Source organism: Melopsittacus undulatus, chromosome Z, assembly GCF_012275295.1.
Source record: "Melopsittacus undulatus isolate bMelUnd1 chromosome Z, bMelUnd1.mat.Z, whole genome shotgun sequence".
Taxonomy (NCBI): Eukaryota; Metazoa; Chordata; class Aves; order Psittaciformes; family Psittaculidae; genus Melopsittacus; species Melopsittacus undulatus.
The window spans coordinates 33,428,034-33,572,212 of record NC_047557.1 but is presented as its reverse complement, the minus strand read 5'-3'; the positions used below and the strand labels follow the sequence as shown (position 1 = coordinate 33,572,212).

The window sequence follows — 144,179 nt, the reverse complement described above, 5'->3', positions numbered from 1 at the left end:
ATGCAATAGTGCATCTCTTGTAACTTTAGTTTGGTTGTCCACATCATATATAGTATTGTAGGCTAGTCAGAAAAGCAGGGCCAAAGCTGTGTGATGTGGTTTTGGCAACTCTTCCGCTGTTTCTTCATGCTTATGATTTTTGTGAAAAGGTATCTATTAACCCTAAAAAAAAAAGAAAGCTAGCCGATAAGTGAAAATGTACTTGTTGTGGCTTGGCTACCTTAGTTACTGCTGTGAATAACCTTCCTACGTTTGTGTTCACAAGAGTGGTTTTCCACTCATGAGTGTTACTGAGTCATCTTCTCAGCCTGCACACCTTCTCTCTTTCTTCCTACGCAACAACCATGGCTTTGAAACAGCAGCTCAGTGCTGGGCCATCATAGCAGTAGAAAAACTGATCACCACCAGTGATTTCCTGCTGGTGAGTAAATGTTATTGCAGAGCTGGAGATTAGGAAATGAAAAGTTAAGGACCAGGAGATCTCTCTTGAGCAAAGCATTTATCTGAACAGCCTGCAGTGTTTATCTGCTGCTTTTCTGTGGTGGTTTTTTTTTTACTTCTTCTGGTAAAAGAGTGTAGAATAGGTACTGAGTTCCAAAGCACTGACTCATGGGGCCACAATGAAGCATTAGGATACAGCCATTTCCTACCTTTGTTTGAAATCAACCGAGTAGCCTTGGCGGATGCAGGCCCTGGGTTGCAGGACTTGGTGGAAGGAAATGCTTCTCCTCTTTATGGAGTACGTAGTGCTGTTAAGCAATCACGTACATCGCATGCAGCAGGATTGTGTAAAAGGCTTTGCTGTTATGCTATAGCCACCTCAGCTACTTCCAACGTTATTAATGTGCACTTCAGGAAAAGTACTTGCCAGGTAGTTAGAAGAGTGTGGTGCATTGCAAGAGCACTGTCTACTTGCACCATATCTTTCTGAGCTTGTTTTACAGGTGTAAATATCACCAACACTTCTTTCAGTCAAAGAAATATTGTTATAGCAAGATGAAATTAAGTACAGAAAAAAAGTATTTGTCCTGCTTGAGGTGATGTCACAAATTCTGTGGCTGAATTGAAAATAGGTCATACAAGCCTGGTCTCCTGTTTTCCTGCTCTGATCACACAACTCCATTTAAATTTCGGTGTCATCATCTTAGGAAATACATCATATTTGCATTTAGTGAGAATGAATGTCTTAAAAAAGAACAACTCCTGGGGTAAGTAAAGCAATGAAGCACTAAAAGTAGTAAAAGGAGGACTAAAAGAAAAACAGTGACAATTGAAAAACTTACGTAGTTGTGTATTTGGTTTTAGCCTTGAAATTCACTGAGACTCTTTACAGTATTTTTTCCTGGGTTCTCCTCTAAATGCCTCTTACAACCTTTCATTTATCAACACTAGATAGAATTTTATTTATTTATTTATTTTTTTTACTTTTTTTAATCTGTATGTTTTTTTATGGTGACTCTGTACATCTCAGAGGAAAATTGTTTATTTGTTCCTTATCTTCTTAAATAGTGCCTCATTGGCATCTGCAATCAGTGTTAGTGAACACATTAGTAAAACAAATAAAACAACAAAGGAAAGAAGTATAATCCTGGAAACTCTCCAAAGAAGGGTTAGGAAATGATGTACGGACAAATGCTCCTGCTTGGAACAAAATTGAAAATGGTCCCTGGTTCATGTGTTTGTCTGTGTGTGTGTTTTTAGTTTTTGTTAAGCCAAAATTAAACACAGTAGAGTTCACTGTTTGCTAATCACCATGTGTTTACTTTCCCTTCCAAAACTGAAGTTGCCAACCAATACATTTCCTACCCAGTGCTATGAATCTGTCCAAATAAACATGGGAAGTAGTAAAACAATGACACTATATGAAAATACATCCTCATTCATTAAACAGAGTCCAAAAATTTTTGTGGAATTTAGCAGTGACAGAGAAATGTGCATCTAATGGGCTTTCCAGCGTATGAAAAAATAATATTACATGAATTATGTTCTCAAGAAAAATACTTATCCTGTTGACTTACAGAGATGAGCATTGATTCTCCTATGTTATGTTCTCTCTGTAATCCCTGTGGACCAGTGCCTTTTGGCAATCTCATTGTTTTATGTTAATTAGCAATGTAAGCGTCTCATAGAGAACAAATAATCAATTCTGACTACCATCTCAATCATTAAAGATTAACACTGTGTCCTTTAAAGTGAATTTTAAAAGAAAAAGCTCCTCTCTCAGATCACAGAAGCAACAGCAGAAATATTAGGTGCAAAATTAGGTCATGACTTTTGTTTGTATGGTGAACCAATATTGGAAGAAACAGTCTTACGTGTCTGACAGAAAAGCAGCTGTACCAAAGAGCTCTCCGTGTCTTCCCAGCTGCCAAATTAAATTAATTTACAATATTTTTGGTCTGTGGTAGAACTTGTGCCGATGTCAGCAGATGGTTCACAAGAAAGTCAAAAGTAGCATTAAGCCTCTATATCGGCAATGGCTGAGCTGGAGAATGGGAGATGACTTTTTTCAATGCAACATGCTCTGATACACACATTGGGCAGAAAATAAAGAGCTGTGCAAAATGCATGGAAGCGTACTGTGATATGATGATCAACAGTCCTAGCTCCTCAAGAGCATACTGGTTGATAACATTTTAGGTCTCATCCAAAGGAAGAGTCTTTCAGGGAGTACATGTCTTTGATGCTTGTGGTTTAGAGGAAAGTTGGTTTCTGTATGAGTCATCTACACTGCTGACTGTTGTGGTTCCCTGTCCAGAGGGTGGTATGGAACTGCATACAGACAGCAGTAAACCTCAGGGGAAAATACAGTGTGTGTAAAACTTCAAGGGGACAGATGACTTTAAAGACCCTTGTTCTTGAGATACAGCCCCAAAATGGCAGGACATCCCACCCTGGGGATATTCCTTGGTTGTCCTTGGCAGTAAGTCAAACAACTGACTCTTCCAGCAAACCACTTATTCTCTGTAGATGTGATTTTCTTAACCCTGTCCAAAGCATGATACATTTAAATGTCCATGCTTAAATCTTAAAGACTTGCCATGCAAGCTGATGGCATGGGACTCTCTGGTGGAGCATTGTAACAGCTACATCAGTCCCACTCTGCATCTGTGGTCTTTTTTTAAGTGCCTATTTCAGCGTCAATTACCACTTTCATTGATATTTCCTTGGTGCTTTTAGTTGTATTTGTTAGTGTTTATGAGCTTGAATGCTATGCAAAATGCTTCTGTTGCGTTTGGGAGCAGATCCTTTGCAGTGAGGCATGGTGCACAAGTATCCTGTCAGTGTGCTGCTATGCAAGCTGAAACAAAACCAGCAAGAGATCCAAACTTCTTACAGTCCTCTGTGACTGGGAGGCTCTGGCTTTAAAGTAAGTTGGGCAATTACCGTTGGTATGCCTAGGAGTTAACCAGTTCAATGTTAATACTAAAGGACAGGGCCAGCAGAAACACTTGCCTGAGCCATGCTTAGGGCCTCTTTACCTTCATCTGGCTGATACTTTCCTTGGAAAATGAACCGCGTTTGACTGAGGTTTCAGATTTGAATGATCAGGTTGGTACACAAAATGCAACCTGCTGGATATTATTTTGATTGTATAATTTAGAAAACAAGGTAAACAGAGTACTAATGTCACCTGGAAAGCACTGGGCTTTATCACATGGTCAACAATCTCACATTTTGCAAGACAATTTTAAGATAATCAAAAAAAAGATTAGGTATTGCTTCCCTGCCCACCCCCAAAACAAGGAATACTTAAATCAGCTGAACAATGAAAAGAATGTGCCATTTCCATCTCTGCTGAATGAGTTGTGCGGACAGGGGGATGTCTGTGAGCATGTGAGGGCAGCAAAGGCATCAGAACAGTGCATGATTTTTCTTGAAGATTTACTACAGATTTAAAACACTTTTTATTCCTATTATAAATCACAGTTTTCCATTACATGAAGCAAAATTCCGATGTCGAGAAATGTGAACAAAATATTGAAGACATTTGATAAAAACCATGCAGTTCCCCAAAGCTGCTCCTTAGCCAGCCTGCTTCCATTATATTTGAAAAATTTGTAGAAATGATACTTGGGATCAAAATTTAATTATACTGGGCTGTGTGCAAAACCAGCACAGACATAGTATCTGCCTTAAGGAGTTTACGCTTTACTTAAAGGCTTGATGCCAGGGGAAGGTGTAGCAAGCAGTGGGAACAAGGAAGAGGTAGTAGTTCTAGGAACTTGTGACTATCCTGTGTTTCTCGATAAACACTGCTCAGTGTCAGCATCATTCAGTAAGGTTAAGATGCAAACAAAAACACCAGTGCATTTGGTAATCTTGGCTAGTCATCTATCTTGTGACAGGCTTGGTGAATTTATGAGATAGATCTACTGTCAGCTTTATTTCTCTGATCTTATTATACTGGCTTGTGGGCAGGAAGGTTTGGGCTTTGACTTACTAACATCTTGTCTGACAGCCGGCTGTTGATGTGCCCAGTCTTACAAAGAGGCAACGCTGATATGTATCTTTAGAACATTCATTTCCAAAACAAGTTTGTTTTGTCTGAAGTTAGTAGTGGTTCAGAGTTTTCTTCTTCCCTTGCATTTCTGGTAAGCTGGGAGATACTTTCTCCATGTGAACATTTCAGGCTGGGAGTCTGGAGAACTGTGCTTCAGCTAAGAAGCAAGTGTACAGTTTGTCTGAAGCAGATAAACCACTTTTGTGAGTAGAGGGTGCTGCACTCTTTACTTGTTTTGACTGATTCTCCTTTTGTTTGGCTCATTTGTCTGGTGAAGGAGGCAGGCTGCTGGGAAAGTATGAACAGATAGTCACCATTTCAGGAAAACATTCTCAAATACATTCTCAGAGCTCAAAGAAATTGAATTGAACACCTGCTTAAGTGTCCTGAGCAGGGAGGAATGTAATCAGAGGAGCCCTTAAGCAGAGGCCACAATTTATATGTGGAAGTGTGTAAAATGGTAAGATAGAGTATACGATGACCATTGGAATTTTATCATATTGGATTGGATCAGTGGTCCAGGATCTTAGTGCTTGGTGCAGTGCCCTGTGTTTGATAGCAGTTAGTGGAATGTGCAAGAAAACCATTAATTGACAGTTACAGAATAACCTGCCCATAGGGGAAGTTGCTTTCTAAGCTCAAGCAATTAGTGGTTTTCTTTTGCCTTTTAGTAGGAGTTTGTATACTTTGTCTTCAGTGAGCAAGCAGTTTAGTTGCTGAGTAAGAGTTTTCACTTGGCTGCAGGAAACTCTAATCTTGTGCTGCTGCTTTCAGAGCTTGCACTTTGCTGATCTTTCTGCCACTCATAGTACTGTTTCAATGGAAAACAGCAAGCTGGGAAAGCACCAGGCAGAAAGGCAAGATGTATTTCAGTGAGACATCAACAGTAAAATCTGTATAATTTACCCTTTTCGGGCTGCTTTTTAAGTCTTTAGGGAAAAATATGCTTCTTGTTGTTGATGCAGTGATACATGTGTATTATAAAACAACACAACATGTGTTTAATTGAAGGATATCATGTTTTTTATGTAATATATTTTAGGGATGTATAAGATACATTCTGTACATGTTCTTGGGTTTGTAATGCTAATCAGTAAATGAGACTAACACCTTCAATACCTAATGCTCTTCTCATCAGATGTCTCGCTAAAATGCACGTCTCAAATATGCCTGCTTCCACAGGCATACTCTGGTTCAGCAGATAAGGGTGTGTTACGTCACTCCTTTGGGAAAACATGCAGCATCATGAAGTGTCTCCTGAATGCAAAGTTTTTCCTGAAATTTAGACTAAATATTAAATTTTTAGGGTTTTTTTCTTAGACTTTTAGATTGTTTATACTGTGTTGTGTGATGGGCCCCATGTTTTAATTACTTGAACACTTTAAATCTCTGCTGACCATCATCAACTGGCCTTTCAATTTCACAGCTGCAGTCCAGTTCCTGATACGAAAACTTTGATAGTAACTGACATCAAAATTTATAGCGACATCAGTCTTAATGTAAAACATTTTTCAAGATCAAGAAGAAAATACATTTGTGGTTGTCTACAGGATTCAAAAGCTGGTACTTGTTGAGTGTTTTGGACTGAGTTAAACAAGTGACCAGTTCTTACGTTGAACTGAACATTCAGTGTTGCTGGATCCTTAATCCCTAAACAGATGGTTTACCACGGTATCATTGTAGGCAAGAAGTACCTCTTGTACGAGAAAATGCAGTCATGCAGAAACAGTACAAACACTATTGACTTGCTTACTGCTTGTTCCTGTTCCTTCTTTTCTCTTTCTTCCTCCTTTTTTCTTTTTTTTCTTTTTAAACAGGGTGCAGTGTTTAACTTTTATGCCCATAATACCTTTATACCTTTTGCCCTTTACCTAGGATTTCTGTTTTGCTTCTAAATTAAATTAATATGGTGAATGCGATGGACCTCAAAAGCCTTCATTACAAACTGCTTATGAACTCATTTTCAAATAGAACTGTTTTGTTATTACGAGAGGAGACTTTTGCTTCACATAGCTTTTCACATCATGGCATTTCAAATTCCTCAAGTCCTGTAACACTGTATTTTGTGAACAAGAGAAAGGATAAAACAGATTTTAGTTCCTGCTTTTGTTAACCCATTCTTGTTTTGGGTAGAGAAAGAAAGGGGTTTTGTTACTCAAAGCTAAAGGTCTGGCAGCTTGTAAAGTGTTCCTTTTTATGTGAAGGAGATTAAGTTGGCATTTTATGCAATTTCTCTAGTATGCACCTTTGTGTCTTGTCATAAGGCATGTAATTGCTACATTTCACCGTCAGCGATCATTCTGAAGTTAAAACCTACTATAAACCTCTCATTAACAAAAATAAGACAATGGAAGTAGGACATACACCTTCAAAAAGAGAACCAACTGTTAAGGGAGTTAATCTTTTCATTGCACAATAGATAGAGAATAAATAATTTTCACTTAGGGCTTTTCTTTTACATGCAATCAAAATAGTTTGTGGTAACAGATCTGGTGCCAAGGGTTTCATAAACACAGGGTTTTTATTAAGATAGGGTTGATCTTCTTTCTGTGCTGCATTCAAATAAGGTAATTTCTTTTTAAGTGTGTGAGGCAGGGTCACATCCTCCTTGCAGCCTTGCTGCACAATGTGGGCAGATTTTGCTATTGCTTGTGTTACAGAGGATGGAGAGTCATCACAGGGAGCTCTACATTACCTATTCACAAGCTCAGCCAGTATAAAGACTGTTTTGTGGGTAAGGAAAAGAGTGTGGCCAGACCACATTTTCTCAAAAATACTTTGGCCTGAAAGATAGCCCTAGGGCATGAGGCTGACGCTGGCCCTGGCAGTGGTTGTTGGAAAATGTGAGATTATTTTCTGCCAGGCGGAGACCTGGTGTGTCTTCCCATCTTACCTCCTATGTAAAAATTATATTCTCTTCCTATTTAGCTCCATCAAGCCAAAAGAGCCAACAATTTAGATTTTTTTTTCTTATTTTCAAAGCTTTCTTGAGTTATCAGGGAAGCCTGAAAATTTTTCAGTGTTTCATCTTCCAGAGTGAGTTTCACTGAAGATGAAAATATACCTAAGATACCCTCTATGCAATGTCAACATTTTAAGTGGCATTTTCCTGTGGAAGGCCTACTGTGGGATCATTGGCACTTGTGTTTGGTACCAGCATGTAGTGGGGCTGCTATGTTGATGAAATTGCAGTTTTAAAACTGTTGAAAGTTTTAAAAGAAACAGGAGAAGGTAAAAAAGGAAAGGAGGCAAGGAAAGATGGAGGAAGGGGGGAGAAAGAGGTTGCAGATCCAGTGCAGTGAAAAAGAGATGTGATGACTGAGCTATGTTCATGACTAGTGCACCATTGCATGTAAGAAAGACTGTACCATGAAAATTTTGCTTATGGAGTCAGTGCATGAGATTTATCTCCAGAAAGTATTTTATCTTGCCATTGTATTTCCCTCAGAATTGTGTTCAGTGTATGCAAAGTGGAGGAAGGTCAGCTGAGTCTCTTGTCAGCGTGCTGGTATGGTAGTGTTAGCAGGAGAAAAAACTGATGAGTAGGATAAAAATAGGTTCAGGTGAGATTTTCAAAACTGGGTATTGATCTCAACAATAAAACTATGGGAATGCAGCCAGGGCAGCAGAGAACGCTTTTGAGAACCCTGCTTTTGTGCCAGAAGATGAGCAGGCTAAGTATCCCTGAATATTCAGGAAGGAAGTTTTCTGAATAAGAAGACCCAGTGTTGCACAGTGGCTTTACGGGGCTTACATACGTGGCTCACAGTAGAAGGACACAACCAAACAAGTTGCAGGTAATTTTTCAAAACTTTTTAGTGCCAGAGACAGTTTGATATATATAAACCCAATACATTTCAAAATCACGATTAGCAGAAAAGTAACATTCTGCTGTTGGAGTAGGGTACCAAAAGTTTAGCCAGACTGAATTCCTCTGCCAAAATAATTGAAAACTGTATTAAACATTTTTTTTTTTTACATTGTTGTCAGTAGGGCAGAACCATGGCAAACTGATTTCTAAGAAACCTTCGGTTGTATAATATCAATTATAAAAACAATGAATGATTCTAAATAAATTAGTTCTTCCAGAAACTATCCACTAGAAATTAAAGTGAGAGCCAAACCACAAGCTCTTTTTTGCCTCCTTTAAAGATTTAGTTGTCAGATGGAATGCTTTCTGAGACAAGGATGTGCTTGAGAGGAAAAAGAAGACAAGTAATCTTGTTAACCAAAATAAGTAGAATTCAGAAATACTTTTGGAGCTTTCCCTTTCCTATTAAGAAAAAGCTAATAGGAGGGGAAATGCACTTAAATTGAAATTCAGTTTTGGTGTAAAATACACATGCCGTAGCAGGGTTCATTTCAGTTTTGGAGTGGGAATCTTCTCTGAATTTGCCTAATATTATTCTTCCAAGGGTAGGGTGACTTGCTATTTCTACAAGGGCTTTTAGAGAAAAGAGTGCACAGGAGGTTAGTTCCTTCAGGTGTGTGTGGTACATACACATCACAGAGTCATGAAGCACTTTACACAGAGAAATATCAGATAAAACCAACAACATTCCGCTACTGACTTTTCTTCAGGCTTTTTCTTCCCAGTTACTGTAACCAGTACCACGTGCAAATAGCACTTCAGCATAATGGCCCACCTTTGTTCTGAGGTCCAATTAGACTACAGCTTGTACAGAAATCAGATTGCACGGTCACCAGTTAAGTGGCTCACTGCTTTTCCAGGAGATTTAAATCCCCAACAGTTACATAAACCAGCATCAACTTGCCTGCTAAATGTAGGCACTTATATTTGGGATTCATACAAAATCTGGAAAGCAGTTATTTCTTACACCATATTTATGAATAATGACAAGACGCTGCCAGCTGGTGTGTGTAAAGTTGTCTAGACCAATCTCAGAGCAGTATGTTTTTGCATTTATTCTTATGGCAGCTTTGAGGGCCAAGGAGGCAGACTGGATAATTTTCCAGTGACTGCTAAATGACCTCAAGCTCTAGTAGAAGAAATGCCTGCAAACTGCAGCTTTGGCTGCTGTGAAAGAAATATTAAAAAAAAAAAAAAAAAGAAAAAAGGAAAAGTTGGAAAGGTATCAGCCCTTATGCTTTAGGACAAATGCTGTCTAAGAGAAAAAGGAAATTTTTTACCTAGTAATAATATTTTCATTATTTTCAAAGTGGAAGTTTTGAATAATCATCAGAAGTACATAGTCCTGATTGCTACTTGAAATATGATCATGAGTTAATATTTGGAGATGTGACCCAGTAGGGTAGGCAGTTTCTGCAGTGTGTTCTGCAGTGTTCCCAAGTAAAAGACTGCAAGTAGCCATTTGCTAAGTGTATTTTTCTTTATAAACCACATTTACTGACATCCTTTGACATATATTTCTTTTGTATATTGCATACAAACTGAACTGTAGATGGCTACGTGGTTGTAGGGCATCAGTTGTTCCCCCCCTGACCCTGTACTGTTTTGTTAGAAAGAGCTGTCCCGCAATAAATATTTGACACTCAGGCTCTTTGTAGTAAGGGTAAAAACTCTAACCAAACATAGTGGATTCTGAAAGGGGTGATATGTGGGGATTAGAAAAGAAAGGAAAAAAATGAGAGGTATAACGAAGAAGAATGTTTTTGGAAAGGGAAAGTTTTACACAGGAACAAAAAATAAGAGAACAGCAGAGGAACGATAAAGGAAAGTTAGTTTTACTGGGAGAGACCTCATTTTTCCTGTAAGTAGTTAATGTTTTCTCTTGGCATAGACAACAACTCCGTCTCCAGAAGCAGAGGCACCAGCTGACACCAGGATCACAACAAATTACTTATGACTCCTTAATTCTTCTTAATAATAATGACTTGTAGATTTATTGGAACTATCTTCTTCTTTATGCATGACAACTACTAGTTTATCCTGCAAACAGTTATAGCTAATAGTTTGTCAGTTTGAGAACTCATCTTTCCATTTTTCATATTACAGTGTGCTCATATCTAACAAGTAAATTCATTTGAAGAAAATTGAGTTCATCCATGAGTAAGAAAAAGAAATAATTCTATTGATCTGATAAAGTCCCAAAAGAGGGATAACCTTGAAAATGTTGTCTGTTATAGTTGCCATCTATTTCTCTGTTGTGCCATTGTAGAAAACAGAGATCAGAGCATGAGTTTGTTTACCTTTTTGTTTTACACCTGGATACAATGAGATGCTGTGGGGAAGATCGTAACGCTCAGAAGACATCTAGACAAGCTGACTCATTAAACATTCCTGAAGCATGGTGAAATGGAAAAGTCCATGGAGTACTGTAATATCTGGGTATAAGTTATGCAAGGACAGTTAAGAGTATAGTGTTGAGGGATTAACATGATGTGGTAGAAATTCCATTTAATTAACTAGGTGATGCCATTCCTATTATACTGGCATCTGTAGAAAAACAAATCCCATATCCGCATGAACATTTAGAACTATCAAGCCAAAAGCAAGATTTACTAAGTAAGGAACTTGCATTTATTTTTGGAAATGAATGAACTTATATGTGACATTGCAAAAATAGCCCCTTAGAAGTTATTATTTTGGAATTAATACCTGCCAGTATCTCCAGGAGATGCACTCATCCATGCTTTATGGAAGGAGAGTTGTTTAACCTCCTATCTGCATTTCTTGTTGAACCACTAGTGATTCTGTCGCTGAATAGATAGAGGGAGCAGCCTCACTCCTGTGCTGGCTGTCAGCTGTTCTGGTGCTCAGGCCTGCTTAACCTCTGACTTCTCATTGGGACCCTCAGCTTCATGGCCTTTTTTCCATGGTGGACACTCCAACATTCTTGGCTGATCACTGGAATGGATAGGTCTTGCTACATCTTCTTTGTGTGCCAGTCAACAAAATGTCATTTGCAGTTTTCACACTCTCTTCTCCCAGGAACAAGAGAGAGAACACCAGATCACTCCAATATAAGAGAGGGGTGGAAGGAGGTAGCTTCCGGCAGTCTTTGCTGTCCTCCTTCACCACCCACTGCAGTTAAGGAGAGGCACAGAAGAATGGGAAAGTTAGAGAAACGGCTGCTTACTTCAGCTGATCAGAGAAGGATAGGTATGCATAGGTGTACATGTATATATTTTGGTTTGGTATGGTTATTACTGGAGGTGGTGTAAAGCCCTGGTTGAGTTTGCAGGGCTGTCATTCTAGGAAAAATAAAACCCTACCCCATTTTGCTTCTCAACTGACCTGAGATCCTTTAACAGCAATCATACAACAGTGCTCCAAATTGCTTCATCATATGATTTTAGAGAGCCTTCTAACATGATTGGTTCTTCAGGAATAAACCAGACCTGTTCCATTGTTGGTAAATGGTGCACTAGGATGTCAGCTAGTGTCGAAGACTCTGGTAGCTATCCTGACTGACATCAGTCATGTCATGATCATGCAATGTTATCTTGTACAAGCCAGGACTGGCTATTAGAACTGGAAGTCATGGGTAGATTGAATTTTAGCAAAAAATTAATGTCTGTGGCTTGTGCCCGGGCCACACCTCAAGTAGTCTCATCTGTAAAAGAGATTATATTCAACTAGTGCAGGCTGTTCTCAAATCATCTGAGAATTTCTCTTCATAGAGCTGATCTACAAGTGGTAAAACAAGACATCATCTTTCTATAATATAAAAAGCGTTATAGAATAAAAGAGAAATACATTTTTCCTTTGTTAAGAAAACAAGTCTATACTATTTAATACAGGATCTTTTCCTACTACTATTTTGAATAGACTGTTTGTTATCCATGTTAAGACAAGAGCACTTGACCCACTAATCACTCTCTTGTGTGACTATGCCAGCATTCCAAACTTCTGACAACAGTCACTAAGAAAAAGTAATAATACAAAAAAAGTCCCACAACTTTTTGAGGAAGGTGGCCTCCTTTATTTTCAGCAGAGTTGAAAAGCCTTCACTCTTTTTTTTTTCCCCAACACTGAAAAAGAAACCCAGGCAAATCAAGGCCAAATAGCAAAAAGCCCCAGCTGAACTTGTCTGAAACACCAAGGGACTGAACCTTGACGTAGTGTGAATGATTACTTGGAACTGTGTCGTGCTGGGACACATGACTGTTCAAAATGTCCCCTATGTTAGCAGGAAGGAGAGAAATTACTAAGGATGCACAACCTGCACGTTCCATTTTGGAAAATGAATTGCTTATCTGAAATACGCAAAAACAGCCTAAGGTAATTTTTTGAGATCTCTATCCTCCGTTGTAGGTTTCTGTGCCTATGAACTGTGGGGCTCGGTATCCTGTGGTGATTTTGGGAAGATGAACATGTCCTGTGGTATCAGATAATCTTTTCCAGAAGTTAAGTGGGGTGGATTTTCAAAAATACCCTTCACAGGCAATCTCTTGGTGAATGCTGGCAGGAGAAATGAGTTCATCAGTTGAGAATCAAAAGCAATTTGACTGCTCTTTCCTAACAGCCCAAACACTTGAAACAGTTCAGCTTAGATACATGTATCATGTCCAGCATACATTCTCAGCGTAGTTTCTGTCATGCGTGGTAATTTTTTTTTGTGTGTCTGTTTGGTTGGTTTTTTTTTTTTTTTTACAATAGGAGATTTGACAGATCTGCTGTTATGATTTGCAGGTTGTTTTCTGTAAGAAAGTTATTTTTTTGGAAAGCTGGGGTGGAATATCTTACCTCCTGCTGAAATTATTACATTGGGCTTCAATATGACTACTCACAAGTTAGATGTGTATTCAACAGTATGGATTTATTAGGTTAGGCTTATAAACTGTGGCGTCTGTGAGTCGTATGCGGCTAAAAAAGTGTATCTCAGAGATGTCTGACATTCAGTTGCGTGTGAAACGCAATTCCTGGGCCAAACTTTACACTTGGCTACATAAATCTGCATTACCTCTAATGAAGTCTGTAGAGTTATTTCTAGTTTACCTTGGAGTCATTGGGAGATGCAATTCGGTGCATAGATTAATGGTTCTAAACATTTTTGGGCCACAGAATTTATTAGCTGTTTTAACATCATTATGTCTTCTCTTATTTTCAATCCCTAGCCAATGGAAAATCTTTAGATAACCAGGTTGCTTGATGCATGTTGGATCAGAAATGCGTGATACTAAGTAAATATGTTTCATATCATGTAAACAAATTCAGTACCTTTCCAGGTGCCTACATGAGTTTTTGAGAACTATCCTATGTATTGAAGTGGAAAGTGTTAAGCTGTCTTTGCTACAGAAATATGTCATTGCTGTTTATGGATGAAATGGTTGGTGCCCAGTGGCAGCTAGATCAATAGGAATTTGACATAGTTGTGTCATTTATTTTGTAAGCTGCTTTTGTAGCGAGTGCTGTTGGTTTTCACCCTTGGCCTCAACAACCCGTCTGTTTCACTACTTGGCATCCTCTGAAGACACTGCTAATTTTCACACATTTTGTGGTTTTGTAATGTGGCAAATTCCCACTAGGTGCTAGACAAACAACTTCTGCATTTGTGTTTTAAGCCACACTTGAGCTGGAGCTGTCAGAGGTAAAATACATCATTCCAGCTGATTAGTTGGTTGTCCCTCTGAAATCCTTGAGGGATGTTTGCATACAAGAAAATTTATGTAACTTTTAAGTTTGCAATTTGGAATTTTCATCAAAACACCCAAAAGTATTATTACAGCATCAGTGAAGTCTGTGGCATTTTAATTATTTTGCTAAGGAATGCACAGATTTTGTTCCACAAGTGGTTTTCTGTTTACTGTTCCTAAAAAATCGCTCTTTAATATGCTGGGTTTTTAAAATACGTTTTTAATCTGAAAGTACATGTTGATGCTTAATGATAAGGCAAGAGGAAAGACTGGCCACACCTTAAGAAAATTGCTCTAATCCTACAGCCTACTTTTTCCCTTGCTTGGAAAATCTTGGATGGTTCTCAGAATATTCAACACCCTTTAAATTTGCCTTTTCCTCTATCTAAAAAGGATGCAGAACGCTAAATCCCTCCTCCAAAATGGAATGTTTGTAATTTCATGAAAAGGGAGAACAGATGGTATCATAAAGCTTAAGGGAAAGTATAGCACTTTAATTCAAATTGTTTGACAGAGCTAAAGACAGCCACTTAGTTACCAATTGCTTAAGTTATTTATGCTCCTTTGTGTAAAAGAATAAAGCAAGCATATTAGAATGTTTTGTCATTTCAGAGAGAAAATAGTAAGATAAGGCAAAATGATACTCTATTTGCTTATTTTATTTGTTAACAGTAATACCCAAAATGCTATTGATCTTATTAAGCTGCATTACAGGATCGTTAGTATAACTGAAAACTGATTATATAATTTTTGGTTTCACTGTGGGCAAGTTTACCCTAATACAGTGTGACAGCCCACTAGAAAAACACACAGAGCTTCATAACTTGGAATCTTTTGGCATTTTCCCTCCACTTTTAAGTAAATTAGTTTTGCAGTGTATCAGGATTTAGATTGTGATTCAGTGCATTAACTTGTCCCCATACTGCTTTGATGGAGCAGCAAAGCATCCATTACCAACGCCATATCCAAAGTGACGTTTCCATACAGACTGCCTGCTGTTTCATTCATAACCACAAAGCAGCCTGAAATGACTTTACTTCTTTTTACAACTTGCAAGGAGTTAATGGACTGTGCTGGCCCCCTGCCAAAACCTTTAAGAAACTTTATTAATGTGTTATGAGGCTGGGACACCATAGTGTGGGATTTTATTGGTTATTCATTTTAATGAATAAAAATATGTATGTACAATTAAAACCATGTTTTCAAGCAATTGCCTTCTAGTAAATGTTAAGTCTGACAATGATATTCTTAATGTTTGCTAATCACTTTTTTGTCTTTTTCTCTTTTTCATAATGTAAAACTTTGCAAGAGTATTAAATCTGTGAATGTTCCCTTCAACGCAGGCCCCACCTTTAGCCCAGAGAATACCCTTCCCTGATGCAGAAAAAGAATGACTGCAATCTTCTAGTTAGGCTCACATAGTGTTGCTACAAATAAGCCATGGCAAAAGATTATGAGGAAGACTGTGAAGGCTATACTACTGTGGCGATACAGGCAGCCTGTACACAGAATATAACATATGAACAGCTAACATTATGTAACAAGCTTCAAAATTAATGCCAGAAGTTAGCTGCTGGTAGGCTGGTTGTTTGATGTGATTTTGGTGTTACTTTGCAAACATTTCTTCTCAGCAGGCAATAGAATTAGTTTCTGTTACACACTTTAAAAATTTAGAACTTACTTAGACAACAAAGTAGATAAGACTAGATAAGATTCTCAACAGTTTCTAATGCTTTGGAACAAGAACAGAGATGGTTCATTACATAAAGATATATGAAGTCTTTTTTGAAAGAGGTGGTCTCTTTACTATTCCTTCCACTATTCAGAAATAAAAATGGTCTCTTGGAGCTAACCCAATCTTCAGTCCCTGAATGCTTTTCTCTAAAACTGGTAAATATTATCAGAGGAAAAAAAACAAAGACAAAACCTGTAATGAAGAACAATAGGAAACAAAGAAATGTGAAAGTGAAGTTCAGTAGGTGATGGAATGAAGAGTTATTAGAAAAGCAGGAAGCTTAAATGAAAGAGCCTCAAGTCCATTTAAGTAACTTACTATATTACCACATGTTGACAACCATTAAGCTCGCATAAAAATTTCCATTCTGCTTTCAGACTTCTGGTTTGCACTTGAAATTTTCAAAGCTTGCTCCCTTGGAAGGCAATTGTGCTTTGCATGCAATTTGAGCAAAAAAAGATGATGATACTTTGCATGTATAAGGAGACTTGTGAAGTATTTTCTTGGTATAAAAATAAAAATGTCTTGTGATTTTCATTTATGCTGTTTTCCTGGGAAAAATACCTAGAGATAGAAAAGCTATTATTTCCTGGGGAAATGATCCTTACTGAAGAGTGCTGCTGTGATTTTTTTTTTTTAGATTTGGTGGTGATGTATGCCGTATTTTTCTAGGAACAGTGATTCAGAATCCCAGGTATAGCTTGGCCTATATTCCTCCTCCCTTTAACCTCTGATAGTCTACACAAGAATTTAGGAATTGCCTAGTGTCGATAGGCCTACACAGCTAAAGCTGTCCATGAGCATCTGAAGCTAGTGAATAAAGATGAACAAAGCACCAAGGAGGTGCTTTGTTTAGTAGATCATCTCCAGTTGAAGATTTGGACTCAGGAATGCATTTTTCAAATAAAAATGGGGCATCCTTATGCTGATAGAGATCCTATATGCAAAATAAAGAGTGTTGTGGATTGGTATTTTTTTTTACACATCTTTACATGTGCAGGTGCTGCATAGGTATCAGTACAGCCTGAATTTAGCTTCTTCCTAAGTATTTACATAAATTTAAATGCATGAATATATAAGACAATATCCTCATTTGATACAGAATATGATCAAAGGAATAGGAAAAGTTAAATTGCAATACGGCCCAGAGACCTAAGGAGAAAACTGTATTGCCAACACTGATAGTGAGATCTTGACTTTCAAATACCCACCTGTCCAACTGTGTATTTTGCATACAGCTTTTGTGTACTTCAGGAAAGATACATCAGAGATCTCTAGATGTGCAGAATAAACAAATAAGAAATTGACACAAAAAGCAGAATTCAATTGTGCAAATTTTTGCCTCCTTATTTTTCAGAATCAAGTATATTTCAGTGTTCTTTTCCAATAGATTTTCAAGGAACATAGACCTAGCTATTAACTAAGGAATGTGAGGAAAGAGGAGGTCTTACAACACTTCTGTAAAGCAGGAACATCTGCAGTGATACTCCCAATAGAAGAAATCCTTTGATTTTTCCTTAAATAATGAAAAATTATACCTTCATCCTTTTCTCCTTTGAATACTTCAGAAACCCAAGTACTAGTGAAATTGTGAACTAATTGGTAGGGGCCCTTCTAAATACACAACTGGAATTGCTATGATACACAAGGATGTTTTCTGTAGCATTAAAACTGTAGCATGACTGTCAGAATATCAAGGCATTTTTTAATCTGGTAAATAGAATTACAGTCATTTGAAACCCAGAAGGGTTAAAATTGGTTAACTATTTTTTATTTTATTTTTATTTTATTATTATTTTTTTAGCAAACCTATTGGCAGTAGCATGCAGAAGCCAGACACTGAGGATGGGGAGTTCTTAGTCCTTGGAGCATGCAAGTGTTATATGCAAATATACACTCCTCTGTATCCCAGGTTGCTGGCGTGATATTAGACCAGTCAAATAAAGTGGGATACTGGAATTCGAGCTTTAAAAGGTTGTTCTTACATGTATATTTTTTGTCTTTAACAAATGAACAGAAATGTATTCTTGAGCACTCTTAATATTTCTTTCAATCCAACTAGGTTAAAAGGGAAAGTTTTGGGATTCCCAGTAAACTAAGTACTTGGTGCCTCCATAGGGGAAAATGGCCTGTAGCTGGTTAGTGTTGTAACTGGACTGCCAGGTCCTGCACTTGTCTGGAAATGCAGCTCTTTGCCTCATTTAAAACAATCAGCCATGTTAACCCAATGAGGAGAAGAAACAGAGAACAGGTAGATATTTATTTTTAAAATAACACATGTGTATTTGAAAGGAAGAATATTGTGGAATTATATACGCAGAATGAAGCTTCATCTGCAGAGGCTGTAAGCAGCAGATAAGGTAGAGAAAACTACATCATTTTGTGAACATAATGTAATGTTTTACATACAGGTGATAGCCATGACAGATTCTTTGGAAAATAAAGGTGACAAAGATGTCCCTGTGCCTATCTGACTAATGAACTATTTTGAACATAATCCGTTGCTAGCTATGTCTTTTCCTTTCCTTTCCCTTTCCCTTTCCCTTTCCCTTTCCCTTTCCTTTCCTTTCTTTTCTTTTTCTTTTTTTTAATTTTTTTTTTTCTGGTAGAAAGCAGTTTAAAGGTGCACTTATTAAATATTAATAGAAGACCTATTGAAATTGCATGCCGATGCAGTCCCCATGCTCTTTGGAACCTTAACCCTAGCTTACTGGTACTTTGCAAGGACATCAGCATTACACAGCTGTGTGACTTTGACCCTGATTACTAATTAAACAGAGGTGAAAGTCAGTTAATTCAGAAGCCTGTTGAGTGGACAGAACTATCACAGTGAATGTCCTTTGTATTTACAGGGGCAAAGATTTGCTTGATAGAGTAGAAAGGATTAGAACTGAAATAAGAGTTATATAAATAATTGACTGGGCTAGATCTGAAGTCTTCTGATACAGCAGTGTGGCCATAGACAATAAGCAGTTCATGGATCAGCATTTTCATAAAAAGCTCCTGTTCAGATGTTATTATATAATGATAGTTGATAGGGAGGCTTAGGACAGTTGAATAGAGATGGACAGCACCCACAAGACAAGCTTTGTATTCACTTAGTGGCTGTAAAGTTGCCATTCTTTTACTGACGGGCTGTTTTCTTCTGATGTGGACACTTCTTATTTTCTTTTTTAATTCCAAGTGATGATAAAAGAGCTGTGGTGTTCTGCCTTTTAAAGCAAAGATCATAACACACTCAGCTGTCACCTGTCAGTACCCAGACCACCAGGTCTACCTGGGACGCTCAAGAGTGTCCCAGCAATACGAGAGCAGTGGTCTGAGTGAAGGACCAAAATGCCTCTTCCTCAGTCGTGGTCAGTTCTGATAACTGCACAGTAAGCAGGCATAAGAAATCTCTCAATTTATATTTGGTTTGACAATGGACACAGAAGGAATACTCTCTCATCTTTATTATTCAGGCCCAGGACAGCATAACGGAGGTTTCCTAGTTCTGGCCAAGGGTGGTGGGATGTCCCTCTGAAATCAAATACAGAGAGGCTGGCACAGCAAAGGCTTGTGATGTGTGGGAGGGTTTTGTACATTTTGCTGGTTGCTTGGAAAAGAGAGAGATTTTCCTTAAAAGTAGGCAAATACAGTCAGTGTGAAGGAAATAACCAGGCATGTGGAACTTCACTGGTGCCTTGCAACTGAGGGCAGAATAACCGTGGTTTGCAAAGGTCCCACTGTCTGTGCTCCTGGCACAGGGAAGGCATATGGTGATTTATGCGTAATTTAAAACAATAAAATTAAGCTTCCCTTCAGGAAACCCTTACTCCCTCTTTTTTTCTCCCCGGATTTGGGATACTCAGAGCAGTCTGTATGCCTTTTTACCCATTGCTGTGCACCATGTTCCAGAGAGCCCGGTGTGACCAACATGTGGTGCCAGGTCCCGCACTTGTCTGGAAATCCAGCTCTTTGCCTCATTTAAAACAATCAGACAGTTTTAAATCCAGCTTTGGCTTTTGCCCTTCACACAGGACGACACTCGGTCGACGACATTTCAGGATAACGGTTTGGCAGCCATTTTAGATACTGCCTGCGCTGAGAGCTCTCTGGCTGCCAAAAATTGCAGACACTCCGTGCCAAAACAGTCTTGGCAGTAGAGATAAACTTTGCAGAGATACACAGTCCAGAAATATCTTATAATTACAAAGCACAGGGGGCAGAATGTTTTTACAATACAGCTGTGCTAATGTAAACATTTAATTTGGCAGCCTTCTCCACCCACTTTTCAATTAACTAGGTTTATGCAGATTCTTTAGGTCTGCAATAAACTTTATTGCTACTTCTCTTAGAGTACAGTTTATGAAACACAGATTTGAAGTATTCTAGGGGCTTTCTATCCTTTTAGCAAGGCACACTGAAAATGTCAGGCTGTCATAAATGGAAGTGTCAATTCCTGTTTTAAAATGCCTTAACCCTGGCTTCACTAAAAGCCTTTGCTTTAAAAGTTTATATTAATTGAGGCCTGTCTCCTTTGGTTTCTCCCAAAGCAAGTAACAGGATATTAATAGAAAGAAATGAAATCACTTAAAGAGCTACAAAAGGACATTTGTGCTGGTGATCATTAGAAAAGACAAATGTTCCCAGCGTTGCAGAATGGTGCTACAGAGAACAGCTCTGAACAGCAGTTCTTATGGATATAATTGCAATAATTGTGTGATAGATGCGGTAATTGTTCTTATAGAGTAAAAGGAAAATAATTTCCAATCACAAGCATTATTCAGCCTTAGATGGCAAAACCAGCCAAGATCCTTTCCTGCAAACTTCAAAATGCTGAAGGTTACAGTATTTTATAATGAGATGAGTTAATTGACTTTGTGAAACTGGTTAATATTTTATAATATAAGAATACATATTAGATAATATCTTTCTACTCACTGTCAAATACATTAAAGTGACTCTAATCCCTTTTGCATTTCTGTGGGAATGAAAAGCTTCGGTGTGACTTTGAAAGGCTGAAATGTTGAGTCCTTCCTCACAGTGAGGAGCATCTCGATCCCATGAAAGATCACACCATATCAGAGGCTCTGTCCCTGGTATGGAGGCCTCTGCATTCAGGATCTTGGCAAAACAGAGTTGGTGCAGTCACAGAATTAGATAAGCATGTTCTTTAGGGATGACAAATGATCATTTCAGTTTGGACAAGTTGAGGAGTAGGAAATACTGTAATTTTTTTTTGGAAGAATGTTGGGGCTTTGACAGTGAAGCTTGGACTAGCATCCAAGGAACTGCTATCTTGTCTGCTTTCATATTGGCATTTGTATTTGCAGGCTAAGCCACTGGTTGTCAATAATTATGCAGTAGCAGCAACAGAAAGGCCATTGGTTGTCCCACAGCACTCTAAGCAATGGTCTCTGCCCCACAGAGTGTTGACCTTTGGCTCGCACGTGTGGGAGGCCAGGAGGTGGTGGCATAAGGCAGGTTGGTGACTGGTAAAGGGCACCAAAGTGTCTTCATGTGTTTCTTCAGCTGACATGCAGAAACTTGTTGAGGACTTGGTAAAGAATTTTTACTTTAAACTTAAAATGAGGGAAGGGAAGAAAAGATATGAGAGTAGATACAAGTGATGAAGTTTGTGACAATCGCTGAAGGCACAGTTTACCAGTATTATGATCCAAAAGCAAATGAGTGAAAGTACTTCAGCTTTTAGTGAATTCTAGGAAGTTTGATTCTAAAAGTGAGCAAAAGGCCATCACAAAACAAAAGCTTCTTCCAACTGATTTTCTCATTCCTAACTTTCATTGAACTAATGTTAAATTACTTTTTAAAAAAAGTAATTTACTTTTTTATAGTAGACATAAAAGTGATTAGGTAGTAATAAAACGTAACAACAGTGATATATTAAAAAGCCAGTAGAAGAAAGTCAGCAAAAGCATATGTTAAAGCACTGACAACATAAGCTAGGGTCAGACTATAAGGATAATTCTGCCTCTGTAACATGTCGGGTTATAAAGATTAACTGAGAGGGAGAGAATATAGTTTACAGATGGGATCCCACGCTATTGGTTGTTGGAGGAATTCAGAATAATTTCTTGTCCCTTGTGACCACAAGATATTTTTTAGAGTCCTATTGTAGGAAGTGATGATTACTTTTAATTGATTGCCTCCTTACTCTTTCTACTAATTAATCAATAATTCAATCTTGCTGATAAATTGGGATTATCTGTCTGTTTTTCTGAACTGATATCCCCTTTATTAGGGGCCCAGTTATTCAGCATTATTGCTGTGATTAAAATGTAAGAGAGAACAGAGTGCTGAGAACAGAGTGCCCTGTTTTCAGCAGAGAACAGAGTGCTTTTAGGGGTAAAATGAAACTTAATAGATTTTTGCCATTTAATGAGCAAGATCCTTATTTGTTCATCTGTTTGGCCACAGAAGTCTGTGAGAATGCTGATCACAGCCCATACACAGAATCAACATTTCAAAAAACTATTCCTTAAAATAAAATGGGTTGTCAAGATAATAAAAGCCTGACCACAGGAATGAAAGTTGTGAAAGGCAGAAAGAGAGAAATGCATTCTATACCTATAAACAAATTATCAGCCACCTTAGACAACACTAATTTAATGGATAATTCATAAAAAAGGTCTGTATAAATTGCAAAAGGCTTTACAGGAGCACAGGTGGTATTTGTAAAGGAAATAGCTCTTGTGTTTTGTCTGTCAATAAGCCTCCTAAACAGCTGGCTTTGGGACAAGGCTGTTGCGTACCACTCTGGGAGATCTCCCAATTCCACCTGGGAGCCACACCTTCCTTGGAAGTGGAGCAACATGAACCATGCTTTGCCACATCCTCTTTGCAATTCATGATCCACTGTAAGTGCAAGGAGCTCTGACTGATGTAAGAAACATCTATAATGTTCTTCTGCCTGGCCACACTGGCAATGCTAATGTCTGGGTGGTTTCCACCTCTGTCTCTGTGTCCAGTAGTCATTGCTGCACTGCCCCAGGTAGCAGACTGCAGCAATCTGCAGAGCACAGTGCTGGAACTTACCTACCTGAACCCATACCTGGGGTGGGAATCATACCAACAACAAAGTCTGAAACAGCATCTCTCCATTCAGAGGTCTGGGAGGATGCAGAGGTGGCTGATAGCCACTTTTGCTCAAAGCCATTCTCTCATCCGAGACCTTAGGTGGGAAGCTGGATGTTTGCCTAATGTTTGGGTGAACACTGGAAGTCAGATAGTTCTGCTCAACCACTGTGGCAAGAATTAGAAAAATATTTTCAAGGAGGTAAATTCAGTTTGGGTTAATTGGCTGTGCACTGTGTATATTGGGGGTGCTCAAATGCTTGGATGCTCAGGAGTGTGAGTTGGGGGCAGATGAGTGTGTGTGATGGAGATTCCCTGCTGTAGCATTATCTTAGAAGATGTTTTAGAAAGATGCTGAAAGCTCATGCGCATATAGTAACAGCAAGCTTTTAACCTGCCAGCCCTAGATAGTAATAACAACACTGTGCCAGTTCCTTAGCAAAACACATAAACAAGGACAAATGAAATATTCCCCTGTACAGCAAAAGACAATTTAAATAGATTAGGCTCTGGCATAGCACTTAAGTTTATCAGGCATTTAGTGTTTAGGATGTACAATAGAGCCGTATGTGACTTGCCAACTATCTGGGCTTCCCCCACTGTTTCTGGTTTGGCAATGATGTGGTTTTTCACCCTGTTGCAATGCTGACTGCCAAGGAGACATGGCCAGCTCTCTGCTTCCTGTCTTCCTCTTTGTCCTGGCTTGGCCTGCACTCTGCCTGCCAAGTCACAGATGCCAAAAGCTTATACAAAAAGGTCAAACAACTAAGGCTTGAAATCACCTATGCCAACATTTGTATTTTCTTTCTATTCTGCATCCAGCTAAGTGGAAAGTAGGCAGCACACAGCTAAGACAGGAATACAGAGAAATATTTGACAGTAGGAATGTATGGATTACAGCTTTGCGAACTACTTGAAGAGGCAACGAAAACTGTGAGGAATTGTGAGTAAAGCTCAGTGCAGTGTGTAGCTCTAAATATATATAATGAAGTTTTTGGTTTTGTGGATTTATCCCTTTCCCCTCCACCACCCAATTTGTTTTTAATTACTCCTGTAATTTTACTGTATTTGGAAGTCAAGTTCCTTCGGAGTTGAATACTATTCCTACAACTTCTTTGTAGCTGGATCTGCAGCTACATTGATATCTGTGACCTTGTTTTAAAACTGAAAAGTTTTAAACATTTGTTCCCCAGACAAAATTTGTTCATCTGATTTTGGTTCAGCTTCTTTTTGACTTGTGAAGCTGAAGCCAGAAAATACATCTACCAATTCTGTTTCTTTAATGTTTCTTATTGTGGCTATGGTATTCACCTAATGCTTTAATCCCCTGGTGTTTGACTAAACATTGTAGCCATAAATGCAACATGACTGTTTGCCATGAATTGTAAAAATGCATGATTGTAAAGGAAACCTGTTCAGATGATTCAACAAAGCCCAGGTTGCAAAGTACAGCTTTGTATTTCAGTCTTCAAGAGTCTATTCACTTTGTTCATCATCTGCTCAGCCTTACACACCTTGAAAGAGAGGGTGTTTCTTTAAAGTAACAAGAAAGAAAAAAACCAATAGTGATCCTTTCAGCAACAGGCACCTTCATAAGCTTACATTGATTGGCTGTGTCTTACTCAGTTGAGCAAGAAACCTGTACAGATCCTAGTGGCTTTAGTTTATTTAATTACAATATTTTCCTGGACACTGAGAAGGTTGCAGTGTTGAGGAGTATTCCCAGGCCTTTGGTGGTGGTGGGAGGAAGGTAGAGAGTGATTGCAAAGAGAAAGTAGGGAAAAGAATTTGTTGGTGGTTGTTTTGTTCATTTATACAGGTGGTTGCAAGTTATCTTATAGTAAATCTTTAACAATTTCATATACAGTATTATTCCTAAAGTTAATTATAGACCTAGACCTTGGGTAAAAAGGCTGCCAGTGTTGTTAATGGAATAACAGTGTGCTTCCTGGAGTCAAACATTGCTTGTGGTCAACCATTTCTAGCTCCACACACACAAACCCACATACTCTGAATTCATTGCATACCAGGGAGTAATTTACTCACATGTATGCCCTCTGCTCTTAGTAATGCAACAGAAGAATCCTCTGTAAATGTGGACGGCAATTGTTACAATTACTTGTCTGTTCTGAAGGACAGAGATTGTGTGCCTCTGTCCTTTCAGCTGTGCTTCACTGGGTTGTGGTTTACACACTATTAACTGTATTTGCCCCTTAAGCAGAGAGCATTAGTGATAGCAAAGGAGTGGACTAGTCATACCGCTTTGCTTCTTTGTTGGTGAATGTTTTGGATGTTCTTTAATGTGAGAGTGGGGATAGTAATTTTCTCACATAGCTGAAAGAAACTTTGATGTAGAGGTTCCACAAAGTTTGATTTTGTGGATTATTTCAAAAGGCTTTCTGCTGAGAATGCCTGAAATTAGCATTATGATTTTAATTGCTGCTGTTTATCTTGTGACCTTAAAATTGAGAAATCTGCCCTGCAAAAGAAAGTATTATGGGAATGCTTATATATGAACAAAAACAAAATTAAGTTTTAAATGTCGTCCCCTGCAGGTCATCAACCGTTAATTTTTTAGCGGGGACTGAATACAGGTAGCCCTCTGATCCGAGGGTGTTCAGGCTGTATAAATGTTGCTCAAATTGTTCTGCACCCCCTGTAAGAGGGAGATTGTCTTTCCTAGGAGGCAAAACATTTTTTTTTTACAGATTTCAAGGCAGTAAGGAGTTTTTCATTTGGGTTAAGAATATATCTTGGCTTTCTAATGATTTAAACCATTCCAGTCTTGGTCATGAGAGTGCAAAAGATTTTGAGAGAATATATTTCAGCAGTCTGTGAGAACTCTTGAGGGTTTAACACATAGTAGAGATAGGTTCTCTCCTATTAATCTCATGGAAATATATAGTCCAGAGAATTTGTTTTGCTCTGCCCCATAACCACTGCACATCTTTTTAATGAACTTATTGCTTAATAAGTTTTGTTTCCTAACCTGATTTTTATTATGTATGTTTGGCCTAGGATAGCTTTTTTTTTTTTTATTAATGCTGCAACATACTGATTATATTGTTTGCATCTGCTGATTATAAGGGATTTATGCTAATAAATTTAGGAAGGCAACTATCATTTTGGTGCTGGCATATGCCTTTGCTCAGAGATCCTCATGTGATTGACTGTAATCTATGTGAACTGGTGTTAGGCTGTGGCATATTGTTTGAAATGGTTTAGCTGTGCAAAGATACCCAACTTGCTGTGACTTAGCCAACTTGTGTATGGGAAACAGTGTAAGCTTGAGAGCTCGACAGTCTTCCTGGATTCATGTTTTCTGGGCTGCCTCCTGTATACATACACATACTGCCTAACAAACTGTGGTAACCTGTAGACTAAACATTGTATAAAGCTTTAGTTTTATTCTTATTGTCATGGCAATCTGTCTTCACGTGCTGTTTCCATCTCCTGAATGCTTACATTGTGCTGTTATCAATAGCTATGCATATGGAAGTGATTTGATTGTTCATTTGATTAAAATAGAAGAAAGGGGCCATACAGTAATGCTAGTGTTTCCTGGGGGGACACGGGGCTTTAAACTTAGAGCAGACAAACTGGCTTGGTAGGAAGCATGTTTTAACTTTGTTACACAAACTTAATTTTGAACAATTGTGCATATAGGAAGGCTAATGCCAGAATCACTTTGGAAAAATTGGCCAAAAACTGTGCTGGCATATTCTTTGTTTCTGGTGATTGCTTTGCTGGTGGTACTCTCTATTGCCAGCCCTGATGTTGCCTTGCTCTGCTGTGAGCAGGTCACAGACCCCTGTTCTCCCACATGTGGACGTGCATTGGTGCCAGTGAACAGAAGAGCATTATGTGAAGAGGGTACACTGGTAGGGAAAAGTTTCAGGTAGGAGGGGGATTGGGAAAACCTTGGGGCAGGTTGATGAGGAGGCTTCTTAGTTTTGCTGCATCCTGGAACCAGTGGTAAGTTTTCTTGGTTTGTTTTCTGCAAGTGTGAGGTGTGACTAGTGGGACCTCTGCAATGCTTGCCTGTCAGTCACACCCACTGGGTGGAGAAACACAGCCCTAGGCCAAGGTGAATTTCATGAGAGAACTGGATTTTCTCATGTTCTTGCCGTTACTGATATCATAGCTCTGTCCTGAAAAGGCTCTATTGTTGTTCATGTTTCACATTTAAGTAGGCATTAAAGGGATACTGTTTGTTATTCAGACGTACAGCATCTTCTGGAAGACTGCTTGAAAGCATAAAAGTATTTTGAGGCTTGGGAGATTTGCTTGTTGTAAGTGTTCATAAGGGTAAAGATTATTGTCTAACTAGCCAATTGGTCTTATTTGCAAATTTTAGCAGTCGTGTGGAAACTGTATTACTGTGGCTGATCTCAATGAAGTCTAGTCTTGGCAGTGCACACTTTTCCAAATTCAAGTTGTTCAAGCAGCACAGAAAGATTGACTTTACACTGCTCAAATTGTTGGCAGTAGCCACAATGGAAGGAAGCTGGGATAGAAAGGGAGCAGTAAGAATGTTTTTTTTCAGAGTGCACAAGGTGTGTGTGTGTATTTGTGCATGACAGAGACAGACAGAAGGGATGAAAGTAAGGCAAAAACTGAGAAGCTTGCAGGTTTACACTAAAATATTGTCATCTCCTTGAAATCACCCACCAAAGCATCTGCTGCAATTAAAATGCATACAGCCAAACTCTGTGCTGGATGCTATGTCTCAAATTAACTCTTTCAGGTCAAGCAAGTTTCAACTATTTGTTCAGGAAAAATACACTGCAAAGCTGTCAAAGTGATTGAATACACATAAGAAGATGTTAAACTGAATCTTGAGCCTGCTATGTGGATGCACAAGATGGAAAATGATTAGCATTTTTCCCAAAGAAGGACAGTGCAAGTATTGAGTTGCTATTTTTTTGCTATAAAGTTTTTAGAAAAGTCTGAAATATTACTGAAAAGGAATGCTGTTGTGCAGGTGCTGTTCAGATTTATTCATGTTCTTTCAGTCATGCACAAGAGAGTTAATCTGTTTAACTCATTTTAGACTTTCCTCTCTACAAAGCCCGAAATATTGGTCTATAAGTAGGATAAAGTGAAGCTAAATGCATTTATAATTTCACCACACACACACAAGTACAGACACATGAATATACAAACTTATTAAAACGGAAAGGACTGTTTGGATTGAGTGTTATCTTACATCTTCAGCCAGCAGAAAGTTATTTTTTAAATAAAAAAGAATGTAATTCTTGCAGTCATAAATGTTGAATGTCTAAGGTTACTCATTTTGGCTTCATGTCTTGGATCTGATGGGTGGTGCAACCCCTTTTGCTCTCTGCCAGAAACTGAAACTTGAGTTTCTGTTGTATTTTCAGAAAACATGTAGAGAGTTTTTAACTTGCAGAAGGCCATTTTTTCATAGCTGCAGACTAAACCAGACTTTCTCAAGGGCCTGCTGTGGTGGAACAGTGATAAGAAGACAAGCCTTAGAAGCTCTGGATGGTTGAATAATGTTCAAGGCACTGTTGCTGGTGGTGGTTTTTTTTTTTTTTTTTTTTTTTTAACTTAATTAACACTCAATTTTTACTCATGCAAAGAAACAAAAGAAAGTTGTAAGCAATAAAAATAGAAGCCTTGGAATTTATATCCATGCATCTGTTTGTGGTGTTTTTAGAAAAAAAAAGTAGTATTCTTTTTCCAAGTAGATAAAACCCTTAGTACCCAAGAACATGTACCAGCCTCAGTAAATAAATTGAAATACGGAGAGCAAAAGCAGCCTCTCCTGTATACTGAACCAGCAAGCGTGTTTTAAAATCTTCATTGCAGAACTGCAGCTGGTACTGTATCTGTGTCAGGGAATTTCACCTATGTAGATGATTTTAATAGATTAGAAATTAGCAGAAGTGAGAGATATGCTGATGTGTAATATACAGTGAAAGTTGCCGAACTAACAGATGTGTAATATACAGTGACAATTACAGAACTAACAGATGCTCCAGTGTGATATTAGTCACAACATGAAAGAATTATGTGGTGAAATATGAAAGAATTATGAACATGATCAGATAGGATTTAATATATACTTTAAACCTTTTGACCAAATGATTGCAATGGCAGTACTATTGCTAATAGGGAGGTAGGGAATCTGTGGGACAAATATTCTTTAAAGTGGCTTTGCTTAAAATGGAAAGGCAAGTTTTAAACCAGGATACTCTTTGTTGTTGTTGGGGTGGTTTTTTGTTTGTTTTGTTTTAGTTACATGATCTAAAAAGAATTCAATGTGCAAAACATCCCTGCCCAAACCCAAATCTGGGTTAGTTAAATATTTCTTTGGGTTAGCCAGTTCTGTATTTTAAGTTTCCTGTGGCACATCGTGTATTAAGGAACTTCTAACTTACATCTGTTGTAAAAGGTCACAGTGGGCAGAAAATCAGTGAGTTGATCAGATTTTTTTCTCTTGTTTTTGATCACTGTTGCTTCAGTACTCTAGACATTATTTCTTGTCATGATTTATTTATTACCAACTTGCTTATGCTGGAAATAAACCTGGTGGCTGTAAACACACATGTAATTCCTGTCAAGTATATGAACCACCAGTATCAAAAAGCAGGGTGACTTTTCTCAGCCAGTTCTTGTACATTACCTGCTTAGTGACTTAGTACCCACTGATGGATTTAATCTTTCAGCACTGTTAGTTCATTTTAATAGTATGTGTGTGGGAATCTGGACATGCAAAGTGGTGCATATTTTATATCTGAATTTTTAGGTTATATCAGATGGAATGAAATCCACTTTGTAAAGAATACAGTAACATAAACTAAAAATTTTGTGTGTATACTGCCTTTTGAAGCATTGCTTTCATAAGCACGATCTATGTTAAAAGCATATGTTACTTAAGGATACACATAACTGTGTCATTCCTTATGCCTCATATCTGTTAGATGTAAATTAATATCCCAGTTTTTAAAAATCGCATATAGTATCAACTGGCAATCTCAAGAAATACTCAGAAGTGCATGGGCAGAAGTTGAAAAAAAAACAAAACCAAACATCATTTTTTGTGGGTCTTGGTGTATGCCAGATTCTTTATGCTAAAAGTCATGTTTTACCACCAGTCATAAAGTTGCAATTAATTGAAATGAAAACATAGTTGCGGTAGCATTGTGGATAATAGATCAAAACTAGGATATTCTTCGGTAAATGTTATAGTATTTAGAAAAACTACAGTGATGCTTAAGTTGTGAAATCATTAAGCTTTTTCCCTCCTATTTCAGAGAAAATATTAATTTTGTTTTGGGCTACTAGACACAGTTGCGCTTGATGGCAGAGGTGTTCCTCATGCTGCCCTTAGATGCCTTGAAGAAATTCTAAACACTGCAGTGTTCTAGTCTGATTTTGAAATTTCCATGACATATAAACGCTCAACATTTTAGTTTAATTGCCGTTAATTTGCCTCAATTAGTGTATAGTGTGGTGGCATACTTAGCATTTTAGCAGATCTCTGTCTGCAGACTTATAGAGAGGCCTCATGAGCCTCTACTAATAGTTGTAAACTACTTTGTGGGTTCTGTGTCAGGTGATTCTTTAGACTTACAGAGTAGCATGAGAGTGTAGCTTTCTGAAAGACTGAAGAATCTGGCTTTTCTTACTGTATATTTTAGTAGAGAACGCAGTACACTTTGAAGAAAAAAAATGCAGTTCTACCCTACAGTATTTGTTGAACTATGCTTTTTTTTTTGTACTTTTAAACTGTAATCTATCATGAAGTGCCTCATCCAAAGATCGCTGGATCAACTTTCCATTGATTTTAACAGCCTTTGGCTGAGACCCATGTTGGACAAAACTGATTTTTTTTTTTTGCGGTCATGTCATCATTATCACAGGCCTAAAATACTGCCTTGTGTAGTAGAAATGTGTATTTTATCTCCTTGAAATATTTTTGCTTTACTGCCTTAGAATACAACAGAAAATGAAATCCTGACTGCATGGGTAAAATTCATGTTGAATTCCATGAAACCAGGATCTGCGCAGAAGTTATTAGTAACACTCATTTGCATGAAAGTGGGCATCAACCTTTGTCTTTCAACAAGCTAGTCAATGAAGTGGCCAGTTTATTAGTTGGCTGAAGGTATACTCAAGGAAATTCCTATTCCTTACATGCAAATATGAACGTTTTCTCTAAACACTCAAATAAGTCTTTCACTATGTTTTACTTTTTGCTTTTCATTTTCTGAAGAATCTGTAATAAAAGCCTTTTATGCTACATACCTTAATGTAAAAGGGTGTTTGGTCTCCAAAAACAACTTCTGAATGTTTCTGACTACAGCTAGTATCCACAGTATCTTCCAGATGGATAAAATTAAGTGTTCATATCTCATCCTTTCCTACTGAATCCAGAAGTTTTGGAAAGAAACTTCATTGTTTCACATTCATCCACATGTGGCAAGATACCTGTGTAAGTCGCTGGAGAAAGTTGTTCAGTTTTCAAAATGAAAAGCATATGGCCTTTATAAATTGTATAAGAAATATTTTGGATAACTAAGTGTTGTGATTTATTTTATATAAACAAATAAGGGAATTTAAATTAAAAGATAGCTGTGTGCATGGGACATGAAGCTGAAAAGCTGACTATGCTTATTGCTATTTTGGTTCTGGTAAGTGCTTCTAGGTCCTTGAATTTCTTTCAACTATATAAAAACTGGATTTACTCCAGAACTCCACTTCTTAACTAGGACAGTTTAAAAACTAAAGAAGGACTGAGTCAGTTAATTAATTTAAATGAGATTACAAATCAGAAACACATTACGTAATGTTGATTTAATTACCATTTTTTATTTACCTAATTAAAACACTCTTAAGAACAGTTCACAGTCTTGACAATGGCTGGTTGGGTGACTTGGCAGCTGCAGATGAGAGTGCTGATGAAAGGGGAGGTGAAGCGGAGCCCATTGTGACCTGTGCTGCCCCAAACCATCATGTGCTCTCCCTGCCAGCCCATGTGGCAGGCACTGCAGTGGCATGGCCTTGGCCAGCCAGGGTGTGGTGATGCTTTCCAGCCACAGACCCTGCTGTGGGGCTGAAAAGTGTGCTCCATGGGATGGATGGGCTTTCGGCTGAAAGGTGTGAGTTTGCCCTGCCGTGCCAGCCACAGGCGAGCTTGTCTGTTGTGGAAGGGAACACGGAGAGTGGTGAAAGGGATGAGTAGCTCTTGCTGTCCCCATTCCAGAGCAAAGAGGTTCAAACCAAAATGAAAACAGAGCCCAGCTTCTGCCTGCTGGGCTGTCTGTCTCTCAGAGACACCAAGGCTTTCCTGAAATGGCAGGTCTGCTTAGGCTACAAGCTATCTGACTGAGCTATGGGCAGCACAGATCAATATCCTAGCTTTCTGGCATCAGCAACTCTGTTACTTGGTTTTTCAGGCAGGCATACGCTTTCATTGCAGAAACTTTTCCTAGTAGCCAGTCTAAACCTGGCCCGGCACAACCTCAGGTTCAAGTGTTTCTTCTCATCCTCTCTTGTTACTTGGGAGAAGAGACCAACTCCCACTTCACTGTAGCCTCCTTTCAGGTAGTTGTAGCAAGCGATAAGGTCCCCTCTGAGCCTTCTCTAGACTAAACAACCCCAGTTTCCTCAGTTGTTCCTCACAGGACTTGTTCTTTAGCAAAGAAAGTGATAGGTTTGGGTATTTCATTTTATGAAGTCAGCCAAAATTTTCAGGGAAAGTATTTCCGTTAAATGTAGTGATGTGTGAAAATGTGGAAAATAAATACCCCTACTTCAAGTTAACATAGGGTGAAAACAAGAATCACACCAATTCCATTTCATGTTTATACCATCACTTCAATGAATACTTAATAAACCACTTTCAGCTCATTTACCTTGAAAACAAACTGCCGTATCACTGGAGTTATGGTGAACACTGGTCATAAAATTGTATATTAATTCAGGGTCATCAGCTATAGAAAGGGTAGACAGTGAAAGGCATTCTTTTGCAAAATGAAATCATTAAACTTAATTTGGTAAATTTATCAATCCAGTCGGTTGTTTTGTCAGGGTAAAATAATGTAAGTAGTAGAAGGTAAGTGTATTAAAATTAGAAAAATTATAATTAATGGCGATGATTTAACATACACAGATGAAATTATTTATTTGTTCTATGGGCTTTTGCTGATCATGTTATTTACTTTGTAAGACAGGGAGATATCTTGTTTTTTTGTTGCCATGAATGCTTTCCTGTCACGATGGTGTTCTGAAAGTCTTTGAAAGATGAAGAGTTGATTTGCAAAGTCTTTTCCACATGGGGACAGCCCAGCAGTGGAGCTGGGGACCAGGGAGGTTGGGCCATCTCCATCCTTGTAGGGTTTCATGCCCTGACTTCGTAAGGTCCTGAGCAGCTGAATGTGATTCCACACCTGAGCTTTCCCTCAGAAGGGGTTGGGACTGGAAATGCAGCTCCTCACCAGACCAGCCCCAGTCCTGGAATCCTGTGATTTTCAGGGGTACAGCCATTTGACTCAGGTTTGTGGTGTCAGATCATGTAATCCTAATGGATGGCAGTCTGGGAGGTAGTTGTGATTCTTGTTTTCATGGTAGTGACTCTGTCAGTTGTCAAGTCAGATGCTGTATAGGTATGTGAGGGCTTGAATAGCAGCAAACTGATATGCGGTACCACATGTCTCTGGTCTTTTATCCTTCCGCGTACCCAAATCATGGACTATCAAAGAACAAGAGTGTATTTACATGCTAGTGAATGATTAAATTAGTGTCTGTCAGCTGAGATTAACTGAGTGCAAAGGCTGTTGCATAGTTTGTAGCAAATGAAAAGTGAAATGTGTTCATTGAAACCACGGAGGAAGTTTATTTGGTTGGTAAAAAACCTGTGGAGAATCTGTTTATTTCTAAGACATGGCTTAAGAAAGTACATTTTTTTTTTTAGATTTTGCCTCTATTTATTTTCAAGGCCTTTAACATTAAGCTAATGCAGAGAGCCTTAAGATCAAAATCCTTTTAGAGTGTGGGGCATAAAGGAGGTATAGCATAACTTACTTTTTAAAAACAGTATCCTCTTTTATGAGCTGAAAAATGACTACAGAGGTGAGCAATACTAAAAGTCCCTCAGTAAGCTAGTGAATAGCAGTGCAACTTTCTTGGCTTTTTGGGGTGTGTTTTCTTCCTGCTCCTGCTTGTCAAAGCCAATGTGGTGCCAAGAGAGCATCTTGACATTCACTGGATGGCAAACAATTGTCTTTTTTCCCTCTTCTCTGCCTTATGAAGCCAAGAGTGATGTACCATGACAGCACCTTTCTTCTAGTGTACAGCAGGGGAAATGCATGTGTTTTTTCTTACCAGCAGCAGGCCACAGCAGTCAGTTTTACTTAACTGGCTGCAGTGAGGACTGACTGAACTCAGATATTCACTGAGATTGATCCCAGAAATGAAAATATGGGAAACAATTCAATATAAAATATACCAGCTTTCTTACTCATCCTTTTATACCATCTTCTAAAAAAAAAGAGTGATTTGAGATGAAGAATTTGAAAATACTGTTGGGATCCATGTTGAATAATAATAAATTACACATAAACTGTACCAGGGTTATATGAGTATCTACCAGATAAGAGTAGAGGCTGTTGATCCATCGGACGATAACTTGTCAAGCCACTGACTGTTGGAGCAGTCAGCACCAAAAAGAGCAGAGCAGAAGATATGCACAATGTAGCTGTGAGGTGTACATGAAAGCCATTCTGTGGAAGTGGTATGTGCAGGTGAGCTTTTGCTCTGTAGCAAATAAGTACTTCTCAGATCTGTGTGGAAGAATTTTTTCAAGAAAAACACATTGACAGTAAAATTTGGGAGACAGGTTTCTGAAAGGGACTTACATTTGAGAGCTAAATAAATGACATTGTTGAAAATTTAGTTTTTATATCACATTTACATTATGGGGTTGTATTTACTACAGAGCTAAAGTTCACCTGTATGGCTTTGCTTACAACTTCCAGCTTAGGAAGTGTACATACACTTTTTAAATGTGCACAGAATTATTTGGTGCGAATATTGAATGCAAAGCCAGCTAGACAGACAATGAGTCTGGCTTATGTCTTTCTTCACCACACTGGAAGAAAAGCCTGCAATTTTTAAACTCAGACTCATGTTGTTGAATAATGATCTTGTTAAATAATGATCTTGAGAACAAAGAAAGATTTAAAGTGTCTTAGCATGTCTTTTGGTTCCTTAGTTTCTGTGGCTTTCCAAAAATGTGTCTTACTCTCTCTTTAGAAGAACATTGCTCCAATGTCTCTTTTAATCCAATGTTCTGCTTATAAATTAATTCATATAATTTATTCCTATAATTATCATGGTTCTCTTGCACTTTGCAAGGCTATTTGCATCCAGTCAAATCAGGAGAGTCGTTTGTGATTACTGACACTGATAAGAGAATCGCATAGTCACAGGCCATTCATTCTCAGGTTTGTGTCTTTCATCCTGAGAATGAGATGCTACTCTGTGCTTTAAGTGCAGATTTACACAGGTTGATAATTCTTGTGCAGAATATGGTTTTTTTTTTTTTGCTTTCTTAACTGCTTTAAGTGAAGAGTTAGGTAAATTGCTTCTCATATTCAGCTTTCAATGATTCTTTGCTTTCTCAAGATCATTGAGAACCTGATGAATATATAGTAGCATCTACTGCTTAAAACACTTTGTGAGAATGTGTCTGTAAAAATTGTGATTGATGTAGTAAACATAAAGCTAAGTCTGACTTTCACATTATAATAATTAGTGAGCTGCTTATTTCTATAACTGGACATATCTTTACTGAGTTTCTTACTATGATATGAAAAATAATTATTTTAAAGCACTATCCATCTTTAAATCCTGTATTCAGAAAGTGACCACAGTGAAAATGAGAAAGTAGTAGTAAAGGCAAATTGCTGCACAAAAGCTGAAAAATATTCTTCACTTCGTGAATCTTTTTAGTAAAATTTAACACAAGAAAATATCAAAGGCCTCAATAATCCCGATTCAGATTTCTGTTTTCCCCAAACTAAACTGTCCAAGTTTTGTTGGGTGCATCTGCTACCAATTTGACTTCATTTAGCCACATGTCCTCAGTAGTTTTACACTAGGACAATTGCTGTCTAAAATCAATCCTCTCTGATAATCTTAATTTCAATAATGATATGTGTAGTTTGCAGAAGCAGAGAATGCCTATTTGAACAATATTGAAGTTCACCCCCTACAGGGTGAACCTTCCCTTGCAGATCAGGAAGGACATCCAGATGAAGGTCTGTATACAGCATTGTATTTTTTAGCATTTCTTATAGCTGATAGAATTTTCAAATTAATGTGATTTGATTTTTTAAAGGGATGTGTTATGTCTTACCATGAAAAGAAACAAGCATGCTGAATGGCTACATACTGTGCCATACAGTGGGACTCTTGTTTCAAGAGTACCAAGGGCCTAAACCATGGGATGTGCAGAATCTGACTGGGAAGCCTGCCTTTCATACCAAGAGTAGAGGAAGACAGAGGAAATTTCATGTGAAATTCACTATCCAGTGTGTATTTTGTTGTGTGAAAGAGTGATTTCATTCAGTATTGGAAAATTTAGTAGCATTTTTAATATCAGGACTGGTTTTCACATGTTCTTTGATCTTCCAGTACTCTGGTAGATCCCCTGATGCTTGTCTTCTGTCACAAATGAATTCAGTAGAACTTGAACTGTGAAATGGTTTTCCATCATAGAGAAGATATTCTGTAGAATCAAGCTTGTGTTAATTTAAATGGTTTGTGAGGATATGTGTGTCAAGCTATGCTTGCTAAGCTACATAATAGATGGTAACAGAACTTTTTGTAGCAGGTGGAGGGAATCTTTCATTCTAGGTTGAGGGCTACACTGGCTTTAAGAAGAAGTGATGAGGGTTGAAGGACAAGCATGTATTGATATGTACTTTTCTCCTTTTTAATATTTTTTTCTTTAATTTAGACACTGTAAACAACAATGCATTCAAGAGCTTTGACTTCCCTCTGGGGCCCTTTTGGTAGCAGCAATTTCTGCATTGCTAAAATGCAGTCTTTTGGTGGTCGTATGTTACTAACAAGCACTGATACATTTAAAAAATGGTATTTTAAATTTAGACTATACAACTGCTCCATTTTTAGATACCTGTATACAGAATAAATGGCTGTGTTTCATTTAATTTTCTGTTCTCTTGGCATACAAGAGTGTCTGTCGTGTTTTACTTTGCTAATTACAATTTCTTGCAGTAAAGCAGATTTTTGTTATTTTGTTATATTATTGGTGTAGGAATGCAGCAAAAAGTAGATCATTTTCAAAGCAAGTGCTTTTATGAATAATGATTTATTATTTAGTGTGCTTGTTAACATCAAATTGCTTTCTCCTATTGATTTATTAAGCGCATATCATACATGTCACTCCTTGAAGGCTACAGGTTTTGAATTTTGTTAGTTTTTAGGTTACATAAACCTCATTTCACAAGGGCAATTCTTACAGACTAGGAACACAAAGTCTATATTGTATTAAAATTGACAGTCCTACCTTCAATGCAGTCCTGAATCTGTGGAAGCAATGTAACCCCTTCAGGAAAAGGAAAAGTGTGAAAGTGTGAAGAAACAGGACTTATCACTGCAAGCGCCATTAGTTGCCTGATCCAGTACATCTTTCTGGTCAATACTTCAGAAGAAACTACTTCTGCTTTGCCGATTATGCAATATTATATTTGGGGGATGGAGGGAAAAGGAATGAAAAGGTACCCTTGTAGATGTGTTTACAACTTGAGTGTTTACCTGAATGTCTCTCTTGTCCTTATTCAGTCATCTATGAGTTCCTCTTATTAGGATCATTGCATCCTTCACAATGTTTCTGCTTCTGCACAAAATGGGTTACATACAGTGTTTCTTCAATAATGCCTTCATGTAGAAAATCAGGGAAATGACCTTTAAAGAACAAAGTTAAGTATTAATCTAATACTGAAGGAGCGTATTAAAGGTTGTGAGATACTGTCAAAACAAATTAGTGAAACAATTCTTTCATTTCTTTATAGATTCTGGACAACCAGGAAGTCCAAGCCACAATGATCCTGCCAAGAATCCACCAGGTAAATATAAGTTCCAGAACATGTGCATCTAACATTGTTTGAGAACAAAGATACTACTGTTAATAGTTAAAAAGAGCATACTGGTCAGCAACCTATTTTGCACGCATAAGTACATATAATCAGGACAAGCTGTGATTACTTTAGTACTTTCAAGCTGGCAATGACTCAATTGCGGTTTCATCAACATTTGTTTAATCTAAGGAATTCTTTTTTCGCTTCATGGTTTTGACAATTTTGTAAGTAAGAATGGTCAGAGGAGTAAGGAGGCAATATCCCAAATTACTTTTATAAAAGTCTTCAAATGCTATAATTTTTATTTTACCTTGGACAAAACACAACTGATCTACCTTTAAAGTCTGAGATGTGAAGTTCTTTATTTTATACGTGCATTGTAAAATGCAAGTATGTTCATTTTTTATATTTTTCATATCAGCTTAGAGCAGTTTTTGAACATGTTGTTAATCGGTCATGCTAGTGACATTTGGAACTTCTGGGGAGAAATGTCAGTGTAAACAGTCCTTTAAATGGTTATCTAAAAATAAAAATTAAAGTGAAAATAAAAAACATGCCACACTGTTTAGACCAAAGATACTTTGTATTTCATGGAGTTGTCCTTCTAATCAATTGGGCTGTGCTTGTAAATCTTGTAAATCTTTATTGTTTCAGGAAGTGTTGTTGGGGTAAGATAAACAAGTCTGACAGCCATACTGTCACTTCTTAATGAGCAAGGCGTGACTCCTGCCATCACCGTCAATGCTGCATCTTCTGATTTAATTTCTCAGAAGTGGTTCTCTTGAAATAAGCTGCAACTAACTCAGTGTGCTCTTTTCCTAAATGCAAAATGAACCCCACTCTGACCACGAAATAATTGTGTAATGCTCGGCTAATACATAAATATTTATACCTTCTGGATCTGTCAAAAAATTAAGGGAAACAGCATGCATTGTGGCTGTACGGATTTGTACTATGCATATGATCAAAGTGTCATCATACTTTGTATCGTCAAACATCATGAGTGTTGCATGTGAATACACGAAAGTGGGAGAACCATCTTAGATCATATATTAATGTAATATATGTAATTATAATTATATATAATTATATAATTATATATAATTAATATAATATATAATATATATATATGTAATGTAAAACCAGAAACATATAGTGGAAGATGCAGATATGATTTTGGCTATAGACTTCCTTCCATGCTCTTTCGCTCCAAACCATGTGGGATGTTATGAGTAGGCTTTTATTTCTCTATTAAATTTGTGACAATTTGCACACAATGGTAAATTTACACATAAACCAAGCCTGCAAAATTTCCTTGCAGATAATCACAGTTTTGTAAAATTTAGAGCATTTAGCTATAGAGCATTTATTTTTGTTTTAGAATGTCTTTATTTGTCAGTGCAAGGAAAGCCAAATACATTACCCCTTATCATTTTAAAGGATCCTTTGTAGCCTCTGGGTTTGGGAAGCTGAAGGAATGTTTTAAAATTCTGTTTCTAAAGTACCAATTAGCATTTGGAGGATAACAGTGGAAGTACGTATTTCACTGCTGAGGATCACATTCTCGAATGAGTCCAGTCTTAATCCAAGCTATCTGAGTGAGGTGCAGTATTACCACCAGAAACAGAGCTTTCTTTTGGCAGTCTTGTGGGGCAAGACAAGATGTCCTTAGGTTTAACGAACTCCAGTGTCCCAGAAGATAGAGGGATATAAAGGGCAGAGAAATCCATTTGCTGGTTTCATCATGAAGCTTTCTACTTGAAATCTGAGCATAACACTTTCTCATGCTTTGGAGTTTCTGCTGGCAGTAGTACTCCTTTATCTGCTGCCAAGTGGGGACAGAAAATGGAAGCTGCGCTTTGCTTCCCGTGAAACCCTTCATTTAAGCAGAGACATAATTGAATGTCATCTGTGTATTTGAGGATACATGAACTTCTAGCATCATTTAGCTTTCCTGTGTAATACTGTCTTGGTATTAGAATGGCAAGGAGAAAGTGTTGAGGTTTGTGGGACTGCGGAACACAGGACTTCTAGGCTGTGCAGGAGAATGAGAGGGAGTTTTACTCCATTCAGCTTGCCTGGGAAAAGGACTGTTGTCCTGTTCTTTCTTATGAGTCTTATTATTAGAACCAGGCAGTCACTTGTGTCAGAGCCTCAGAGGATATCCACTCTGAGGTTTGTTTTCAGTCCCAGTCCAGGAGAACTTTGTCTGGCAGTGCCAGGAGGGTTTGTTCTATCCTGTTTTGGTCTCATGCCTGTATGTCAAGGAGCCAGGGCGTTGGCAAGGGATAGGTGCTCTTAGCTTTTTTATGCCACTACCTTCTCAAAGACATTGCCAAGGAAGAGGGCTTTGGAAACAGAGTTGGCAAAGTTGCTGGTGTTAAAAGTGGGTTTTTCTAGGCTTGGCTAGACTGTTGCATTCTTTAGGGTGTCTGGTAATTTGCTGTCTTACCCATGGAGAGAGGATAATGTTACTTGCCAAACAAAAGAACATCAAGAGTACTTGCTGGAATTCTTTACAATATGTTCCTAAAAATACACTGAATACTTTGATAGCATAATACAGTACTAAGATGGTGCAGCTTGTGGTGAAAGCGGTACGTAGTTTTTGTATCAAGATCCAGGGATATCCTCCTCTAAGTTTTATTTTTCAATATCTTTCATCTGGTCTATTTCTAAAGAATGAAACTTGCTTCTCTGAGAGCTGGGTTGTAAAAGTAACTTCTCTGCAGGGGATAGCTATGTAAATTCCAGACAGATAGATGAGCTGAGCTGCACTGAACTGAACTGAACTTACACAGGTTTGAACGCTGCTGTTGTCCGCATCACTCCTTAAGTTCCTGGAATCTAAATGTTTATGTTATGCTAGCATGGTGTTATTTATTAAAAGTTTACATGGTTTCAAAGAGAGAATGGATCCGTTTGTGGATCCATTGAGGGTGACTAAACAGACAGAGGCTCACCGGCATGGTAAGTTCTAAAAATGAAAATACTTGCAGCCTTGCACACTATCAGTCAGAAAACCCAACCAACAAACACTTCTGGCCTGCTATGCTTCTTACTATTCTGCTGGGCATCTGCTCAGGACTACTGCTGACGTCAGGGTTGTGCAGTGTGGTGGTTTCAGTATAATGTTGCATTATTCACTTCCTGCAAGTCCTGTAGGTCTTTTATGTAGCTGAAGAAAATGTAAAAAATAAGCCTATCTGAACATGTGTGTCTTGAAATACCTGCAAAGGTGTGGGAGGATATGTACTGAAGAGAGAATGAGTGATCCTTCAGTAAGTTCATCAGTTAGGCATAAGAAAATTATGAGGGTGAGTAGAAAAACATCTAGAACTACTAGTATGCTAACGATACTGACACCAGCCATAACAATTTGTTCTCCAGTGACACAGCCATTACAAGCCAGTTCTTCTAGTAGAGAATTATCTAGGTTTTGTTCTGCTTTCCCCCCCCCCCCCCCCCCCCCCCCCTTATTTACTGCCTTCTGGCCACAACTGTTTGATATTAATAAAGTTAGTTGCTGTCTGCTGTTGGTGTGAGGTTGCTGCTTGGCAAACTTTATTGATTTATGTTAACAATATAAATTAACAGCATTAACAATACTAAACAACTGTTTAACAGCAGTTTTTTAGCTGGTCAAAGGAATATTTTCATATAAATTTGTGAACTCTTTAACATCAGTCAGAGCTAAATGAGGAATGAAGATGACTCTGTTTTGAGCCTTTGTGCTGGCGAATATTCCATTATTTCTGTGGGGTGACACACTTTTAGACAGAGAGGCTGAGAAACTATCTCTTCACCTTTCATTCCTTCTCACTGTTTTCTTTCTTCTTCCCCCCACAGAAACCTGTGATTTGTTGTCAGGGAATCCATCTAGTGAGAAAATCCTTAATCTAAATGAGGCATAGGTGCGTGAATCCCCATTCCCAGGCGCACTGCTCTGGAATTGGTTCTACTCCTCTGTTTTGATCAGAAATTTTATTCTGGGAACCATTTCCAAAGAAGGCTTGAATGAAATCACCATCTATTAATTTTTATTTTTTTTTCCTAATTAAATAAGGTGTTGCCAAGAAGCTTGCAACCAGCCTCACCTGTCTCTAAATATGCAAATCCTTCTTGCAGCTGTAGAGCCCCAAAGGCTTTTTTGTGCTTTCATGTGGGCTAGCAGCCATAAGGAGAACATTCTTTTTGGATCAAACTCTAAGTAATGTGCAATAAATTTGCCTGTATATGACTGATTTAGATAGAAATATTTCAGTTTGCAGAATGTATAGTTTCAGAAATAATCTCTGAAAAGTAATGTGTTTGCAACCTTTGCTCTCTTTTGGAAATGCAATAAGCAAATGACTAAGTTTTGAATGACTCAGAACACAGATGGTTTCATTATTTTACTGTATTGCCAGTTATCCTCTTGTGGATCGGGAATTAGCCCCCTAATTAATAGGAATTGAAGAGATATTTCCTGTCCTTGTCATCGTAAGTGGCTTTTCTTGTGGAAGCAATGATGCCATACCAGCAGTTTGGGAATTCAGACAGAATTGTCTTTGAACAATCATATATTCACATCGCCTTTTCAGCATGGGAGTGGGTATTCTGAAATGCTTGCTGTTTCCTGTATGCCTGCGGCCATGTCATCTCAGATAGTTATCTTCAAATAAAACAGGGTTGGGTTTGGTCAGGGCTTGATTTTCTGTGGAGTTCTCCCTTTCCCAAATGCTCTATGAATTAGTAATGCCAGTGATTGAGAGGTGATGCTCTTCCTTGTCAGCCTCTCAGCCCTGAGCCAGGTGGGGCATTCTGAGGGCAGTGTGCAGCTGTGCTATCTCAACAATCAGAAGCCTGTACAGATCATACAGCCTCTTTTTCCAAGAGGAAGAGTTTTTGGCCTTGTGTACTGGTTTGAATTCTGGTGTAGGTAATTGCTACTGTCTACTGGCTTAGCATTACCTCTGAATTTGCATTGGCTATCCTTCTATATGAATTTACAGTATAAATAAATTATTCTGTGATTACTTCTAATGTCATGTTTTCTTCTGATACCATTGTGTTCAATGGTGAGTGCATTTTTTTTTTCTTCAAAACATGCACAAAAATTTACTAAAACCGCTTATATTACCAGTTAGAATTCTAGAAATCTACTTTGGCATCAGAAAATTCCTCTTTGGTACCTGCTAGTCCTATAGCAGCTTAAAAATATAGAGCTTCCCCAGCCTATTTTTAAATCTTGGCTGTAGTTTGTATATAACCCAAGACCCTCTGAAGTAAAAGGCAGTAAGCATGCATGTTTATTTTTTGTTTCTTGCTACATTTTGCGTATCTGACTATTTGGATTCCTGTATGTGTATTCCACAGTCTATTAAACCAGGTGTTTACTTCTATAAATTGCTCCAGCATTGAAGGATATTATAGTTCTGGTTATTACTTTGAGTTTATTGAAAATCTCTTTTGTTTTTGAAAATGGCACAGACAGCTTCTTAGTTCCTTAAAAACTTCAGTGGAGCCAGGTGATCTTTTTGCAGCATATTTTTTTTGTGTCCCAGTTACAACAAGATTGCAACTTACAAGAAAAAAAACAACAAACAAACTGGGTATGCAAGAAGGCCAGAGACAATTGTGCAGCAACCAAACTAGCTTCATTCTCTGGACAGACCTTTGTTTAACTGTTTTAAATGACATCACTGGTGAAATCTTCTTTGTCATTGCTTGGCTCATCTTATCCACCTTTAACTGCCTATAATAATTCTGGTTTAGTGGGAACCTGTTTCTGGTAGTCTTTGTAAGATAGTGGCTTCAAAATGCATACAGTAAGAAAACAAACTGGAAGTATGATAACTGTATGTATGGCAGTATGAGACTAAGTTCTCAGTACTGGTTCTGACTGTGAATAGTAGCTGTATGCCACTAGGATTCCTGCTGATATTAAAGAGCTTCCTGTAGAAGTCAAGTATTGCAGAGAACAGCAAGAGCTGATCCTTAAAAAGTCAGTTTTGAAAGACTCAAACAAAAGGACCTATACAGTGAAATGATTTAGTCTTTAACTGTAGCAGTTTCAGAAGTCAAACCAACCTGTGGGAGCACCAAGAACATTAAGTTGCATAACTAGCTCACTGCTAGTATCTTGTACGAAAGCTTCCAGCCTCTCTTCTCACAGTAGCTTAGACAGATGCTGAACCTGTCTTACTTGCAAAAGTAAGTAGACTTAATATCCAAAAATACATTAATGCAAATTGTTTCCTGCACTAATTGGATCCTTACTGCTGTTTGCAAGTTGCTCAAAATCGAGGCTATATCAGTGAAAAAAGTAGATGTTTAATGATGCCAGGAAGCAATTTTATGTTTTGGCACTAGTCAATATGCAACAGAATGTAAACAGACGTTCTATTCATAAAAATACAATGAAATCAGAAGACATAAAAAGCCTGGTTAAAGATTTGTCAAGCCAGACGTCACTAGTAAGCTTTTAAGTAATGTGAGAACAAGCCCTTTATGGTACATGCTAGTGCAAACTGAAAATATTTTTCATTAGGTTCAAACAACTTTCCCTCCCCCCTCCATTTTAAGTCCTAGCATGATTAAAAGCCTGTACTTGAAGCACTTGAAGTTATAGCATAGAACAGAATGGAAAATATGTAGAAGGACTCAAACAGAATAACTTCTGCTGCAGTTGAAGGCATTACTGAAAGTTTCTCCTGTTACTGACTGTATGAGGGGAAGCTTGATCGGAATTGCTGTTAGGCTTAACCTGTTTGCCTTTAATCCTTGATGACACTGGTCTGGTCATTGTAATGTTGTTTGGAAAATGTATTTTTTTTAGAACTGAGTCTGTATAAATGTTAGGACAGAAGGCAGATTTTTATGCTGATCCTGTACAAAACCTAAAAGGAAATATAGAAAAAAGGCCCACTCTTATTTATGGTTTTGGAAGTTACTGACTGTTCATATAGAACTGCACTATAGTGTTTCTGGTAGGAGTGATCTTTTGTTTTAGAACTCAGACTTTTAAGTGTAATGACAATTAGTGAAGTGTATTTCAGGGAGTGTCATAAGATGGTTTTAGAACACGGCGGTACTCAGTGTTTGCATTGGACGGTTTGAACAATAAAGACAGAAAAGTGTTATCATGACCATCAAAAGATGTAGTAAATCCCCTATAAGGAATACAACAATAGACTGTTATCAAGTGCTTTAGTTTCTGTACTGAACAGATCAGAATCACACACTAAGAATGCTAATTTAAGGCTGTTTAACATATAAATGCAGGCAGTGCATTAGGGAATACTTCATAAAAAGTAAGAGCTGCACTGTATGGAATATCACCACATATTTTTTTCTTGCATGCAATGTGATAATGTGAATATGAATTTAACTCTTACTCAGTAGGGAGATCAGCTTCTCAATGTAAAAGCCAGTTTCTCACACCATAAAGTCAGAATGTCCTATATTGTTGTCCTGCTGTATACTGTCTTGCTGTTTGTATTATATCATTTGTAGAGTGCATATTTCTGCAACAAATTACAGTGGTTTAATGGCACAGAACATTTTCTTATTGCACAGCTGGGAGCCAAGAACAGTTCTGTAACACCCTCATGATGGATTTTCTTCCTAACCAGTTGAGGTTCACTGGTGCTGGAACTGAACATACAGTGTTTATTTTTCTGCACTCAGAAGCACCACTGGAATCCACCTTCCCTGTTAGGACCATCCAAGGCAGGGTGAAACCTGGGTGAAGGACAGTGATCCATCAGTCAACAATGCATCCTTTTGTGAGGGACTGATGAGTATTGGTACCACTCAAGGCAGATTTTTTTCCCTGCTTCCATTTCATTATTACAAGAAGACAAATGCATTAGATCAGATTGATTTTTTTGTGTTATGTGGGTATTCTCAGTATTGCCAGTGACATAAGCCTGACAATTCATGAGAGAAGCCTGAAGATTAAACACCTGTGTCTGTTTATACATGTATACATATGTGCTCTTACATATAAAATCATATATGGGAACTTTCATTGAATATGAGCCTTGGGACTTTTTCTCATTGTAATTACAGCTTGACCAATCTGCACTTGGTTTTATCTCTGAAGTTAGCCTGACTTGAATGAAGGAAGTTGTGCTTCAAAGTAGTGGTATTTGGATAATCAGCCGAGAAGTTCAGTCTTGTCTCATTACCAGCTCCGGAGCTGGCTGCATGTTTGTACACTGGCTTCAAGCCACACATTGCTTGCAGGCCAACTAAAATCAAGAAACCAAATTTTTCTTGGGAAATGTTCCTTCGTGTACTACTGCATATTTCTCCTGCTGGAGGAAATAGGCAGAGAAGGGAAAGATTGTTGGTGTCAGAGAAATTATTAGTGTTCATCCAGTTTGCCCATTCTTAGGCTAAAAAATGAAAACTGGGAAAGAAGGGAAAAGAAGTATTAACTCTTCACCATTTTTTCATGGTTTGGATATGCCAAATTATGTTAAATAAAGAAGTAAATATTTGAGAAGCCATGTCATATTTTCATCCACACAAATACATGGAGAAAAGGTGCAAGAAAAAGAGAAAAGCTGTTACTACTTACGAACTGCAGTAAGTTTGCAGAGATGCTGACAAAAGACAGGTTGAAGGACTATGGGAGAGGAAAAAGTAATGTACATGGAAAGAAGCTGTTGAAAATTAGATGGAGAATAATGTGAAAGGAAGTAAAGAAATAAGAGAGGGAGATCTGCAGAGCTTCTAGTGGAAATGAACACATGCAGAGATGTCCTGTGAAGTGATTTTGACTGGAAGATGAGAAGATGGTGGCATTGGTGTAACATCATTCAGGATGATTCCATGGGCCTATGATGCTCTGCATGACCTCTGCACCTGTGCCTTGGTTGGCTTTTTAGTTGGGAAAGGCTGACATTCATGTATAGTTGTAACAGATGTCAGGAAATGTGCCCAGTTCCATGCACTCACATTGTTTCAGTTTGTTAGGTGCTGTCTTTATTTATACCTGCACTGGTAAATAAGATCAGAGGTGCTGGGCAAGGTGGCTCTGTGGGCCTAGTAAAATTGTTAGTAAGCAGTGAAAACTGCTCTTTTTACCTTTGACCTCACTGACCCTGAAAAGTAAGTAGCAATTTCTCCAGCTGTACTAAGGACAGATCTCTCAAGTGAAGTGTACTGCTTTTGCAGTCACTTTTCTGATTATAATGGCAGTGTTTTCTTAAATTACTTGAAGATGAAAGCAGTAATTGCCTAAAGAAACCTAAAGACTGAACCATTCTTTTCCAAATCAGTAAATATTCCAGAAGGTGCATTTTTTGTTTGATTTTTTAGACATTTAGAGTGCTTTTACTCATTCAAGCATTTGAAACAGAAAATTACCAGTGTATTTCCAAAAGAAAAAAAAAAAGCTGCATTAATTCAGAAAAGAGACCAGAGAGAAAACAATAAGAAATTCATAGTGCAACGTCTCACATAAAACAAATAAGAAAATAATACTGTTGGAGCAGAAATGTGCACACAGTATAGATCTAAATATTTCTGTTGGTAAATTATTTGCATTCCTACCTGGAAGGACTGTGATGTCATGCAGCCCCAGACTGAGTCAGGTCAGCTTATGCAGTGATTATTGACATAAGACTTCCACAGAAACCTGGCTTTCTCAGTTCCCCTTTTATAACGTTGTCTAGTTACACTGCTAAGATAAGTCTTGATTACCAGCAGTACTCCAATTTGTGCCTGAATTTCATGGCAGTAAACGTATATCGTATACATTTATCTTAGAAAAAGCAAACAATACAAAACCAATAATAGATGGTTTCTTTAATATAGGTTTCTAGATATATAATTCAGCATTTATACAAAAAAAACCCAACCACTGAAGAGCTCAGTTGTTTTGCCAGGTTCCTACTTATGTGGGAAATAACAGTAAACTCCTCATCTGCCTCAGACATGATGATTTGGTAATGGAGGTGGTAGAGTCACTATCAGCAGGGTAAGAGTTAAGTAAAAATCTGTTTAACAGAAATGTGTGCAAAGACAGGACTGTTCTATGGTGCAATTAGTCCTGCTGATACCGTCCTTAGTTGAATACTAATGTTAACAATTGAAGATACTGATAAAAGGAACTTGATTTTAGACATTTTCTGGATGGTTAGCTAGGGCCTTAGTATATAGCCTGTTAGTTTTCATACACACATGAAAATTTTGCTTTTTCACATCTCTTCAAGATTTTTTGCTCCTCTGCCTGAATTTCAGCTCTCATTAGATCCTGTGATTACATTTCAGTGTACTTTGGGCTGTGTATTATAGTTCTGGGACTCCTGATAATGCTGTTACCTAGTGTGTAAACTTGTCGGTGGTTATTTATTAATCTTCGTATTACACTGATTATGATGTTGTGATTTTTTTCAGTGTACCTTGAGGACAGTTTTGTAAAATCTGGAGTCTTCAACGTGTCAGAACTTGTGAGGGTGTCCAGAAGTAAGTTCTCATTTTCATTTAATCATTTACAAAGCCTGCTATAATAAAGAAAAGTTGTTTGGTTTTTTTTGTCGTGGAAGTTTGTTTTACTTCCCAAGATGTGAGATTCATAGAAAATGTCTATAACGGCGCAGATTCATATCTATGACCACAGTATTACAGTTCATCTTGTGCATGTTTTTAATAAACAGAAATCTTTTGTCTTTTCAATATTTAAAGATCGAATCCATTTGTTATGTGTCCCACTGCACAGCTTAAAGGACTGGTATGTCAATAAAATTACCATACGGAATAAAACCTTCTATTTGTTCGACTTGCTGCTTTTTAAGGTTCTCTTACACATCCTTGGATTTTACCAAGTTATCTGATCATTTTTTTAGTCTGTTTTTAAATTTGTAGGTCTTAGAAAAATCACAGCATGGATATAAAGGACGACTGGCTTAATTTATAATTCAGTAGTGTTTCTTTTACTCGTAGTACTGGCTGTAATTGAGTTTTTAATTACATTTGCTTGTTTTGGCATCAGAAGTGTTATGCACATAAACATAAAAAAAAGTAAAATACAAAAAAAAAAGGTCAGGTGAAACTTCTATTGCAGAAAAAACCCCTCAGAATGAACGTAAATAACATCTATTTTGTTAACACCTAAGAATCTGCTGTAAAAAGGACATAAAGCCAGCATATATTTCATTTGACACTGCTTTCTTAACACTTCTTTTCTCCATAACAACATTATTAAAGTATTTCTCTTAAGACTTCATTAGGAAGTGAAGAAAAACCCAACCCCAAACTTAAAAATCATAGTTAGAAGTATCTGCAGTGGTGATACCAGCATTATAACAACTGAAAGATCCAGGAAAATAATCCCTTTTCTGATGAGGTGAGAAAAAAAAAAAAAGATTGGGCACAAATTTCCAAAACTGTCTGTCTAAATTTTGTACATGAATTAATTCATGCCAGGTGAGGATGCTTTAAGAATTTAATAAACATAGTGAAGCTTAAGGTGAATGTGTGATTTAATTTGCTGTGATCAGAAATTAATATTCAACAACATTAAAATTATATTAAGTCCTTCAACAAAATTGCCATCCTGCAGTGTTAGGACATACTCTATTTTGTACTTGCTGAAGATACCGCTTTTCTGATGTAGGAGTCTGAGGATGTATGAAATGCAGCTTTCTTTTAGTTGTCAGGTGATTAAATACACTTTAAAGTATCAGGACATTCAGATTAAAAAAGAATCAATATTGTAGTCATGTTATGAAATTGTACCTTCTGCAGCTATTATACACAATATACTTGTAATAATAAGCTTTAAAGCATGTGGTTTCTGTGGGATTTCTCACCATGCATTTGTTTAACCTCAAGCTGCAACAGAGGTGTACTTTAACTGTCAGGGAAAATACAAGCCTTCAGATACATTACACAACATGCAATTATTCTTTTAAGTGCCAAAGGTAGTTAAAATGCACAATGCACAGACAGCGAACAAAGGTAAATACACCACAATGTATAACATATAATTTATTTGTGAAATACCAAGGTGTACGGTACACACACTCTTGTAAGGAGGTGAAGATAACATTGAGTGTATGTGTTTGTGCGTAGAAATACACATGCAGAGCGGTACCTGTGGTACTGGGTGAAAGATAAAGGAGACAACAAAACATACTGATAGCACAGAAGACTGTTGTTAATATAGAAGAGTTAGCACTAAGGGAAAATGAGTTTATGTGTCCCCAGGTTTGTTCTTACCATTTGTTTCAGTTCTTTAATGAATATTGTTAGCTATCCTTACAAACCTTGCCTCACTGATTACAAAACTCCTTCTACAGGAGGCTGGACTTTGTGCTGATGTTTGTGTTACCTTTTTTATATTGATGATTCCAGGGTACCTATTATACAAAAAATACATTATGTCTGCATAACTGCTAAGGGATTTCTAGGACTGGGGAAGATACTTCATTTTTTTAGATATATAAACATTGATAGAACTTGTCCATACTTAGTTTCGGCAAGCGGCAGGAAATTAGATAAATGTAGTAACATCTTGATGTTTTTCCCAGTGTTAAAAATGAAAAGATGGCAAAAAAGATAGAATAATGTATTTGACTTATTATGATGATGTATTTTTCAGCACCCATAACCCAAGGAACTGGAGTGAATTTCCCAATTGGAGAGCTTCCAAGCCAGCCATATTACCATGATATGAATTCGGGTGTAAATCTGCAGAGGTCTTTGTCCTCTCCACCAAGCAGGTAAAAATTTGACATAAATACTAAAGTGAAACCAGGTTTAATAGTCTAGGAGAGACAATTCACAAATACTGTCAACAAGTAACTATTTTATGATTTTCCTCTGATTTTGTGAGTTAGGCTGCCTACGTATGTTACCATAATCTAAATACAAGTATCTATGTTTCAGATTTTGAAGCAGTGTCATTATTGCCTGTCATTGCTGTTGATACTGAAGATGATAATAACATTTGTCAGGGTTTGAAGTGCTCACAGAATCATCAGCCAAGATAACAGCTACTTGTCCTGAAACTGCTGCAGGAAGGTCGAGCAGCTGGCAGGGCTCAGTGACACAGGGCAGTTTCACACTCAAAGGCTGTCTTAGAGGGCTACCTCTTGGACCTCCATTTTGGAAGATATGTTGGACAGATACACTTTCCTATAGAAAAAGCGTTAGAACATGTACATAAAGAAAAGATGTCTTCATCCATGGGATCACCCTAGCTCATGAAGTATGTTTCTTGCCTCCCCTTACAAGGGGTATTTTCCTAGCACAGAAGGAATAATGAGGAGCATGTGAGGTAGTCACAGGCTCTTTGTTTTTTCTCAAGGATCTCCATGTGCCTGTTACAGGCAATTTGATCTGAGGAACCTCTTTCTTCCTTGCTTCAACATGCTCACTTCTCCCAGTGCTTAAAAGAGACAAAATTCCCTCCCTCAGAAGCAGTTGGTGGGCCACAGAGATGGAGAACCTGCTGTGCCTTCCTTCTGACTCCCAGATCATGTACAGTCATGCCCCTAGGGCCCCTTGGTTTCCTGAAACTGTCCGATGTACCATGAAATCATAAGCACTGTAGAACCTCACATTAACCCCATGTTTCTGCAATCCAGTGAGTCAGCAAATATCTGCCTAGTGGTATAGGGTTTAACAGGACTGCTAGGGTCTGGGGTGTTTTTCTGCTAGTGTCTGGTGCTTCTGGTGCTCATATTCCCAATTTCATTTCACTGTATTTTCAGCTTGGCATTTCACCTGCTACATTTTAGAAATGGCTGAGTTAATTCTCACAGTGTTGTCCTAACAACAATACCACCACTACCATTAAAATCTTCACACTGGTTTTCTGTGGCAGCCAGCATAACAGTTTCAGTATATATTGTTACAAAGAAGCTTCTACTCCCTCCACTGTATTGAAGTGTCCATTGATTTTATATAGGGGACTTAAAATATGGGCCTTTTTTTTTTCTTTGTTTGTTTTTGTTTTAATTAAAATAGTCGGAAATGAAAAGTCTTTGAAAAGCTTAGAATTTTGACCTGCTGAAATACATTACTGTATTTCAGTTTACACTACATTTTTTCCTTATTAACACATTCAGAAAAGTTTCTGCTTTACCTGTATCAGTCATGGTTTTCCAGTGCTTTGTTCTACTTCTGTGGTTTCTGCATAGCATTTAACACTCTCATGACACAGCCTTTCACTGGTACATTACAGGAACTGGTTTCTTATTTGTTCAGCCAAATGCTGGTAGACTTTTATGTTACCCATTCATGCCATCTTTGAAATAGTAAATTGTGGAAAATGCAAGCACATGCCTGCATTGCATATTATTAAATAACATCATCTAAGTTAATGTAAGCTTTAATATCCACTTTTTTGTGCTTTGCATGCTTGAATTACTTTCTACTTTACTTTCTATTGAAATATTTCTTGTAATCAAAGCAGTCTATATTCCATTAGTAGCTGTGTATCATATTCATTGCCAAATCTCACATTACTTCAACAGCAAAAGACCCAAAACTATCTCCATAGATGAAAATATGGAGCCAAGCCCGACAGGAGACTTTTATCCTTCTCCAAATTCACCAGCTGCGGGGAGTCGGACATGGCATGAAAGAGATCAAGGTGAGTAACATGGGACTATTTTGCCTTCAAGTATATTATTCAAATATACAATACATCACTGCATCTGCGCTTTCATTACCACAATAAAATGATGGCATTTTAGAGGAATCATTTTTCTGTCTCAAATATGTATTTTCTGGTTTCATAAATGTGGTTATAACCAGCAGTCAACAGGACATGTTATAAATAACCACATAATAATTTTTCCATCTGGTCATTGCCTTATCAATAGTTTGAAAAGATGTGTGCAAGTGAGGTACTTGATACTGTGAATACTGTGATGATCTCAGCAGGATTTTGAGTACAGTGGTTTCAGGTAAAAAGCAAAACATCTATGTGGTGGTTGGGTCAACATGAGTTTACTCAGTTCTTGTTTTTCCATGACAGAATGCTGTATGTACATTCAGTCCAGATGTTGTGACACAGAAAGGTCCAATAGGCTCTTGTCTGAAGAGCCCACATGTAGCTCTGTGGGACTACATCCACATGCTAAAGGGTGTTGTTGTCGTTTGGGTTATCAGAAGATAGGAATATGTTTGTGTGGAGAATAGAGTTACGGCTGTCAAAACAGTAAAATTAATTCTCATAACTTTCCCTCATGTAATCTTAATCTTTATAAATCTAGATGCCAGCATGGTATTTTCTCTCACTTTTGTGATGTGAGTATATGCTTAAACTCACATGTATTTGAACATGGTTGGTTAATGGATCCTGTGGCTGACGTGCTGCAGCTATTTGGAGAGCCTGGGAAATATACAGCAAAGTATGTAGAAGCGAAGCAGAGAAAAAGACATGCTGTTGCTTCCTTTACTAATCATCCAGTGTTTGCACCCCTTTTCACTGTCCACTGCTCATCATTGCTTTCAGTTCTTCAGTGACCAACTGACCTTTGGCCTTAACTCATATTTAGATTGGTTTAGTCTTTTTTTTTGTTTCTTTTGCCTGCTGATTTTTTTCTTTCATCAGTGTGAGCAAGGTAGCATGTGATGGGTATTTAACTGCCTTTTATTTTCAATTTTTTTTACAGTTGGTCTCCTTTTAATCTGCTTCAGCTTACCGTCCGTCTGTGTTCTCATCATTAGGCTATTGCCCTTACACAATGTTACTAGTCTTTCCTTCACTATTTTGTACTTTTTGTTATGGAGGCCCTGATGTTTTTTGTTTCTGTCTGTTTGCATTGACTGTTGAATTTAAAATAAAAAAACAGACTTGCCTGTGGCTTTGCGTATCCAAACTTACAAACAGCAAAATAGCAGTTCTAAAAGCCAGAATCTTCCTGCTTGTTGTGAAATATTTCACTCCATGACTGTTACCTGACACTTTATTAGGACTTTTCCTAAAAGACAGGCTTGCACCTCAATTTTTGTGCTTTTCAAGTAAGTGTTTTTTGGAGCTGTGGGATAAACAGCTCATAGTTCCTCTGTAAAGTGGTCACCACATATCCCCACTTGTGAAATGAAGTCCCTTTGTTCTACTGAGTGAACTGTAGGAGCTGCAGAACCCTGGCAGAGGGGTTTTCTTTAAGACACTATGAGGGATCTATTTTTTTCTATCCTTAAGATGTTCTTCCATTTCTGCAGAGAGACACATACACCATTGTATGGTGAAAACCATTACACTGAAGGCAGCATAAGCTTTCTGCCCCTAACCATTTATGTTTGGCTGCATTCACTTTCTAAGGTTACCCTGCTGCTGTGGAAACACTGTGAGGTAGTGGGCGCAGTGCTTGTCCATACCTGGCCTCGCTGGGAAGGGGTATTTGGCAGCTCCTGGCATATTTGTTCTGCTGAGGATTTGTTAGGTACTTATCTTCATATTAGCATGTTATCTGTGGAAAGCTTGTTTTGGATACAAAAGTCTTACCAAGAAAGGGTATTTGTGAAAACCTATGTTCTGTTTCCCTATGCCTGCAAGCACAAATATGATAGAAATAGAAATTTGGAGGTGGTTTTCTATGCCAGAGAGCTTACTGGTAGTACTTCCCTCTCAAGCATGGAGATTTGTGTGTCATTTTAGGTTAGGCACAAATGAAAAAAGAAGCCATTTGGGTTCACATTTTTGTTCACGCAGTTTTGCCAGAGGATGTTCATATAGTCCCAATAGGCACTATTTTTCCAGACAGTCTCCAAAGGTCATCAGCACCAGAAATATGAATCATTTCACATTACCCACCAATGAGAATATGCAGAGGTATCATGTTTATTGTTAAGTAAACACTCACTTTCACTCTGATGCAATTTTAACTTTTCTAGGAGAAAAAAAAATCAGAAATAAGGTCAATATTAAGATATCGCAATACTGATTTCAGTTTCATTGTTTTGAACCTGACAGAACAAGTCTCTTAACTTCTGACCTGTACTAGATCTAGTTTCTTTGTCTGCATACCTAAGTTAAACAATGTAAAACAATGATAGCTGAAACAGGTTAAGAGTTAAGAGTTAAGGTTAAGAGTTTCATAGATGTCTAGGGGGTATCTAACCATTCTGATAGAAAGATTTAGATAAAAATTAATGGGTAACACAGAATCACAGAATGGTTTGGGTTGGAAGTGTCCTTAAAAATCATTTAGATCCAACCCAACTGCAACAGGCAGGCACACCTTCCACTAGACAGATTGCTCAAAGCGCTGTCCAACCCAGCCTTGGACACTGCCAGGGGTGGGGCATCCGCAACTTCTCTGGGCAGCCTGTGCCAGTGTATCACCACCATCACAGTGAAGAACTTCTTCCTCATGTCTAATCTAAATCTTCCTTTGTTCAGTTTAAAGCCATCCTCCCCCCTGTCCTATCACTACATGCCCTTGTAAAAAGTCCTCCAGATTTCTCATCATCCCTTATTAGTCATTGGAACCTGCTCTGAGGTCTCCCTTGAGCCTTCACTTCTTCAGGCTGAAAAAGCCCAACTCTTTCAGCCTGTCTTCAGGCTCTCACAGGAGAGGTGTTCCATCCCTCTGAGCATCTTTGCGGATCTCCTCTGGACTCCCTCTAGCAGGTTCTTCTTATGTCTGGGACTCCAGAAATGAACACAATATTCTGGGTGGTGTCTCAAAAAATAGATTAAAAATATGAGAAATTAAAATTTGCAGTGGGATGATACAGGTTAGATCAAACTTTCATGGCTGTGGAAAATAAATATCGTAGTTTAGTAGGTAAGTATACATCAGGAAAGGAGTTATTTTGTATGAGTGATGCTGTTGTAATCCTCATAGCTTCTACAGCTTCTCTACTTTGCAAGCATGCATTATGAGGGGCAGGAACAGGACTACAGGAGTACTTGTAGTTTAGCCAGGATATGCATTTGTGAAACTAAGAAAAAGAAATCTAGCACTGTTCCAACAAAATCTTCTGCACACCACACTTTACTTCCAGTTTTATAACTCCAGGCTTTGTCCTTGTGCTGTTACCTACCTTCTTCCTCTTGTACCACTTCCAAAACTTGACAAAATTTACAGATGTTGTGTTTTATAGTCTATTTTAGTGGAGTTGGAAGATGTATGTAGTGAAGTTGGAAGATGTTTAAATATATAATTCTGGGCAGAAATAAATAAGCGTATCTGAAAAGCAGGAGTATTAGGTGGCATAAAGTTGGTCAAAATCAATCTATAAAGGGTTATAAGCAGTGGATTCATTATCCAGTGCTGTAGTATTGTTATGAATGTTACTGTTCTGATAGAAAAATATAATCCCCCCCTCTAATTAACCAAAATTACTATTATAAATAACTTTTTATTTGTATTTATTGAAGTCACATGATAAATCCTTATGGAAGAAAAGCCTGGAAGCTGTGATGCTGCACTGAAGGTTTACTTCATTGACTTGCAAAAGTTTGTGACTATTCTAAAAATCTATGTAACCAAAAGAGTATGTATAATAACTTCAAAAACAGATTAAAAAATACTGTGGATTTGCAGTGTTGTTTTTGAGTTTACATATATTCAACCACTGTGGGAAGATTCTGTAGTTTGTGCCATTGCTTTTGCTATGTTAAAATACTTAAACTCTATTTGCATAACCAAACTAAAACTCTATTTGCATGGAATTTTGAAGCAGGTGTGAGGTCTTCCTGCAGAGCAAATAGGAAGGTTTATAACGGCAAAGATTACTCCCAAACCTTCTTTCTACCATTAGCTTTCCAAGTAACTAATCATCCTCCAAAAATCCCAAAGCCTAAGAAAGTGGAAAGTCAGCTCTGAGACTGGTGCATTACTTAAAAATAGTGCCCTAAGATGACAATTAGCAGATCAATTTTTGTGTCTGTTGCCAGATTCTGTGGAATTTACTTGTTCTCTCTTGTACCTCAGTTTTTCCAGTTGAATGTTGTAATAACTTCAGTAATATCTGGATCACATCTTACATTTCTACCCACTGGAAATATATTTAGATTTAAAAAGTAGTTTCTGTAAATCTCTTCCAGTCTTCCTTTTTTGAGGTTGCTGTTACTGGATTCTTTACATTTTTCTCTGTTGAAAAAACCTGAGTTTCTGCAGTATTATAATAATACTTCTTGAAGCAGATGGAAGTTGCTGCATGAGTAAATTTGGTAGGTGTTTTAGAAATTTTATATGGTAAAAAAAAAGTAAAAAAATTTATATTTCCCATTTAGAAGAGGAAGCTATTAAAAATGTAATGAAACTAATGACTAGTGCAGTGAATAAAAAATAGGGAGAATCTAGTAGGCTGAGAACTGTTGGTGAACATCTTGATTTATTAACTGGTAAGTAAATCAATACTTTTTCCGTAACTTATAGGGAATCAGGAATAACAGAGGAACAGATCACATTGTGGGAACCTATGGCTTCCCTTCTAAAAGCTAGCTTGACAAAGTGCATTAGCATAATTGCATACCGTTTCAGTATTTGTCCTTGAGATTTGTTATAACACTGTGTATGTTATAAATAAATAAAATGCACGCTGGTCATGATGAAAGTGGAGAGATTCATGTGTATTTCTGTAGTAGTCAGGTGTTTGGAAATGCTGAATGTCAATATACAATGAAGTGAATTTTAATTTTACAGTTTCTTCATCATGTTCACTCTCTTACACCTCACCCACCTCTGCCAACAGTCAAGAATCAAGATGCCAGCATACCATTAAAACTGAAACAGCTGGACCGCTTTCACCTGTTGATTGGCCAGCAGCTGTTGGACCCTCCACTTCTCAGGTCCCGACCCCCTTTGTTGGATACCCCTCATCTGGACACTTGTCCCCTTTTTCTCTCTCCCCACCTACTGGACATTCCTTCCCCATTGGGATCCTTCCCAATGGCTCTTTTCTTCTTGGGCCTTCTTCTCATCAACTGTCAAAGATGGATGTTCTTATATCTGAAGTGAGGGAACTAAAAGAGGAAGTAGTTAACATGGTGCAGGAGTTGAGAACAGTAACAGATCACCTTGGCTTTTTGGTGGCCTGTGTGGGACAGAGTTCAGGAATTTTTCCAGCTCCCAGTGTTTCTTCTGAAGGTTAATGCTTTAGAAACTCATAGTCTCCATCTAACAGATGAATTCTTCTTGTAAAGTTTTACCTTGATGAATATCTGTTAAATGCGTTTCTGTGTTTTTGACTCAGTCTGAGTTCTCAAAATCTTTGTATGTCAAAGCATGTTTTAAAGCAATTTATGTTTTGTTAGTAACTTCTGTTACATCTGCCTTTGTATTTTCTAATATTTCAAAATACTCTTTAGTCAATGTGTACACATATACACATACATATATATATATACATATACCCATGCATACCTTATGGATTTTTTTGAATTTTCTGTTTCTTACTAGTATAATGTGTGCACAGTAGTCAAATGCTGCCACTTGGTAAGTTTTTGTAACTTCATATTCATACATTAAGAGGTACTTTTTATCAAGGATAACTTTTCAAAGTGCATTTCCAGAAATAATTCTTAGTCATGGCTTCTCTTAGCCTCTTGGCTACTAAAAGTGGCATCAAACAATAAAAAACAATAGCATTAGAAAAGAAAAGTTGCCTAAGAGGCTGGAAGTTGGGTTCTCTTCTTTCTGGTTGCAGAACAAGCCATTGACAATGTTCAATGCATGGGCATTGTTCCTGCTCATGAAAAATTGGCAGTTCTACCATGATAGTTAAATTTAAAATCAATAGCGAATTGGTTTACCTTTTTTTTCCATAGTGGCAATTTCACAAGAAAAACTCCTAGCACATAAAATAATTTAAAGATTGTTTTCATCAAGATTAAAATTGCTTTTTTATCATTAGAGGTGGAAAAGCACTAGGTACAGAAAAATAGGTGAAGGAGCTTTCAAATGCTTATTTAATTAAAAAGGCAGAGAAAGAGGAAAAAGTTCATGAACAGGACAGCAAAACATCTTAGTTGCTTGCACATTAAAATAGTTTACATCCTCCATTATAGGGTGAGAATGGTAAGTTCATATTCACTCAAAAAATAAAGCAACAGAAATTACTTCTGTTTTTCTGTGTTTAGAATAGCTTTAGGCCAGTTTTCAACTTGTTCATGATTATCTTCAAATACTCAGAGTAGCAGAAGAGGGAGTTTCTGCTCTGGGTAACACAGGGACCTGACTTCTTCAGCCCATGTACACTGCAGTTTCTGAATGAATGAAGAGTAATAAAATGTTTAGAAATAGACACAGAAAGACAAATACAGTAGGAGATGCAGTAAGAAGCATTCAAAAAGGTTTGGTTTTTTTTGCGTTCCTGGAAATGGCTGCTATTTGCTCAATAAAGTAACTGTAAAAAATCTCATTATACGTTCTTTGTCTTTTATTTTGAGTCATGTATTGTGGCAAGGCTTATTACTTAATGTTTTCCATGTGTGATTAGTGACTTGAATACACTAAGGGCTGGCACATGCATCTCTCATGTACATCAGTGAAAGATATAAGTGCAAATGGATATTTTTCTTGTATGCATAGCACTTATTCTGTGGTGAGCTATGTACTAGGCAACATCCTGTTACCTTGATGGTGATGCAAAATGTCTTATGATTGAAATCAATGATAAAATGCATGTCTTAATGCAAGATTTGGCTCAAGAACTATTACATGTAATTGTCCTATTCTAATGTTGCTGAATAAGAGATTTCATTAGTATAATTGAAACCAATCAGCATCTATCAGAAATTGTAAGATAAGTATAATTCTGTATGACCTGACCTATGTGGTGCAGAATATTATCAGTTCCAAAAGTATAGGTATTTAGTACATCATGCATCATAGGTACCTGTGTTGACATTTTTCCCCAGTACATCTGTGGTACATCCATGAGATGGAAAAAATAAATTTAGCCCATGTACTGTAATTTTTTTTAGGCACCTCTCCTTTCTGTCTTGATTGATAGATTCTTTGTTTCTGTGCTGTATGTATAGATACGTTTGAAAAGGTTCTTAGTTACTCTTTTTAACTGTGTTCATATGAACTGTATCAAACTTGATCAGAGTAGTATATTTCAGTGTGAGTTAATGATTTTATCTCAGTTCAAAACCATTCCCTAGATGGATCTACAATTAAATTAATATAGAACATCTATTAAACCATCCTAAACTGTTACCAGTAGAGACTATAATAGTAATAAAAAGGAGATGCCATAACCCAAATGCTTCTAAATCAACAACTTCCTTTCATTTCTTTTTCTCTCAAATGCCTCTTTTAATCTTACTGCATTAGAAACTGGAAATACTTTTCTGACTTTTGCCGTTAAGGTTGCAATATTGATTTCATTTTCTGGCCAAGGTCTTTGGATTCTCAGCATTAATGAGATGGGCATTTTTCCTTGCTGTTTGGATGACTTTCTGTAGGATAATTTAATAAATGACTGAAATGTACTTAAAGTCTATAATTAGTTTGGCTTTTAATTAGATTTTCTCAGTATCCCGTAATGCTCACAGAGCTCTACTGATATCACATCTCTTAACAATGATTCATAAGTAACGAAATGGCCCAGTCTGTTTCTGAAGTGTAAAGTTAAATAAAAAGGTAGTCAAGTACCTAAAGTACACTGTAGCTGCTTAAGGGTTATTTATAGCAGTTCAGAGTACCTGGGGCCTCATATGGGTTTTGTTAATGGCAGTATATGTTTGTTATAGTACATTCTTTGTAGCAGCAATACTGTATTTTTTGTCTCATACTTTTTATCTCTATTTCTTAAGGCAGCCTTATTACTTGGAGTGCCTGTTCTATGTTTAAAAGGTAGCTACCCCACTGAGCTCTGAGTTACTCCTAAGTACTTCCCATATGACATCTGATGGGCTGTGCAGGTGCTTAGATAAACTGATTCTCAAGTTGTGGGAAGAAGGGAGGGAGGAGAAGCTGAATAGAGGAAACCTGTCACTCTTCTTGCTGACCCCATGGGGCACTGCAGGGCTGATGCAGACATTCTCACCTCCCTCCAACAGGAACAGCCCAGCTCCCCATGGCCTCTGTGATGGCACCTGTGTCTCGGGGGTCTCCTACCTGGACAATGCTTCTGGTGTGAAGCATGTCACATGAGGAAGGTTGGCCAGCTTTATGCCAGCAGATAAGTGCATGAGAAAAAAAATATATTTTTCTCATCATAAGAAAACATGAAGGTGTGGTAACATAGTCATGCTGATTATGAGCCTTTCCTGGGTGGCTTATTGTTACTTTCTGGTGGGGAGTGACAAAGTGGGTTTGAAGGATGAGAATGAAGAGTTGCTGCCACCCACTATTCTTGCAGAATAGCATGCCATAGTTGCAGCCTAATCTTAAGGGAAATAGATGTAAATTAAATAGAAATAATCTCTTCAGTAGGCAGTTACTACATGTAATATGCCACTGTCAAAGACCTGTTATGGGATTAGGTGTGTATGTCCTGTCTTACAGTTAAATGTTTTTTGAAATTACTTTGGGATATGGATGGTTTTGATATGTACATATTTAATATTAATGGTCTAATCTGACCATCGTATCTTTCCTCTTCTTCTGTTTTATAAACTGCTTTTTGTTAAAACTGAAAAATTAAAAAAAAAGCTTTCTCAATTACCCTAACTTAAATAACCATGCATTAGAATTATACTTTTCAAAAGCTAGTGTATATAATTTTAACAGAAACTGTACTGAGTTGTATTTGCTTTCTGTTGATAAGTAGGATAATCAGTAATGCAATTAAGAAATTCTGTTGTACAGCTTTTTACAGTTAGTCACACAGAGCAACAAAAAGCATCCTAAAACTTGTTTGTACAGATTTGCTTGGATTTTACAACCCCCCACTTCATCTTCACCCCTAGTATGGTGGGAAGTATAAAGGCAGGTAAATACAATCCCTCTATGTTTTGTCAAAATCACTTTCTGTTGAGGAAAAAAAAAACCATCGAAGTCAACACCTCCCACAGAATGTAACCATTGGCAGTAACGTACAGTATTTTGGAAGTTCACATGTGGGAAAGGATGAGAAGAATGACATGTTTACTCCATCTAAAGGGTTTCTGACTCTCACATTTCAGTTTGAAAGTTCTTGCATCACTTTCTTCTCTTTTATATACTAATGGTTATGGAGCAATGCAAAATAAAATAGTGTAATTTATTAGAAAAGATTAACAGAGAATGATCAAGGAAATAATACAGTAGTGTAACAAATGTACTCTTGTTTTGCTGAATGGTAAGGTAGTAGTCTGCTCACCAGCTTGCAGTACTGAAAATGGCATTGGGAGAAATTCTAGCCTAGTTTCTGTTTAGGATCTTCACTTTTGCTAGACACAAAACCTGCTCTGCCTGATGCTGAACAGAAATTCTAGCAAGTTTTTCTCTATTCTAGGCATCAAGTATCTCAAACACCAAGCTGTTCAGGCACATCTCTCTCTCCTGTTTATTCACAAAAATATGCCACCATTTATTTTTTTTTGTGAAGAAGATAAATGAATTAAAATGTTTTGATTTTCAGGATTGCTGGTTTCCATCAAGCCCCTGTTCCAAGTCCTTAGGACAGATAGAGCAAAGCCTTTTTCTTACAAATGAGAGGTTGTTGTGCTTTAGAGCCACACAGCTGTCAATGTTCAGTGTTAGGTGCCTTATTAAGACCTACATCTGAGAAATACAGGGTGCTTACATGGATGAAGGAAATTGGACTGAACACATCTGAAAATCAGTGTGCTGGCTCTGCTTGTGCAGAGTGGCTCTGCTCGTGCAGAGTGGCTCTGCTTATTCGTCACATGCAGAGGTGTAGAACAAAACTGGTTCTTGTGAGCACAGTGGTATTTGTCACAATTCATCATCATCATCCAGCTATCCAATGTGAATTTAAAGTTTTACTTAAGTTTTCACACATGCTTCACACAAGCATACCCACCAGCTGTGTTAGAGGCAGTGGAAAGTGAGGCACAGATGGATGTGACGTATGTAGTGTATCTGCCACCAGGCTACACTAGGTGCTGTTTCTGGGAAAAGACCTGATTGTTTAAAACTGTAACTCTTACAGATTGCTGGTGGTGCTATGGCTCCATAGCTTTCCTGCTTTCACAGGGGTTATATATGCAGTAAGCTGAACCTTGTCTTATCTTGGAGGTGATGCTATACTAATGACTTGTGAATGAATTTTTACAGATTGTTGTCTACAGGAGCATACCTTGTAAAGAAAGACTTGTTAAACTAAGTAATAAAAAACATACTAATAAGAAGAGGAAAATAATAAACTGCATTAAAAGAGATTTAATATTTGTTTATGATTTCTTCTTACTCTGCTCATAAGCATGTCTCATGAGGAAGGACGAGAAGCTGCCATGTTATGGTGGTGAGCAGGAAAGTAGATCAGGTGTCCAGAAGCAGGCAGGTGAATGTTTGAACTTGCCCTGGATCACTGCTCAGTTCTAGCCAAGTTCTGCTAACAGGTGGCTTGCCGAGTGGTGTGCCAAGGTGACATTGATCCAGGGAACTGCCTGGATGACAAGCTGCTTCAGGCTGAAGAAGAGGGTCTTTGCTTTGATAAGGAAATTACCAAAACTCATGTCTCATTAGTGTTTCCTAAGGTTGTTTGGAAGTGAACAACAGTTTAATTAAAGGCTGATGTAAACACGTTTCTGCACACTTTCCCTGCAGCATTTTATCACATTAGAATTGATCAAAATTGTTGCCTTGGGCTGTCTTAAACAGCTATACATCTGGAGCACCATTTGTGCAAGCTGCTGATGAACAGGCTACATGCACTATGCTTCACAGCAGCTCTTCTGTCTTCCTATGTAGGCAGATGATCTAACTCTTTTTATTTGCATAAACCCTTTTTTCTTTGATGTGATGCTTTAAAATGTATATCATGCCACCTGTTTGGGTGCATACATACTGTATCTGCACAGTAATATGAGAATACAGATACAGGCAAGAGTAATTTAGAACAGCACTGTGAATTTAAAACAAAAATAACCTTTTTCCATATTTGAAGAAAATTGTCAGCAGGACATGACACAGTGTCTGATCAACATTGACCTTCTGATGATTTTGTCTGAGTGCTTTTGGCATCTTTCTGCTTTTCATCTGGACTTAGCATTTCTTCCAGAAGATTAAAAATAAATCACACTTAAAGCAGTTTTATTTTCATTCTCAAAGTAATAAGAATTGGAACCTCAATCCTGAAACTTTGACACAGACTTGAGAGCAAGTGGCCTGTTTTTGTGACCTCTGTCACTCATTATGTAATTATGAGTATATAACTAAGCTCTATGTAGCTACTATACTATTATTCCTGATGTGGAAAAAGTCAAATGTTTTAAAATGAGAAAAATATGTGCTTTCTATTATATAGAAACTATTAGTAAAATCATATGAGGTCTCAGTGCCCCTTTAACTCATTCTGCTTTACTTAAAGGCACTGTTTCTTCTGAGCAAAATTATAGGCAGTGAAAAAGTACATTGCATTTGTTTCCTTTTTTTCCACTTTTTGTTTTTGTAACTGGTAACTCCAAAGAAATGTAACTTGTGTAACTTCCTATTAAAGCTCTAAGCCTACTCTCTTGGTCAAGAAAGAGATGGCTGCAGCCTTTCTTCTGAACGTATACAAACAGTTATTGTTCTGTCTCCCACCGGCTGCATCTGTTATTTAGCAGTGACAGGAGCATGAATGCTTCGTTATGATGGCCATGCACACATGGGGAGAGGCACGGAGGCTGTGGGGAGACGGGGCTATCTGAATTACTTCTCAATGCGAAGTGTGTTGTTTTAACAACGAATCTGCTGGCTGTACTTCAGCCATTATTCTTTTCAGTTGCCTATGTTATGAATAACAAGACTTCTGAAAGTATTTAATTTTAGTGTGCTGCGTAATATACATTAAAGTTGCTGTTTAGGTGGGTTACAAGTATTTTATGGGAGGGATGAATTTTCTATTCCTGACTATCAGTTGCATTCACCTTGAAAGTCTTCTATATGAGAAGTAAATTGCATTTGCTTCATAATTTATGCTGTTAATTTTCTACACACTAACTACAATTCTTCCATAAAGCAGGAGCAGGAATAAATTGAGCATCTTTAAAGCAAATGTGAGGGTTATACTCACCAAAATCCTTTTCAGTAGATTATTTTCAAATTAGTGATGCCACTGGAGGGTTAATGGATAATCTGATTACATTGCACTTCATAATAGCATACTTCTTTCAAGCAACTAAAATATTTTGACTTTGAAAAACAAAACTACTTTTGCTTATTTAATGAAGTAACAGTCACCAAACAAATTAAACCCCTGTTGCATTCCAAAAATCAGAGCTGCTGATGCATGCAGACCTTCAGGAGGTAGCAGCTTTCTCTCATGAGTTCTTTTGTTGAATATGAGCTTTACATATGGAAAAGATTTCCCTTAGAGAGACTTAAGCACAGTCTTTCTAGATTGAAATAAAATGAAACTGTACATTCTCTCTTTTGTCATTGCCTATATGTGCTAGGGTCAACAAGCTATTTGGTCACTGATAAAGTTCTGTGACAACTGCTGAAGACTACAGTGCTGTAGTGGGAGGCTGTGTCCGGAAGCTGTTAGACACACTTCTCTTTTTCTTCCTTTTTTTTTTCCTTCAGCTGTAACATTGCAGTGTTTCTGCAGAAACAGAGACTGCATGCACAGAACCACAGTATAAAGACAATAGCTGGTTAATTTTGTCCCAGACTTTTATAAAACCTTACATCTGTTGTGGAGGTGTGAGAGTTTTCTTGCTCTGATGGAACTAGGGCCTTACATGAAGAAGCTAGGGCTCTCATTTCAGAAGAAAATAAAACATACTGAAATACTTGAAAACCATTCCAGAATCAATATACCATCCTATCATTGTTTATGCAAAAATCAATTTAAAACCCCAGTCTTACTATTTAAAGAAGTGTGTCTTAGCTTGCTAGAATGCATTCAACAGTACTAACCATTTGGCAGCTTTGTCTTTCCTACTTGCAGATAAATTCAAAGAAACAAAATATTGCTCTGTTTTCTTTCTGAACAATTTATTTACCAAATTTTTCTGAGAGAGCTAGAGGTAGCTCTGTCAGCATTGTTTTTGATAACAATATAAAATTGCAACATGTCAGGATAATAAAAAGCATGCACTAACCTTTGTTACATCTGCTAAATCTGAAATAGTAGTGAATTGCTGTGTTGTAAAGCAATTCCTTGCTCTTGCTTAATGTTCTGATGAATAAAAGCCTTTCTCAGCAGCCTTCTTGAAGAGGTGAACCTTGATTCTGGAAAATCAGCAGACTTATAGTGAGGACCAGAGGGGAGCAGGACAGTTGCAGGGGTATGACGGAGGGACACTGACAGAGTCTGTTTTGGGTTTGGTGCCTGTGCCTGTGCAGGGTGTGATAACGGGATGGGGCAGAGTAGGCAAGTGGTCTCTTGATTTGATTGTTCCTGCTTGAAGTATGGCTTTATGATGAAAACCCCTCTTAATGTCCATGCAGCTCAGAATGCACTGGTCCAATTTGGTCTCGGTAAGGTGCTTACATTTTGCAGGCTTGTGTTTGCCTTCCAAGATGATTGTATGTCCACTCAGAAAAGCACAATATGGTGTGCTAATATTGAAAGTGCCAAAATCACTTCAAGGGCTTCACTATGTCACGTAGTCTGTGTAGGAAAGTCAGCTGCAACATGGCCCCAGTCCAGTAAAGTACTTAAGAAATTACCTTTGCTTTAAACATGAATTTGGTCCCGTTGATTTTAAATGGAACCCACTTAGAATATTGATGGGTATCCTATAAAATATTATACTTTGAAATCATTTGGTGCAATGTCCAACAAATGTTACGTAATTAGTTTAAACATTCAGGAGTAATCCAGAACTTTTGCTTTATGCAATATCAGTAACCCTGTATGATAGGAATCATACATTTGTCCCTACTAGTATGTTATCTTCACACAATGAGCTCTGAAGAGATTTTTTTTTTTTTTTTTTTTGATGGGGAAACTAGAAGGAACGGTAGGAATACCTTACTTGAGACATGGAAAAATGTAATAAAGAAGCTGAAGTAGCCTTTATTCTTAGGGAAGTTACATAGTTTCATTATGGTTTTGGGAAGGGCAAGGGATGGGTTTGAAATAACAAAGTAATAAATACCATAAACCAGCATGCATATGGCAGTTACCCTACACACCTGAATGTAGGTGTTCCATTAAAAAAATGCAATAAAGATTATGTGGCTGTTGAAGGAGCAGATGATTTGGTGATGTTCTGGGGAGCTGAGAAGTGCCTAGGGAGGTTCTGAAGACATGCATTTCTTTACTGTTCGGCTTTTCTGGAATGAAAGGAATGAAGTTTCTGTTTTGCAGGATGAAGACCAGTTATGGGATTATTGTTCATTCTCAAGTTTGAAAGCAATAGTTTAAAATTAGTTTATTGGTCATACAGGAGCTGGTTCACCAAATAATATTTATGCAAGAACAGTGAAAAAAAATATCTTTGGTTTACAAAATGATGCATCCTGAGACAGGCTTCTAAGCTAATGTTTTTTTTCTGTTGCAGATATGTCTTCTCCTACAATGAAGAAACCTGAAAAGCCTTTGTTTAGTCCTACTTCTCCCCAGGATTCTTCACCGAGACTGAGCACTTTTCCCCAGCATCACCATCCAGGAATTCCAGGAGTTGCACACAGTGGTGAGGGTTATGGAGGAGGAAGAAATACCTCCCTATTCATTTGGTCTGTTATGCTTTCTTACAATCAGATTGCGATGCATTTTTGCAGACTTTCTTAGAGACTTAGTTCTGCTTATAATACTGATAAGAGTAGAGATGGAAGAAGTCGGAATATACTTGCAGGAATGCTCATTAAACCCAGTTCAGGTAGTCTGACTGCTGCAAGCCAGTGAGGAGGATTTAGGATTAACCAGTGAATAAAATGAGCTGTAGACTGCATGAAGAAGCTGACAGAGGAAAAATCTTCCCTGTGTTTCCTCTTTCTGCCTACATCATTTTTTATTAATGTTGCTGTGACTGTTGTATTTAAATACCAGAATAGGTAGGATTCAATACAGAAAGAGAAGTCACAACCATGCTCACTGTGTGACACAAGGGAATACAAGTGCTTCTTCTGAATGCTCTGTCTAAAGAAGCACAGTCCTGGTAAATATTTTTCAACATCTGTTTTCTGAAATTCATAGTCAATCCATAGTAAAAGTTCACTTAAAAATGTGAAGGAAACACATGAAATGTGATGGAATGCGTGTTATCATGAGGATTTATCAGGAATGACAGGAAAATTCCAGCATCACGGTCTGTTAAATTTTAGAGGTAAGAGTGATCCTGAGTTTTCAGATGAGACCGCACTCCTCAAAAGTCTCCCCTCAACAGCTCATCCCATCTTCATATAAACTGAATATAGAGGGAATCATTTCTTGATTAAAGATGGATGACTAGAGGAGTAAGACTGATTTAAAGACTTCTTTACACAGTTCCTTTGTATGGACTGTTTTCCCCTTAACATCTGCTTAGTTTGTATCATGTCAGTCTGCAATCATTCTGGTCTCTGTAAGGTGTCCACTATTAGCAGATATTCAAGCACATCAGAGATGATGGGTGAAATGGAAAGGATAGATTTCTGTTCACTTATGTTTGCTTTGCAGAGCTCCCACATGTCAGAACAGTAACTAATGTTTTATGATTAAAATGAACTGGTAGGGCTGTGATTAAAAAGAGCTGGTCACAAAAGAAGTTTCTGTAATTATTTTTGGCCCTATACTTATGAGTAGATCTTTATATTTGATTTAGTGTATCATTTTTAGATATGTGTGTTTGAGTGACAGTCATAACCTAATTTATAGATGAGATATTTACTTGCTAGGAGACCTGATTTCTACCATGTAGCCTCTTCTGTTATGTCATTAAGCAATGGTTTTGAGATTTGCAGGGTTTTGATTACTGGGTGCAGCAGTTTTGGAACATTCTTATTGTTGATTTTTCTTGGGAAAACTATGATTTGGTCCCAGCACAAAAATAGCAAGTCATTTGAAAATTAAACTGAGAAAAAAAAAAACCCAAAGGTATGAAAGGTGGTACAGAAGAGCAGTTTTGATGTGCTGGTGCCGATACAGAACAGAAACATTAGCAGTTTATTGGCAGAACCAGTAACAGTTTGGCTTGTAACTCATACAGACCTGATTTTGTACACTTCCACTAATGAAAATGAAAACACTGTTGTGTTTTCTCCATTGAGCTCCATACCTCCTTTTTAATATGTTGCCAAGTAGATGCCCTCTAGATGTATAGTGAGAGTGAAGAGCAGGTTGTTGTGCAGTGTGACAGAAGAACACTCTACTCCCAGGTGGGCAACTGGGCAACAGCAGGACATGCTGCACATATCTTTCACTGAGAAAACATTGCTGGTGGTTTAGACATTACGTATAGTCTGTAGGTAGGGAAATATGTGTTTGTAGGGGCTGGAAAGAAAGAGAACGCTAAAAAAAATATATAGGGTAGAAACTTTTTTGTTTGTCAGTGTTATTCTTATTGGATGGATTGGTTTCCCAGGCCCTGAAGTTTAATATTCATTAGCATTTTCAACAAAGGTCAGCTAATATTACCAGTATTATTGGTGAGTAGTTATTACACTGTCCCCATAAGAGGCAGAAAGAGCGCAATGAAGTGAGAAACCATTAACTGTTTCTTAGGACTTGGTGACTTTTCTCTCCTCTGTTGGAGTGCTGCGGATAAAGTATAGGTTTTACTTACTGAGTAAAATATTTTTGTTTATTTGGGCTGTAGATGGAAAAATGTGTAATTGAAATATCTTGTGTGCTGGAGAATGATTACCAAAGAAAAAATTAAAATATCTGATAGTATAACCCACAAAATTGAACAAAGACACACTTTATGAATTTTAAAAACAATAGCACTTTGCATTGCCCAGGATGATGTAAGGGAAGGACATGTAAGTTTTTCTGCAAAGATGCCATGAAGCATGAATGTGGTGAACTGATTTGTAACTGACTTTTTATTTTTCTTGCTGTAACGCAGAGGTGAAGAACTTTAGAAGAAACAAGATGTGAAGTAATTTTAATTTTATTTTATCTTCTCCAGTCATCTCAACTAGGACTCCACCTCCACCTTCACCATTGCCATTTCCAGCACAAGCTATTCTCCCTCCTGCCCCATCTAGCTACTTCTCTCATCCAACGATCAGATATCCTCCCCACCTGAATCCTCAGGATACTCTGAAGAATTATGTACCTTCGTACGACCCGTCCAGCCCGCAGACTAGCCAGGTACTGTAAAATGATATGAACCCTCCAAAAGAAATTCTATGAGGAATGTATGTCTTCCAGGGCATCTAGACCACTGTCTGACTAGTTCTTGTCTCAGAGCAAGCTGGTGTCTGGCATATGAGAAATCCAGCAGCTTCTTGTTCAGCATGGTTGAATAAAGGGCATATCCACTTGGTGTTCCTCTGTCAGAACAGTCTTGCTGTGTCAAAAATTACTTGTATTGAATGATCCAGCAGCACTAACTGGGCAAGTCCTAGTCCCTCACCCATCATGCAGGCTGGGCACCTCTGTGGCCCTGCATGGCTGTCAGAGACAAAGCTCCTACTACAGAACAGAGCAAGGAGTGCGCTGATACACACATGTGTACACATGCACATGCACGGGCATGCAGGTACATATATAGACTGACAATGAAAATAAACTCTGGCAAGGTAATGCTTGCCCTATTTTGTAGGCACCTGGCATTTCTTTGCACAGATCCAAACACCTTACTGTACAGCACAGACCCACAAAATTGTTTTTACTTGCTTTTGTAAAGAACATGCAGTAATGGGCTGCTACATCGATCCAGACTTGTGTCTGATATGGGAAATTAACATGGTTTTCATTAGCAAAGTAGCTTGTGAAGGACTGTCTGTAAAACTGCTTTCCATGATAGCATCAGCACATAGCATTAGCATGTGATTCACACTGTAGAATAAACTGCAGTTAAAACTTGGTCTGTCAATACTTGGAATATTTCCAGATGTAATCTTTGCTGCTTAGGCTGTTATTTATTTTTGATGCCTTGTCGAAAAGGCTTTTGTGGAGCCCTGTAGCTTGTGCTTTAGCATGTTTTTTGAAATGGTCAGGTTGTTGTGTTCTGAAGAATTATCTTCCTTTGGAAGGACTGCCTTATTAGGGGTAAGACATAGGGTTGCTGTGACAGTATCTTGTTTTGTGCTTTCATTTATTTTGTTTTTCACCAATGATGACTGTCCTTTCAGCATGTGTTTTGGGCAAAACAGCAATAAAACTTGAGACTGAATCAAACTTTCTATGTTGAATAACAGGTACAGCTGCTCTGGGATGTCCAGAAGGTCACTGTGGTTAGTGTCCCCTTGGGCCATTGCCCTTGTCCAGCTACATGACTATTTACCTATTAAAAAAAAAAAAAAAAGCATGTCCATAAAATCAAAATTTACTTTGAAGGGAGAAATCCCAACTGTGTGTTTTTTGTTGGTTATAATATTAATGCAAATTAAACCAAAAAGTGAAAATGGAGTATGTTAGCTTTAGAATACAAATTGCTATCTGTGCATGGATTAAAAGTCTTTCAGTCCCATATAGCATTTTTGCTGAGACTCAGCTGGGAATGTTGCATGCAGGACCTGATTTTAATTTGTGTAAAATTTCCATGAATAACAAAGTCTAATTAAGACATCCATTAAAAGTCCTTAACGGTAATTCAGTGCGGAAAATCTTAGAGTTCTGTTGGATTTTTTTTTTTTTTAAGCTGATGTCTTAATTAGGCACTATTAAGGGAAAAATTATGTAAATTAAAATCAGGCCCTTACTGTTATGCATTTCTTTAATTATTCAGTGCTTGTTTTACTTAGATTTTGATTTCTTATATATATTAAAAGAGCAGATTAGGTGATAATCTGTCTGGATTGTTCTGTGTTCTGCTTTGGATCATCACTGAAAAAATACAACATCTAATTGAAGTATCTGACTCTCTTTCAGACTGCTGACAAATGTGCAGTCTTGTGATTTTAAGATTGGGGAGCATATTCATTGAGCAGGAGAAATGCTTTCAACTGTTTGCCTATCAAGAGTCTTACTCTCTTCCCTTATCTGCGGTTGAAATATTAATCTTTAGCCCTGAAAAGATAAAATTTTACTTCACTGATTTTTTTTTCAGCAAACTGAAAACACTTCCTATTGTATTGTGGCACCATGGTGAATAACAGGCTGAACTGGCCCCAATTTACTACTTTCATCACCCTTCATAACCTTTATATTAGGGTAGTGTTTTTAATTTCATTTGATGTTTGATTTAGTTCCTGAGAAGAGGGGATGGGGTTAAAAAACATGTAGTATGGGATTCCAGGCATCTGCATCAGTAATTCTCTGCAATTTATTATAGAATCATAGAATCATAATCATCAATCACTATTATTATTGGAACCACTTTTAAATTTAACTCTTTAAAGTTCACCTCTGAGATATGCTGTATCTTAGAGGAGTTGCATACCCAGTCAAAAGATCTCTAAATAGAACAGTTGAAAGGATGGATGTACAAAAAAGAAACCAGCAAGAATAATTTTTTGCTTAGGAAAAAAGAAGCAGCTGTCTGTGAAGTTTCATTGACAAAAGGGAATTGTTCTGATACAATAGCATGCTTTGAGCCAAACCAGTATTTCTTTTCTAAATAAAAAATGAATTTTTATTCAAACAAATTTAATTATTATAAAATGCAAAACTGCATCTGTAGGAATACCACATGAAATTTAATTATACTTTCCGTACCTCAAAACATACTAATTTGGATTTCAAAAGGGGAACTATGATGATAGTTTTAATTTCAGCTTAAGAAATAGAAAGGATGTATACCCTGACAGCCTTTACCTAAAATGAACTGTTCCCCAGCATCTTTTGGTAATACACTAATTTAGATTGTTACGACAAGCAACTAAGATGCCATGTACTCCCTGCAGCAATTTTGAGATTAATTACATTACTGCTGCACTGATTATACTGAAACAGTCATGGTATTCAATAGAATACTTTAAGTAAAATTAGTTTAAAGGTATAGAGCTCCCATAGGTTTACACAGTAGGAAGCAGTGGGCAATTTTCTTGACATAATGTTAAATATTCCAAATTATGTGTGATGAACAGTCAGGAAGTTCAAACAGGCCCTTTGGCTGCAGTAAAAAATGATCCAACAATGGATGCTCCTAAACAAAAGAGAGTCGTGGTTGTCTGTTTCATGCGTCAATCTGGATAATAAATAATACTGAACAGAAGTGGACCTTGGTAGATATAGAGCTGGACTTGCCTCCACATAGTGGTCTGAAAAGGTCCCAGGGCTTTCAAAACCGCTGTACTTTCCATGATTTAGGTAATTCTGCTGAGTCCTTTTTATTACACTTGAACACTTTTCTTCTTAGTGAGGAATGTATGTGACTGGGTGTGATTGCATGTGAGTATGTACCTGTATTATAGTGTGCTGGTCTCCACAGTTTGACTGATAGCTGTTACTCATGGAATCAGAATGGTTAGAACTGGAATCAACTCTGTCTCCCCACTGCCATGGGCAGGGGCACCTTCCACTAGACCAGGATGCTCAACGCCTAGGCAGCCTGGCCTTGAACACTGCCAGGAATGGGGCAGCCACAACTTCTCTGGTAAACCTGTTCCAGTGCCTCACTACCCTCACAATGAAGAATTCTTCCTAATATTTAATGTAAATCTACCCTGTTTCAGTCTAAAGCCATTACCCCTTGTCCTGTTACTACATGCCCTTGTAAAAAGCTCCTCTCTGGATTACACTTGTTAGGTACTACAGTCCAAGCGAACCACTGTCCACACATTGACTAAAATTCCTGGAGCTCTTAAAACTTTGTTCCAATGTGAGCTATTGGCCATTTTATTTTTTTAACGGTTTTATCTTTGTCTGAAGACAGAAATATCTGAACAGCTTGAGAAGAGCTGCTTCTGGAAGCTGGTGAGGCCACTTATTCTTCTTTCGTGATTGGGGAATTCAGATTTTTATTCAATGAAAGATAAGCACACTCTTTAAGAATATGAGACAGATGCTTTGTCATTCTTCAGTACAGTAACTGCAGTCATTTGGCAACAAGGAGGGAATCTTCTGAGTCTCTTTGGGCTGGTCAAAGGGTTTCCTGTTGTTTCCTGGGAGAATACTAGCAGAATAAGCCAACACAAATGATATGTATACATGTGGTTCCTTTGGCATAGCTAGCTTCTTTATTTGTTGACATTTAATTATTTCCGCTTCTTGGGCAAGTCTTTCCTTGTAAAGTTAAGAAATTATTGGAGATTAAATATGGCAATGTGCTGGTTTTAATTGTAATTGGGAGGTAGAGAGAGAACACTGGCTTAATTCTATTTACTGACAAGACATCTGAAGTCTTAAATGCAGTTAAAAAGGATTACTTTTTATTTAGTTTACTCATTTTATTTTATTAAATGCACAGTTATAAGTCTCCAGAGTGCACAGAATATCGTTTAATCCGAAGATATCTTCTGAAAATTTATCTACAAAAAGATTTCCTTTTCCACGCTTGCATAACATGGATTTACCCTGTTGTTAAGGCAAATAAACAAGGAAAGCTGGGTGTTTCTTTGTGCTCTACCTGTTGACAAACAAATAATATTTTGTAAGCTCATAGGTAAAACTGTGATTCAGGATGCAGGGCTCTTTGCCTAGAATGTCTTATGATATCTGAACATGGGTTGCTGAAGCTCTGCAGTTTCTCTTAGTTCCAGCAGCATTACATCAAGAGGAAAATGCTTTTCCAAATGGGTAAGACTGAGAGCTTTATAGTTTAAAGTCAACACCTTGATTTCTCACAGAAAGGAGTACAGAAGTGATGTTGTCAGCCAAGGACTGGCAACAACATGTTCCTTCTGAAGCTAATTCTGCATGTAGACAGGTAGGTGCATGTCACACCACCTGAAGCTCTTGTGTGGCATCTCCCAGTGAGGTCTGTGTAAGATGGGCTGTAGCAATGAGTTACTCAGGTTGGAAGCGTATGGAAACTAATGAGATTTGTATTTATGAAAAGTGATGTGATACTATAAAAAAAATTCTCTGTTGCTACCATAGGGTTCAATAGCAAAAAGGAAATCTGCATAGCTTTGCTTCTTGTTAAAACAAATGTTTTATGAAGCTCACCAGGTTCAAACAGAGGAACTGCTGTACAGAACCTTCTACAGTCTCACTGACAGTAGTAATGCCATTCGTTTATGCTTAGCAGTCTCAAAGACACTCCGTTCTCTTACGCAGGTAGGTAATAACTTGAGGATGTGTCTTCTGCAAATTTGATGAAACTACCTCCTGTACCACTGAGCTGTCTCCAGTGGGAGACTGACATGGCCATTGTATATTCACAGGTGGTGTAGCATTAGTGTGCCCTAGGCAAAAGCTCTACTGAGGTAAAAGATTTGGTTTGCATTGTATAACAAAAAAAAAGAAAAAAGGGGCTGTGGAGGGAGGGGAGAGCTAGAAAAAAGGAAGATACTTCCAGTTTCTTTTACTTGTAGATTTTTGTAGATTTTCTGAAACATCCATCGCCTTCTGTGAGTGTAACAATGTACAGTGCCATGGACTCAATGATGAAGTTTATCAGCTATGATCTCCAGATTCATTGATATGGCTAGTAGACAACTGTTAAAACAAGGTATTTGGTGTGTGAGCAGGGGACGAAACTGCAGAACTTTATCTTTTACAGCTTCATCAACAAAATTAATTCTATCAATGATCACAAAACAACACTGCTGTATGTTTTTGCAGTGATGTTTTTCACCATGGTACCTGAACTTTACCATTACAAGGGACTGTAACTGTTTAGAAGAAATAGGTGGCAGAGTATTTCCAAGCACACTGAATCAATTTTAACTAAACTGCACTCACTGGTTGATCACCTGGCTGTAATACGGGAACCTCCTTGGGAAACAGTTCCTATTGAAAAACCTGTGTTTTGAGATGCAAATATATTATTCTTTTAGTATAGTGGTTAACTGGAATAATTAGATTCTCATTAAGCCCTGAAACTTCTTTCTGAAGCACCTAACACAGTATCCTATGTAGCTAGCTCTACCTAGAACATGCACAGGATTAAGATGATTTCTACCTTTGTTGCTTATTTTTTTGAAGATGCTTTGTATTTGAGAGCCCAAGGAAAATTTGTATTATTTTATTTAAAATTTGGAATTATAATTAAAAATATTTTGTAAAAAAAAGATACCTTGCAAATTTGAACCTGTTTAATCATTTAAGCAGCTTAATAGTTTATGTTAGCTTTTTAATATGCATGTCCAATTTCTGTTATGCTTGGATATCTCATCTGTAGATGTTAGCGTTGCCATTTCAATGTGACATCAGAAAGATTTTGTTAATACTGGATGTAGTGAGCTGAATGAAAAAACAATCTCCTAAAATGTAACTAAAGACCTAAGATGTAAATGTGCTGTTATTTGGCAAATGTACGAACAGAAGTCTGAGAGGAGGTGATTGATGACTGATTACAAGTAATATTAGTAAATAGTAAATATTAGTAAATATTAGTAAAATATTAGTATTACAAGGAATATTAGTAAAATCCCAGCAGGAAAAATGAGTACAGTGAATCCAGATTTTAAGACAGTACATATATATATATCTGTTATAATTTTGTGTTCAGACTTCAGATCTGATGATTAACTGAAAGTGTGCATAGTGCACAAAAACAGATATTAATAGTCTGACACTCTGAGTCAGGTTACGCTACAGCTGTGACAGATACAACTCATCTGTGGCTTTGAACACATGAACAGATTAATTTGTGACAATTCAAGATGGTGTGAATTAAAAAACTCAAAAATGTAATACAAATCTGAAAATCAAATTAGCTTCCAATCCAACAATAGAAAAAGTACACCTGCATAAATTGGACTAAATTTGCCAGACCTTCATTGTGTTTGCTTCTTTCCCTCTCCTACTTTCAAATGCACAGCTTGTTTATCTAACACAGCTGCCTCCATGCAATTTGCTTGAAGTTTATGCCTCAGGCATCATCTCCCTGGGAATGCATCACACAGACATATTGATGCCCTAGTTGATGGTAACAGTTGATTTTTCACCTGTAATGCATTTGTCATTAAGAATCTCTTCTGGGAAAACTGGAACTAGAACCTAAAACTTGTTTTAAATAAGGAAAAAATTAATGTGCATTGAATGATGTGCTATAAATATTTGCAATTGTAATTCAAGTGGATACTCTCCAAATGGATATGTAGTTTCCATCCTAAAATATCTTCTGATATATCTGAAAAAGTTAAAAATGAGAGCAGGCCACAGAAGTTATTTCTAGCACTCCGTTTGCAATAAGATTACAAAAATTGACAACTCCAGACGTCTATACCTGACCAGAAGTTTTCCATCTTTGCTGAAAGACAGCTAGAATTGTGGAAGAAGAATCATGTATGTAGAAGTCCTGGTAGTGATGTCCTCACCTTCAACTGAGATTAGTTAAAAATTTAAATACAGGAAACCTTTAGTATGGGGTAGAATTTAGGTTCTTAGTCATGGTGCACCAAACTCTGTCTTGTGTGTACTTATCCCTTCTTGTGTTGTGTTGTTTGCCAAACAATAATACCCAAATAGTTATTGCAATATGCAGTTTTGATGTTGCTGCAAAGTTACAAATCAACTGTTATATTACAAACGTGAAAACAGAATTAAAGTACTTGAGAAAGTACAAAAATAGATGTTAGATAATGCAAAAATAAAAGCAAAATAAATCATAAAGTGCAGTCAGAAGATACTTGAAGAAATGTGACAATATGCAATAAAATTTTTAAAAGGCCTCTAATTTTTAAAGTGTCTTGGCTTATTTTTATAGGAAATTTACTTCATGTATTTCTTAGAGATTTTCTGAATTTATGTTAGGTAAAATTTTCATTTTATTCTAATGCAGGTCAAGTCAGATTTTTGGTTGCCAAGATACCTGGTTTTAGAGGATTGCAGGCCATTAAAATAGATCCCACAAAATAAAATTCCCTAAACCACTGCTAAAATAGATCTCAAAGAAAATGGACTTGCTGTCACATACTTTATAGGTGTTTGCTGTAGTATAGAGATGTAATTTGTGTTCTTAAGGAAAGACCTCTGTAGTTACTGAGTGAGTTCCCTGCATATGACCCATTCATTGGTCATGTAAGCATGCAAGCAGATGCTCAGTAAACTTAGGCCACATTATTTTCTAGAAATTGTCACATATATATTCTGTGACGTCATTTTCATTTCAAGTACACATAATAAGGGAGCTCTAACAAACAGTGAAGTTTTAGCTAGTCTATAAAACTTAATGCAGCATGCCAGTTGGGGAAGTCATGATATTTGCAAATGTATTGTCATTCCTTTGAATCCATACTGCTTTCTTATTTTGAAGCTACTTTGACAGCTGACCTTATTCCCATTAGTAAATGCCTAGTATTAATTTCTCAGTTTATGCAGCTAGGAACATAAGTAAAAAAGTGGTAAATACCATTCAGTTTCTGTATTTGCAAGATCTTGGGGAATTCTGTGTCTCTCCTTTCCTCAGCCCTGCTCCCACCTAGTGAAACATAGTGTTTAGGGAGTGACTTTTCTTCATTTAGTGGAGTATTTTGGGAGCCACTTCTCATTAGTGTACATTTTTACTGTTATTTTTCATTGAAATGCTCGTGGTTTTAGTGAGGGAAATAGTCTGCTAACTGCTCAATGTTCCTATAATATAAAATTGGTCTCCATTTGCACTTAGGTTTTCTGGTGTTTTCTTCTAGCTTAGTTTTAGATGTCCTAAAGAACAAGACTCTCCTGTGGGGGCATTTAAAAAGTCTAATAGATCATGCTGCCAGGAAGTTTCTCCTGCTATTAATTTTAAATTTCCTCCTTCTCCATTTCATTCCATTACCCAGAGTTTATACTTCCTGTACTTTCCAAATAATTCCTTCCGCTTCTGTGTGTTTATATTCTGCACATACCTGCAGTAATTGTCTTGGACCAGTTAGTTCATTACCACAGACATGCTTACCTCTTTTAACCTTTCCTTGTATCATTTGAATAACACCCTTTATCAGTCCATTTCTTTAGTCTAAGTTATCTCAAATTTGACAAGATCCTTCTGATAATAAGATTACCATTTTTTTTACTTTGCATGGCGGTACGTTAAAAGTACCTATGAGTCACAGAACACACAAGCAGTTTAAGACAAAAGTTACCAGCCACAGTTGAAAAAAGAATTTACTGCTTGCTAATTTCTACTGCAAGTTAATTATCGTTGGAGTATTTACAGTCATGCAGAATGTCTAAGGCATGTTTAAGCATTGGATAAACATACATATGTACTTGTCAACATTGCCAAATTCATATATGCCTATATTCAGAAGGTAGAATGATGACCTGTAGCATCAGGTCATATGCAGATTGCCTCTTGTCATTACAAAAGAGTTGTCTTTGTTATGCTCTTGACTTGCAGAGTTCCCATTATTAAATACTCCTGTGTTTTAGGTAAGCGGCTTTTGGCCAGATGTTGTGACATATGCATTATAGTGAATTGTATCCTAACCCTCATCCACAGTCCTAAACGTGAATTATTAGTCAGCCTTCCAGTATGCATAATCTCTGTGGACAGCTGTGGTCAAGTCTTGGTTATGCTCCAAGCCAGAGTGGTATGGCATGTGAAAAGAGAAGTTTTGCATCATTCATTTGCTCTTGATACCTCATACATTAGGGCCTGTGCCTGGTCAGTTTAATCCTGCTATCGTGGGATTTACTGTGGTTCACTTCACAGCCACTGCATAAGCAGCAAATATATTTTGAAACGGTCTGATGCATGCTGCATCCAGAAAGAAAGAAAGTTTACCAAGAAGTACTGCTATTTAATAGCATGTGCTGCCAGCATGTGCGACCTATCTGAGGAAGGATCTGCCTGCTGAAAACACCACATAGAAATTCGTAGTATTTTTAGAATGGTGCATTACAGCATGCAGGTATTATAGAGATAGGCATTCTGGAAAACCCTAAAATAGGTGGGTAGGTTCCTTAAATGCAATGTGTATGTTTCACAAGGCATTCTTTTGGTTTTGTTTTGTAGCCTAACAGCAGTGGTCAAGTAGTAGGGAAAGTGCCTGGCCATTTTACTCCAGTTTTGGCACCCTCTCCCCATCACAGTGCGGTGCGACCTGTGACCCTGACCATGACAGATACTAAACCCATCACTACATCCACTGAAGGTGAGGCATCTTCACCTACAGCAACCAGTAAGTATTTCTTTAGGAAACAAAATATGTCCATCGAAGATTCGATATGATTTCAAATTGAGGCCAGAAAAAGGCGCCTTTTCCTACTATTTGACCAAGTGGATGCTCATCATTTTACATGGAGAGCAAACATGGTATGACTGCAAGCTTTTCCTTCCCAAATTTCAACCAATGCATGATGTTACATGAACCAAAGTTTGTGACATGACAATCAGAATGAAAGGGAAAGCCTGCATATTTGCACACTATTCAAGAGAAAGTGGTTGTTCATCTAAGGTGGACATTGTTAAGACATTGAGAAGCACACCCAGACAGCAAGGTTTTACAGTGACCTGCAGACAGAATTCCAAACAGAGATTGGATGATTTGCTCCTCAATGAGCTTTCCTATAGAAATCAAGCCTTGTTACTACATTTACTGGATCCGAGCTATGACAATTGCATCTTCATATAGGTTGTGGGTTTTTTTTAGCAAAATGCAACTGATACGGCAAAAAAAATTTTAATTCCTTGTCATTGCAACAATGGATGGCAGATCCACTGTTGTCTAGTCCCTTCCTCCCAGCTTTCACATTTAAAGCTCTTTAATGACTACTCAAGGGCCATATTTTTATCCTATCATCTTCAATGGAATTGCAGTTTTGGAAATAAGAGCACAGGTGTTATTATGTATAGGGTAATTTCTTCCAAAAACTAGTGTTTAGTGATAAAAAGTGTTGCTTTTTAACTACTTTCTGCATTTGTGTTCTGTGTAATTAAACTTTTATTTGAGTTTGAGATAGCCAGTGTTACCCATATTGATCAGGGTGGTGAAGACTTCTAGGAACCACTTACAAACATACACTTTTGGAAGGAAACTTGCCAGTTTTTGAAGATTATAAACTCTTTAGGGTCCATTACATTAAAATTACTTACTTTAGGTCCTTTTAGTACTTAGGCTGTGAATCCAGTTCCTAAATTTTGGTCTGTTGTTAATGGAGACCATAAACTATGTGTTTCTTAAGTGTTCTAATACTTTAAGTCTTTTCATTAGAATATGAAGCAAGGATAGACTCAAATGTATAGAAGTGGCTGAGATGTAAAGAAAGAAAATTGGTTATGCCTTTATTATAAAAGGATAGTAGTAACTTTTGGACAAACTATTGTTTAAATATAAACAAATAATTATACGGATAGATTCATGGAAGCATTTTAGCTGTTCTTTCAGTACATGAGAGGTTTTGGTAAAAGGTGGTAGAGTATATCTATATCCTCCATAGTGGTCTGTGGTACATGTCTTGTGCCTTTTAATAATTTTTAGCAGCAAACAGAAAGCTATCACTCTAAACTTTTGATCCAGAAGAGAAAAATGAGAAAACTGAGTTAATGTATAGCTTCAAGTATTCATGGTTTCATTCTCCTTCCTGTTTGACATGATTGTCCTGGCCTAAATAGCTGTCTCAAATGAGGTTGAGGTTTCCAGTACAAATGTCAAAAAGAAAAATACAATGTCAGAACTGCTTTGGGATATTTTCTGGTAATCTGACCATATTATTCATTGTTACAGGAAAGCATACCTAATCTGTTCATTGCCATAATACTGTGGGAAAAAGTTGAACTATATTTTCAAATGAAGGTGGCACCCAATTTCTTGGAACTTGGGTACCTGATATCCCATGATTCTGAGAACATCTCTGTTTAGATATTTGAAATAAGGCCTCCTCATGCTTCCACAGGACTGTGCAAATAACTATTTGCCTAAAGGTCCAACATCCATTACTACAGAATGTAAATAAAAATGAAAAATCCCCTATATACAAAACTTATTGGAATGTACCAGTTCTGAAAATGAGGTGTGTATAAATGGTGAATGTTCAGTATTATGGTTTTCAGAGCAATGCAGTAGTCTTATCTGCTTGGCAAAGCCTTTTGAAACTAGATTGGTAACTGTAAGAGCAAAAAAAATGAAGGAACATATCTGGTTGATGAAGAAAACAGGAAATGAGAGATCATGTCCCGCTGATAGATAAATTGTGCATGGCTACATATAAACTGTATTATCAGTCAAAATAGGCCTGCTACACAGAGTACTAATGTTAACTTAATGGAAAAATCAAGACTAAATATAATTTACAGCCTAGTTCTACTTCTGTTTGCAATAACTGATTGATTGGTTCAAGATATATATAGAGAGAGATATATAAAGCATATGCTTGGCCAACAAGTTATCATTATTATCAGTCTGATAAGAACAAAATAGTAACTGATTAGCACTGCTTTTCATTCTGAAGTGCAATAGCAAAATTGTTTTCAATGAGAAAGAACAGCAGGCATTGGTACTATTTGAGGAACCCTGTAGCCTCTACCATAATTTCCTTCTAATAACTGATTAATTTTTATGACAGTTTTTCAGTAAAGTCTGTTTACTGCATAAAACATTTTTTAAAATTATTTTTTAAATTTAATTGATTTCATTTGCTTTTATTTGCTTTGTAACTTTAATACTAACAGGCCAATTCAGTAAATACTCTCATCCAGCACCTCGCCGATGTCCTTGTGTATGGCTTGTCAATATTAGTAGTTTTGCTTTGTCTACTAGCAGGTTTCCAGGTTATGATGCTGCAAGTTGCAGTGTGGATATCTCCACACTGGGAAGAGTAATCAGACCACCTACCTTGCTTCATAAGTACCACCAAAGCCATAAGAAGGTAATGGCTTTTAGAAATTATTGTGAGAGACCAGATAGGAGTGTGACCTATAGGTGAAGGATCCATATTCTGTAACTAATCCCAGCATCACCTACAATTGCTTTTCTTCTCAGAAATGCATTTCTTCAATCTTCTGTATCAGACGGTGAGAGACTTTCTGAAATTGTCCCCGTGGGAAAATGCTGTTTCCTGATGCATAGGGGAGTTGAATATTTAGTATTATATTGCACAGTAAAAATCAGCTTCCTTCTGATAGAAATACTAATCTGATTACAACCTGTTTCCAAAGGCCTGTAAAGACACATTTTATGCCACATAAGTAAAATGAACTTTTGCTTCCAGTTATTGTTGTTCTTCTACAGTTTTATGATGGGCCTTCAGAGCAGTAAGAATAATAACTGAGCACTAATATTTCAGCATTATAATCTCAGTGATTTCACTGGTGCCTTAGATTGGTGTAATGGAAATGAGAATAAGGCTTGTGATTCCTTCAAATACATATCTTATTTAATCACTTCAAAATAAAACCACAAACCAGAGCAACTTTTATTTAACAAGAGACATCATTATGATTTATGTGTGCAGTTTCCATTGAAGTTTATAGGAATTATTACATGGCTTTCACAATTTGGTCCAATTTTTCTTTTGCATTCTATTAAATTTTAAATAAAGGAATACCACAGACACATCCTATATATTGCAAAATCATAACTCTGGATCTCTCATATTTGTACTGTACCTTCACAGGGTAATAGTTATGATAGGTTGGCATTTTTATCAATCTGTTTTGTTCTTCCTTAATCAGCCTACACAGCCTCAGGCACATCCCAAGCCAATCGATATGTGGGACTAGGCCCAAGAGACCCATCCTTCCTACACCAGCAACAGGTGGGCAAGTTTCACATAGGTGTAATGCTATAGAGAAGTTTTGCAACATTATCTTCCTACATGCTGCCACTGTTTTCTTGGATTATACTGGGATTCTAAGGGTTTCAGTATCTGTCATCTGAAGGTGAAGTGTATTCAAAAAAACTGAACCCTTTGAGAAACATCAATTTAGCATATGATTTCTTACATTTGTGCCATCTTAAGGAACTTAATCATATTTTTTTCAACTATTTTATTTTTCAAGACTTTGTTATGCATATTCTTTAATGGGATTTTAGGAAACAGAATGAATGTATAAGCAGCACATATTTGTTTCAAAATAAGTTTAAGAAAATAAGCAAAACTTCCACAGCTAAAGGTCCAACTTACTGTTTTAAAACTATTTTTTCCCCCAGATGTGTAAGCCTACATTTCTTCATTTTAGTTCTAGAACATGAGTTACAAAACCAAATTCTCAATGCAATCATTTATAGTTTAATAGGTTTAAATTGGTCTGCTGATTTCAAACATGATAAAACCACATTCTTGTTCTGGTTTCTTACATCATTTATGTTTCAAGTAGCATTTTAAATTTCACATCTCATTAATGCTGTAAATTTAATGCAAATTAAGTGTTTACCCAAACTGTGAAAATATGCAGCCGAGATTAATGATGACTTACAAACAAATTAGCTGGAGTCAGTAGCAAGTTCATGCATATACAGAAATGCTACATTACTGGTAACAGGAATACATTCAAACCCTTTAGAACATATTTTATGATGTGTGTTTCTGTTGCTCCTGTATCTTAACAGTTGAGGACTTTGAAATCAATAGCATGTAAAATGTTACAAGGAAAAGAGCTGAATGTGACAGTAACAAAAAGGGCTGTTAAATAGTCCTTGGTATTTATTATAATATATTTTCTTCTCAGGCTTGAGTTCCTGTTAACAGTTGGTACACATGACTGTCTCATTTTTCAGTAAAACCTCCCTGTTTTGTGTTTGCTGAGATACAACTGAAGCACGCTTCATCTGGAACACTCTACCCACTCCCAGGGCAAGGTGGCAGTATGTCCGTTTTAAAGGTCAACACATGCAGAGTTCAGAGAAAATCATAAAGATGAACATTTATTCAAGATAGTTGATTCTTTGCCAACTTTTTTTAACCAGTGAGACCTAACTGGAAACATCTGTACACTTACATGAAAATACCAAATGACAATTAGTGGGTTCACCAACCATTTATTTTTCAGTGAATTTCCTGGTGTATTGCTTTTTTAAAAAACCTCTCAAAGATTGTTCTATTATGAAATGTGTTATAATTACTATAACATGGTTCTTCTATAAAGATACTCTGTATATGTTTATTGCATTTTAAAACACATACGTGTATCTTTTAAAACACAGTGGATGTAATTCTGGATTTCATGTGAAGTTTTACATAGTGTCCTTCGAAAAAGCCTCTGACATCCAGTCAACAGCTTGGGGATGTGCAATTTTTTTTTCACTACAAGTTTTTTGACACATTTTTTTCTGCAAATTTGTTACTGCTTAAACCCAATCCACCTTCTTCCAAGTTAATTGAAAGAGTTATAGACTTCTTGTCACCTGCCAGAAGGCAGTGACAGCAAGCTTAATTTTCTCTAGGCTGAGTTTAGGGGCATGTAAACTGTATACTGCTCATTTCATGCATCTATTGTATATTTTTGCGTTTGTGTAGATGAACATAAATTTGGAGTTTTCAGCAATGTTATAAGAACATAAAAGTGAGAAGGATCTCAAGGGTCATCACAGTCTGTGGTGTTTACATCATTATGTCTAATAGTCCCTTTCATGGTAAAACATGTGGCCAGATGGCTCAGGGGGAAGGGGAAAGTAAATTAGGTGATCTCACATTCACTTTATAAACAGAAAAATTCTTCCATGCCACTGTGTGAAACCAGTGTTTTCCCTTCTAAAGTATATTGCTTCATAGTCTAGCTATATTAATTCAAGAGCACCAACTGGTGATCAGTGAGCTATATAGTAAATTCAAAAACTGTGTCATGTTTTTGTCTTTGCTGTGAATTCTCTTCTGTTCTTATGCAATGGATATATGTGTTTGTTTACCTGAGTGTCTTTAAGGGCAGGGCACATGTGTGGAATCTTACACATATAAATACATAAAAAATCAGTGAATAGTATGTACTGCTGAAGCCATTTGAAAGAAAACTTTAACAACAAAGCTTTTTCATATTAGGCAAATATGAATCTATACGTGTGTATATATAAGTTTCTAATTAATTAGTTACCATCACTCACTTAAATTTTAAAGGCATCTCTGAGATGACAGTGCTATATATGTTTATTACCCAGAGAGTGTGGTAGAGCACTGAGATTGTCTAAACAATTTTTGTAGAGCAAAGGTTATCCTTTGGTAAGGCAGAAATGAGATTGATTTACTATGTCCTTTCCTTACTTTACAACAATTTAAAAGAGACCACTCTTCTTGTGGCAGATTTTAAATGCATTTGGTTAAAGCAGCCCATGATGAATGAAAAGAAAAATCAGAGGGTACATGAAATAAAGGTAATCAATCATTTTGTACTGTTGGAAAGCAATTCTAATTTAGAAAGCCAATGGTTTTAGTTCCAGAGAGGTCTTTTAAACATTCACCATACCCTGTAATGCACACTGACCCCTCAAGAATAAATATTGTCACCGGTACCTTTTTTTACTTCATTGGAGGAGTCTTTATTAAGATTTATTCCCTCTGGTTATGAGAAATATTGGCATGTACCGTTGAGTACTTTTCATTGTTGTTAAAAAGAACCATTATGTAGCCTGTTTAAATTGCAGTAACCACAATAAATTTTAAAGTTACACATATATTTTGCAACAGGCATTTACATAGAGTCTTTTGACAAAGTGATAGTCTGCTAGAACTTCCAGTAAACAATTTATAGCTCAACCTACCTGGAATACTTGCATTTAAATGGGAAGCTGAATACAAATTTGAAAAATGGTATATAATAACACCAATGGGAGCAGTTTATTTGCTTTTATGGACCTGGATACTGTGAAAAATATACTGCCACAACGTGGCATGCTACTTTGTTAGAATGACAATGTTGTAATGAGGAATTGTAAATATGCAATCTACTTTTTGCTGCAGTTGCTGTTGGGTCTTGGTCCCTGTTACCTGCCTTGAAATGCCAGGTATATTTATACTGTGACGTGAACAGTAACAAAATATTTCTCTTGTTCATTGGCACTAAAAAGTCACCCGTATCTTATAATTTTGTTGTTAAAAACTCATGTCATTCCTACCCACTCCCCTGTCTGTTATTACAAATTGTTAAGGACCACTTGGTTTGCTTTTCTTTATTCAGCATTAGCTTATGAGAGTTGTTAAGTATTGATAATGTAACTTCAGGAAGGGCACCATAGGAAAGGGCAAGGAAGGTGGTAAGAGCTAGTACCTTTGTGAGACAGTTTTTTTTAAGATTACTATTACTGCCTGTTGGGATTATATTATGAAGTTAGAGCTATTATTCAGTGCTCATCATATGTGCTGAAAAACATCTTAAATGAACTGCACATACAAGAAAGGTTGGATAATCTTCACAATTATATAGGAGCATTTCTCTCTGCCCCACCCCCCTTCTTTCCCTAATTTGCATCTACTGAAGGTTTGTGGTTTCTAAGCCTAGATTAGAGGAGGAAGCAGCAAATTGAGGGAACAGAGTGGAATTGAATCTTCTGCAAATGGACACAGTCCCTTTCCAGATTGTGCCTGTGCCTCCATTCTTTTGGCTAAATAATTTTAATGGAGGCATCATTAGCTCAGTAACGATATCTTAAGGATCAGAATTCTCATGGTTATGTAATGGCATTTCTGTAGCCTCCTTGTGTTACTGTTCTTGGTGAATTTATTATGTTTTCAGAGACAGGTTAATGTTGTTTGTGGTTCTGAAGCTAGAATTTTGCTACAAATGCTTGTCATGTACTTTACCTGTGTAAACAATATAAAAAGATAGATGAACAGAAAGGTAGATATTAGTATTTATTGCAAATACAGATGAATAGTTTCACAAATTTCTATTGGAATGAAGGAGATAGATAACTGACAGGTTTTCTTTCTTGGATGTTTGTTTAATTTTAATGTGCTTTGGAGCCTTGTGTGGGTGATTTTATTTTTAATCAGAAAATATAAATAAATGAGATAGCTATTGAGGTCTGTGAAGACAATGACCTCTAGAATTTTCTGTTCTGTTACAGTAAACTGTGTTAACTAATGCTGGCCGAGTTACTGAGGAGCTACTGAACTCTTCCAGTTTTTTGCACAGATGAATCCAGTGGCATGGGTTTCACTAGAGCTTTGAATTTCTGGCTGTGGTGTGTGATGTGCATAATTTTCACACAGCTTGGGCATTTATGAGTAAGACATTTGCCATGTACATAATAATAAGAAACACTTAAGGTTTCTAAAATGAAAAATCAGGGAACTGTGTGTAGCTTTTTATTTCCTACACACCAGGCTGCCCTGCCTCTTTGGTAGGAAGTTGTTCTTACCAGATGCATCCTTTAGTTACTGAATCACAGAGTTCAAAATTGAGTTTTCATACTATTCACCATGTAAATTGTAAACTTTAATGTCCACTGAACACAGAGTGTCTGTTCGTAAAACGTTTTGGGTGGATGTTGCTTTTGCTTTCATTGGAAGGCTGAAAGAAGAACATAAGTGGACTCTTAAACAGAACTTCTCAGTAAAGCCAGGAAACAGGTTATCAACAGTTAGGCTGTTCTTATTGTGTCTCTTATCATAACTGACAGTTTGACGTAAAACGGGGTCACATGACCACCAGGGAGGTATGTAAATGGATAAGAGGTCACCTTTCACATATGCTTGCTGGAAAGGAAACACATTTAAAGGAAGTTTCAGTCAAAACAATGACAGTATGCAAATATTAAGTTTTATGGACTTTTCTCAACTAACAGAAACTATAGCACAGTCTCCTGTCACACTTTCCAAAATATGTATCTATTTCTGTGATGGCTATGGCTGCTTTCACTAGCCATCACAGAAGCTTGAAATCAATGTTAGTCTTCAATAGCCACTCTTTAAATAGGAGAATAGAAACCCTGCTTAAATATTAACCCATAAAAATTATTCAGACTATGATTAAAATTGAGCTGTTCACTGTGGATTTTTAATGTACACAGGATTTGAATACTTAAAACTGTGCATGGTTCTGCTTGCTAGGTGCCCAGTTTAAACTGAAGAGGAAGATACAGTGAAATTTAGCTCTTGGGTAGAACTTCACATCAGTGTGTCTCGCAGCACTGGAAAATGCAAAATCCAATCAGTTCCCTGGCATCTTACAGAGGGCAGGACAGGAACAGGGAGGTGAACATCTTTAAGACAGGTGGAAGAGTCAGGCCTACAGCTCTACTTCTGCCTGGGCTGTGGCCCCATCCCATGTTGCAGCTGAGGTGGGTGAAGGAGTTGCACTGCCTCCCTGGAGAAACAGTTACAGTGGGCTTTGTGCTCTCCATTACTTCATGAGTTTAGCCCTGAGGATGTATCTTAGGAATGAGAGACTGCAGCAGTGAGGACATGTTGCTGCATCTCCATGTGTCAGGAAATGGCTGGGTTGCCTGTGAAGTTTCCCCATCTGCTGCAAGGCTGGGCATCCTTTTCCATTTCAGAATACAGACCTATGTTCTTTTTTTGTATGGTTAGGTGAGAAATAAATAAAAAAATCAGTTACAATGTTTTGTGGATGGAAGGTGTTACTGAAGTGGTGTTCATGTAGCTTGCCTTGCTGAAAATAAAGCTGTGGGGCTGAAGAGCAGGCCTTTCCAACAGGCTTCTAGGAAAGAATTTTCACCACATCACATGCCAAATAGGGTCATTTGTTTTGCATTCATAGCTTGTTTTTGAGAAAGTTAGTTAATGTTTTTTCAGCATTTATTAAATGTCTCCTGAGAACTATTTCTCAAGGCCTTCTACAGAGGAACTGAAGTTTTCTCAAGTAGCCTTTAAGTGGTTTCCTGCCTTTCCCTTGTACGTGTCCTGCAGAGAAACCTTTTTAGATGGCTTACTACAGATGAGAGTGAATGTGCCTTCTTGTCTCCAGCTAACAGAGAGACGTGATTTTAGAGGCTGCGTAAGTTACTCTGAGGACTACAACTAGCCAGAAAACTTTTAACATGACTCTAGACAACATATAGCACTCAAAATACTGTACTAAAATGCCCTACATCCTCCTAAAGCTTGGTACTCATGTCAGGTCCATGCCCCCAGGCTTTCCTTAGTGGGCTGTTAAAACATCCTCCAAAGGCAGCATTCCCATTGCTGCTGTGAACAGACATCTTCTTCCATCAAATGGAGCCAGAGCTTACAGAGCTCTTTTAAGCTTCTCCAGCCTTTTACCTGGGAAGCACTTGAACACATGTGAGGGATGCAGATTTTGAAAGTGATATTTCTTGATACTTTTGAAAGTATTTTTCTAAATCTTAGACATTCTGATCTCTATGCAGGAGTGATTTGGGGGAAGAAATTTTGTGTGAGGGAGGAAAAGAAACCATTTTCCTGGCAGGTTAGAATTTAAAGACAATGCAGTAGCTATATAAGCCTGCTGAGCAGTGTGAAGAAATAGTTCTGAACATTGGGAAGGTGCTTTCCAGCATAGCTGATGTGGCCCTGGCCTTGTCATACAGATGTGTAGATGTGAGTTCTTCAAGGTGTTGTCAGTACTGCAAGTATGGCACATTATGTACAGTGAATAGTACTACAGTTTACATTAACTATAGGTGTGGTGTAGCATGAATCTTCATATACATGTGCATATGTCTACAACTTATATATAAAATGCACATCTTCTATTTTTACCATTGCAGTATTCAGATATATAGTATTGAGATATGTATGACGATATAATATAAAGTATGTCATTATTAACATTATGAAATAGGTTTGAAAAGCTTTGTAGAGCTTTCTTAATGATAAATTTAACATATTAACTGTTTATGTGGAAAGTTTTCATACGGACTGTGGGACGACTATGATGATTTAGTGCAGAATCTGATTTACTGAAATGAAATGTATCAATTCCTTACTGTTTTCCCCACACAGCAAATGCGGTCAGGTTTTTTAGCAGTCTAAGTGCTTACCAGATTTTTGAGCTAGACCTAAGTGCATAAACTCATTTGGTAACACTAAGTTTATAATTTTAGTATTTATTGTGGTTCTAATCAGCCAAAGGACTTTCATTTGTAGATTCCGTTTTTCATGAAAGAAAAAAAGGGCATGTGTTAACCTTTCAGTCTTGTGTTTCAGCGGAAGTGAGTTTTTATAGCTAAGTTATAAAGCTTTAAAATACGCATCAGTAATGAAGATGACATTCTTGAGGATTATAGCAGAAACACATTTACTGTGCATTGAGTAACTGAGCTGACATATTTCACTATGTCTTTAACATTAAAAGTCAGATTTAGAGTACTGTTTTGTATAATGATCAAACCAGGTATTTACTTACCCTTTCTTCAAATATGTTTAATGTATTGTTCACAGTTACCTCTAGCAAACTTTTTGACTGCATGCTTCCTTTTCTGGTTAATTTCATGTGGTTTAGTCATGCTTTTAATGGCCTTTAGAAGGTCCCTTGGAGTTCTTTAGATAACAAACAAGAAACAATTCCTATGAAAACATCAGAGACTAACATTTCCATTTCTCAGACCTTAACAGCAGGAAGCTTATGAGTCTAACAGCCAGACAGGGTCAGGTTTGCAATATTGTCTTGTCCTCAGCATTTGTATTTTTCAGGAAAAGACTGCAATTAATTGTGCTCCTGTGAAAATAGTTTACTGTAATTTGTTTGCTGTAGCATGTGCTATCTAAAGGCTAAAATGAAAATCCATTGAATGCAATTAAACTCAGCAGCAACATTATCTTCAATTCTGAGTGCTGTATCATATATAATTGTACAGCAATATATATACAACATGACTATACAGAGGTTAAAATGTATGTTTTTTCATGAGTCAGATAAGTCCACTTCCTTAAACTTAAAAATAAGCAGTATATCTTTTCAATAAATCTGCTAACACTATAGGGCAGCTGTTAAATAAACAGAGTTATAGAAGGTTGCTTGAACAATCCATGAAGGCAGAACTGATGATTTGAGGATCTGGGAAGAATTTGTTTCTGCTTACATATAGTACATTCCTCATTATATTAAAATGCAGTAAAGTATTTTAAATGCTATTATTTTGAGTCTACAGCAAGATTAAATTATTTTATCACCTCTTGCTAAGTAATACCACTTTCAGTAACGCTAGATTAATAAACTGTAATTACAAAATACCTTTACACTTCTTAAATAGCAAGATAAGGACATAAAATTTGTTTAATTTGAGCAAATTTTCTATAAATTGCATGTCTTCTGTGTTTCATTAAATGCATGCTAAAAGATATCGATTATATTTGACCTTTACTTAATACACCATATGTAAAGCATTGCTTAGAGAAAACAGCATTTTCATTTCCTTTCTTAAGGTACCTTGCTATTGAATATTAACATTTCCTTTTATTCCAGCTCAATTTGTAATCTAATAATAGCTAATTGTTATGTGCTAAACTCTAGTTACTCTTTTATGCTTTATTAATAGAGGAGCGTATTAAAGTAGCATTATCTTAAGCAAATCTGTAGGCATTTATTTCTCAGAATAAGTTATTTTTGTTTGTTTGTTTGTTTTATCTTTTAAAGTGACTTCTTGGGAAAGTAAGGCTTTTGCCATGTACAGTACTAGTTTGCATGTATTCATTTAAATACTAAAAACTGTAGTACTGCTCAATCCATATCTGACTGCTAGGTTTCAATTGACAGCTGAGAATTTGTGACTGGACCGTGAATCAAAACGGCAGGCATTTATACCCCAGTGCCAGTGACGATACATTGGGAATTACCTGGCAAAGGTAACATTTTAATTATTTCCACCCCTACACCACCTCTGAAAAAGTTGCATTGGGCTACAGTATCTGTGTTAGTGGGCCTGTAGAGGAATATGTGACAGCATTTGATCAATACATGTGTGTAACATTTCTCCATGCATATTGAGGTTATCTTTAGTGCAAGATGAATTGAGGAAACTGCCTTAAGCACCTGGAATGACAATGCTGTGCTATCAAATGCACAGGTTTTATAAATTCAAGGGAATACTGATCTTAGGCTTTAAAAATGAAAATGTAATTTGCAGTCATATTTGGGGGGGCTTAGTGGTTAACACAAAGAAAATTGTGCTATAGATGAGTAAAATAATAAAAAATGTCTGAGGTGGTGGTGGTTTTGAGAAATGAATAACCATGCTATTCATAGAGACTTTTATGACTAATCATAATCAGCTGATGTAGATTCAGGTCACTAACATGTACATGAAGGTAAGATAAACCCATTTTATTTCTCAATTAAATAACAGAATAATTAGGAATTAATTACACAAAGGAGAGGGTTTTCTTGTATGAAAAAGAAGTAAACATGACAAAACCCATTAACTTGTGGTACATTAATAAATTACGCATTATTGTCTTTTATATCTCTTGATATATAATGAATTATGGTAACAGTAGAGGTGTGTTTCTAAATAGGTGTGTAATGAAATCAGTGTAGTTGTGATACATCAGGTTTTCACTTCTTTGATGTGCAGGATTATGCGCAACATTCAACACTTAATGGGGGTTATATGTGTAAAGCCTGTGCGTTAGAAGCTTGTCAGATGAAGTATTAGCTGCTCGCTCTCAAAATAATGAAGTTCTCAAGTACCTTTAAGATATTTAGGTAACTTTTTTTTTGCTGCACAGATGAAGAAGATACTTAGAATCCATTGAAAACTCAACAACAAACAACAACCTTCTTTTTTCATAACTACAGTTCTGTGATAATAACTGTTTTCCTAGAGACAGAAGGTGAGGGGAAGCTGTGAAATTCTGTATGGCTCAGTTAGGAAAATATAACCTCAGTCACTTACATGAGAGAGAAAGAGCGTATGCACGAAGCAAACTTAAGACATGAGAGTGAGAAAAAGTGTGTGTGTGATTGTGTGCACATGTGTGTGTGTGTTTAAGTCTGATAACATGAGCTTGAGCCTGAATCTCAGCCACTCATTACACCATTGATATTAATTCCAGTGGGACCACTCATAAATGCCGGCATGATGGGTCTCTTTTAGAGCATGTTGAGTATTTGCAGAATATTCACATACTGTAAGTAAATTTTCATTGCCAAACTGTACATTTTAATTTAGCCATTGCCAAACATGTTTTTACTCCCAACTATTGTTATTTATATTCATGTTTGTAACAGCCCTTTTGTGTTAGTTTTATGGATTAACCATTACTTTAGCATCACATATACACTACCCAGACAAAAGCACTAAGTTAGCATTTCCTGCTTTTGGTCTGCTATCTTGACACATGAGCTTAGTACAACAGCTGGCTTGTTCTTGGAGATGCTGAGGGTAGGTCTGTTCTCAGAGTGCTGAATTTCCTTCTCAGCTCTAGCTGTAGGGGTGTTCAGCTTTACAAGCATCATTTTCTGCCCCCAGCACTACCCTGCATTTATGCTGTGGCAAGCACATTTCATCAGACACCTGTTAGAGCAATGGTTCATACCCTCTACCCCTCCCTCTTCCCCCCCCCCCCTTTCCCTTTGCCCCACCCCAGTCCCCTTGGGCAATATTTTGGAATAGAAGTATAAATTCATAACAATCTAAGAGCAAAAATGCTCCTGATTGTCAGAGTGTTTGTAGAAAGAAAACCTAATGTTTCATAGTCTTTTTCAGTTTAAATTTCTAACTCAAAAGGTTTTGCCTAAATCTGTAATGCAGAAAGATGTGCAGAACATTATGCTTCCTCTCCATCTAGGCAAACATCTTCAGAATGCTTCCTCAGAAATTAGTTGTATTCAAGCCAGACTTGCATGCTGCCATCCCACAGGAAATGGGTCAGCAATCCATTAAGATGCCATTAGATAATCTAATTTGAAACTTAATCTCTAAATTAACCATGCTCCATACTTGAAGCATACTTGAGAGAAAGAAAAAAAGTTTATGTTTGAATCGATAGGGGAGCCGAAGCGTGAAGAAAGCTGTTTGTTTTTTCTGTAGCTGTGGTCACGTCTCAAGCTGTCTGGTAACCAGGAGAAACCAGACATGATGTAATTCCAGATTGAACTTGAACTTCAGGGACTTGGAATGGGGGAACAATGGACCATAGGAATCAATAATGTCCATTTTCTACATGATTATGTTTGGAGCTTTAAGTTAGCCTTTATGGGAGAAGCAGCAAGAGCAGCAGTGTGACCAAAATGAATGAGATGATCCAGAAGCAAGATGTTAAAGTAAAGAAAACAACTTTGGTAATATTTTCTAAGCAGCACTGCAGATTCCAGCAGGATTAGAAAAGTTCCCGGTCTGCAGTGAGCTGGTTGCCTGTTCTGAGCACTCTTTGTTCACTTAGGTAGGACAAACTTAATCTTATGTTTCCTGTCAGATGATTTTTGGCAGCACTGCTAGGGAAGGAGGAGCATATTACTGAGAATTCCCAAGTCTGAACTGTATCTTTAACCCCTTGGTTGCTCTAGTTTTCTACCTCCTGAGTATTTTACCTTGGATTATTTCTCTTGGAGCAGTAAAATAACACTCTTTTGGCTTTGTTTGTTTGTTTTATTTTGTTTGTTGCAGTTAGGGTTGGCTGCATTGTTATTTAGTCATGCCAATTTGCTAAATCAACTCTCAGTTATATTTTAAAAAAGTGCTAAGGTAAATAATACAACAGATTAAAAGTGGAAATGGTAACATCTGGGGGAAAAAAGCAGTTTAGATGTGGAAAGTGGACAGTCAGTTTTTCATAGGTGACTCAATGGTCTCTGGTAACCCAAGACCATGTTCTCCGTGGTTTGGGTCTGTGGCAGGCAGTTCTCCACTGGGTTATAGCTCCTATGTGTTTGCAAACATCCTGTAGCCCTGTCTCTGCACCAAACACTCATGTGTGCATGGTCCAGAGCGCAGCATGGGCATGCATCATTTCTATGGACCCTTCCTCTGCTGAGGATTTTCTGTGTTAGTAATGAGCTCTATGGCCTTTTCCTGATCTTTCCTTATTTTTTTTTTTTTATACTGTCACAAAAAGCAAATATAATAAAAATTACAGCAGAATTCGTTTTTGCCTCCTTTATCTGCTCAATGGGTGATATGTGCCTGCTAAACTATAAAATTCATCTTAAAGTTGAGATATACTTAATATATGTCTTGGAATAAATGCTCACCTTGGAGGTGAAATTTGGCAGCTGTGTAACTGGAGACACCAGTTTAGAATGGTAACAGAATTACCACGTTAAGTAGATGCTGGAGAGGTGGTTATTCCTTTGGCAGAAACACGCCAATGGGAATTAGCCAGGGCACTGAGGTTAGCACAATTGCATTCCCAAAGTCCATACAATCTTAACAGTTTGAAATGGCAGAGTTCCCTGTACTTGTGTGGGCAAGCACTTACTACAGAGATAGATGAGCTTGGTGACTTGCTAGTACCATTTCTCTTGATATTGAAGGCATTTCTACCTTTTCTGTCCAATGACTGACCTGGCATGATCTGATCTACCTCTTCTAAGCTACAGCATTCATGCACAGGGTATTAAAGATGCAAGATGGAAATACTGGTTTAGGTGTACTTTCTGAATGATGGAATGCTTTCACAGACTGCTGAAGCTGTCATAGAAAGAAGGTAGTAACTGGTGGAAAATAAAAAACTTGAAACCCTTCAGGTTTACTTGGATCTAATTGGATTTATTTTTTATTGTATTTAACATTGTTATACTCTTTGTGTTATTATAACCTCCAAAACAGACTGTATATACAAAGAATATTAGTACTGTCTGTGGTCCTTTCCAGTGATATTTTAATCAGAGGTTCTTGAAATAGCAGTTACCATCTTTAAGAGGAAATCACGGCAGAACTCTTCATTGAATTAGTATGTGAAAACTGTAATAGAAACTCTAAATGATAATGTTAACCTTGTAGTATGCTTGCAGACTTTTTCCTTGCAATTTTATTACATTTGAACAGATTAAATATGTTATACTTGCTGTGGAGGGAACTGAAGACACAACTAGTAGTCGAGTGAGAAGACTCTTTCTGGTAGTGAAATTACTTAGAGGTATAATGCTTCAAGAAGGTGGTCCTGCAAATCATACTCTCTCTCACAAAGGCTACTAGTCTGACTCTCACAGCAGTTCCTGATGGTAGTTCTTACATAATTTTCCTCAAAACTTAGCCTAGAGCATATTTTTGGAGGTATCACTTAATATTTTAAGGGATGGGCATTTATATTATAACCTGTGCCAGTGCAGTGCTTACAGATTTCTTCAGGAACAACGAGCTGGAAGGTAGAGTAGATCTGATGTATGCCACTCATACAGGCAGAGCTTTTGTATCAGAAGGAGAAGCCACATGGGCAGAGGGACATGTCATTAACTTCTGCAAGGACAATCAGCTTGACCATGTTCTGGGCAATGAAAGTAGTTTTGGCTTCCCCTGTGGCACTTAGTTGAGGCAGTTAGTTGAACAGAGGGAGCATTGCCCCTACTTTTGTAAAACCAAAGGCTGGAAGTTTGGGCTTCTGTTCCAAACTGGTAGGTAGTGTGGTGAAAGGAAGTGTGTTCTCCCCCTTCCTGCTGTTGCCATCCGTGTGGGCTCCAGACAGTTTGCTTTGCAGTCAGCAGTAGTGAGTGCTTCTGCTAGGATGCCCTGGAGAGAAACTGTAGATGGTTTCCATGGCAGAAGCTAAACTGTGGTGCTCACAGAGGTCACTTTAGAGTGGCTTTGAGAAAGCTGACAGGGTATCTTGCACTTCTGGGCTGTCAGTCTGGCTTGGCTGCACACAGGAGCACAGAACAGGCTTTGGTTCAAATGGTAGTTGAAAGTTCAGTTAAATTTACTGCAAATGTAATGGGGTATGTGAGAATGTTAGATAGACAGCATATGCAGCTTAGCAGAGACTGAGTTGGTTTTTTTTTGTTATTATTTATGTCATAACTGTTCTCAGAGCTTTGTGCTGTGATTAGTGCTATTTACCTCAGTAATTTTTATTCAGGTTTCCTCTTTTGTCTTCAGTAAACGCTTGGTGGTGATATCATGACTGGGGTGGCTGAAGACAGAGTTGAACCAAACTGCAGTATGATAGGGTTAATTTCTAAAATACAACTGGAGGTCATCAAGCCTTGAACATCATGGCGTAGGAGGTGCTAGTGAATAGCGTGGATGTCCTGTCTTTCCTGGCTGCCTGTGGGGCCAGCTGCTGCCCAGCAAGTGCATGTAGATCAGGGACTTCAGCATGCCTTTGGAGGCTTTCTTACCCCCTAAGGACTCATAAGCAGCATTGATAAATTTGTTGCAATCTGTATTTTTGCCATGGTCTTAATATAAGGTGGGAGGCTTAAAAGGTTTAAATAAACACCTATTAAATTTATAGGTCATATGGTAGCAACTATCCAATTGGTCATTTGCCACAACTTATTTTTATTGAGTACTTCCCACAAAACCAAGATCTCTGTCTCCTGCATGAAATAGTAGATAAAAAAGCTGTTACAAATAGTGCTTTGTTCTTTATCATCACTGGCTGCATTTCTTCACCTGCTGTAATCATTAGAAGGCTGTCAGCTTTTAAACAAAGAAAAACAAAGAAAAAAGTCACATATGTATGTATGTAACCACTGAAGTGCACTGTAAATCTTCAGAAAGATAACATGGAAGCTGTGTATTTAGCCTTTGCAACAGAAATTGTCGGAATGCCATTCTGACCTCACACAAAATTTACATTATTTTAGTTAATGTTCTATTTTGTTTAAAGTTGCTAAACACTATAAATCCCAAAGGACAGCAAAGAACTGTGCATTATAAAATGTACGTTCAGACAGATCCTGAGGAAACAAAATTGGTTGGGATTTTTCTTTTTATTTTTGTATTTTATTACTGTTCTCTATTTTTACAAATCCCTGTGCTTTAAAATGATTTGCATTGTGTTTGTGATTTCAGAATTTGCTTAGTATTACTGAAATCCAAAGAGGAAGGAACAAAAATGCATTTTAAATTGTGAAAGAAGTTGAAGCATAAGTTGAAAATATTAAGGCCCTTAAATGGGGTTCTGTTACTGAATTTTTTAATTTTTGTTTTTGAAACGTAATCTTTTCATCATATCATATTGGACAAATCTTAAATGTATAAGTGGGTTTAAGTCTTTGTGCATATTTAAAGATTTTCAACCCCATTGAATGATATTCATACTTCAGGCCTTTAAAATAAATTAGGATATTCATATTTTTTATATTTCTTTGAAGAAAAGAAAAAGTCTCACTACCTTCAGAATTTGACCATCATTGTGACAAGCAGGTCAGCAATTTTTTACACTTTTTAATGTGCAAACAGCACCAGAAATTAATTATTAGGAATCTAAGTAAGAAGTTAACAAGTTTAGAGAGGTAAAGAATATCAAACAGGAGTAAATGACAAAAGCTGTTTGTATTACTTTTAATACAAAAAACTTTAGGAACATGTCCCTTGGAGTTCGCAAACCAAGTTGACCTCTTTTCTTAGTGTTTATGCAGCAACATAAACAGGAAAGGATTACATAAATCTGCCAAGTGAAATGTAGTTATTTTATACCCATGTAAAATAGATAAAAATTACCTGTTTCCTCTTTGCACCCACTGCTACAGAAGTGCACCAGCTCAAGCAGAGAGAGAGCAGTGCAGAGGGGTGACCAAAGATAGGAAAGAAGGAAAACTTCCAGCATCTATCATCCACAAAACGTGTGTTGGAGGTTTTAGTCTTCAGATGTGTTATTGTGAAGCTTATCAGTCTAATCACAGTGTGAATTCCCACGTAAGGTGTTGTGTTTGTAGAAACACCTAGTATGGAGAAAAACTCAATCACAATGAAAAGCGGAGGAAGCATGTGTTTGCATAGAGTGTTCTGGTGTTTGGCAGTGATAGCTGTCATAGTGATGCTGGTTTTCTTTTGAATAAATTTGACAAGACTTTCTCTAAAGTCCATTATTTCTAGGTTGCCAGAAACACATCTAAGGAACAGACAGCTCAGGGTCTGCTCTGGGTATTGATTAGAGGCAGCTGAGGTCTTTGACTATCCATCTTGGAAATGATGGGGGCTTGCCGTTTACGAACCTGCTACAGGTTGGTTTCTGCTAAACATTTGAATGCCATTAGGACTTAGAGCTCCTCAGTGACAAACTTATTTTGAAATTATGACTTAAGTCCCAAAGTCATTGAATTGCCTTTGAAAATATTTTCTTTCTCAGATGTTTGTTGAAAAGTTTATAGTACTTACTGCTACCCTTGACTTATGGCTAACCTTGGCTGCAAGTGTTTACATGATTGGGCACTTGTGTTATACAATGTTCCTCAGGCACTGATATCTTTTGAGAAAAATCTATAAAGAAAGAAAGGTTTTTTTTAATATTGAAGTTACTCTGGAGACCCACACATCTTGGAGGCTCATCTTGGGACTGGGACAAGATAAACTGCCATGTTGTAAGAGGGTAGGAAATCATACAGGAAGCTGAACCACTGAACTTATATATTGTGTTCTTGAAAATAGCAGCCTGTGCACTGTAGTGTATTTGACTAGCTCTTAAATAACATCCTTGTGCTATATAGTGTCACGTGTATGGCTTAGTTGTGTTTACTCTTTATATTTCTGTCTGAAATTTTTGGGAGCTTTCATAACCAAACAGTCCACTTAGTGTTAATACAGCAGTAATACTACTTGTAACTGAGATCAACACTGTGATTTTTATTTCAAATGAGTCATACTTTCACAGAGAAAACTATGAAGTAGAATCTCAAGCAACATGCACATATTTAGTTTCTTATTGTATCTTATTAATAATATAATAAATAATATTGTGTTATTAATAATGGCTATGACTTAACTGATTCAAAATATACATGTTTGTCTTTTTACAATGCGATTAATTTATATTCTATTTTTCCCCCCCCTTTCTTTCTCTCTCTCTCTCTTTTTCTGTCTCCTTACCTTTTTCCCCTTTTCAACAGTCCTGGTACCTGGGCTAGCTTGGTTCCTTTTCAAGTTTCTAATAGGACACCGATCCTGCCAACAAACGTCCCAAATTACGGTTTGAACATAATTGGAGAGCCTTTCCTTCAAGCAGAAACAAGCAACTGAGGGAAAAAAAAAAAAGGCAAATTTCAAAAAGAAAGGAAGACAGGAGGAGAAAAGAAACTGAAGAAAGAAGAAAAAATAGACCAGCAATTGCAGCTCTTACAATCACTAATTTCTTTATGGTTGAAACTGAAATGACATACAAAGGGTCGATGATATTTCACTGATGAGTAGAATGCAGCCCCTGCTAAGTAGCCTTTGTTATATGAAGTCTGCTGGGAAATAGATGTTCTGTCTCTGACAATATATTTTAACTGACTTTCTAGATGCCTTAATATTTGCATGATAAGCTAGTTTTATTGGTTTAGTATTCTTGTTGTTTACGCATGGGATCACTATTCCTGGTTATCTCACAAAACAAAGGCTAGGCAGCAGCAACAGAGCTGCAGGAGGACAAGGGCCGTAGCCAGCCATTTTCTCAACACTCTGATTTCTAGATGTTTTAAAAATAAGCTCTGTAGCCTTTAGTTATTAGTATGGATTTATTAAACTTTGGCCCTTAATTCAGCCTTTTCCTAGTGTGTTATGCAGTTTGACATTTTCAATCAAGTATGAACACACAGGCTCTATGGAAGAAATGCCTCTATGTAGGTATAAGTGTTATCTCCTCATGCAACAGTAAAAAAGAAAAAGAAAAAAATGAGCGTTTTCCCCACTAAAGAAACACAGAGGCAAGTGCAATTTAAAAATCATATCTAATGGGTCATCATTATAAGTCCTTCAGCCCTTGGACTCTAAATTGAGGGGATTAAAAATAGAAATGAAAATTAGATTGAACAAACTTATTTTTCCCCTCAGTTTTTGAGGGCATTAAAAGGCATTAAATCAAGACAAATCATGTCCTTGAGAAAAAGAGATCAATGGAAACACAGCACTTATGTTGGTTTAGCTGCTGCCTCCACACAGGGGTAGGATTTATTTATTTAAAGTTACTGGTTGCATCAAGAACCCATAGGGTTTACATGTTTCTGTAAAATCTGCATCATAGAGACAAAGAGATAGGCAAATCCATGTCACAAGGGCAAAGCTTACCGTTTACAAACTGGTAATACCAGGATGGGGATATGTTATATTTAAATAATGCACTCGTAAGTTTAGTTGCAGGGTGCTGAAAACTTGCATGGTGCTTTCAGAAGTTAGCCTTGTTCAACAATTATCACATATTGACAGAAATATAACGTGCATGGGCAGACATTTTGCCTCTATGTCTCTTTAAAAAAATAATTAAAATACTCTTTCCAGTAATCCTGATTTGCACGAAGTTATAATGTCCACATTACGTGCCTTGCCTTGAAATCTAAAAAAATGGAAAAAAAAACAAAAAAGAAAAAAAAACACACAAAAAAATTTGACATCACTACACTTGTTTTGCTGCATTTATTATGATTTTAAATCTTTACCATTTTTATGACAAAATATTTTGTACTCCAGATGGGAAAAAAGCGTGACATCATGGATTTTTTAGACAGTTATACCTTTATCTCACATTTATAAAGCATATCATGGCTGTGTATAGTTGCCGCTTAAAATTGTAATCAACCAGCAATATTTTCAGTATTTTGGTGTTTTTTCTATTAACCTTTCATGTTTTTCATCTTCCAATTAATATTGGGGGGAGGGGATACAAATTTATATGAATTATGCAATACCAAGTTTTGCCTATGTAGGTAGTGCTTTTAGCTGTATTGGTTATTATAGGTAAGTACACAGATTTAAAACAAAAAAAAAAAAAAAGGTATGCTTTTTTTTTGTTTGTTTTAATTGACCAAAGTGGGTACTGCTATTTTTGCAGTGTGATGAGGTCCTTTTCTGTACTGAGAGGTGGACAGGGGATTTTTTTTTATACATACATATATATATATTCTGGGGTGGGTGGGGAGGATTTTTAACACTTTACAGTGTAGCTGTGAAGCAGTGCACCCTTAGCCAGGCAAGGGCTGCAAAGCGACTGTTCTGCCTACTGTGACAAACTTTCAAATCGGTTCCCTCTTTTTAACTTCCCACCTGGGGTGCAAGCTAAAATCATTTCTGGATTTAAAACATAAATAATTAATTCTGTTGGAGGCAGACTTGACTTGAGGAAATTGTTTTGTTTTAAGCTTTTTTGGTTTTGGGTTTTTTTTCCTTGAGAAAGAGACAAACAGACAGACAGACACAGAGAAAGAGGTCAAGACCCACAGCGAGATGCAGCCTTTTCCATTCTGGCAAGGATCCTGCATCCTATAGTGTTCATGTTAGAAAATGTTTTTAGCTCAGAATGACAAAGACAATTGCTTTGTCTAGGAAACGCACATAGAGGGCCAAAGTCTTTGCTGGCATAACTCCACTGACAGCAGAGTTGCTCCTGCAGAGAATTTGCCTCCCTTAGTCTGCTCAACTGGTAAATAGTCTTTTTTTTCCCCCTTCTATGTCAAAATATTATTTTTTTTTACCCTCCCACGTTTGTTAACTCACAACATCTGATTTACAATTTCAGGCTGTTTTTCTCAGAGGTTTGCAGTGTCTTCTCATACAGCAGGTCAGATGGAGAGCTCTGGGCTCTTAGCATGGAAGGAGTTTCTTAATGCACAGAATTAGATTGTGATGTAAATAAAAGTGTATTTCCATTGCATTTTGCAGATCAGTAGTGGACCTCTTGCTGGAGACCTCTGATGCAGCATGGATCTTTGAGATGTATGGCTGAAGAAAGGGTGATTTTTTTCTTGAAAACACATCCTTGTATTAGGGCACAAGCAGAGTTTAGACCTGTGGGTTTGGGATAACCTGGTGGGAAAATCCATCCATTTGCAGTTGTCTGTGCATTTTGGATGTTTTCCTGCCATGTAGCAGCCCCGGAATACAGCTCCAGTGACAGCTACCCCAGTAAGTGCAGAGCAGCAGCACACCAAAGTCAGTCACTTCCTGCTCTGGTCAGTGTGCGGCAGGTGAAGAGCTGCAGTGGTGGCACATTCTCACGTCTCCAGCAGGAGATTTGTGTGTAGGCAGGGCCAGCATGGCTATAGAGATGGGAACTGCAGAGAAGCAAATCTTTGAGATTTATCTATAGTTAAACTGAAAAAAAACCAAGCCTACATAAAAAGATAAGACATGAAAAGAAAATGAAAATCAATTTTATGTCACTTTTTTTCTGAGCCCCTTAACAAGTGAATTTGTTCACTAAGCACTTACCTATTTGGGTTACTGAAATGCACTATACCCACCCAGATTGCACCTCAGGCTCTAGCCTGGTACAACAATGTTTCTTCACGCCATTGATGCGTGTTCAGTTCAGGAGCAGAGGGCCTTGATTAGTATCATTAGAAGGTGTCCCCCTTGAGATTTAATAGCACACCAGGATGAAACTGAAAGTTCAGGCTTCAAAGTCAATATGTAAGTCAATAGTCAAAATGATGATTGTCCTTGTGGGAAGATGGATGCCCTTAACAGAGCTTTTTTTGTTATCTCTGTCCTCCTGTATGAGAAATACCAAGATTACAAATACAGTATTTTAAAAAGCAGACTACTTCCATGTGAATGAATTGGGTTGTTAAGCAACTGTGAGTTTTTTGAACCTGCCTCTCTAGTAGAAAAGCCTGTTTGGAAGAAAATGAACTTTTCATTAATTGTAGGTTTGTTTTGTTGTTTTTGTTTAGTTTTTTTTTTTCTTCCTTTGCTTAATGTTTTGGTTTTTTTTTTTTGTTTTGGTTTTGGGGTTTTTTTTTGTTTGTAAGTATGTGGGGTTTTTTTTGTTTGGTTGGTTGGGTTTTTTTTAAGCTCAGCAGTCAATAGATTATGATCGAGAACTCAAATCCAGTCTCTAGCCTCCTCCTTCACCAGGAAGTGTATTCTGACTGAATCGAGCCACCCCGTTCTATGTGCACTGTTCTGCCTTTATTAAGTTGCTTTGCAGCCCTGGCCTCATGGCTGTGCCACTGAAGTGTGTTTCCCCTGTGACACGTTTGAGGCTTGACTAAGGAAAAAAAAAGGCAGTGAAGGAGACTGTACATAAAGGCATGGCAAAAATATTAATTATAGCAATATAGGTGTGGGGTGATGTTCAGGTGGGCAGCTCCATTGAAAATATGTGAATGAATTTGTGAAGCTGCAAGTAACGAGAAGAATGGAGGATCTTCTGAATGAACCGCCTACCTTGTAGACAGTAATTTGTACACTGTATAGTTTTGTTAAGAATTTTTTTTTAATTAAAATACCCTTGTTTGTAAAGCTAACTTTTTTAACAATTATAATGGAAATGACATGCATTTCCATTTTTAAACAAGAATATTCTTTGTTTGGAAACTGGACTTGGGTTAAAACTCTCCAGTTTCTTAATTTATGTATTAAAAAAAATCTGTCCATGTTAGGAGTTATTTCGCAGATGCCTGTGCTTGAAAAGCATAGGTTGCTAATCCTTTAAAAATGTAAATGGAGAAAAGTTATATTTTATGAAGGTTATTTTGTTGTATTTAGTATTGGAAAAGTTGGTTTTCAGAGCATTTCAAAATGTTGGAAGCACCACTGTCTTTTTATTAGTATATATGGCCTTTAGCAAAAGTTTTTGTGGTTGTTACATGATGGTATTTAAGATTAGGTTCACAGAGCAATTCAGGATAGGCAGAGAACTAAAACAGTACTTATGTCTCACATAGCTGTGTCCTCAGGGAGCAGAATTTTGGATTTGCAACTTGTAGCTTCATAAGGACTTAATGAAAGAGATTGCACAAGGACATACTCAGCTGTGACACCAGAGTGTGTCCTGTACCTAAATCTAAATTATATTTACTGTGTGAGGTTATGAAGGCTGCAGAAAGTCATCCCATATTCAGTGTACAGTATTCACTTTCAATGAAACAGCTCTCTAATGTTGCTGGCAGTAAGGCCCTAAGCATGACATCCAGTATAGTTTACATGATCCTGTCGAGGTCTTTTGTTAACATTAACCAGCTGCATGCTCCTGGACTCTTTTTTATTGGATCTCTTTAGAAAAAAATTAGAAAGAAAAAGGAGAGTGTAAAATCGTATGCAGGCTAATCAAGTTAAAACAGGAAAAGCTCCAAATTGAATGTTCTACTCCATGCTGAAGGAGCTGAAAACTGCCTCCTTCATATTTGCACTTTCTGCTAGTTCCCCAGTTTTCTCTAATTCCTCAAAATTGTGTGGGTGTGGTGGAGCACTGCAGTTGGAGGATAACATGGACCACTGATTTTGCCCTTTAACCCTGCACAATGACCTTCGCATCAGCCAAACTTATTGCCATGACAACTCTTTGTACTGTTTCCATGCCACAGCTCTGTTGGTCACATTGTTAATAGTAAAGGGGACAAGTTGGAGACGGTCAATTTTTACATTTTTTGTTGCAAATTTTTCTTCAACGGTTGTAAGTAGTTGGTTTGTTGTTTTTTTTTTAATGATAAAAGGGTTCACTAGTTAGTACTCTTTAGAAATATCTGTGTGTTGCAATTCAAATGTATGTTGAATTTGTGAAAAGGGCTTCAGTGCCACTAGCATCATAATATCCTAGAATAAGCCTTTGATACTTTTATTGCATGATATGGTAACAGTAAAACAAAAGGTGGCCTAAATAAATGGAGAGCAGTGTGAGCTAGTGACACTAAAGCCAGTCTTTGTATTACTGTATTTTTGACAGAATGGTTTTGAAACTGTGCTACAGGGACTGATGTGGCAAATCTATCTCTATATGCAGAAGGAAGTTTTTTAAGAAGTATGGCTTATTATGCATTCTTCATTGAGGGCATTGAAGTTGCATGGACTCATAAAAGTTGATGCAAAATGAGAAAGAAACAAAAACCAGCAAAATGTTTACCAAAAACTCAAACAAATGAGCAGTGCCTGTTCAATTTCACAGTCTCTGTTGAGTTCAGTTGTAAATATGTTTCAGATGACATTTTCTTCAAAAATAAAAAAGAATCTCTACAAAATTGTAGAATGTGAGGGGTTCCTCTATCCCAGGTATAGGCTTCTCAAGAGCTGCATTAGATTATGTCTTCATCAAGCTGTTAATTTGTGCTTATATCATATAGAACTTTTAGTAAGCTGGGAAGAGGCACCCCATCTCAATGATATTTCTCTGAGAACAACTTTTGTAGGGCTGTGTGTTTCTTTAGATACATTTAGTACAACTGTAGGTGACAAGTAGTCAGTTATTGCTTGCTAGCTACACACCAGGGTTGATCCATTTTAAAACTTTTGGCATTTTTCCCCATACTGTAGGCCATAAATCCTGAAGGTTACATTTTAATTGAAAAGAAGGTGCAGGCACAGTCTTTGTGTAATGAACCTTCACTAGTAGGATGCATTACAGTGCACTACTTAATTTTTGAATTAGGGCCCTCTGGCATCAGACCTGTTTTTAGCCTGAGTGTTAACAAAGGTTTTTATTGTGCCTGGTTGAAGGATAATAATGTTCTTTTTGGTACATTTTTTTTTTTTAGGTTACAAATGAACTCAACTGCCACAAGTTTTAAACTGGTGTAAATCAAGCTTGACTTAATGTGATTGTTACTGTTATATCCAGCCTATACTGCTAGCAGCTGCTCATACTGCAGTCAATTACTGGAAGCGGATATATTTCCTATGCAAAAACTGTTTAAACAATAAAAGTGAGCTATGCTACAGACCCTAGTCTTATGTTTTCTTTTCTATCTCTCAGATTTGTAATTAGTAATATCTTAGAAATGTACCTTAAACATTGTACCCTGATAGCATGGCATAATTTACAGAGTTCTGTGTATACTTAGTTTAAATTTAACATATTTGTTTGCATACGTTTTGGCTTAGCCATTACACTGAAAAAGGGGGAGAACAGAAAACAAATGGAGGTAGATATCAGCTTGATTTAAAAGTTAATATTTAGTTTTCGTCATCATCTTTTACTAGCTCTAGTAATTCTACAGGTGACTTGAACTGCTTCTCCTATGATTCAAGATTGAGCATGATAGTAGAAGGATGGGAGACTTCTGCTTTCTTTCAATGTTATTGACTTGTGACAGGCAGTAAATCTTTGGTTTCTTAACAGCCTTTGTGATAAAATTTACATCAGTCTTCCCCAAATTCTTCCTGACTCCAGAAAGCTTTGTTTCATGTCAAGGTGTTCAGACTCTACAAAAGAATTCTTTTTCATAAGTGTGAATTAGCTGAAATCAACTGAATATGATGTTTCATTCAGGTCATGTTCCTGGAAATACATTGGTTTTTTTTTCTTATACCATTAGGAATCTATGAACCAGCAGCATCAGTCAGCCAGTACTATGAATATGTTCAAGAGATGGCTGACTGGATCACAGTGTAAAGACTTAAACATATAATTATATGAAAACCCTCAAATTTTGCCCCATAGTAAAGCTAAATAATTCTCCATCTACTTTTATCTGCTTAGATAAAAATATTCTTCAGGTTCTAGAGCATAGTATCTATCCACTTTCAACCATTAATGTGAAAAACATAAAATGGTTTGTTATTTTTCTCTACTGCTTTGTGTACACAAAGATGATTTGTTTTTTAAATTGACTAATCTTTCTGTGAAAGACCCTTTGGTGTATGTGTGTCTCTCTAAAACAAATTGTCAGGCACCAAAAAGTTAGGAAATTATACCAATTTGTCCTTAAATGCTGTCACTTGGACATGATTTGAAAAGTGTAATAAGGATTTAGGATTTCATATCTAAAACTCCAGAACAGAAAATCTTCCTGCATAACCTAGAGATGCTCAAATTCAATCCTGCTGCCTTTTCCAGTCACTCTGCAGCCCCCCTGCAAAGCAGCCTGCTGCTGTATACAGCCCACCAGAGTCCTGCAGCAGTTTCCTACATAACTTTGATTGTCCATGTATTCCAGCTGCACAGTGGCACTGATGGCAGTAATTCAGGGCAAAGAATGGCAGATGCCTGGGTTTATTCTCATTGCCAGTGCCAGCACCAGGGTTGCAGTGCCATGCTCAAGATATGTAATGTAGAACCTAAAGACATTAAGCTATAGGGAGCAGGAAGGAGGGAGTGCAAAAACAGTAATGGCTTGAAACTTCATGGTGAGGACATGCTTAGGTGGGGGGAAGCTCCTGGTTGAGGCCTTTCTGCTTTCATATATGCTAGATTTTTGAGAAGAAACAGACAAACAACCCCTGGACTAGTGTTTAACATATTTTTTTTAAACTCCATTGTTATTTTTGTATGTTTTCCCATAAGCTTAAAACTTATAATTGAAAAAGATCACCATATCCAAACACATGCGTAAGCAGCAAGGTAGAAATGTGCACTGCCACCTCACAGTTTTTTGCTGCTTAGTTCATTACATTAAGCTGTTAACTTTGTTGTGTGAGGGATTCTTTTTGATTCTTACTTTTATTTCTGCTCCAGTTATTGACTAAATATGTATATTGTAGCTGTTGCTTAGTCAACTTCTGGCTGATTGGGCAAAGATGAAAACAAACATGGCCTGGCTTCTTGCTTATGAGCATGGGCCATGGGCATCTCTTTCCTTGGGGATGAAGGCACTTAGAGGACCCTTGGGAGTGCTTACCTGCCAGAATCTGAATCATATCCATGGGCCTCTATCAATATAAGAAGGTTATTAAATGCTCTGCACCAAACCAAATATTGCTTGGAGATTAAAAAAAGCTCCTCTCTGCTACCCAGGTAACACTCATGCCTATTCTCACATGTTTACTTAAAATAGCAGTAGCCTTAAGTCTTTCTGATAAAGTAACATAGGATTGTTTTATATATGTCACCCTCAGGAATGGCAGAACCGTGCCTACTGAGACTTAACAATGGAGAGCAGTCTGCTTTTGCTGGTCAAAATTTGATAAAATGAAGCAGGTTCTAGCAAAAGGAACTTCAATAGAAGAGCTATCCTACTTCTGCCTGCCAAATGAATCTTCAGAGCATCCACTGATCATTTCTTTAAGGTAGTTATTCACATGAAATTAACCGTTATTACCAAGGCCATTACTTACGAATGTTGCTTGACTGAGCTGCTGAGAGCTGCAAAGATCTGTCTAAAGTTGTGCAAAGATTCAAGGATGTTTTGAATTCAATTTGCATTCACTGTTATGGTTGTCTTACTCTGTCTAAAGTATCAGTGTGTTACCCAGACAAAGAAAGGAGTGAAAGAAGTTGCAGGATGTTAGTTGCAAAACACAAAGCTTTAAAAAACTTTAAAAAATGTGGAAGGTGGTGCCACCATTAGTGCTTCATTTCAAGCCTGACTTGCAGCTGGCTTCTGCACATGCAGTTACGTGGTACCTAAACAGAACCCGCTGCTTAAAAAAAAGAGAAGGAAAACCTGCTCACCTATGAGGTTGATCTGATGCTACTGGAGTTGATAGAAATCCCTCAGCTGATTTTTGACAAGGATTGGACAAAGCCTACACTGCTGGCAAGGCACCTTAGTTTAGATGAATGTGGATTTCCACTTCTTAACATGTGTGGTTTGTTTTTTTTTTTTTTTGCCTTTCCCTAAAGTGGGTTCCTTAGGGTGAAAGGAGGTGTTCAAAGCAGAACATAACTGTTTCTGCTTTCTAAGTTGAGGCTCGATCCAAAAACAGTGTCATCTATTGACTATATTTAGCTGCACTGCAGGCTGCCAAAACCAGCACACATTGTGGGCAGACAAGCAAGGACACAACAGGACTGGGGCATGGATAAAAGATATATCTCCCCATAACTGACAAGTCAAGCACTGAAGCACTGTGAAGCTGGAACCATATCAGTTGTAAGAAGCTGTCTATTCAGTTTTCAAAACCTGTCTGATCAGGTAATTGCTGATGTTTCAAGAAACAAATGGTGCCCACAGTTGGACCACTGAAATGACCCTGAATGCAATGGGGTCATGAAAGTGTAAGTGGGGGCTTTAGCACCTAAATGCTTTTCAGACATAATTCTGGTTGTAGAACACCTTTCTCCCAACATATCTGAGATTGAAATATTTCCCTCAGTATATTTTTCTGCTGCAGTGCATTCAGAAATGTCACAGTTACTTACAGTGGATATGTTTCACAGCCCAGAAAACCCAGACCCGTGAAAACCCTCAGAAGCTGAGTATATTTTCCTGTTTCATGGAGACAATAATAAAAAGATAGGATTATATGGTTTGGGTTTTTTTTTAATGTAGCTTGATTTCCTTTTGTCCCCCTTTCCTCTTTTTTCCCAATAAATTGATGTGGGAATTCACGTTTTATGTAATACTTGAAATGCCTAATCATAGAATCAGAGAACCACAGAATGGTTAGAGTTGGAAAGGACCCCAAGATCATCTAGTTCCAACCCCCTGCCATGGACAGGGATGCCTCACACTAGACCATGTTCACCCACGACTCTGCCCAACTTGGCCTTGAACACTGCCAGGGATGGGGCATTTACCACTTCTTTTGGAAACCTGTTCTGGTGCCTCACCACCCTCACAGTAAAGAACTTCTTCCTTATATCTAACCTGAACTTCCCCTGCTTCATTTTAAACCCGTTACCCCTATTGCTACAGTTCCTGATGAAGAGTTCCTCTTCGGCATCCCTATAGCCCCCCTTCAGACACTCAAAGGCTTCTGAGGTCTCCACGCAGCCTTCTCTTCTCCAGGCTGAACAGCCCCAACGTTCTCAGTCTATCTTCATATGGGAGGTGCTCCAGACTCCTGATCATCCGCATGGCCCTCCTCTGCACTTGTTCCAACAGTTCCAAGCTCTTTTTATGTTGAGGACACCAGAACTGCACACAATACTCCAGGTGAGGTCCCACGAGAGCAGAATAGAGGGGCAGGATCACCTCCTTCAAGCTGCTGGTCATGCTTCTTTTGATGCAGCTCAGGATAGGGTTGGCTTTCTGGGCTGCGAGCGCACACTGAAGCCGACTCATTTTCTCATCAGCCAACAGCCCCAAGTCCTTCTCTGCAGGGCTGCTCTGAATCTCTTCTCCGCCCAACATGTAGTTAGTGCATGCTAGTTTGTTTTGATTTTGAACAGGAGAGGAAGACATACACCACAAAAACTGTAAAATAAACTTAATAATAAGAAAATAAACTAAATATAATATGATGCCTCCCTATGTCATCAAGTTTTTTGAAGTTTTTTTTGGAGAATGAGGAGCATGACAGAGCTCAGCATCAGGGTGAGCGTTAACACAGTGAGGAACTTTCTCTTAATTTCCTGCAAGCTCTTCAGAACTGTCTGTGAAGCTGTATACCTTAATTTGTCTACACCATGCAAACATAAATGTGAATACAAATTTCCAGGTTTCCCTTGGCTAGAGTTACAACGACTGTTATACAGCATGTAAGTTGCCCTAGAGCCTTCTTGGTGCCACAGAATTACACAATTAGCTGGTGGCGCATTGACATTATTGTGATTAAAAGTGAGTTAAAATTATTGGTGAATCAACTATACCACCGTGCAGATGCAAAGACACTGATCATTTCTCAGAGTGCTACATTTGCATTTATAATGTGGTTTAAAACACAGTAACCTTCCTGTAAGTGAAGTGACTTTTAATTATTTATGTTCTTCACTGACATGGGCATTGCCTTTCTAAGCCAGCCAGTCCAAACAGTTTTCACTGTGGAATAAAAAAGAAATATCTGTGAGGCCTTGATTCCTTCAGCTTCCCTGCTGAGCCTATGCAAGTACTTCTGAAGATTTTTTTGCAACCTTGTGCAATATGCAGCTTTCCTGCAGCTCCTTGTTTCATGCACCAGTTTATCTTTTCACTGAGTTCTCTGATGTACTATTCAAAGATTTAGGTTTGCATCAAGGGTTTCTGTTTTACCCACTTTCTCTTAACACTGTTACTGCTCATCTTTATGTTCAGCTGTTTCTCCCTTACAGTAATTTGTAAAGATACTATTTTCTTGCATCCATGAATAAGAAAACTTTACACCTTTTCCTGTAAAGAATTACTAAAATTTCACAGCGCCTGTTTGGCCTTGTAGTAGTTTTCATTTTTAGGTTCTTCTGCCTCAGAGAAGTATGCTTTAAAAAAACATACAAAACCTCTCAAATGGTTCACTGTATTGTCAGCGTAACTTGTGAACACCCAGACAAGGGAAAAAAAGAAAGTTTTGAGAAAAAAAAACACAAAACCACACAAAGGTAGATGGAGAAATTTCCAAAGGAAGAGGAATGCTCAAAAAATTCTGGATGTTAAGTTATAAAATATTCATGGCTCAGTAGTTTTTTGCGTAAGCCTGTCTTCTGGATTTTCATATCAACACAGTGTCCTTGATGAGCATGTGAGTCCTATCTGTGCAAGTTATAAATACAAGTGTGTAGCCTCAGGATGAGTTAAGGCACTTTGGAGGATATGAAAGAGATTTAAGCCAGTTATGCAAAAGTAGCTGTGATCAGATTGTCGTCTTGTTTTTAATTAGTGCCTTTTGGGCATGTGCCACTAGAATCACACAAGGCTGAAGGTCCCATTATACCTACTGGACATACTCTACTCAGGGGCAGTCTTCAGCCAGAGCCATAGGGTGCTGGCAAGCCCAGACTGGGGTATCATTAGGAAGTTTTGACAGTGCCTAATGTGGATGGTATGTTCCTCCAGGCTAGCAGCTTTCAGTCTGTGGTCATAAGAAATGCTGGGGTCCTTGGAATACTTCTGCAGGAGCTGTGAAAGACTATTAAGGAAAGAAAACTCACCGCCAGCAGGCTCCAATTCACTATACAACACCCACAAGAAAAATGTCTGGGTTCACAAAATGGAAAAAGTGATTTCAGTGCATTTGGTGTTTTCTTAAATAATAGAGTAAGGAAGATAAAGAGAGTGGAATGATGATGACCTTCTAGTTACTTTTTTCCCGTAGGACCATTAGGTTTTGAAGCACATGTGGAGATGCCTTTCAAGCATTTTTTAGATTTATAACACTTCTGTTCAGGCCTGTGAGGTTTCACACAAGGAAGAATGTGAGGACAGAAAGTCCTGCTATCTTATAAGAATATAAGTTAATTCCCTTTGTGATTTAATAGATGTGTGGAGGGTCCCAAGAGAACAATATTAGGGTAACACAGGAAAAGAAAGTCTTGCCCTGTGCTCAGGGAAGAAATTTCCAACATTAAACGCAGCATCCCGCTGTGAGACATCAAAAACCTCGATGTTCCCAGGGTGCTGAGGAATGGAGAGACAGACAGCTGACATACGCAGACTCACAGCTGGCTTCATACACAACTCCTGCTGCCAGCCCTGTCCTGGCTTTCCCAGGGCTGGGAGGTTGACAAGCCTCTTCTCCAGCATGCTCAGTGTACTCCATTCCCTTTCCTGCCCTTACCCTTCTTCATTTACTCAGACTCCTTATTTTCCATTCTCCACAATCTCAGGTGGATATTAATCACAGAGGCAGCTCCCGCAAGGCTTCCCTTGTGTCATGCATACTCCTTGTTCCTCCTGAGGATGAGAGGTAGGAGATGGATCAGTTTGTCCCAGCATGGGAGGTGGCACACAGTGGTGAGCAGGAGCTTGAGGAGGAACCTTTCCCATCACAGCAAGTATCAAAGGGAAAGGGGATGTTAGAGCCCCACATGAGCAGCAAGGGCACCTACAGAGATGCCAGGCATGCTTTCACTCACCTTCACCTCCAATGGCACCATTCCTCCAGAGGTGCCAAAGTGCCAGGACTCCCTCCCCAGCCTGACTTGAGCTTGGCTGACCTGGTATGTCAGGATAGGGTGGGACCTGCTCAGTTGTCTCAGCATTCTGTCTTCAGATCAAGGTATCTGTTCTGCTTTGGTTGCACTTAACTCCAAACTCCAGTTTTGAACAGGGATTGCTAAAATGAATAAACAAAAGCTGAAGGTCTGTGGTAGCTGTTATCTGTGGCTGCTGGGGCCTGAGGTGTTTTGCCCTGGAGAAGCAGCCACAGTGATCAGAAAACTTCAAGCAGAAGTTATGTCACTTCTATGTGTTTACTCCAGGGGTGTGATAAGAGAAAGACTTTGCAAAGGTGGCTGACAAATGCTGGTAAACCAAAACTTTCTGCAGGACCTTGTTAAGTGTGGCTGGAGCAATGTGGAGATCCTGCCTGGCAGTACCCAGAGGAGAGAAAATTTCTACAGGGTGCAAATAGTGTAAGGCAAAATTCCAAATGAACTTGTGTAGTAGTTACAGTGACACTGTGGATTGGGAATAAGCTATAAAACTGAACAAAGGGCTGGTGCGGAATGGGAGTATTACAGGTTAATCACACCTTGAAGCAGCTTCAGGGACAGATTAGGTCTCTGCTCCCTTGGATGGGCAGTGTGTCAAGGGCTCAGCTCCCTCGAGTGGCCTAGGCTCAGAGAGCAGAGAGGTGGGAACTGGGGTTCGAAGCCTGTCCCAGAGTGGGCCTGTGCTCTATGCCTGACACAGAGATCATCAGTGGCTGCTGCTGTGTGCAGCAATGAGGTAAATCCCAGCTGCTGCTTCACAAAACCTGAGAGAGATTAAAGACAGAAATATTAGAAGCAGTGCATAAGGAAGAGCTTAATCCTTACTGTCTGCTTCTGCCCCTGTTTAATGACTCCCAGCTTAAATGCTCAGCTTGGTCTTGTGTGATGTTCTTCAGGCACACTGATGACACCTGTACAGTGTGAAGAATAAAAAAAATCTGCCTAAAAAAATAATAACCTGGCCACTTCCTGAGGCCTGTGAGTCAGCCCAAAGCACAGTGAAGCACAGAGCATGGTGGAGCTGCTGGAAGTTGCGAAATTCATTCAGACTCAATTTTAAATGTGATTTCATAGACAGAAACACTCCTTCAAACCAGTACAATTTCAAGGCTCTGCTCAGAGGGCAGCACAGTGAAGTTTGCAGGTAAAACTTCTGACTTCTAAATTATCTGGTGTTTGCTGCCTATTTTCATACTGGTGTGAGATGCAACGACTGGAAAGATCTTTTCAGCTTGCCTTTCCTTTACCCCTGTGCAGGATGCCTTTCCTTCGCCTGCAGTGTGGGTATACAGGTTCGACCTAAGAGTACAGAAAGAGATAGTTTGGTAGCAAGCATAAAAACTCACACGAGTTTGACACCAAATCCCACCTGCCTGAGTTGCCACCAGGACTCATGTCTTTGGAGTTCCTTGGGAAGAGCAGAACACCTTTGAACTGTCAGCACACTTCTTACCACTAGCCATTCATTCCTCGTCTTCATGCCAGTCCTCTGTAGAGTCTTCAGTCAATAGGGCATGAAAAGCTGGAAGCTATAGGCAACTGTGCAATCCATATGCTTATCTTGATGCTGTTGGGATAGCAACTGACATGAGAGTTTTGACAGAATTTTATGTATGTCACCAAGGTCTTAATAGAGAGCACCCTCAGCACAGTCTGTTAAATGATGATCTGTGGCAATAATTTTAAAAACAAAGGCCTGTGGAGGCTTAAAGTTGGAATAGTTAGACTTTAACCTTCCTGTATCTTGGTTTCTATGTGGTCAAATAGGATGACAACACTTCTTTCTATGGTTTACTTATTTAGCTTATGGGAATTTAAGCAGGTGACTGCAGAACCTCCAGTCATCACTAAAGAGAACTAAATGTTCTTATTAATGTAAGTAAGAACTGTTTTTGGAACAAACAGCTTTGGGAGTCTTCTAACAGAGACTGTTCTCCCTGGAGGTAGATTATCGGTGCTCTCTCTCTATAGAAATCACTTTATATTTAGAGCTTTGCTGGACCTCCTGTCTCTGAGCCTAGAATTTCCTAGCTTGAACGAAGGAATCGAAACAGATTGCTCTACAAGCAAAGCTTCCTTGCAAGACAAAAATGTTGCAAAGAATGAAAATATTCACCAATTTACATTGGCTCCTAGTACTAGTCTGCTTGATTGTTACTGAAATGTGTAGAATCATTTAACTTCCCACAACTTGTTTTTTATTAAGTAAAATGTCTGGCCTGGGTTTTGAGATAAATATAGGGATAAGAATTCCTGTCTAATCTAATGGCAAAATACATCGTTAGATTGTGTTTTATTACTGAAGATGCCTCTCTGGATGAACTTGGGTAAGTGCAAAGTTGCTCCAGTGAAAACAACTTTAATTGACTTATTTAACAAATTTGATATCTAGGAAGAAGGCAAAATTTTCCTGAAGGGTTCTGTACCTGGGGATAGAGGGCTGAGTGGCCTTATTCTATACAAACAATGTATTGCCTCCACATAGGACACTGGAAACACTGAACTTCAACCTAAGGAAAATAGGAGAACAGAGAAATTTCCCAGAGGTGAGTGTTTACTTGCAATTTGTTTACATACTTATTTACTATTTTCACCATTTGTATTAAATTTTTCCTTTATCTTCAGTTATTTCAGTGAATAGATAAAAATATTCTTGAACTGAAGGAAAACAATGTTCCTTCACATTTTTCACATGATCATAGAGGTTCTGTTACCACTTTGATGATAGGTTCAGAATCTGGATGAAAGCCTTTGCTCATTTGCCATTATTCTGTGCTGATGCACAACTGTGGAAAACGTTCTCTGAAATATGGCTTCGTTGAAAGTGACCAGAATAAAAAAAAAAAAACCTGGGGAGATGTACATGTGTGTGGCAAAGCAGCTCACAAGCAAATGTGAACCAACTTTAAACTAAGTGTCCTGCAGTGTCACAGGTTGTAGCTGAACAGCTTTTCCCAAGAGTGAAACAGAAGTGCCCTACTGAGTAAATCTGCAGGGTAAACACTATAAGGTGAAGATATGAACTGCTGTTAATAAAGTATAGGAATGCATTGCTGAATTATGACCTCATTAGCTATTTGCAGAGAACAAGGAGAGCAGGGGAAGCACTCATGTCAGTCTTGCCTGATGCTTCCCCATTATTTTGCTGTCAAAAACTGCACATGAGGAACTCAAATTTTCTACTTAAATGAAACCTTCCTTCTGTGTTGTTTCACCAGCTCTTCCATTTAGTAGTATTTTGCTGCTCTTTAATTACTTGGAAACTGATACTTTAGGGCTGTTCCGCTGGTTATTCATTCAGTTGTCTGTCATGATTGATAGTTTATTGCTTCACTGAACTTTTATCTTTTATATATGTTTATCAACACCTAAGGGTTGTAGAGAAAAGCTAATTGTGATACCAAGCTATGGGATTTTTATCTGAACATTTGAAGCTTGAAGCCTTCCTAAGACAGAAGAAACAGAATTAAGTTGTGCTGTCCTTTGAACTTCTCACCATCTGTTGACTGTATTTGTCTGCTGGGATCACAAACTGTTTTTATTTTCCTTTTGTTCTTTCTTCTTTTTTCCCCTCAGTTAGTTAGACACATGTGCTGTACCTGACCCAGTGAATTCCAGATTCCCAGGTAGGGCGTCTAGGCACTACTTTAATATTCCTGGAAATACTGGGAATAGGAAAGACCGGTCTCAAAGTTTTGAGGGGGATGAATCATACAAAACCGAATAAATTATGGTTATTTTGTAATTATGTTGTAATTACATATTGTAACGTGTAGGAGACCAGAAAAAAGTGCAGGCTTGTTTAACTAATGTGCGTCCTGTTTATCACCCAGCTTCTCCAGGATAACGGGAGGTTTCCTACATGGTCAAGCCAAACACTTATGTTTTGAGAATTCTGGGTTCTTTTTTTAAAGTTCTTCTGAGGAAGGAGAGGAGGGATCTGTTTACCAAACACCAAGTTGATATCAAGTCAGACTACTAAATTGTTTTGAACTCTGAAGTCATGACCTGTAGTAAAAAGGTATATTTTTTTTATTTAACTGATTTAACTTCTATTAGAGTATGTGAAATTTGAATTGGATATTTAATGATCTTATGATCTTCAATGTTTTTAGGTGCTGTAGGAAGTACACCTCTGGGTTTCAAAACCATACACTCAACATGACTTGTAGAAATTAAAATGAAGTTGCCTCTTAGTCCTGTTTATTCTGTTGTGCTTTCTCTACCTGTATGCTTCTCATTTATGTCACCAGGAGAATATTTTGGTATCTTTCCGAAGATCTGTTGTAGAAGAAGATTCTCAACTGACTGGGAAATTTGAGCTGGGGAAAGGGCTTTCTCAAAGTTACAGAAACAATCTTCTTTCTTAAAGGATTGATCATCAGATCTAAAGGATTTGATAAAAACTATAAATAACACAAATTCACAACTGCTGAACAGGAGTTGGTGCAGAATAGAAAACCCAATCATATTTTGAAAATAATTAGAAGTGGTTTTAATCACTATTGAACAGGTGGCTGCCATTTTTCAGTCTGTTCAGCATCTATGTCATTAAAATTGTGGAGGGATTTATATGGTGCACGAGTCCAGAATTTTTAAAATCATAATTACATGCAGATGATGTGCTAAGAGCCAAGTGCTACCCCATTTTTTGCTATTAACATGTCTAACACGAGTTGCAAATTCTGTTGCTGTAACAACTTAAATCTCCTAATTTTCTGTATGTTTTATTACCATAAACACTTGCAAGATATTTAGCTTCTGATTAGGTTTATGCTGACAGGGCTTGCCTTTTTTCCTAGAGATCAACTAACTTATCCAGTATAAAACAGTATGAAATTTAATTGTAGTTTACAACCATTTTTACAGTCACCTTGAAAGATATTATTTTTTTTTCTGGCTTGAGCACTTTCATGTATAGTAGGATTTTGATCCTCTCAAGTAGAAATAAAAGAATCTGGCATGTCTTTTCTGATGAATTTGAATTCTATATTTAAAAAACCCCAAAACAAAACCAAACCAAATCAAACCCAACTCAACAAAACCCAAACCCAAAACAGGAAAGAAAGGGGGCAGGGAGAGGGAAGATGAAGAAAAGAAAGAGAATGTTTACATAGTCTACTGATATCTGGAGGCAGTTGAAACCATTATTAAATAGCTATGAAACCCAGGCTGCCTGCAAAGAAAGAGACAACTTTACATAAAATTTCATCTCATTAGTGGGAAAGTGCTGTCTGCTAAAATAAAAATGGACAAAAAGGGAGAGATGTAGCATGACCAAAATGATAGAGGGAAATGAGGGATATTAAGGAAAGTAACAAAGCTGGCAGGGCTCAGAATAAGAAGGAGCCAGAACACGTTAGGAACAAAGAAACCCTTGCAGTGAAACAGGGCCATTACCAAATGGAGAAAGTTTCATAATGATGCTGAAAAGACAGAACAGCTCCAGAGAAGTGCTTCATTAAAGGTGTTCTTATTTGGAAAGAAGCAGAATAAAGTCACTGTACATCATCAGGATGCTGACATGCTTATCAGTCCTTTACAGAGGAAGAAAAGCACTAAGTATCTGCAGAAACCAGTAACTAAATAACACACAGGGCCAGAAAAGGGTTCTCAAAGACAGTCAAAGTCAATTTATATCTGAAAAGCTATTCACTTAATAAATTTTAAGCATTAAGGAAGTTCCAAAAGCCTGACAAGTGTTACAGTTTGGATGGGTAGTTTAGTAGGTTGAAAAATAACTCCTTCATAAAGAGAAAAGAGAACTGAAAGAAACACCCTGAAAAAACACAGCTAAATTAAAGTTATAAAGGATGCTGAAACTAATGGCAAAAGGTTCTGCTAAATACCATCATAATAAACAAACCAAAGGTTAGACTGCAGAACATATTCAGTACAAGAAGTACTGAACATTGTAACAGTGATGGGCTTCAAAATATATTAATAGATGTAAAGAGCAAACTAGTCAGCTGAAGTCCAGAAGAAACGTAGTTGATAAAAGGGTGAGTAATCCTTTTTACCAAATCTACAAGTGGTAGTGCTGTGGCTTTTACATCTATCTGCCATGATAATGAAGTCTGCAATGTTGTCCTGTACAGTTCAAAGGTGAACTTCTAAAGTAAAAAAAAAAATCCTGGAGGAAGACAGATCTGTTACTTTTGGAATTCAGTAAAAAGCATTGTCATGGAAAATGTAGAGCTTAGCCTGTTTTCTTTATGAAATATTGATCATAAAAATAGTAGGAAAGTGCCTGTCAGCTGAAGCTGAGCAATTAAAAAAAACCAGATTTTTAAAAAACATTAATGTTACTAAGAAGCAGCCAAAAGAGATGCCAGATTCTTCAGCTCTTGTCTTACATCAAAATATGATTTTTTTTCTGGAAGCTGTTCTTCCATCAAATCCAAAAATTATATTCATATCAAAACAGAAATATCTGAAAAAAAATAACTGTCATAATAGGAGTTCAAACCAGACTGATGCCATACTGCGTTACTTAGTGTGTTTGGCTGATGTCTGTTTGAGGACATGTAATGCTTGAATTCCTTCTGCTGTGTCTTTCTGTGTTACTTACTGATAAGAAAGTGCAAAGGAATAGGTAAACACGGTAGTGGTAGAAGTGATAGAAGCAAGAGTTATTTGGAGGTTTACTTTCTAGACCATTTAATTCTATGTGCAAATAAAAAGTTTTCAGTTCTTAAACTAAATTGATGTATATTGAACTCTATCTTTCACTTTCAAAATGAACAGTGCATTTTATGCATGTTTACTTTTAAAATGGTGATTTCTGTTTGAGAGAATACCAGTTTTTATATTAAATTTTGGTTTGCTTTTTGAAGGTTTATTGTTTCAGTAAGTTAATGAAGGATCAAAGAACATTTTCCTGAATTGTAACTGGGCTTAATTCCCCCACTCCCCCCCACCACAAAAAAAAAAAAAAAAAAGATTACTTTTTTTCTTTTCCCATCACACTATTCACAGTTTAGGTCAAGTTTGTGTAGGTGAGCTCTTTGTGTGTGTATGCTGGAAACCCACTATGGTTCCTTACAGAGCTTATTAACACATTCTCTAGAGGAACCAGATCTGGCTGTTCAAAATCACTCCTTGCTGACCTGAAAGTTATGCCGTTATTTGCTTTCAACTTTCTTCAAGCTGAATTTCTCTTTTTGTGTCTGTGGTGGGTTGACCTTGGCTGGTGGCCAGACCCCTACCTAGCTGCTCTCTCATTCCCTGTCCTCAAAAGGACAGGGATTGGGGAGGAGAAAATAAGATGAAAAAGCTGGTAGATTGAGATAAAGACAGGAAGGTCACTTTAAAATCATCCTCAAAAGCAAAACATACTTGTCTTGCAGAAAATTAATTTGATTTATTGCCAATTAAAAATAGAGTTGGATGAAAAACAAAGACAAAACCTGAAACACCTTCACTTCACCTCCCCCTTTTTCCAAGGCTGAACTTCACTCTTTCGTTCCCAAATCCTCTGCCTCTCCTCCTTCTTAAGCAGCACAGTGGGATGGGTTGTTAAAGCCTGTCCACAGCAGCTCCTCTTCCCTGCTTCTTTGTCCTCACACTCTTCCCCTGCTCCAGTGTGGGGTCCTTCCCACAGGCTGTCATCGTTCGGGAGATAATAAGCTGATCCAACATAAGGTCCTCTATGAGCAGGAGTGTGGATACCTGCCCTGGTGTGGTCTTCTCCTGGGGTTGCAGGCTCCAGTTCTTCCTTAACCTCCTTCTTCTCTGTCCTTGGCATTCACAGGGCTGTTTCTCAGACTTTTTTTCCTCATTTCTCACTGCCTGTGTAGTGGTTTATTTGTTTGGGTTTTTTTTTCTCATTCTTAAATACATTTTCTCAGGTGTCACCAGTTTGGCTGATAGGTTCAGCTGTGTCCTGTGGTGGGTATGTGGGTATGGAGTGGGTATGTGGGTATGGAGCCATCTGTGTCTTTCACAGGGAACCTTAAACTCTTTCACAGAGGCTACCTCTCCAGCCACCTGCTATCAACACTTTGACACCTACACCCAGTACAGTATCACTGCCATTTCCCCCATATGATCTACTTTTAGGATTAAATGCCATGTTGCTGTACTTTGCTCTGCTGCAAGAAAATGGAAAAGTTTTAGTGGCCTCAGTCGATATTACTTTGTGAAACAGCTTATGCCAAGATCCTTCTGCTAGTGGCAACCTTGCTGTCTTGCTGAAAAGTGATTGTTTTGAATGAAGTCACAGAGGAAGTGATGAGCTTCTGAACTTCAGTGCTGGAAAAGGGCATAAATTCTGGGAGGATTCTTTCAGTACAGAAAAATGTTTCTACTTACTAGGTCTGTGTAATATTTTTACTTGGGACTCTACTATCTCCAGCTTTCTGGACATTTTTTACAGGGAATTTTCAAGAATGTCTTTTCCTTTGGGGTGCAAATAAAAGAATGATACCTGTTTTACAGTCTTCTAGGTTTTGTTTCCAGCTGAAACCTGGAAAACTGTGTAGAAAGGGGAAAATGCTGCTAAATGAATTCCAAATGAACTGCAATATTGCCACATACTTCATATGCTTAAATTACCTTGCTTTACTTAGCCTAGACCTTGATACAACTCCTGGGGTACTGGCAAACACAAGAACAATGCCTGCACTTGTAACCAGGACTCCCTTCTCATCAGTCGCCTGAAACCGAGCGTGGTGGAGCTGGCTGAAGCAGGAGGCTGAAAGCCAGCCTGCGGCTGTGGGTTTCCTTTCATAAGGAATTTGAAATAACACCTCTCCTGTAAGCTTCCAAAGCAAAATGCATGACAGCTTCCTTTGAAAAGGCTCTAGCTCAGTAACAGTGAGAGAAAATGGTCTGGCAATTCCTTGAAGTGGAACAGCAAAGGCAGGCAGACAATAGCAAAGCTGTGCAAGTAAACTACTTTGAGGGAAGAGGGAGTAGTAAGTTTTGCAACCGATTTATGACAGGGAAATGAAGACTGTGCAGTGGTATGTAAATCTTATGCATCAGCTGAACTGATCAGTGGCTCCACGCTTTTTGGTCTGTATTAAACAGATGAGCTCTTTTTTATTTCTAGGAATAAGGGAATAAATGATCTTTTTTTTTCTCTTTTAAGTTCTGGGGCTGACAGCACAAATTTTACTATCTGCATGTCTTTTATCATCACAGAGAATGTGAGTAGTTGCAGTACTTCTCTCTGTCTGCACTGAGTGGAAGGCTGACCCAACTTGCCAGAGGCTGTCACTACATATTCTTGCTGCTCCCAGGGATTAGGGAAAAAAAGTGGGAGCCTCTGTTCGATGTAGACTGTGCTGAGACTAACTCAGATTAACACTTAAAAAACTATTCTGGCCCTTTCAGGTGACTGTCATAGGCCGTAAGAGAAGGCTTGTGCATGGTTGCAAGGAGGTGGAGAGGACATACAAAACAAATAAGACTAACTGTGCAATACCAGAATATGGTGAAGTACACTACAGGGACTTTGTGTCTGAAAAGGACAGATGTTTCTTCTGTCCCACAGTAATTTTGGAGTGAAGGGAAACACACAGAGGTGAGCTGCAGCCCCATTACAGTACAGTGTACTGCACAGTGGTGGAAAGATGATGCAACAAAGACTTTGTTGTTTCTCAGCCATTCTTTTGGTATAGCTGAATGTTTGACTTCTGCTGGAGTAATTTCAGGTATTTCAGGATCTGGATCTCCAGACTCAGGCTGTAGCTTATTGTTAGACCTTTCCTCAGATAACGTCCCCAAGCATACCTACTCATTGTGTTAATTCTCAGATCTGTTAATACTCAGGTCTTGTGTTGCTTCGGGCTTTAAAGGAAAACAGAAAATTTAATTATTATACATATTCATATTGCTTTGTAGAACACCAGGCCACTTTTTTTCCTATCAAGAATGCACAAAATGTTTCATGGGTGAATTTAGGAATCCCAGGTCCTGCCTTGTGACTGAGATACTGTCTCAGGATTGCATTTTAGAACAACTACAATCTTTTACTTCTTCTTGCTCAGCCTTGGAGAGTTGCACTATCCTATTTTGCAATTCAGTGGCATGCTGAGGTTCAGATATGAAATTTTGAGAGCTCTCACAGCAGAAATTTATTCAGAAATGGAGAGGGAGCAAACAATACAAACCTGACATTGGAGAGAGGTAAAGGAAGAATAATACTTTTGCAGGTCTTGGTTTAAGAACACCTTTAAAGCACTGACAGAGTTTTTATGAGATTCACCTCTTTCCAAAAAGCCAATTTATCAAGTCACTACAATGAACCGTGCAAATGCAACATGTAAGATAGAAGTAAATATATTTTTCTGTCTTTTTTACTGAAGTGTCCTGAAGACCTGAAAAATATTACTAGCTATGAAAACAGAGAAATTCTGAACACTCAAGAGGAAGACTAGCTGTTTTAATAATTGCATTAAACTTAAACATTGTGTTCCCTCAAATTGTTTGAATGTAGCTTTTTCAATCACAGTTCTGATTTGCATATTATTAATACAGGAATCAAAATGTTTTTTTGTTTGTGTCAGATAAACGTTGCCATAGCAAATGTGGCATAAACAGATGCATTAAACCAGAGGAACACATAGAACCAAGAAATAAGAACACACACTCAAAATTTACAGAAACATTTAATTTCTAATAAATCATAGGCATAAGCCCTTTGTGAACAATGACATGGGAAAAAATATGAATGGATCTGTGGGATAAAATTACTCTTATATTGTAGTTATTATCATTGTAACATTTATCAAATCTGAGCATCCAGCAAAACATCTGGCTTTAACAAACAAGGTTTGGGTATTCCTTCATCCTAGATACATTTTATCCTCTTTGTCAATGCCTATTGCCAGAGATTTCATGAAGCTAAATAAACGGCTCTTCTCAGAGTCAGGCTGGTTTTGCTCAGATGCAACATTTTACATGGAGACCATTAAAACAGACATGACAACAAAGAACCTGAAAAGGAATAGATCTGCCTATTGAGAGTACACATCACTAAATTTTCCAGCAAGCAGAAATGCCCAGTGATCACTTCAAGGTGCTGGAGAAGACATTCTCTCTAAAGGCCAACTAAACTTTGGAGTTGCAAAGTACCATTTGTAAGTTATTTCTTTCTAAACATAATAATCTAACCAAAGGAATTGCAGTGCTTAATGAGGGGGGATTCTTTAGGAAAAAAATCTGATTGTGTTTCCACTGGATAAAAATAGAGAGGATAACCATCAGCTGAACAGAAGAGAGTTTACAACAAGGCCAGACGCAATGTCCTGCATCTGGGTCTAGGTCTAACTAAGGGGTGGGTGGAGAATGGACTGAGAGCAGCCCTGAGGAGAAGGAACTGGGGGTGTTTGTTGACTAGAAGCTCAACATGAGCTGGCAATGCATGCTTGCAGCCCTGAAAGCCAAGTACTGGTTCCTTTGGAGTTAGGCTGAAGCCTCTAGCCTTTATTATAGGCTAGCTACCTGGCATGCCCACTTCCCATAACAAATGTCTTACACTGCTCTGGGTGTCCCTGTGGTGACAAACGTGGTGAAAATTACTCTATATCAAGCAATACCTGTCCCCAGACAACATTATTTATAGAAAGTCAAGTTCAGAAGTTTGTATTTGCTGGCTGTTCTTTGAAGAACAGTTCCTTAAATTCAGTCCTCAAATCAGTGCTCTTCAGTGCTTTGGTGACATTTTCAGTGCTATTTCTGAAGGAGCATGGTGAGTAATAGGGAGAAAGCATCTCTCTAAACCAGCAGGCTAAGTAAGACAGTTGGGGAAACTAATCTATTCATCCAGTGCGGTGCTACGAGATCCAAAGGTATGTATTTTTTTAAATCAGACAAGACCATTCTACATCTGCATTTTAGGCAAATGTTGTGGAGAGTCAGTTTGCTAAACTGCCTTTTAAGTGAATTAAAAAGAATCCATTTCCAGCCTCCCTGAATGCTGTTGCAGAAATCCCAGACCAGTTTTTAGAGGGCTTCCTACCATAAAGTCCACTCAGGATCACCTTATTCTGTGCAAAAACCACTGCCATTCCCTGAAACACTGCAAATGCAGCTTGGTATGTTCACCAATCTGCTTACCAGAAAGGCTGTCACACGATGCATGATGTGCAGCCAGGCTGCCTTCTGCATGTTTTGCTTCCCAAGCAACTTGCTGGAACTCTTATAATTAGAAAAAGTTTAATGAATTAAACCTCTACTGAAGTAAGTTTTAGCCCAGTGCAAAGGCTTGTTTTCTTTTCCTTCCTTCCTTCCTTCCTTCCTTCCTTCCTTCCTTCCTTCCTTCCTTCCTTCCTTCCTTCCTTCCTTCCTTCCTTCCTTCCTTCCTTCCTTCCTTCCTTCCTTCCTTCCTTCCTTCCTTCCTTCCTTCCTTCCTTCCTTCCTTCCTTCCTTCCTTCCTTCCTTCCTTCCTTCCTTCCTTCCTTCCTTCTCTCTCTCTTTCTCTCTTCTTTCTGTCTTTTCCCTTCTCTGTCTCATATTCATATTTGTCCTGTGAGTGTAAAGGATTTCACTGTTGTTTATCTTCACATGGAAATAGCAGTTTATGGGAAGTGTTCTCATAACTTGGAAAGCAGCTGGCTGGGATACATTCTGTGAAGATAAGTAAAGATTATACAGGAAACAGTAAAACTTGACTCCTGTAGCTGACACCTTGTTTAAACATTTTAGGGTTTGGATGCACTGGTGGTCAATTTATGGCATCAAAAAAGAGAAAATGTGCAAGCTGGTTTCCTTGGAAAGGTAGACTGGTTCCTCCCAGATGCCCTGTTTCTGTTGTGCTGTCAGACACAATGCCAAAGGTTTTGTTCTATGTGTAACCGAAAGAAGTGTCTGGGATCCCTTATTTAATCTCAGTGTTGGAAGTGGTGTTTTGGTTTTGTTTTATAAGTATGATGTTTGAATTATAGAACATAACATCACAGCTCAGAAATCTTCCTAGCTTGTCAGTTTTTCCCTCTTATAAAACCCATTTTATAATTAATATTGAATAATGTTGCACCTTCCACCCTCCAAAAAATCAAGTCTATTTGAGACATCAAGGCTGCTCATTTAAAAACAAAGAGGACTAACTTTGACTCACTCTTCTCTAGTAATAAGGATTCCTTTCACTTCTCCCTCACTGATATATTTTCAGGTATTTCTAGACAGACATTATGTAGGCAAAGAAGCAAGAAGGAATTAAAACTAAATGTGGACACAATCAAAATCCAGAGTTCACAATTGAAATGTATTCTCTTGTAGTAAGTGTCCTGAATTTTATTTGCTTTTTAATAACAGCCTCAAAAGGCTTACTTGAGTGAATACTGTTTAAAGATGGCTTATCAAGGTATACTTTTTTATCTGCTCTGTTTCAGACTGAAGCTGAGGTATTAATTTCAAGTAATCATTTTTTCAGTAGAAAAAGACTCATAATTTCAAAGATACCTTACAGACTTAGAGATCCAACTTTAGCATTATAGGTAGATTTACAAAAGCCTTTTTGAAGATTTAAACATGATCATGAAAATTCCTTAGGTGCAAGAAGCCACCTGAGATCCAAGACACGTGTGAAAAGGACATAGATCAAAATGAGATCTTTAATATGTTTCGCTCTATAAGTGCCTGGTTTGTAACGTAACCAAAATACATCTAAAAAAAAGAAGTGAAGTTCTGACAATAACATGATTTAGGTTAATTTACATTACCTCGATGTCAATGCTAAGACAGCCATATTGACATAATATGGATTTAGACACATATTTAAGTAGACGTAAGCCCATGCTATCATGCTTTTATTCCTATCCTGTACTAATGTAAAGTATAAAAATATTCTATCACACGTTACAATTTAACTTCCTTTTGCTATTCATTTATGGGTCAGGTCTTAACAACTGTTTGCACAAATCACGCTCAGGTAATGTATCTTCTGAAGCTCCCATCTCAGCAAAAGTCTCCTTCAGAAGACATGTAATGTCTTTGCACCACCAGGACTAAAACCAGTTACATCCCATTTGGACTACGCACCACATCAGCTCAAGATGGGAGTTTGATACATTCCTTTACCATTGAGTTGTAAAGAGCACAGTCAGGCCATAGTCTGACTCACTTAAGTCTGTTGGTTTTGGCTACCAAGACAGAGAATATCTAATTTTACAGTTAAACTAATTCCTGCAGACTGGTTTGCTGCTTTCACCAGATGTTGTGGAGATTTATATAGCTTTCTTTCTTTTTTTTTTTTTTTTTTGGGGGGGGGGGCAAATTAGTATATGCAGCATCTGAAATTTTAGCAAAACTTCATTTACTTTAATACAAAAAAGACATTTTGAAATGCTTGTTTTATGAGCTTCTTCCTCCTTTGCATATGATAGGAATTGTTAGAACAAAATATAAAAGCCCCTGGGGGTGCATGGTTCACTTACGATAAGATTTCATCCTGGAGTTTGTACACTTACCTTTTCCCTTCTATCAATACCTGATTGACCAGTGATTTGTTTCAAAGACCACTAACACAACTGTGAAGTTGGGCCTTCATTTGGTATGCAGTCTGTACAACAGTGGTGGTCTAACTGTACTTACTGTTAACAAAATTACACAAGTAGTTTAACTCCATGTAATAAGGATTAGAAAGAGGTCTAAACTATGACACAGGCTGGCATAATCTTTACTGAGCTTTTACTGCAACTGTCCATTACAGTCTAGCTTGTTTTTTCCTTAATCTGTGGACTCTGGTGGTGATCTGCATCACTTCTTGAACCGTTTTTTTTTTTGCCCTCATTATTTGCTGATGGCTGTAGTGACTTCTGCACTTGATCTCCCTTCTTAACAGCAACTTGAGGGAGTGCTTGCAGAAATAACTGGCCATTTAGGGATATGAAGGCAGCAGATCTAGTACTGAGGATACTGCCATCATTCATCACTGGCCAACACCAAAAAAGATCTGCCAGTCTTGGTGGGTTCAGTTCTAACAGTTTCATATGTAGAGTTTGCATATGTGAAAGAGAAAATGTGAATACTTCTTAAAACTGTTAATGTAACATACTGAAAAACAACAAGGTGCTTGGTGACAGCCAGCATGGCTTCACTAAGGGGAAATCCTGCCTGACCAATGTGGTGGCCTTCTATGATGAGGCTACGGAACTGATGGACAGGGGTAGAGCAGTTGATGTCATCTACCTGGACTTGTGCAAACTGTTCCACACAGTCCCACACAACATCCTTGTCTCTAAATTGGAGAGACATCAATTTGATAGGTGGACCACTCAGTGGATAAAGAACTGGCTGGATGGCCACACGCAAAGAGTTGTGGTCAATGGCTCAATGTCCAGCTGGAGACCAGTAACAAGTGATGTCCCTCAGGGATCGGTGTTGGGACTGGTCTTGTTCAACATCTTTGTCGCTGACATGGACAGTGGGATTGAGTGTGCCCTCAGCAACTTTGCCAATGACACCAAGCTGTGTGGTTCGGTTAATACGTTGGAGGGAAGGAATGCCATCCAGAGGGACCTTGACACGCTTGTGAGGTGGGCTGATGCCAACCTCATGATGTTTAACCATGCCAAGTGCAAGGTCCTACACCTGGGTCAGAGCAATCCCAGGCACAGCTACAGGTTGGGCAGAGAAGAGATTCAGAGCAGCCCTGCAGAGAAGGACTTGGGGGTGTTGGTCAATGAGATATTGAACATGAGCCAGCTTCAGTGTGCGCTCACAGCCCAGAAAGCCAACCGTATTCTGGGCTGCATCAAAAGACGCATGACCAGCAGGTCAAAGGAGGTGATCCTGCCCCTCTACTCTGCCCTCGTGATACCTCACCTGGAGTATTGTGTGCAGTTCTGGTGTCCTCAACATAAAAAGAGCATGGAACTCTTGGAATAAGTCCAGAGGAGGGCCAGGGGGCTGGAGCTCCTCCCGTATGAAGACAGGCTGAGAAAGTTGGAGTTGTTCAGGCTGGAGAAGAGAAGGCTGCGTGGAGACCTCGTAGCAGCCTTCCAGTATCTGAAGCGGAGCTATAGGGATGCTGGTGAGGGACTATTCATTAGGGACTGTAGTGATAGCAAAAGGGATCATGGGTTAAAACTTAAAAAGGGGAAGTTTAGATTTGCTATAAGGAAGAAATTCTTTACTGTGAGGGTGGTGAGGTGCTGGAATGGGTTGCCCAGGGAGGTTGTGAATGCTCCATCCCTGGCAGTGTTCAAGACCAGGTTGGATGAAGCCTTGGGTGATACGGTTTAGTGTGAGGTGTCCCTGCCCATGGCAGGGGGATTGGAACTAGATGATCTTAAGGTCCTTTCCAACCGTAACTATTCTATGATTCTATCCTAATTAATTAATATCCAGACATGAAAACAAACAGCTGAAGCATTTGGAAGAAGACTATCTCCTTAACTGTTGAAAAGGTGGAAGGAAAAACTTTATGGCACAGGTTCAAGTTGTTCTTCAATCTACAAGATTAATTATGTTGAAATTTCATGGTGTTTTGGACCAGATTATCATGTTTAAATATGGCATGCAATACCTCTATTTGTCTATGTTTTTTTATTGTATTGCAGCTATGATATTCATAAATAATTTAGGTTATACTAATATTTAATTTAAATATATATATTCACAAATTGTTATCAGGAATGTTGGGAGCTTGGCTGTAAAGCATAGACACATTTGTGGACTGTGTCATCTCTTTTTAACTTTATCTTTCTCAGAAAGAACAACATAATTTATAAACATGTACATATGTATTTATACAACAATAAGTGCTTTGTAGGAAATGCTGACATCTGAAAGCGCTTACCATGACCTGCTTGAACTGATGAGGACTAAATAAATAGTCTCCTCCAGGTACAGAGCAAGCCTTCAAAGTTCTGCAGTCTTTTTCAAGATTGAAAAAGTGAAAAATTGAGGTTCAGTGCTACAGAAAAAGGTTAAAATAGAAACCACTATATAATCTTTGCAGCATGTTATTTTAGCAAGTCTGAATAGGCATATGCATCTATATAAACAAGATGCTAATCATTTAGACTGTGAGTAGAAGGAGAAACAAGGACAGAAATTGGTAAGGACTTCTTACTTCTTGATGTTTTAGACAGTCTGCTGCCCACTCAGAGACCTGTCTTTATAAAAGGCAGAAAAAATGCAGTTTTTGTTATTGCATTGTATCAGCTGTTCTGCAGAGTCCTCTGTTGATATTCACATGATTAATTAAAATTTCTAACTTGCAAATAACAAGGAAGTATGTCTCTGTTCCATGTCATTGTATTGACCATTTTGGAAACGTGTAATGTGGTATTGTCTGTCAAATTTTATATGCTTAATTTTAGGGAACTTCAGAGAGAAATGTTATGTCACAAAATGTTTACCTAAATTTACAACATCTTAAGATCAGAAAGCTCTGGATTGATTGTCCTTGACTCTGAATTTGCTAATCAAGGAGTGGTGGAACTTAAGCATAAATGCTGTAGTTTTTCTGCAAAAGCAACCTATCTGACTAAGGCAAAGCAGTGACTGCATTATAATTTTTCATAATCTCATTTTAAATAAAATAAACCATTTCAAGAGCACTGCACAAATTAAACAAAAGTGGCATAATTCAGTGTAAGAAAAATAATTTTAAGTATAATTTTGATTACAGTTTCAAATGTTAACAAGATTAGAGCTTAAATAAAAAAAAATATTTAGAACTTCACACTTTTTTCTTCAGAAAACTCACTAAATACCTGATTTTAATTTAACTTGCCCTGGATTTTGTGCAGCAGCTTTCTTTTGTTTCTCATGAGTTTCTGCTTCCTCCAATACAACCCCCATACCACATGCTTTGCAATTCCTCCTGTTTCCATGTCATCCTTCTAAGAACTGCTCAGTCTAAGTACATTGAGAACACTACAACACGTCTCAAAAATATAAAGTTAACCCATAAGTGTCCCATGACACACTGCATAAACTCAGAAAAACAGTTCTTGCATAAGCCTGTCAATCAATGCAAACTTCCTAGCAGCTGCTACTGACCTGAAATTATGATAAAGGACACCTTCCTGGGTTGACCAATCACACAGCGTGATGAAGGGGTTAATTACCATCATTTGTGCGCTCTTCTTCATGCCATTTTTCTCAGCAGCGCTCTCTCTCCCTTATGTGCACACTGCATTTTGTAACTAACTGACAAGATAAAAATCTTTGAATGAATTCTTGTTCAAACCACCAGAGTCTTGATTATACGTGGCTGGGTATCTAAAGCCCTGGGTCTTCCAAGGCAATGAAACAGTTAAGATCTTTTACAGATGAAAAATTGGTTCCAGTACTTTTTTGCTATTTCATTGCTATAAGAGTTAGCTGTAATCATGCTCCTTAATTTATTCTTTCGGTTTTATTCTGTTAAATAAACCCTGCAGGTTTACAGTTCCATGACTTATTGTATGTATGTATGCATGTATGTATGTATGTATATATGTATGCATGCATTATTCAGAACCTAAAACCATATGGTGAGTATTTATTTCTTGGCTCTTTTTTTTTTCTCTTTTTTTTGGTTTTTTTTTTTTTTTTTTTGGTTTTTTTTTTTTTTGACCAGGAAGTAGTAAAATGTTTTGATATGCTATTAAGTCTTTAAGTTACAAAATCTAGATTCCACCTTAAAAATGTTCCATACTGTACGCTGCATAGCCTGGGGTGCTGACTAGCTGCCAAATTTCTATCAGAAAGTGATTTATGATATATGATATGTTCCTCAGCCCAAGTGGAGACTGTTTAGTTGAAACATGAGAAAGGAGAGGCCTTGTGCTCTTAAAACCATGATGACAAGTATCTGTTTGGCTTTCTGAGGGAACATACAGTACAAAACGTGCCATATTTTACAACACCAAAACTTATGTAAGAAACAAAACTTAATTCACTTAACCCCTGGTTTCATTAGTTTTTCCTTTTTTTCCCCCCCTTTCTTTCTTTCTGTTTTTTCATAAAGTCTGCTTCCAGTGTAAAAATCTTCACCCCCCTTCCTTTTTTTTTGTTATTAGCAGGGTTTGTGAAAAAGAATTTCAACGGCCTGATTTTGAATATTAAAATGTTTTCAATAGCTAATAGCTGTGTGAGATTTCAGAACCACGGTTTAAATTTTGTTTGTGCATTCATTTCAACCCGAGGTACAACCTGTGCTATGATTTCTCATTTTTTTTGTCCTGAAAACATTTTTTTCCTGCAGCTATGAAGAAGTACCTCTCCCATGTGGTTTTTGGGTTCCACATTTTAACATGCCACAGTAGAGCAATATGGTCAGTGACCTCTAGGGTCTTAAGAGAATTCCTCAAAATCTTGCGATGGTATTCAGGGATAGCTACAGTCAGGGGGGAGGGAGTAGGGGGGTGGAAATCTGCTTGTTTAATCTAGCTGATATATCTGTTTTAGTTAGACATTCAGTTATCAGAGCACCCAAGTGCTGAAAAACAGGACAAAACAGAAACAAACCGAAACACTCATTACCTGAAATGGGCTGGATTTGTTTCTTCACATCATTCTATTGTCTCTCTTTGCACATCCTCCCTTTGCATTTTTTATTTTCCTGATTTTGCTGCGTGAACATGGATGATGTGAAAGGCTGTCTTTACACAGGGCTAGTGTAAAGTGAAAATTATCAGCCTAGAGCATGCTCTGATATTGAGTAAAGCTTTTCACAGCTGCACAGTAAGTACATGTCATCTTCAGCATTTTGAATTTGTGTTATGTCAAAAGCCTGAGCCCAGACAGAAGATACAGTTAAGTATGTATTGTAAAAACACACAACCTCTGTTTAAAAAATCTTGCAGAACCTCACTATTTGTGAAAAAAAAACCCAAACCATTTGAATCTAAGGAGTCTAAGTAAGTGCAGAAGCAAACAAATACTTTTACTGTCTTTCTATAAATGAACAATTATGGCAAAGGCCATACCTAGTCTGGTGTACCCAGGAGTGCTTCAGAGGTCTGCTGTGGTAGTGTTCTGGCTCCATATTCAAGTGAAGATGCGGGTAGCACTATTCTCTGTTTGGACGGCTGCTGAAAGGTATGGGCCCAATAGAGCAAGGGAGTACTTTGGCCATGTTCCCATCTCTAGCAGCTGTGTGAGCTGCGCCATGGCATGTATAAGGGTATATATTGTCCGTTAAGTACAGATACAGCCAGAAAGACAAAGTAATATACCTTATGACATAAAAAGAAACTGTTAGTAGAAAAAGAAACTTACTTTCCCTCTTCTGAGTCCTTATATGGTCATTAGAAACAGGACCTTATTTCTATATGATTCATGGAGGACAAAAATGATTTCCACATATATGATTAACTGCAATGATAGAGAAGCTGAAAGTCATGTTAGGGACTTGAGAGACCACTTTGACTTTGGTTTATTGAGGCTGTTGGGATGAAAGAACAGGCTTTTATATATTGGATATGCAGAGAGCAGAGGGTGTAGAGAATAAACATGCACTAGCCTCAGACAACACAGAACAGACTGTAGGAGGGCTAGCTAAATAAACTGTGACACAGGTATGTTTCTGTTTACATAGATATTGTTCTTGCTCAGTCAGAATCAAGTGTCTGGGAAGATAATTTGGCTAGTCAGTCAATAGAAGAAAAAAACAATCAATGCTTGCTACTGAAGTTGACTGTCCTTTTATTTTCTGGGTCAATATGCTATTGACAGATATTTTCAGGCTCAGTTATTGACCTGTTCTGTGTATGTGCAACTCAGGAAAATCCCATTCTGAAATCTTGAAAGCACTCATTTTTCTTCTGTTACCCATAAGTCCTGGCATAGCAAGCTGCTGTGGGATAAAGCAGCTGATTATTTTGATAAAAGATGCAATCTGGAAACCTAAGAACTATGCATAGGACTAGAAGGTAAGTAATTATTAGTTTGGGTATGGAGACATTCCATCAGTCAGAGTTGTGCAGCTACTTGACTTCATAGAAACATAGAGTATTTTGGTTTGGAAGGGACCTTCAAAGAGAAGCCTGCGAATAGACTAATTCTCTATCCTGTGATCAGTGTGAACCTTTAGCTGTGTTCTGAATTAACCCTCCTTCTTGGATGGCTTTATAGTTACTACAGAGTCATAATACTGCACAAACCACTGCTTAAGCTGTTGCCATAATCTAATCTATTTGGAGGTCCTTACCTCCTATCTAAACGGGCACCACTACAACCATTTTGTGTAAAGTGACCCAGCCTTTTTTGCCACAGGGATCCAAACACACCCCACGTATTCTTTTTTCTGGAACATACAAGAGAATATTAACAGCAGAGTTATAGGTCCATGGAAAATGCACAGTGAGATACTGAGATACGTGTCAGGCCATTCTGATTGCCTTCCCACTGTATCTCACAGTGTTGCACCGATATTTGGTGTCCTGAAACGATGCTTTGTAATCAGAGTAGAATTGTGACTATGGAATGCTAACTTGCGACTATTTTAGATGACTTCTTGCAATAAATGGCAAAACAGTCTTCAGGCTTCTCAGCCTGTGGAATGCTGGTATTATCTATTATTTTACTGACAATACTGAAAAGATCTAGTTGTGTTTAAAAGAACAGTGTAGGTTGTCTAATATCTGCTCTTCAGAACTGTTAGAAAAGGAAAATTGCTGAAGTTTACGGGTTCTCCAGCAACTTTTCCTCACCTGGGAATAATCTGTTGCTGTTTTAGAGTATAAACAATCCTATTCATGTTAAAATAATTGTTGAAGACATTTTCTTATGCTTGGATATTCAGTGTAAGTGCTGAGACTTGCAACTTGGCTAGCAGCTGTAGCAAACAAACATCCTGTCAAAGTGCCTGGCACTCTGTGTTCCTGCATGATTGGCAGGAAACAGTGTGTTTGAGGAAAGGGAAGATGGACATTAAAAAACCTATAAGCTTGTTTTCCCAAAACAATAGCATGATACAAAACCAAAGGAGCCTTTTTATTAAAATATTTGCTGTTAGATTAATGTGTTCCATGGGCAAGTGGGGGAAGGACAGGGAGAAGGCATGATTTCTTAATACATAAGTGGGGCTTAATACAACTTCATATAACAATGTTACACACATATTTGTGCATCAGCCACACTTCAGTATGCACAGAATTGAAATCACCCATCTGTATGTGCCCAGCCCTTTGGGGTTCATTTCTAGTACACTGTGTTGGCACTACTTGCTCCGTTAGTTTCATCTGATGACATCTGTCTTTAGTATCACTGGGCAATGCAGATGTCCTTCTGCTTATTTGGTCTGTTACAGCTCAAACCACAAGGCAAGCCAGGTGTTTTTGTCCCACTAGTGCCATCCTAGCATAGTGCAGAAGGTTGTCTTTAATCTTCGTGAGGCATTGTATGCAAGTCCAGCTGTCCAAAGCTGCAAGTGGGGCTGTGCTGAACAAGCAAGTTTCCCAGATGCTTGGGCAACATCTCCTCCCCAGTCACTCTTCAACACTCTCAGTGCTGTGCTGAGTCCTGGAAACTCCTATGACAGAGGAAAGCAATGAAACTCTTTATGTGTCTGCAGTCTTCCAACCTGAAAGTTTTCTAGATGTGTCTGATGCCTTCCTCCTGAAAGATACTCTGAAGCAATATATGAGGTTTATACTCTATTCAGGTAGCCAGACAACTAATTTAGCTATCTACACAGCAGCCAAGGAGGTGAGGCATATCGAAGGAGTATTGCTGAATCACGCTGTATGAGAAAGACAGTAAAAACTGGGAACTGGAATTTGCCTTTTCTCTCTTCTCTTCCCAGTAGGTATATCTGGAAATAGACCTGCTTGTCTGTGACACCCAAAGCATCTTCTGAAACCACTAAGGTGAACTGCAGCTAGGTCTTAAAAAAAGGGAATGCAAAACATCCAAATGATGAACAAGTGGTGGTGAAGGCACAAATCAGCTTTCTTTTCTCTGAAGGAGTTGGGAAAATCTGCAGAACTTGTTCTTCTGTTCTGTTTTATCCTGAATTCACTGACTCTTAGTTGAATAAAAGAAATAAAAATTTTATGATTTCTAGATCTGATTGCTACAAATATACAGATTAAGAAATTGAAAGAAGTTTTCAGTAACCTTAGGATGAGAAATAAGATACCAGTATATTTTTATTTGTTTAATTCCAAAACAGTTTCTGCTACTGTGAAAGCTTCCTGAACTAAAAGATGTTTACAATGTCATCATTGTGCTGCTGTGCAATACAACCTGGCACATATGCATTAGCAATTGCCTAATATAAATTGTGATTCCAGCAAAGAGCATAATCAATTTTAGCAGCAAATTCAAATAACAATGAGAAAATAGAGTTTCTGTTCATTGGTCAAAAATAAGAACATTTGTGTTGTCTTACAGTGATATACCAAATGCAAAGAACTTATGCTAGTGTAGATTTGTGCTGGTTTTGGCTGAGGTAGAGTTAATTTTTGTCATTCTAGCTAGTCTGGGGCTATGTTTTTAGTGTCATGTTCAACATATAAAACTACAGAGAAGAATAAAGAAGGGGAAAGATGTTCAGAGTGATGGCGTTTGTCTTCCCAAGTAGCTTTAACACATGATGGAGCCTTTTTTTTTCTGGAGGTGGCTGAACACCTGCTTGAATGGTGAATGAAGTGGTGAATGAATTTCTTGTTTTGCTCTGCTTGTGTGCACAGCTTTTGCTTTCCCTATTAAACTGTCTTTATTTCAACCCACAAGTTTTCTCATTTTTACTCTGCTGATGCTCCCAGTCCACTGAAGGGGGAGAGTGAGAGGCTGTGTGGTGCTTAGTTGCCAGCTGGGGTTAAACCACAACAGTCTCTTTGGTGCCCAGTGTGGGCCTTGAAGTGTTTGAGATAACAACAGATTTGTTTAGAATGTGCTAGATCGAATTTATAACTGTTATTGTTGTTTAGCTATTAGTTGGCAGACTCCTGTGCTTGCCGTAGGGCTTGCTTGCCTTACTGGAAATTAGAGTCTTGTGCTCGTTAGTGGCTGCTTTTCGCTTTTGCTTCTTGTGGTACTTCTGTACTGCTTATCGTCTTATTCTTCTCTGCCTGAGAACATTCTGATAACAGCAATGGCCATGTGCCTGGGCTGGCAGATGGCCAAGGCTTCACTGCTGTTTCTGTGCTGCTGTACAACACAGGCTGGAATTCCAGTGTGAACTTGAGTTGAAGAGACTGTGACCTGTGGATGGGTTCACATGGGAGCAGAACACTCTGAAGCATCTGTGGCTGTGGATAAGCCTATATGGAGCAGATACATCTTGAAGCATCTGTGACCTTGATTGTGTCTGTGCTGCAGCAGATATACCTTTGCAGGGATTATGGCCTCAGGATAACTGCATGATGGAGAAGGTATACCTCAAAGCATCTGTGGCTGTGGATAAAACCATGCTGGAGTTGGTACACCTTGAAGCTTTCAGTGTCTGTGCATGACACCAGAGGTCATGAGGTCATGTTGGAGCACCTCAAAGTGGGTGGCCATGGATAAGACTATGACAGAGCAGGTACACCCTGGTACCCGCACAGCTGGATTGTGGCTGTGGGTAAGACCATGCTGCAGCAGGTGCATCTCTGAAGGCATAGTGGCCCATGGAGAAGGTTATGCTGGAACAGCTACACTTGAAATTGACTGTGGCTGTGGATAAGTCTATCCTGTGGTATACCTCTGAGGAGACTGTGGATCATTAGGTAGGGCTTCACTTAGAGCAGGTACACACCTAAGTCTGGGGGTATGTCCAGGTCAGAGAAGGGGCAAGGGGAGTTCATTGCAATGTTAAACCCAAAGTTCTAGTCCACAGAGATCAAGGGTAGAGATTATAATAGAAACATATTTAAATCGTTGTAAAATGGGATTTGAGTTGCACGTTATATGAATGATTACAGCAGGATCCACCCTAACCATTGGAGGACAAGCCTTGGAAGAAGCAGTGCAAGTGCAACAGTGATCCGACCTGAGCTAGCTTTGGTGCCCAGTAACTCCATGAAACACACCATCTCTCTTGTCTTGAGTCACCACCATAACAGATGGAGCAATTAAGTGGAAATTTTTGGACACTTAAGGACATTTTACATGATCCTTACACTAGGGTTTGGATTTTTTTTTATTGTTATACTATTTTGATATAATATCAAAGAGGCGGAAAGGAGTTGGAGGTTAATGAGAATATATTGGATAGTGTGAGACCTAATCATGACATAAATAGTATGGAATAAGGGGTGGAGAATGTGCTGGTTTTGGCTGTGATAATTATTTTTCTTCACAGAAGCTAGTATGGGGCTATGTTTTAGATTTGTGCTGGAAACAGAGTTGATAACACAGGGATGTTTTAGTTATTGTTGAGCAGTGCATACACAGTCTGCCTTTTCTACCTTTTACACCACCCCACCAGTGAGCGGTGCCAACAAGGAGTTCAGAGGGGACACAGCTGGGACAGCTGATGCCAACTGACCATAGGGATATACTAGACTATGTGGCAACATACTCAGCATGTAAACTTGTAGTAAGGAGGGGCACATTCAGAGCGAAGACATATGTCTTTCCAAGAAACCATTCCATGTGATGGAGTCCTGCTTTCTAGGAGATGGCTGAACACCTGTCTGCCCATGGGAGGTGGTGAAGGAATTTCTTGTTTTTCTTTGCTTGCATGCACAGCTTTTGCTTTGCCCATTAATCTGTCTCTATCTCACACCATAAGTTTTCTCATTTTTTTATTTTTCTGATTCCCCCATCCCACTGAGGGGAGAGTGAGCAGCTGTGCATCGGAACTGCGTTGGTGGCAGACTACAGTCATGACAAGGATGATAAAGATCCCAAGAGGAAGACAAGAAGGTGCCATTTTTATTCTGAAATATTGACATGGTAGTCCTTCCTTTCGCATTGTTATTCCTTTTTACTGCAAGTGGCTAGTCAGTGTTTGGACAAGGATGACATGCTGTAGACAGAGCAGTAAGACTAGTCTGTGCTCTCTGCAGCCCACCACAAAGGCGTGGGCAGGTATGGCACACTGTTGAGCATAGCATCGCGCTGCTCTGTCTACACTGGTAAGGTCACAGCAGCTTGTGTGGTGCCTGCAAAGCTCACTCTCTAGAGGAGTAACTGGCAGTAGAACAGCTGTAGAACTCAGTTTGGTTAGGGCTGGCTGAAGCTTCTTTACATCATGCTGTATATCCTCAGATTTAGTTTTTGCTCCAGATTAAAGCTTATGAATGTTTTTAATTAGCTTTTAACAAAAACTGTTTTTTGAATTTACAGCCTTTTTGGTTCCTTTTGATCAAATACAGACTTCCTATGAACATTTTCCTGTCTCAGTTTAGTTTAATATAGTCAAGAGGTTCTCCTGTTGGTAAACTGATTAGTTGGCATATATGTTAAGTGATAACAAAAACATGGAAGAAATTGTCTTTGGAACTGGAACAAATATCAATGGGAGAAACTGCATGTAGTCATTGGTCATAGTGAAGAGATTTCTTTGTGACTGGCATTTATTTTAATGGCTTCACTAAAGGGTGGGGTCGACTCCATCAATTTTCAGTGAGTTGACAGGATCATTACATTTCTAACAGCCAGGGCTTGATCCTTCAAACCTTACTCACCGGAATGAAAAATATTTTAAGGCCATGCCATTGCTATGTATCAAATAAAGAAGTAAGGTTCAAAATACACATTTCTTTTTCTTCCTTATTTCATCTTTGCCATCAGAATATTTCTGAAGCTGGTGAAGGAATTCTCATTAGCTCTGACACACAAATCAATCTTTGTTTTTTACTGGCTTATGCCTGAAGTAAAAAGTACAACAATAACAATAATAATAGCAATAATGTAAAACTTACTGGATAAAAAGATTATTAGCTATGCAGCACTGTATGACAAAGCAATAACGTGAAGGTGACATAACCAAATATTTATACACTGAAACCACAGAACTAGAACACTCTAATATCTTGCAATGGTGTCTTTTTTCTAGAACACACTCATCCATTTAGTGCTTAAATGCAGGGACAAAGTAAAGAGTCTTGCTGAATGCCCTTCTAATATCCTGCCTGTGCAAGAGCTGGCAGCAGGGCAGAACAGGATGATTGTAGGTCTGTTAAGTCAGTGATCCTGAGGAAACAACCTCACCTGCATGGCTCTATTTCTGTCCTGGAATTAAAAGTAAAGTCTGGTTAAGATATGTATGGAAAAAAACTAGATCAACAATTATTACACTTTCTTGAGTCTAAAAGCATTTAAAAGACATTTTTGTCTAAAAGCATTTAAAAGGCATTTTCATCTAAAAGGAGACAAAAAACTTTTTGTGCTTTACTGAGAACAGACATCTCCAAGAGTAGGAGTTGCCATGTGTCAGCTGTGACACTCAATGTTGAGGGAGAAGGTAACAGAAAAGAAAGAGAAGGGAAGGAAGAGAAGAGGAATGAAGATATGACATAAGTATAGGGGAGGACAGTGGAATTTGGTCAGGACATACAGATTAGTACTTCAGGTAAAAAGTCCCCTAGAGTCTTAAATGGCAAATAGAGTTTTACATTTTGTACTCAAGATGAGAGACAGAAATCATTATTTAACTCTGGGAATCAATATGTGATGTAACAAGACATGCTGCAGGTTATGCACGGTCCTATAAAGTGGTTTCTTTTGTAAGATCAGTACAGTAAGGATGTTTGTTAACTGAGACTGCATTTTGTGAGCATTATTTTATGGCAAATAATTCCTTTATGAATTGATAAAAAGGCTGATTTACTTGTAGAGTTTAATTGTACCTCGATTAGTGATCACTTCATTACCTGAAATGCTAGAGCAGGGGGGAATTAGAAAAGAAGGAACCAGTTTCCTATTTGTCTCTAAAATAAAAGGCATTGGACACCTGGCACCCTATAAATACTGTGACACCGTATGACGGCAAACACAGGCACAATGCAGTGCTTATTCTCAGTTGGAATCCATCTGTACACTACAGCAGTAAGACAAAAGAGGATTGTTAGCACTTAAAGGCACCTTGACGCAGTCATACCACTTGACTGTTTTATTAATTGCCCCATCTGTTAAGTGAGAACTTTCTGACGTGGGTTGGTACATGCTCTTAAACCCCTTGGTCTGCTTCCTATTGGTTCCACATGTGTTTGTATTTGTTCTCAGTAGGCAGAGATTCCAGAGAGAAAATGAACCGCTGCAGATCGATTGCTGTATCAGTCATGCAGAAGACATGGTAAAACATGCCACTTCAGTCTGGTTTACTCTTAACCCTTTGAACACAGAAAAGGGGGGAGGGTACAGAGGGAAGGGAGTGGAGGAGTGAGAAGAAGAGAGAGAGAGAAGAAACAGTTAGCTGCCAGAGCTACTACTGGGAGAAAAAGGATTGGTATCACCACTTCTGAATTACTCATCTCATTAGGGGCTCTCTGCCTTCTAATAATTCCTGGCAAATCACATTTCTACTGCTGCCTGTCTTAGAGTTATGTACTTTAGTATAGACGAGCCAGACAGCATTAGGATGATGTGGAAGATTAAACTGCTGTGCTGTGTATTCCTGCCCATTCTGCACTGCTTGGATAATTCTCTTACAAAATTACAGGGACAATAGCAGTGACTAAGGCACAGAGTGACAAAAAGCAGAGCATTTGAAGGTAAGGCCATGGTTCACACAAAAGCATACTGTTAAGTGTTTGCAGAAGGTGTAGCCCTGCTTACCTGATTTTTCAGTTGGTATTTATGGTATTGCTTGGAATTATATTTAAAACATGATTTTAAAAGGCATTGAGGGAGAACTTACGGTTTGAAGATGTGGACAGCAATTTGAAGCTTTTCAATCTATTGAGAAAGTGGGATCAAAATCAAAAGACCAACTTCATCTGAACTCACAGGCAGAAAAGCAGTATGCGTAGTTGGAAAGGATTGGCAGTGTTGTACTTGAGCAGGGCTCTAAAAACTTGGTGACAAATTTCTGAAATTTGAAGGTGGCTTCTGTGAATTGCACATGTGCATTCATATGTTAATACTTGAGGAAGGCAAGTAGGAACTCCAAATCCAAGGCAGCATAAAAATCTTCTCCTGTTATAGTGCTACAGTTGTGTTGACTGAAAGCCTAGTAAAGGCTAGATTACATATGAAGGCCCACATAATCCAGTAATTTCTCATAGAATCATTTAGGCTGGAAAGGACCCTTAAGATCATTATGTCCAACTGTAAACCTGACCCTGCCAAGTCCACTACTAAACCATGGCCCTAAGCACCATGTCTATATGTCTTTTAAACACCTCCAGGGATGGTGACTCAACCATTTCCCTGGGCAGCCTGATCCAATGCTTGACAACTCTTCTGGTGAAAACGTTTTTCCTAATATCCAATCTAAACCTCTCTTGGTAGAACTTGAGTCCATTTCCTCTTGTCTCATCACTTGTTTCTTGGAAGAAGAGATTGACATCCAACCCACCAGAAGCTTCTTAATGCCATTGCTGAGGTTTCTCCTCAGGCTCTTTCTCTCCAGACTAAACAACCCCAGTTCCTCCAGATGCTCTCTAGACCTTTCACCAGCTTTGTTGCCCTTCTTTGCATGCACTCTAGCACCTCAACATCT

The 144,179-nt window shown here is 37.9% G+C and overlaps 1 protein-coding gene across 1 annotated transcript; it reads left to right on the top strand.

Annotated features, from left to right (window-relative positions):
• The first annotated feature begins 37,952 nt into the window (after positions 1-37,952).
• NFIB (nuclear factor I B) lies at positions 37,953-102,688 on the top strand. Its single transcript, XM_031054355.2, has 9 exons — positions 37,953-38,002; positions 48,407-48,475; positions 50,613-50,733; positions 52,492-52,610; positions 67,536-67,667; positions 70,086-70,270; positions 80,118-80,283; positions 83,775-83,857; positions 100,947-102,688. Exons 3-9 carry the CDS (start codon positions 50,684-50,686, stop codon positions 100,962-100,964), a joined length of 753 nt encoding a protein of 250 aa, XP_030910215.1. The 5' UTR covers positions 37,953-38,002; positions 48,407-48,475; positions 50,613-50,683; the 3' UTR covers positions 100,965-102,688.
• Positions 102,689-144,179: the final 41,491 nt, after the last annotated feature.

Excerpts from the sequence above, each read along its gene's own strand:
- NFIB (XM_031054355.2), top strand. The coding sequence starts at position 50,684 with ATGAATTCGGGTGTAAATCTGCAGAGGTCTTTGTCCTCTCCACCAAGC. Across the intron at positions 70,271-80,117 it reads CCAGCCCGCAGACTAGCCAG|CCTAACAGCAGTGGTCAAGT; the intron begins GTACTGTAAAAT and ends TTTGTTTTGTAG. Across the intron at positions 80,284-83,774 it reads ATCTTCACCTACAGCAACCA|CCTACACAGCCTCAGGCACA; the intron begins GTAAGTATTTCT and ends TTCCTTAATCAG.